Consider the following 107039-nt stretch of genomic DNA (forward strand, 5'->3'; position numbering starts at 1 on the left):
TAGTTATCTTTTCTTCCTTGAAAAAATTATAAATGATTTTTTTTTAGTACCTATTTTAGGCATTTTTAGTGATTAAACTTCCGGGCTCTAGTTATTTATAATGTGACGAAGAAAGCTGGGAAGAGAGTACAGAAGTTACTCAATGCTAGTAAAAATGCTGTCGACGAAACAGCTCGGCAGTTTATTTATTTTACGTGTGTCTCCCATACTACGAGTGAATATAAAATGTTGTCGGCCTAATTGGGTGTGGGTGATCTCTGCAGCGAGACTTTTTTTTTAATATTTTATGTAGTTTGCGAAAAATTATTCTCACGAAGATGTGGGGGAGGGTTGGCACAGAGAAAAACTTACTTCGAATTTTTGCGATAGAGGGTGCTGCACGAGAGCAGATCACAGAATTATTGACCTGTGTGAACCTTTTTTCAATCTATTCTGTCTGAAACGTCAGTTAAGCTTCAGCCTGTGATTCATGGCTGAGGGAAAAAACTCCACCAATATTACTTATCTACAAATGCCAACATCACAATGAAAACCGTAACAACCGCATGTGTAAGCGGCAGTAACAGAAAATTTCAGAAATTGAGCTGTTAATCGTACACCCTTCATTTTATAGGACTTTGTTATGAATGTTTCCAGTGATTTGCTTTTATGCAGTGCCTTCTATCGAAAAAAAATATATGTATTAATTTTTCTTTTTCTGTACCAAAAGAAAAAACCCCTCTTTGTGAGTAATATTTTAGCAAACCATATTCAAGTATACCAATTCCTATTTTTTGCGAATTTTCGGGACTTTTCTATTGGTGAATTTATAGGACACCCTGTACATTAGCAAAAATTGTATGTAGGACGTGAATGTATATTCGAGTATAACCTTACATTTCTCAAAGAAAATAATAATATAGAATTTGTCATCGAACTGGAACGTCGTTTTGCGGTTGGATTTAATTCTTTATATCTATTTACTGGACAAGGATGAGCAAAGAAACTTTCTTTTCCCTCACTAAATGGAACTATATCTTTACTTCGAGAACAGAAAGAAAAAAATAAGATGGAAGATCTTATAAAGTTTTAAAACATAGAAGAAAGAAGGGGGGGGGGGTTGTATCAAACTGAATAGATCGACGTGGCTCCCAAAGTGAAGAAGATTTCCCAAGACACACTCTATAAAAGCAGCCCTTCAGGCTAAAAGTTCTCGTATCACAAAAAAAATTCTTATTTGAGATCAGAAGACCAAAGAGTGAAAACTATCGCTCTCTGAAGCTTAAGTTTTCTTATCTTGAAAAGTCCAGAAAAGGACTCGAGAAAGGTTCCTCTTTCTATCCTATCTCAGTTACACGATGGACACTTTTGTCTCCCTTTAACACAGACGGCTTTCCTCTTACTTTTTCTTTTTATTGCCGAAGACCATCGAAGAAAACAATTTTGTGACCGGGAAATTTCATCAGAAAAAAGGATTACTGGTCCAGCTCATCGAAAAAAAAGTAACCTCAACTATTATTAATCGCTACAAACATGTGATTTGTCTGTGTCAAACGCTGATTCATTTTTCCTTGATACTGCCACGCAGATACGCTTGCGCACATACAAAATACATTGAGATAACGATGAGAAATTACCAAAATTTTCCTTCAAATTATATCCATTACTTTACATAAAAAATCTTCTTGATTGGTCATGGAAGCGATTTTTTAAAAAAATTTATATTTTGTGAGATTTGCAGACTGAAAATGAAGAAACCTCATAGCACTAGAAATATTAACAAATCTTCAAAAATGACGGCTGTTGGAATTTTCGTAAGTTACGCAAGTACCAATAGCTACACACAGATTGCGAGTAGCTTATATATCTTAAAACAATATTTTCCAACCTTTTTATACAACTACGATCCGGTGAAAGTAGTTGAACAATTATGTCGTATCGGCAGAATAGGAAAAATAATTTCTAGACCTGCAAAAAAAATAAATAAATGGGAAAATATTTTATTATATTTAAAGGCCGAAGGGCTTTGTAAGAACCCTTTGGCTTTTCACCGGTTCGTATACTGAATAAATGAATGGGAGAGAAATATATTTTAATAAATGAATGGGGAAAATATTTTAATCGATAAATGGAGAACTTATTTGAGAGCAAGGCAAAAAATAAATTATTGAGAGAAATATTTTAATAAATGAATGGGAGAAATGTGTGTGTGTGTTTTTGGTAAATAAATAAATGGGAAAGATATTTTAATAAGTATACGGAAGAAGTATTCTAAAATTAATGAATGGGAGAAATGATTTGAGGACAGTCAAAAAATAAATAAATAGAGCAAATAACTTGCGTACCGGTAAAAACTAAGTACTGTAAACAGGAGAAATAATTTGTAGACCCGCAAAACTAAATACCATGAATAGGAAAAATAATTTGTGGACCAGAAAAAAAAATAAATGAGAGAAATTATACTCGGGCACCCCTGACGGCTAAGACAGAAATAAAAACTAATATACAGACGCTTAGCATTTAATTGAATCTAAAATTACATTACGGCCAGGCCAATAGCCAGAGATTTAGTTTGGAGGGAGGGACCACTTTCGTTTCGGGAGGGGGAGCAGGGCCATCATTTCAACTTTTTCCGGGGGGGGGGGGGCAAAGAACATGTATTCAATGTATGCCATTTTTAGTGTATTTTCAAAAGCCAGGGAAGGCAACGGCCCCCCTCCCCTGACCCCGCCCCCCAAATGACGGGCTTGAGGGGGAGGGACAAAAGTGATAGAACAATAGGTTTCGCCAATTTTTTTCTTTCTTTTTTTATCATTTTCTCACATTTTAAGGAGGGGGGTTTCTCAGACTCCCAAGTTCACTCCCGCCTCCCGCTACAGCCTTGATAGCGGCTATATGAATTGGTCGAAATATTTACATGGAGGGCTAGCAAAGGAAGTTCTCAAGGAACAGCAGTTGAAGAACACAGTCGTAGGATTAATTATAATGCTCTTAATATTCTTGAACTTCGAACGTTATAATTATTCATTAAAAATATAATTTGCACGAATCATTCTGCTAAATATTCATAGACTATCGCTAATGTTGAATGCTCAAAAATACCCCGTAGCTTTCTCGTCAGGTATCAAATGTTTGAGAGAAAACTTTATGGGAGTCGTATGTGCTACACAAGAGAGGCTGAACAATGCTAGATGCCATTTTATATTGCCAGTACATGCAAGCTAATCCCGCTCTTTAAGCTGAAGTGCCTCCAGCGCGATTCTTGGAAGAAAACTGATAGGGTGTCAGGAAGAAGCCAAATCCCTCCCGGATATTAATGGCACCAAACCGGAAGTAATCCCGACTCCCTATTCTGATGTAATCCCCGAGAAAGTGTTGTGTGGGGAATGAGATCGAAAACTCGGGAACTCATCCTGATGCGAATTCGAAAAAAAAATTTTTTTGGGCGGTAGGATTTCAATTCAGGGCGCCGAAGTTAATGCCTGGATTTTCGAAGTTGATGCTCTAAGTCTTATTTATTTGTTTACATTATTGAAGTAAGGGGGGAAGGGAAATATGAATAAAATACGAAAATTTAGTCACATAAATAGGAAAAACAAAACAACCGAAATAAAAATATTAATATCGGATTTTCTCGTCTTCATTAATGTCTACACCAAGAGTCTTCAATTTTTCTCGAGTCGCGAGCACTGCCTATGCCCCTCATCAAAAGAGGAGCAACCCTTACGGCAACTTTGGCGTAACTTAAGCCTGAAATCTGCATTTAATTGCAATACTTGGATACAATTTTTACGGTGTTTAATTGAAGTATTGATCAACTGCTCGTGAGCACGAAATCAGATACGAACTTTGAGTACTCTTCATGCTTCAAGGAGCACCATGGTGCTCGCGAGCAAAAGGTTGAAGATGACTGGTCTATACGGATATTTATTATTCCATCGGCGTAGCTTAGAAAGTTATTTTGCGCGTGTGACCTGTGAAAAATAAAAATAGTATTCACGTTTATGGATTTATTAACAGAATTATATAGTTTAATGTATTTTATACTTATGCAAATACGGTATTCATTAAAAGAAACTTTATACTCTTTAACAGACGTAAGAAAATAAAAATTTAGGGTTATTGTCTGCGAAATACATGAATTGCTTTTCAAAAGCAAATAGATCGAGATACGCGCAGGCATAAAACTTTAGCCTGGTTACAAAACCAGATAGATCAGAATTTTTTTTTCCTCTCAAAGTAATATAAGCTAAATTTAGTTAAGACCTGTGCCCATCTAATAACAATTTGTAAAAAAAATAGATTAATAAAGTTCTTTCATATAAACGACGCAATTCATTAGTTTTTTTTCCTCCCAAAAAATTTATCAAAAGTGATCTGCACTATGTTTCCAAAAAAAAGTTGTGCCCATTTTGGAGTTTATGCATTTTCCCGAATGTCTAGAAAAACACTGGGTGAATCGTTCTGAAATTTTGATCGTAGGCCTTATATTGCTACTCACCATTTTAGGGGACCGACAAAAACTTAGATAAGAAAATGTTTTCAATCAACCTGTATCAGAAAAAGGTGCAAACCACCTGCAACTTTTAAAAAAATATATTGTACTCACAATATATGCAATACTTCTGTGCATTCTCGTGAGAATAGCCCGTATGTTCACGAAAATATAAATGTTTTCTATTAAAATTCTAATTTTCATCACATGATTTTTGCTTATAACATGCCGAGTTTCAAACCAATTTTTACAAAATTTACAGAAAAAATGACGCTATAAATGAAACATACGGTATAGAAATTCAAAATGTGACAAATCATTATTCAATAAGATTATGAGCATTTTTAGCAAATTTTATTTTTCATAATTTGATTGCCAGATATACAGGGTGCGTTGGTGGCAGGGCGCATATTTCCAATACTAGAAGCATATTTCCAATTATAAAAAGTATCCAAATAACGTCTAGTACTAAGATATGTCATCTATGTTTCAAGGGGTTGTATAGTTATTAAAATAAAAATGTTAACTTTTTATGCAGACTGTCCTAGAACCCAGTCGGAATGTTGTTGTCCTGCCTCTCTTGATGCCAAAACAAAAACAACAAAAAATCACGTTGCTAAGTGGTATCTAATTCACTGACGCATTCGAATATTTACTAGCGCAGGGTGCACAGCACAATCTCCGTCCCACGAAAGGTGTTCTGGTATCAATATATTCCAATGTGTCAATAAATGCCACGATAAATTCACATGGCTGACCATATATATTCTTCCATAAAAAATACGGGAAATCGAGATCCATATCAGGCATCGCCAGTTATCGCCAAAAACATTATCAAAGGCGAGTAAAATTGGAGATTATAACTTAAAAATTTGCAAAGGCGAATAAAATTTTCAGGAAAAAAAATCAAAGACAAGTAAAGTTCTCAGTTATAGCCAATAACATTGTCAAAGGTAACTAATTGATTATCAATTACAGCCAAACAAATTATCAAAAGATTTTAAAGTTACCAACTATCGCTAAATATTGCTGAAGAATCACCATTTGCAGGAAATAGTGCCCACTGCGATTCCCAATGGATTAAAACGTAATTCACCAAAAAGAAACATGTTTGACAAATATGCGACCTGAATATAATCGATAATAATTGATCATATAATTTATGTTATGAAAATAATCTTCATTTGATTTCATACATAAGAATAAAAACTCCAGCAAAGCCTCGATAAAAAACGGGACACTGTATGAAAAAAAGTCGAGACGACCGAAATTGCGGGAATTACCGTAAAATACGGATCATACGGTCACCGCCCACGAACGGTAGAAATACCTCGTATCTGGCCAGTACTTTCTTTAGATAATTCTATCTCTAGGAGGTGCTAATCTGGCTTGCTGACTGAAAAGATTGTGCTGCAACCCTGTACTAGAGCATACTTTTTGACCATGTTAAAAGATATGAGAGATCCCTCTCCCCGCAATCGATAACATTCTTACATTTCGGACCTGATTTGAAGCGTTTCTTTAAAGATTTTCTCCAGTGTTATCAGTATCAATAGAATTTTTGTTAGACAAAAAAGTCACAAATTCTATGCGCGTTTTCCATTGAATACAAGGCCTAATTTCTCTTACAATATCAACTCATGCGTCATTCAGGTTGCTCAGAACTGTTTCTGTTGAATCAATGTCCGTAAATATCTTCTAAACTACGATTAAATCTAACAATTCGGCTCGTACAGCGAAATTAATGCATATTCAGCTCGAGGGAAACGTTTCCGTTCGACGGATAAATGATCTCACGCTATTCGTGGACATAAAGCGCTGTTTGTTACAAATTGCGGAAAGCTTCAAGTTGAAACTGTCAGAGGGATAGGATTCATGAACTTGGTGTGTTTCCGCAATTTGAGAATTAATCATGTTACTCCATAACATGAATGAATATTTCAAGAGTAACATGTTTAAGAGTCCCATAAAAATTGTCAAACTCTAAATCAAATTAGATGAAAAAATTGTAGATTTGTATAGACAACATACACACACATAGACACACAGAAAATCAATTTTATATACATAGATTAATCAAACACTAATTATAAATAATTATTAATGAATTATCATAATTGAACTCTTCTAGTTTTCGGAAAAAGAATATTTATATGTTCACTCATATTATATATATAGACAATGAAATCAGCGCAGAAGAAAACCGTAAATATCTACAGCGTGGACTACAACTGCTTAATAGACTACATGTGGACTCAAGTTTAATTTTTAATTTTTTAATTATTAAGAAAACCTTTATCATCTTTCTTTTCTTTCAGCAAATTATGAATGTCAATGCTCTAACCAGATTCGAGAATCTTACTTGGTAATAAAACGTTTAAAGTTTATCAAACAAAAATATTGTTTGATATTTTAAGTTTTGTTATTCTGAATCTCGGTGTACAATGCTTTCTAGTTTGCTTTTTTTCGTACTTCGCTGAATATTTTCACCAATAGACAGCAACACATTAGTTTTGAATTTTTATGAAAAAACTGAAAAGGAAAGTTTTTGATGGAAATTTTGCTCGTCGAGATTTCCATCGTTGACCTATGATGATTGCGCAAGGGAAAAATCTGCTACTGCTACTTCCATAGCTCCCACAGTAGGTTGTTGAAATCAGTCATGTGACCTGTGTGTTCAAAGAGAGGTTTTGTGTATGTTGAAAAGATAAATAGTTGTTCTCAAATCAGAATTTTTTTTTTTTTTTTGCTACATTAACCGCAAAAATTTTGCCAATCCAAACTCTCTAATAATAAAAATATAATAGTTTTTCATCTTGTCGCAGGCCGCACAAAATCACCTCGAGAGTCGTATGCGGCCTGCGGGGCAGCTGTTGGCCACCCCTGGAATATGTTGACACTATGGAAAAAGTGCATCCCAATCAGTGATCAATACCGTCATACAAATATGTATAAAATACAAAGGCCACAAGAGGCAAAATTCCCAATCACGTGGTTGAAAAAAGATTCCCCATTAAAATATCAATGTAATGTATATAGGCCATTACCGTTATCACTGGATTTTCAGCACAAAAGAATGCATTAGGTATTGCATATTATCTATTCCCTTTTACACGCAAGCTTTTGGTAACAAATTTGGATGATATGTATTTGAAGTATCAGTGATGAGTCTCAAAAACTGGTTTCTTGTTCTGATAGTAGAAATAGAAGGGGTATAAAAAGAATGAGAGTGCAGTAGATTTCTCTTCTGCAATTTTTGAGAAAAAATCCATGACGCGGGAAGAATAAATATTTGTTAAACTCCACAAAGAAAGACGGGGGGAGAGAGAAAGTGCTGAGGTGACCGGAGTAAACAACTTCCGTTCATGGGGTTACAATTTGCGATGATGAGAACATAGGCAAAGAAAGCAGGGAGAGCTATAATGAATTACTTCCATTTGCGTTAGGCCGAGATATCTCGTCCCCGATCGTCAAGGGGGTTAAAACGGAACATACTTTGTGGGTGAAATCAGATATCCCTTCTCTAACAACACAAGTAAGCAACGGACATTGAAATTCCTCTTCAATTATCTCTTCCACTGTTTACAAGCTACAAGTATTTTCTGATCCTATGCACCCTGTACAGTATGTAGTTTATACTCTTTTAATACAAAGTGTTTCAGAAAGAACTCCCTAACTCTTAAAAATGACATACACGTTGCTTAAAACAGTGAAAGGAAGAAAGATGAAGCAAGTAGTTCATTTAATAGGCGGTACCGGAATTTCAAATAGGACGATTAATAAAATTAGTCACCACCTCTGCTAATAGAAAGCACCACAGACTCGGCGCAGTGTTCTTTAAACAGTGGGTGATATTGTCCTTCGCCAACATGGGTTAAACCACATTACAGTGATTTCGAAATGGCCGTCTTGCCTAGCAATGACACAGATGAAGAGTGAAATTTGAGACCACTTTCCTGCGATGTCCAGTCCCTACTGACATTGATACGCATGATGATACAGCGTTTTTATGATTCTTGTTGTAAACAATGAATTTCATAAAAAAGGAGAACCTTCCCCAAAGGAAGAAGTCACGTGCGGAATAAATCTACTGCTAACCACTGTTAGTTACAGTTGTAATTAAAACTGGCTTAAAATTCCAGGCCTTATCCATCCAACTTAGCACTTGTTTCATATTTCTGTTTGTCCATGTTTCCATGTTCCAACTTCTGTACTCCAAGTCATTTCAAAGTCAGGAAGTCTTTTCTGAATCAACCGTATATTCTCTTCAACATTTTTCCCCCAGACTCTTATACATTCTTTTTTCCAATTCGATGCATTTTCTTTTATAATTCGTTAAACCATATATATATATATATATATACAATATTGTATAATACACAGACGCTGGTGTAGCGAGCTTTTCAATATTTTTAACTTGCCGAGTTCCACGTTTGATGTAATTTTTTGAAATTTTTACGGTGAATTTGTTTCTTCCTCTGCTTTTTCAAAGGAAATATTTTCCACGAATGTGATTCGAAATACGACTCAAAAAATAAATACTTTTGGGATTGAAATAGTTTTTTTTTTCTTTTCTTCTTTTTTATTTCGGTTATCTAGCCATCACTAAAATTCGTGCGATTATAGTTTGTGGGGGTGGGGGGTAAAAAATGCCGCGAAAAACCCATTTGAAAAGAAAAAATAAAGTAATGCTATATTTTTGCTTTACCTATTCGACTGAACCTGGAAAAATCGTGAACATATCGAGGACAATAATCGTAATACGTTAGTTTGAAAAACTCCCTGTATACCATTTATGTATTTCTTTAACTCTATACGATCGTGCTCGGCATACAATTCCAGCTTTCAACGTTATTTTTTTCCCTTGCAATAGAAAGTTTGAAGTGATAAGGGAGAAAATACTCTATTTTTTTTATTGAATAATACAAATGTATTAAGTTTTTATGCGTTTATTATTATTTTTTTCTCTCTCTCTCTCTCTCTCTCTGGAAATCTCCGAGAATCTTCGTCTGTTGTTCTATTTATACCTAACTTTGAAAAAAAAGATTTATTACATGTTTGACGCTCCAACTTGTTCACTGACATGTGACTACCGTACAAATAAATTCATTTCCGTATTTTGACCTCTCCGACTATTTTTTTCATCAAAATATCCCATTTTTTTCTTTTTTCAACGAAGCTTGATTTAATGCCAATCAGGATGAAAGTAGAATCAGGAATGAAGATTGATAAATTGTGTTAAAATGAATATGACTATAAATATTTATCTCACATTTGCAAAGTTCATTTTTTCCCGTGAAATATATTTCAGCAGACTTGCATTAGTACTGTATTTTTCGCCAGGGTTATTTATAAGCCAATATATGGAAATTTCGTTTCCGTTTGGCAACATGTGTGGCAAGAGAAACAGCGATATTCCATATCAATTATCCCAATTCCAATTCCTTTTTCAATCTTTTTTTTTCAATTAAATATACTTAAACACGCACACCTAATTATACAAAGAAATAAAAACTTCTTGCACAGTGTTTGAATGCCTCTGATCATATTTTCCGTCAAAAAAGGTCTTGTTGGTCACTCTCGAAAATGTCCATCTTGGTCGTAACGACACTTTGGTTATAACGACAAAATTGCGTGGAAACTTCGATGTCATTCCGAGTTTGATTGTATTGTGTAGTTTTTTAACCAATAATCGAATCGAAACTGAAATTTAGTCGCATACTATTTAAATGATACGTTACACAATTTTGTAACAAAAAAAATCGGTTAAAAACCACACATTATATGACGTTACATACCATTATTGAGAAAAGTTCACATCTATATATATATATACCCCTCTTTTTTTCAAGCATTACTGCATTACTGATCATTAAACTTCAGAGAATATTCGGTCGGCTAGTCTGATCGTCGACTAGATCATTGGTTTTCAATGATAAAAAAAAGGTAATAAAAAAGTCCTCTGTTCTCTTCATATTCTTTAAACATAAATCCACGATATATTTATTCGATAGAGTGTGGTATATCTATTCTGCAACTATTGTGAGTAAGTATTGCAACATTAGCAGATTTCAAAGACAGTATTGCGCTCCAAGTCAAAAACACAGTGGGTGATCATTTACGAACAGCTGGTGATTACGTACGAACAGCGGTTGATCACCAGTCAATTTTAATCGCGCGTACATCTGAAGATGATGTTACTCTCTACTGTTCAAACAACTGCAACTGGCTGATGCGAAGATAAATTCAGGAAATAAAATTAGCCTGCTTTCGCCAGGAATCGAATCACAGTCCCCTCGAAATTCGGGTGAGTGCAGTAGACCACTACGCTACGGAAGAAACGAACATCTTTCCTCAGAGCAGTACTTCCCAACGTTTTCAATATCGCGGACCCCCTGTTGTGGAAGTCAGTGCTTCACAGATCCCCTGCAGCGTCAGAAGGTCAATTTCGATACCACCCTCCCGTAAAATCCAAAATGTATTATTTTTTTATAACTGGAATATCATAAACACCAATTTCACAGCCAAAAATTTGTCCTTCGTGCAAGGGTAGTGAATGTAAATGTCCCCGCGGACCCCTTAAAAATTACTCACGGACTTTTTTTTTCATCATCCAGTTGTTAAAAACTTAGTATTGAGCATACAGCTCAGCATATTCAACTGACACAAATTGTAAAGAACATATTGAGCAAAATCACAAGACGCTTAAACGTATGATACTGCAATGGCGCTAGGCATTTTACTATTATTTTTATCACATAACGTTCAATGCAACCATTTATCCCTTTAGATACATGGCTTGATTAGTCTGTCAGTTAGGATATTGATCAAACTGAGTTACTAACTACATAAAATACACGATGAGACACGTGTATGAATGTAAGGTTCGAAAAATGTATGAAAATAATTAAGTTCAATCAGCAAGTTTAAAGTTTTCTATGCATTAAAGATGTAATATGCATAAATTATAGATGTAAGAAAATAGAACTGAAATGATAGCATCCACAAAAACTTGAAATCAACAAAATAAAATTTTGAAATTTTTCAGCTTCATATTCAAAAATTTTAATAATTATAAAATGAAATATCACGCTGTTATTGTAATTTATAAGAATAAATAATTGGTGAGTAGCAGGGTGTTCCTAATTTTTTTGCTACTGGGTGTAGTAGAAAGATACATTATATGGGGGGGGGGGGGCATACAGGAGTATAGAAAGAATGGAAAAGGAAAAAACACATTCCGTTCAAAGGGTTACGATTAAACTTTGTGATAATGAGTAAAGAGGTAAAAAACAAGGAAAGCTAGAATGAATTTCTTCTATTTGCGTTCGGAAGAGATATCTCGTCCTTGATCATCAAGGGTTGAACCAATACTAAACTACTATTTAAATTACGGTGAAAAAAATTTCAATAATCCATTTAATTTGCCTAGTTCTTAAAGTTTAAGGCTCCTCAATATCTTATCGTTAGAGTTCACAGATGAAAAATATTATAGGAAATTCCAGCCGAAAAAATTCAAGATTCGCTTATGCGAAGGAAGTTTTAAAACTCCTTTCTTTGCGAAGTTTAGTATAAATGCTTTTATATATGCTGGGTATTTCTTTTCTTTTTTTCAATGTTTTCCGTAAGGAACAGAGAAAAAGCGTATTTTTCCTGGAAAGGAAAAGAATTTTCTTGGGAGAATGAAAAAGGAAACATTTGAGCCGGAAAGTGCTCTTTGATGCGTAAGGAGAGGGTAAAGAAGTATAAGCAGTAAGGGGAAAAAAATCAAAATTTCACTCAAAGAATGGACGAAAATACAGAGCACATGTGCTGTAATAGGCTCGGATGGACCCGCAGGGTCGAAAAAAAAAACTGAGTGTGAGGATCACACAAGATACATGTTTGATGCTAAGCTCAAGTGAAATTTTGGGGTAACATTTTCTTACGCAAAGTACATACTTTCATCCCTTAAATATTCCTTCAAGAGTGAAAGAGTTTTCTTTCTTGGCCACACAACTTCGAACATTCTTATTCATTGTGGGAGAAGAATTATCTCAATTTCCCTAGAAGATTTGTTTCATTTACTAGCAATGAGAAATTCCTTGGAGAGAGAAATTCAGAATTCAAGGGCAAATAAAATATTAACCTGTTCTCTTTTAAAGTTTAAGCAAGCCAGGGGTTATTAACCTGTTATAGCGTTCATAAACTCTGAATTATCATTAATTCTGGAACTATTTCTCTCATTGATTTTCTATCATTTCTTTCATTAATTTTAAATTCTCATAAATTCTAAATTTTTGTTACTTTTTGCTCGTTTTTTGTAAAATTTTAATTAATGTTTGTTGAATTTGTTTCGTGTATTTTTGTTCAAGTTTTTTCTTGCTTAGTTTTGTGTTGATATTTTTGCATAGATATTTTTCATGTCGATATGGAAGTCGACTTTCCCCCAAAAAATACAAGAAATCATGGCTAAGAGGGCTCCAGCCTAAGACACAGACATCATTAAGATTCTCCTTAAACCAGTGGCACAACAAAAGCACTAGTTGTATAAGTGGATTTTTTTTTACCCATCTTAGAAATCCTTGCGACCCAAGCTTGGTTAAGGGCCCCTGGTTTAAGCAATCGAATCTTAGCAACAGAACAAACTTTTAACGCTTCTTCAGAAAAAATATATTTAATATTTAATTGTGCAGGAGTGATTAATATAGACATACAGTAAACCTTGCTACAACGATACTCGATATAACGAAAAATCCCTCTACAACGATATTTTTTATTCCCCAGAGTGTCGTTATATTGAGGTTTCACTGTATCTTGATTACTTTTCGGAATGATTGATATGGAATATCACATTAGTCTTGTCTGAATGGATTGGTGCTGAATTACAATAACTGGTACACAAATACATGGGCAAAAAAAAGTAATTCAATATTATAACTAATCCCTTGACTAACTTACTCTAAGCTAGTAAGAATTAGCTCTATTCTTTCAAACGTATAAATAATATTATATTTTATTTACCGTCTCTGAATGTATAGTTGACTCTCGCTAATTTGGCTGTGCGCTAGTCCAGTAAACCGGTTGTTTTAAGCCCGTTTTCTTCGAGCCATAGAACAGGAAAACGTGTCACTGTATATCTGTGCAAAGACTTTTATATTAATTGAACGAGCTTTTTCAATCACCTTCCAGTAATCCGGCACAACCTGGTCTAATATGTGTCAAAGTAGCGAAAGCCTACTGCAATTGAAAAATTCGAACGGGGGATATAAACAATACAAATGCAAAGACCACTACAGACAAAATGCTCATCATCGAGGTGGCTGAAAAAAGATGCCCATAAAAAATATGGATTTCGAATATATATCTAAACCATATCAAAATATATGCCCCATTCATTTTCCCAATAAGAGCAATAAAAAAAACCAATAATTATAATAAAATATAAATATACTGCCCATAAAAAGTTATGGTTTGTCTCATCTAAGTATGGATAGCTTCTCGATTTAACCCCCTCTGTTTATCGTATTTTTCTTTTAACTTGTCAATCGTGTTAGAATTCACGACCCCAGGTAAGCCCTGTTAGATAAAAAAACCCTGCGACACCACCACCACAACCTATAATTATTCCTTACCGATCCATAATGGTATCCCCTTGCTGAAGCAGCAATATATAAATAGTTCATGGTTCATTTTATGCATCCCGTTGAACATTTTAAGCACTTCAATCATATCCCCCGACACCTACGCTCTTCCAATGTAAACATTAGGTATGGTCTCCAAAAACTGACGGAACATCATCCAGGACAAACTAAGCCCAGGAAAGTGGAAGGATCACTTTAGGAGAACGCGAAGAGACCTTTTTGAGAATAAAACCAAGCATTCTATTTGATTTTTTGACCAACTGTCAAACGTTCAGAAAACCTAATCCGCTCATCAATAAGAATACTCAGATCGGTGATTCTAGTTGCATCCGGAATAACAACATCATTCAACTCGTGAAAGAAACGTGGGTTGTTCGAACCAAAATGAGTGACCATGCACTTGTCAACGCTAAAAGACATGCTCCATTCATTTGCCCACGCCTCAATCCTGTTTAGGTTGATCTTTTATTCATCAACTTTCTATCTCTTTGATTCTCGACTACCTCCGTTGACTTTACGTCATCTGTGAATTTGTTAACAATCCCATCGGTACCCTGATCGAGTTTATCTATAAAATGTGAAAAAAATACGGGGTTCCACATTTCTTTCGGGTTCTTCACTTTTGACACTTGTCCACTCAAAAATTTCCCCGTTCATCATTACCCGTTGTGACGTATTTCTTAACCACTATTCTATCCAATTCAACAAGTTGCTTCCAGTCCCAATCTCATTTAAACACTTCAAGAGCCTTACCATGTTGGACCTGATCGATTGCCTTCAGGAAATCAAGATAAACTACGTCGACGTTTCTCTCATTTCCCAAAGCCTTAGTCACGTGATCATAGATGCAAAGGACGTTGGTTACAAAATACTTCCCCCCTTTCTAAACCCATGCTAATTATCTGACAATACATTATTCTCGTCTATCCACTTCACCAATTCCTTTTTTGATAATAATTTCCAAAATTTTCAAGAGGGAGCTCGTCAAATTCACCGGACGAAAATTCGAGAGAGAGGAGAGAGAGAGACACGGTTTATCTAGTCTTATCCTCTTTAAACAACGGAACGACATTAGCAAGCTTCCAATCCCCTGGGACGATACCCTCAGCAACTCTACTTCTGCGAATCTGCGAAACTAGCCCCATCTGTGCACTAGCACATTTGCTAAGAGCCTTGAGGAAGCCCTCGTTAAAGATATCTTTCCCCTAAGAACTACTTGAGATCAATCCGTTGATGCAAATCACAGTTAATCAATAACAAAAGCGTACATTACAGTAAAACCTTAATAACGTTTATGAAGATCCAAAAAATAATGATACATACATATATATACATATATATATATATATGTATATACTATTTTTCTTCTATCTTCCACAGAGAAAAAAAATGGTTTTAGAATTAAAAAAATGAATAAATCTTAATCAATCATTTTTTCAAACACTTTACTGAATTTTTTTATTTGTAGGCCAAAGCTCGAACTAATGACCTGCTACGAACAATTCTTCCAACAATCCGTTAATACGCTGTTCTTTCTTAAAGAGTTTATTTGATGATGGATAAAAATTCGAGGTAACGGGAGCGCAAATATTCGATCATTCTAAATGAATGCAGAATTATCTTTCAAAAACCTTTCTCTCTATTTGTACTCTCTTTTTTTTTTTTTTTAATATATGCGATTTCCATTTATTCGAATATTGAAGATATTTTGCATTCATCTTATTCCATATTCATTCCCACAAAGAATTTTCATAAATCACGTTTCGTATTCCATTGGATTCACGTATATCAAATACTATAATAAGTGATGAATTCCAGGAAAATAATGTCTTTAGTATTTCTACTTTTTCTCAACATCTAATTGAGAAAAATTGGCATTTCAAACGGCGTAGATCGTGAAAACGTTTTTAGAGAATTAAAAATAATTTGACTTTACGGACAGATATCTGACAATAATCCAAAAAAATGGCTTTCCAAATAAAACTAAACAAAATATCTTTCTTATCATGTACGTACATATGTGCTTGATATATGTGATATTAAAATCGCGCGGTTCTCACTAAAATACTCATCATGGCCTAGAGTTTTTTTTTTTTTTTTGATAAAGTAAAAAAAAAAGAGACAGAAAAAAATTTCACTCACAGGTGGTGATGTGAAACTTAAACTTGATATAGCACATAAAATGCAACACAAACAGTGCATAATTAATTTTTATGACTATTCGCGTAAGATAAAGCTATCATATTTCAACATGGCACACTTTCACCAGTTTAGATATAGCCCGAGCTGAAAAGCGCACTCATATTGAAGTGTGATAGTATTTATATAATATAAATTGTCACAAAAATTACTTATGCATTTTATGTGTTATGTCGAGTTTTTTTTTGTTCGTTTTTCAGTGGGTTACCTGTAAATGAAATTGAATTTTTTTAAATTTATTAAAAACAATGTGCTACGATTTTAATATTTTAGTGAAAACCACACCTTTTTATGCCAATTGATTGATTTTTTTAGTTATTTTTTAAAGGTGAAAAGAAATTCTCATCCAACCTGTATGACGATGTATAATCAAAATTAATAATCTATATAATGCAACAATAGATCTGCTTGATTGCAGAATATTGTCAAAACCAATCCATGTCTTACTCTTTCTCAACAATACTTGAAAAAAAAGTCTAACATCTTTTTTTCCTAACTAAGACAAGTATCCACTTTCTTAAATCCCTATGACTCTTAGACATCCAAACCAGAAAAGAAAAAGGCGATACGTCACAAAGGTGTGCAACTTCGACATATTTCCTTTTTTTGTCAAATGACATTTCTCATCTTTCGTCTAAACTATTTTTCATCCTTTCCGCCTATATATACACACACACACGCCATAAGCAAACGGAAGATCAAAGAAGAAAAATTCCAGAAAGAAAAAAAGTGACTTTTCTTTCTTTAATGTTTTTAACGAAACATTTTCGTTTCTCCCATGTTACAGAAAAAGTTCCCTCGAGGAGCGAAAGAAAATTTCTACATAAATAAAGACCATTAATCTTGATTTATATTTCTCGAAGAAAAGAAGAAAATTCCTAGAATATACACGTATAAGAAAATTTGGATTCTATTTATTTCTTTCAGTTCGTGTGCTGTGGGAGAGGATTTCGCCATAGGAAAGGGAAGATTCCCAATAAAAAAGAATAAAATGCAGTATATTGCATTTTTATCAATAATTCATGATTTTACGAAAATATGATAAATATATACACATATATTTTTTTGTACTTTTTCCTCCATGCGCGTGGACATCAGAGCTTCGAAGCGTTTCCCATATGCGCCTACACATAGCTATTCCTATGTCGTTTTCACCGTCCAGACAGATTTTCCATCTTTCGATTCCAGAACATTTCGTGTCTTGGAAATACGTGAAGAAAAGTTCAAGCTTAAAGCTATACTATTCGCCACTCCAACTTCTCGAAGCTGAACGGAGTGCTTCATGAAAAGTGTCCGAAAGAAATACGTATACAAAAAAAATAATTCGTACAAAAATCTATAGTTGTTTCTAAAAGTAAAGTAAAATGTAAAAAGAATATCAGCAAAAGTTTTTAGCGTTCATACAATTCATTACTCTATTAGTTTTTCTTTTTTTTCAATATTCATTTAATCTTATCATGTGCAATACAACTTACTTTAATATTTTATTCTTATTTATCATTACAAAAAAAACATAGATACGAGTAATGCATATCCAAAGAGCCAACAGTTTTTCTTACTGCTGGAAGCTAGTGAAAAATAACATTTGAATATTTGACATTAGAATGAACAAGTATGTGAAAGAAAAAGAATAATAAACTATTTAAAAATTATTATTAAATTATTTTGTGGCAAACTTTACACACATATTTATCTATATATACACACATTCAAACTCGGTTGTACCGACACCTTGGCTACAACGTCAATAATCGGTGGTTCCATCCGTTGACATTATTCCCATAGAGAATAATGTCAATGAACCTTGTTTATAACGTTGATGAAAGCGCAAAAGTCCTGCACATAACGACGCATTTTTAATACTTTTTTCCCCAAGAAATTTCTAAAACTGGAGCTCATCACATGAAGGGAATATTTGTTTGTTGTACTTGTATTAAAGTATATAACTTAACTATAAAATATACGTAACTATTAAAGCAAATATAAATATCACACATTCGTATATATATTCATTTATTTGCTTTTATATTACATATTATACAGGGCTTATGGCATTTTTCTGGTGAACCGTTGATCCTAGAGGCATACTTCCAATTAGAAAAAATATCTAAATAACGTGTGTTACTCAGGTGTGACATTCATGTTGTAAGGGTTATATAGTTATTGAAATAAAAAAAATTGACTTTTTGTACGGGCATCTCTTATGCTCAAAAATCCAATTAGAAAGTTGTTGCCCTGTGTTTCCTGATCATAAGAAAAAAAATTCCACGTTTCTAAGTGTATTAGATATAGATATTAGATATTCACTGAGATATTATAAAATTCGAAAAACAGAGAAAAGTTGCAAAAAAAAGCTCTAATTGCGGGACAACCGTTTTACCGCAGTTAATGCTGTTTTCCCCCAAATTCCTTCCGTTTTTCGAATTCGAATATCTCAGAGAATATTGTACTAAGAAACGTGGAATTTTTTGTTGACATCAGGAAACACAGGGCAACAACTTTCTAATTAGATTTTTGAGCGTAACATGTCCGTGCAAAAAGTTATATATTTTTTAAATTTTAATAACTATCAACACCTCATAGAAAGAAAAATGACGTATCTGAGTATTACACATTATCTGGAAACCTTTTCTAGTTGGAAGTATATCTCTAGGATTAATGATTCGACAGTAAAATGCCATACACCCTGTTACCTATTCATCCTGTATATTGGCGCTCCGACTTGATTATCGTTTACGGGACATTTCCGTATTTTCCTGTAATTTTTTCCTAAAAATTTCCGTTTTACAGTGAGAAGCTAATTTTTATTCACAATAATCTTCACTAAAATCAGGCAGGCAAATATTGATATAGTTTTTTTTTTAATTTCCTTATTTATAAGATAATATGACCATAAATATTCATCAAGCATATTTGTCAGCAGTAATTCGTTATTTCGCCGAAAATTGGCAACACTTTTGGCGAGAATTGTCCTAGTCCCGTAACTGTGATTACGAATTCTTTTATTTTTCCTGCTGAAATATGGTCAGCCTCAATAACGATGAAATGACAGCGTTATGTTCAGTACCTTATTGCATCTTAAGAAAACCCTTTAAAAGTTTCTTGAAAACATGAACCTTGATTCTAACGATAATATTTCGGGAAACATTCTTCGAAATCGTAGCAACTGGGTTTGACTGCAATTTGCTCAGTGAACTTTGCTTCGTATATTTTAATATATACCGTATATATTTTTATGTAAAATACTAAAACACATGATGAAGCTCCAATGTGAACTAGATACTTTATTTTATTGACTATAATATTGGTACGAGTGAATTTTCTTCTGTATGCGGAACCAAAAATATTTATCACCATTCATCTTCGGAAAAATTATTCGAATAATTTTGAATTCATCCTTGTAGATCACGGATCTTCATCGCATGCTCCGTGGGCCACATTTGGCCCTCGGAGGTTTTTGTCGTCGGCCAGCGATCATTTTCAGAAAACTGTTGAAATTTTTATTAAAAAATGATTACTAATTCTAGAAATCATGAAAGAAATAATTTCGGAATTAATGAAAGAAATAATTCCGGAGCAAATTGATGGAAATTCAGAATTACTGAAAGAAATAATTTTACAATTTTTCAAAAAAAATAATTGTTTAATCAATGAAAAGAAACAATCTCGTAATTTATGATAGAGATTATTTCACAATCAATAAAAGAATAATCATATAATTATTGAAAAAGAAATGATTTAAAGATATATTCACAAAGAATTCAATTTCTCACAATTACCGAAATAAATAACTGCAGAATCATTAAAAAAGATTTCGCATTAAAATTATCTCGAAATTAATTAATTTAATCAGTAATTATTCAAAAAAAATTTTCAGAACTAATCGAAATTGGTAATTAATCAATAAAATAATTTCAGAATAAATACGGCTTCAATTGTAATTCAATAAAAATAATTATTTTTGTCCCAGTTCAAATTCGAGGGCCCTATTGGCCCCCTTCAGTTGAGATGTCAGTAAATTACATGAGGTAGTGGCCCGCGGGCTTCGGGGGAAGTTTCAATTCGGCCCACCGTGTCTGATAGGTTGAAGAACTGTTGTAAATGAACAACGGAATCAAAAGCTGCGCCATTCGAACCAATATACAATAATAAGAAAAATAGTATAATTTTCTCAAAACAATTTTCAAATTTTCCCAATAAAGTGGGATCTAAAGTAATAATAAAGACTTTTATATGGTTGAAGTATCATAAAATACAGTATATTGCCGCAAAATCATGTTCTAGTTGACTGATACGTGTCGATAACAAAATACAAAGAAAAAGTCAAGATCACAGAATTTTCCACGGAAATCTCAAATCTTTGATCTCCAAAAGATAAAGCATTCATTCTGATCGTTTGAAGAGGTTTCTAAATTTTTCAAGTGCTAGTAAATTTATTCTTCTTCTCTTGTATAAAAGTTCTGGCCAATTCTTCCATGTAACTAATTTGAAGGATATAAGTGTCTGAGGCCAAGTACTTACATTACGATGTATTATCGAACTCAATCGTTCAATTACTTGGTTTTGTTTGTTATCACTTTGTAGTATCGCTAAAAGGAAAATAAAAGACTTTTATGCATTCCTGTACCTCTTATTTACGATCGGTACAAAGCTTTGATTGGAAAAAAAGCTTTCTTAAAGAGTGCCTTTCGAATCACTAATGGAATTTGCTCTCTTGTCAATATTTGCTCTGCTGTTATTAATATTCATGAAATTTCTGTCGGAGAAAAAATATTCTTTCAAATAAAACTTTTACCAATATCTGCTGAGGCAAATTCAAATTAGAGAATTACGGTATTTATATTAGGTAAATTTCGAAGTTTATCTTTTCTAATTAAGGGAGCTTATCGTGCTTTTACTCAAATAATTTTAGTTAAACATAAAATATGTTTAAGTGTTTACATATGCATATTTTTCTTTTCTAGAAATGCTTGAATTCGCTGTGGTTTTATTTATATACAGCCACTTTGCTATAAGTTGAATTCCTATCAACTCGAATATCTGTTTAAGTCGAAGTTTTCACTTTTAGAACTTTTTCCGTATTTTACTGTTAAACTTTTCCCTTAACTGGAGTTTTCGGGAATGAGAGAAATTTAAAAAATAGCTTTTATCAATAGAATTTTTTTAGCATTTAGGCATGAAATTTAGCAATTAGGAATAAAATTTAGCATTTAGGCATAATATTCAGCAATTGGGAATAAAATTTAGCATTGAGGCATAATATTTAGCAATTAAGAATAAAATTTAGCATTTAGCATTACAGTTTAGCATTTAGCAATAGAATTTATCAATACAGTAGAGAATTTACCAATAGAATTTAGCAGATTCCTTCAGCGGATTCTCATTTGTCTGCTTGCAAAAGGTGAATGACTTTCTCACGAAAAATGGACAAAAAAAGGGAGACACAATCAAAAACCACTGTATTTTTCAACAGAAAATAATCTTGTATTAACTTTATTTATAATTCGTTCCATTTATACGAGTATCACGTATGCGTCCATTTCCATAATACACTGCGTGCGTTTAGTTAATTTCTGAACATTCTCATTCAATTATTTAATTAGATTATATGATTAAATTAGACTAATCTTTTTATAATTTCTCCATCTCCAGTAGTTTGACATGTTTTACTAATACGATATTCGTAGTAGTAATAGCAGCGCTTAAACCACCCTGTTGTTATTTTAATAAATCTTTCATTTTCTATCTCCCTGAAATCGGAATTTCCGATAAGTCGAACTAACGAGTTTGTTTTCAGCCACTGCGAATTCGACTTATGGAAATTCGAGACTGTATATTCATAAAACTTGTGGAAAAATAACAGTAAAAATATTAACTTATTGTTTCCACAATTTACAACACACTATACATTCACGGCCATCCTAAATTGTTCGGGGGCAAAGCATATTTTGAGGAACCCCTTATAAGCTCCTTATAAGGGGGACTCCCCTTACCCCTTATAAGCTCACTTTATGTATTAAAATCTTGCGCATGCTCAATAAATTAAGTCTGAAATACTTTTTCATCCTTGTTTGACTCGGGGTTTTGTTGCCCTCCCCCTTTTAGTATTAAAACGCTTACCTATGAGATTTAAACTGAAGCGCCAGAAAAACTGGTACACACACACCCAACTAATATCGTGTAGGTCCCCCTCGAGCACTCATAACTGCTGCAACACGATGTGGTATGGGCTCCATTAATGTGTGAAGGTACCCTGAAGGCAATTCACACCGTGATTCTCTCAGGGCAGTCCAATATTCCATAACGGTGCGAGGTGATATTATACATCACGTTGCGTGGGTTTTATGGGGGGGGGGGGGGGGGGCTCATGCCCGTAAGGCCCGATACAACACAAAACGTGACTCGTGACAACTGAAAAACGTCAGACCAGGCAAACGTGTTTCCAGTCGCCAACATTCCTATGGCGGTGCTGGTGAGCAAACGAGTGGGCCTTCGGCTCCGAAATTCCATATCAAAGAGGGACCGTTGTACAGTTCACATGATGACACTTGTTGCCCTAACATTGAAATCTGTAGTAATTTGAGGCAGAGTATATTATTATTAGTATTGCTCGTCTATCTCGTGAAACGTTTTCGTCAGTGGTCCCGTTCATTCAGGGTCTTTTTTACACTCTCACCTTTGTCGGTTATCTGATGTTTTTCTGAATTCCTTACATTCACGCTAAGCTCAGCTCTTGCAATGGTTATGTTCAACAGATTTCATCTCTCCCTCGGAAATGATGTGACCTGCGCGTGACGACCTGCCATTTTAGCAGCAGAAAGCGATCTAACAGCTTCCCTAGCTACCTGTTGCTTTATATAGGCACTGCCGACCGCGTCGAGTTACGTTGATTGGTTGCATTTCATCTTTATTTGTGAACACTCGTCTGCACCAGTTTTTCTACTTCACCAAACACCAACTCTGGCCATATCGCTATATTGCAATTTACTGCCATTGATGAAATGGGTTAGAAATGAAGGCGCTGTCTATCGGTGGTCGCCTCAAGTTCGTTAGGGGAAAAAATCTTATCTATATCCTCCATCGTTTGAACCTGGAACCGCGACAGCAACCTTCACGATGGTCGACAAACATCTTACCACCACGGCAATCGAGCGAAAAATTCCATCTCTGCCCCTCTGGTGGTCGAACTACCACCAGTTTTTCTGGCACTTCAGTGTATTTATTACACGTGTGTATATGAGGGATATTCAAGATCGACATCGATTACACTTGTCCTGCTATGCCGGAAATTTGTCTTGCTTTCATCCTCAAGGGAAATATATGTTCAATTACCGAAATTACTCACTGAATAGAAGATTTTGGCAGATAACGAACGGTTTTGATTCTCCATAGTTTATGCTCGTCTCCTGATCCTGTTAACTAAAACGGGATTTCAAATGTAGAACTGAATTCCACGTTTCAAATCATACGGATCCCTTTTAAGAAAATATTCACATTATACTTCCGATCAACCAATCTTTACTCATCTCATAATCTTATTTGCCAGATAATGAGTTGGAGATTGATCGCGGTAAGTCAATATTATGTAGATTAGAGTTTATATGCGAGTCTCGAGGTATGAAATTTCTTATTTCAGTTCTTTTACTTTTTTTTTTTCACGTCTTCGAGTTTGTATCCTTCTGCACTTTCTCATAGAAAGCTATTTTTTCCATCCTCGTCTATTCTCTTTTATATATCTGCTCTCAGCAGGGCATTGATTACTTGCTCCTAATTCTGCTTTTTTCCCCTTCTTTGACCTTACACGAAATAACAACAAGAACATCGTGAACAGATGCTGTAATCGGCTTACGACGTTGCTTTACGAACAAACACATACACAAAAAAAGTAAAAACACTAACTAACAGGAAGGAATGGCAGCACTATATTGAGAAAGAGGAAAAAAATGGGGTCCTTCATCTAATCAGCAGGGGACCAACTAATACTGCTGCAAAAAAAACTTTACCTTCAATTTTTTTTTAGCAGTTTATCTTATGCATGTTACAGCAACCAATAGCTGGGATAAACGCAAAATTGTATTGAAATTTCACCAGCGACAGAGAATATGTGTGAATGGGTAATTCCATTAGGTATAACAATACTGGTGATGAAAAATCTCTCCGCAAAGAGCAGGCACACGATACTTGCGCAACATTAAAATTCGGGTATTTGTCATTTTCACTTCCAAATAAGGAAGGACAGATGGCAGCACCAGTATAACACAGAACATGCACTCATAGCTCCGAAGGATAAATATATTAGAGTCACACATACAATCGCAATACACGTTCCAGCATGTACCAATTCATTGGAAATTTCCCAGAGGAATGATTGCAACAGGGGTGCAAAACCACGAAAGTTGTTCCGGTAGAAAAGTATCGATATACACGCCACACGATAAATACAAAGGCTGACCATATTTATTTCATAAAAAATACGGGTATCGTCAAAAACTTGTCAAAGCAGGTAAAGTTTCCGTTTACAGCCAAAAAAAAAATTCAAAGGCAATTAAAGTTGGTATTTACTGTCGTAATTGCCAACTGCAGCCAAAAAAGTTCCCAAATACAAGTAAAAAATTTCTGGTTACAGCCAAAAGTATTTTGTCAAAGAGAATTAAAGTTGCCATTTACAGCCGAAAATTTTGTCAAAAGCTATTAAATTTGCAATTTATGCCAAGAAATTTGTCAAAAGTAAGTTAAGTTGTCATCTATCGATAAAATTGCCAAAACTGCCTCATCATGAACAAATGATGGACACAGCGAGTCAAAATTTAACTTACAAAAAAAAACATTAAAACGTATTACATTTTTACCAAAAAATGTTTGACAAATACGCGAGATGAATATATTTATCGACTCACGAGGATCCAGGTTCAAATCCCCGTTGGTGGCATAGTGGTGCTCGGCTATAGTTAGTTTTCCAATTTCTAGGCGCAAATGAAAGCTAACCGATCTTCCATTTGAAAAAGTCTCTCCGTAGAGAACAGGCGGGCCAACAACACGATAGTTACATTGCACGAAAATTCAGGCATTCGCCATTTTCACTTTAAAATATGGAACAAAGGTGCCAGCAGTAGTATAACACAGAATCATCCCTAGTGGGACAGAATGAGGGCCCCGCCTGGTTCTTCAGTATAACACGAAACACGCGCATAGCTCTGAAACATAAATATGTTAGGGTCACACATACGCTCACAATACACGTTCCGGCATGTACTAATTCATTAGAAATTTCCCAGCGGAATGTTTGCAAAGGGAGGGGTGTAAAACCTGTGGCTTCAAAATATGCAAGCCAGATGGCAGTACTAGTATAAGAAAAAACTTCACTCTTAAATACGCTAGTGTCCCACGTAGGCGCGCACACAAGCCCCGACATGCAACAATTGTTCGGCTTGGACCGTGAAAAAAGATGACTGCAATAAAAAGCACCACATATTCACTTGGTGGTCGAAAATTGAACTTTTATTATTGAATCTTTCTTTTCCCCATGGTCTATACATCCTATATACCAAATTTCATTGAAATACCTCTATCAGAATGAACGCTACATACGTCTGAGTAGTGTCAGTTTATTTATAACTGCTCTGTATGTAAATAATGTTATTCATTTATACGCCTCTCTCACGTATGCGTCTTTTTTCTTTGTTCTCTAGGCGTCGTCGCATAATTGAGAGATCACCGTACTCATAGTTTCAATTTTTCTATGCATTAAACAGATCAATGTAAAAACTGGACGAAAATTTGAATTAAATGTAGAATCAAATACATTTTAGAATTTTTCCAATAGGTTTTGTTTACGATGCCATCAGATCAGAAATGGTTTCCCGGTCGATCATGAGATTCTGTATGCTTGAACGAAAGAAAAAATAAACAAGAAATTCCGTTCAAGATGCCACCAAGAGCCTTCTACGTTTGATTAATAACCACCTCCGATCTTTCCTCACTCTGATTAATGTTCGACTTCTTGTGAGGCCGTTTGGGACTTGCAAGGAGGCAGGCAGACGTGGACAGAGAAGGGGTGTGTGTAACAATAGTCTTTCCATACATTAGCTACCGGACACGCCCTTGTGTGTTGTTATAAGTCTTCGCTGACTGCGATATAAGAAAAGCGTTATTACGCGTGTTGGATCCAGGGCAGGTCATTTATCCAGACAACATTCTTGGTCTTGTCATAAGGAAATTGTATACTTTCCGCTTAAGAAATTTGAAACGTATAATAAAACGGGCAGTGGAAAGTAAATGGGATACATAAAAATTCTTATTTGATCTTTGCTTCTCTAGCCTCTCACTCATGATACTAAATTTATAGAATTTTTTTTTTATTTTATATTAATCTCCGCGCAGCACAGAAAAGGGTGACCCATAAAATTGGTAAATAGTTAAAATATTCATAAAAGTTGAAGTAATTGAAGGTATATTTCATTGCGCTTCGCAAAAAAAGTTATTCTCACTAATGGAGATTCTTGTGGTACAGAAAAAAATTATTTCAAATCTTTGTCGATAAAGGGCACTGCACAAAAGCAAATCACTGGAAATATGCAAATCTGTGTCATAAAATGTAGGGAGTACGATTAACAGCTCATTTTTAAATTTTCCTCTTACAGGCTCTTAATAAGGTTTCATTCTGATGTCGACATTGGTGGAAAAGTACTATTAGTCTTGTTTTAGCTCAGTCACCAATCACGGTTGAAGCTTTACGAACGTTTCAGATACAGCAGAGATTGAAGAAACGTTCAGGTCCAATCATTCCTAGTTTGCTTCCGTGTAGCGCCCCATCTATAGATCATCTATCAGCCTTTTACTATAGACGACAAAATTAGAACTTTTTTCTGTACCACAGAAATCCCCTTTTCGTGAAAATAACTTTTCGCAAACCGCATTTCAAATACACCAATTCCTTCAATTTTATGAATTTTGAAACTATTTACGAACTTATGCGACACCTTGTACATTCGTTGCAATATTTCATCCAGTTCATACTGTTAGGAAACAAAAGAAATGTGTGTGTGCGTGTGTGTGTGTGTGTGTTTAATTAGTTAATTCATTAATAACGTATTGTCTAAAAAGTTGTTTTTTCCCATTGGCATACCTCTTACCTGGTCATGAGAAATATCTAATTAACAAAAGATGTAAACACATTCATAGCAATAAATTTCATTGAAAAAAAATGTGAATAAAATTTAAGTTTTATCTAATTGTGGAGTTTCAGATTTTCCCACAAAAAAGGTTAAGGTAGCCTGTGTCGAGACATGGTCCCAATTAATGTCAATGCGTTAATTACTAAAGCATTAGTGACTGAATTTTTTTGGAATTCCCACAAGTTGCTTTATCCTCTAAAATCATTTTCGTTGTTTCGTAAACAATTTGTCATATCTCACATTGTTTTGAGATCTGTCTGTGGTCGCCCCAGGTTCTCGATAGGTAAAGAACTTTTTCTGATGTTCTTTTGACTGGATTCGAACCCATGAGCCTTCACAGTGGAAGACAAACATCTTACCACTACACCACTCGGGCGTAAAGAAAACTCTTATTACTAGAAACATAAATCCTCATCTTATTTTTATTCTAATTCGCATTTTTATTCATCTCTCTCTCTCTCTGTGAATTTCAAATTTCTTTTTTTTTTTTCGATTTTTGCACGCATTGAGTGTCTTTTTTATCTGTGCCTACCAGATAAGACATTTTTGAAACTTTTTCGTATTCTTCTCACACGCGTTGAAATAAAAGACCCATAGTGGCAAGAACATGGAGCTTTACTTTATATCTCTTCCTTTAACGGTCTTTAATCTTTGAAAAAAATGACTCGAGAAGAATAAAATTCTCTTTTCTACAGAATAATTCTTTCTCTCTATATATGAGTTTATTTCTTTTTTTTCGAACCAAGCTCGATAAACACTTATTTCCGATATATTTTTCCCGTTGCTGTTCGTTGAGCTGTTAAGAAACATTGGAATAATTCTCATTCTTTCACTACAAAGTCTTAAAATTTTGAGCTTTTAAGAATTTTTATGTAGAAAAAACTGAACTGGTGAGTTATAATCACGCAATACTTATTTATTCCGTTTGATTTGCTAATAATTCTCATCGATTTTTCTGATAATTTTAAACAATATAAACAGAGATTCAAGTTTGTTTTTTTCACTCGCGTACTCAATCACAGGGTGATTCATAAAGAAATATGCAGTTGCAAGATGCTGTAAAATACAGTGAAACCTCGCTACAACGATACACAATAAATCTATCTACAACGATTTTTTCAAATCTTGATTGGAATTGAATATAGTCAAGAGTTAATTTCCCGTTGACACTACAACGATATTTTTTACTGCGATATATCTCTTTATAACGATATTTTTACATATTATTATATAAAAATAGTTTTTAATATTAATAATATATAAAATATTTTCTATTTATATATTTATAATTGTTGTATATATTTCGAAACGGCTAAAACAATATTTTTTTATATTTCACTCAAAATCACTTTCAATATATTTTTAAATTCCTCACCAGCTTTTTTGTTCTTTCCAGGAAGTATGGAAACATCGATATTCTGCACCACCTGATCACCGAAAGTAGTCATGAAGTTGTTTGTATTACTACTTTCTGTGTAGTACACAAAAGAGTTATGCGGTAAACTTTACTTTACAGGGTACAACTAACAATTTTTTTTTTCATCAGCTAAGAAATTATACTTTTCTTGGTCCGCAGAGTGTCGTTATATCGAGGTTTCACTTTAATAGTAATTGAAGACGTGGACTACAACTACTATCCGTAAGGCAGATAGATGTACCCATGAAATTTGTGCCCCGCTGTAGAGGGAAGTGTGCCACGTGACCAATGGCTGCATCTGCAGTGATGCAAGCGTTTTGCATTCTCGATATGAACAAAACGGAATCCGTAACTGTTGTGCAACAACATTTCTTAATCCAAGTGGAGAATAAAGTTGTCACTATTATCCATAGGAGTACAAAGAATTTCCTCAAGGGGGGGGGCGTTTTTCCTGCAAAATAACACTATAATCTCGGCTTGAGCCCCCCTCCCCTTTGTGTACGCCAATGCTATCATCTTACAACAGTGGCATCAACTATAGACTTAATATATCCAGAAAACAGCCTCCGGTGGGTCTTCTCGTGAAAAATAAGGGCTGGGCACTTTCTGTATGCACACAACACTAGAACAGACTGTTCATGTCACTTGCCGAAGTAGCGTGAAACAAATTTTATAAATAAATCTGGCCAACGGATCACACAGTTGTAGTCTATATCTTCAACAGCTAACTATTTTACAATATTTCTAGAAGCTGTATACTTCTTTATTAATCACCCTGTGTATTTCAATAGTTTATAGATTTTTATCAAAATTGATTTCTGATTTCAGTTTTCCTGTTCAGTAACAAAAACAGTGTCCTCAGCAAAAAAGTCTCGATCAATGTATTTAGATGAACTTGAAAAAATTTCGGGAAAGTTCTGGAATATTTCTTTTAGTTCCATTAGAGCAACTGAAGAAACTGTGATGCGTAATTCAAAATTAGTTGATTATAGTGAGAGGTAATCATAACCGTCTGAATCAAAGGTGCACAACCTTTTCAGATATGTGGTATTTCTGCCACTCGTTGGCCAGAAACTATAATATATATATATATATATATATATATATATATATATATATATATATATATAAGGTCACCATATGAGCCGCATTTTACGGGATTTTAAAGAAGCATTTTAAAGAAGCTTCCATTCGGAACTACGAGCAGCAACTTTACTTCCCTTTTTACAATTTCTTTGACTAAAATTAGCAACTTTACTTAGCTTTGACTATCCTCTTGGGGGTAAATGGCGATGGATCCCGAATTTTTATTTATTTATTTATGCAATGTTGTTGGCCTAAAGGCTTATACAAGAGGATGCGGTTGATTTACACATAGATATTTAGTAACATTTAACAATAAATCAAAGATCGTGGGGGAGTCAACAATAGTGAAGGGAGTTTGTTCCATTCAACTATGGTATTAGGAAGAGTAGAGGCAAAAATAGGTTTTAATTTTTTGGGGTGGTCAAGTCTATTGGAGACATAAGAAGGCTTAGTCAGAATACCGGACGTACCGAAATTTAAATGACCATGAGTAATCTTACAAAGCATGGCTAATCGAGAGATAAGTTGGTGAATAGCGATTGGTGGAGGTAAAGATCAAGTTTAAGATCGAAACGGAACTAAAAGAGGACTATTTCTCTATGATGATATATATCAATTTATGAAAGAAATATGATCAGTATTTTACTATAGATACGGTTTTGCTGGAACATTTTTCGCTGCTCGGATGGTCTAAATCAATTGAGAAATAATTATGCATTATTTCTCGCTTTTATTTCGCCAGATTTTTTTTTCGGTAACTTTGGAATAGATACATATTAACTGGCTGTAAATACCTAACTAAATTCTCTCCATGGAATCCTAAAAACCCTTTTTACTCAAAATATATTTCCGGTATGTGTCATATGCTTTAGTTCAAAACATGAAAAAGAACAGACATACATCTCAGATGTACGTGAAGAATGGGATTGAAGTGAAAATTCTTTATATTTTACTTCTTAAAATCTTTGTGATTGAAATCTTTTTCATATTTTTTCTCTCTCTCAATTCAAGTAAATTTTTCCCCTCTCACCATACTCTCGGTTTCCTGTCGTGTTCTACAACACATTATTCTGATACGTAACTCTACACGGCCATATCAGGTTGAATTTATTGAGAATACGCGGCTGCTTCAACAAACTCAATTCCTTTCGAAGTAACAGAAAAGAAAAATTCGGAATAAAGAGAGGGTGAAAATAACTTTTTTCAAGTCACTAACGGAAACCGAAAACTTTTTTCTCCTCCTTATTTGAAAATATTTTTTCTATTCCTTGTATTATAAAAAAAACAACGTTATTCATTTTCTTTTTCTTTTTGAATTATTTAAAACGCAATATTTCTCTGGAGAAATATTTTACATTTCTACTAGATTACAAAAAATATTATGCAGCAGGCGTTAATAATTGAAATCACGGGTAACATTATCATTCGAGTATTGTTATCATTTTCGCAAAGTACAGAACAAACAGAAGTTTTTCTTTTTTGTATGTTTTGAAGCTAGGGTAGAACTAGACTCATTTTATCCCTACATAAGTTATCGTTTTCAACCTACAAGACTATGTAGGAGGTCAGAAGGCTTCGTTTTTGACAAACATTTCCATAATCAGTTCACAATGTCCTACACCGAGCCGTAATAGCCACTATGATCCATGTACACATAGCGCTGCTTTTGCAATAGCTTTTTCACAGTGGAGACAAACGTGATATAAAAGTAAAAGGCCCAATTTTAAGTTCTTGGTCAGTTTCTTTCATCTGACCACATTCACAGTTCCTCGGCCAGAAGACATAGGATCTCTGAAACGTTCCGTACATTATGAAAAGTATCATAATTCGTGATACACATTGGACAGTTTCTTTCTTACTGCTTACAATTTATGAATAAAAAAAATAATTTTAGCTTAAAAAATCGTTTATAAAACAATATGAAAAAAAAGCATGATTTAACATTTTGAAACCAGTTATATGGAAAAGAAAAAATGAGTCGTCTGATTTTCATACATCCCATTTCACCAAAAGGGGCACGTGGTCATCGTACTTACAAGTGAGGTATTTTTTGTATGTAGTTATATATATATATCCATCGTTTATTGTTATCAGAAATCTCGAGTCCCGATGTGAATGTTAAGTGGCGTGCACTGTATTACTAATACGATTTAACATTAAATTTTTTTCTGTGTTTCTATGCACGGTGTATTGAATGGTTATAGCTTTATAGATTTTAGAAAGTAGATTAAGGAAGAGATTTACAAACAAACAAATCATATTTTAACTAATACTTTTGCATCGCTCACGGTAATAGATACATACTGTGATAATAATTTGAATAGTTAAATAATTGGTCACTTAAATGATCGTTCAAGACGTTCTAATCAATGAAGATAATTTCACTTTAGTTTATGGTTTATCTAGTAGAATAAGTTTTATTATGCAAATATATGTGTGTATACGTAGATACCATACAAATTGTTTTTCATTATTATTTTCTACATCCTATTTGATAGTATTTAAAAATTAACGATTTTTTTTACTATTTTCAGATCCGATTTCAATTAAATTTTTAAAAATAAAATTGCTGCATTTTTTGTTACAGTTCTCACCACATATTTCTTTCTAAAGGTTGAAATCAATTTATTTGAAATCGTATCTTCATAAATGCACTTTTCAACATCTCATTTTTAATTTGAAGAACAATTATCGGAACTCAACCCCAAATTTGTTTTCCATTTCAAATTATCACGTTCAGGTATAATACGTATAACTATTTTTTTTTTTGTTGAACTTGGGAAAAAAAGTGATGTAAAAATTAAATTCAATACTGTGTTCGTATTCGGTTGTATAGCCGCTAGAAAGCATGAGTAAAATGATTTGAAAAGAAGCCGCATAAACTTAAATGTTCAGTTGTAAGGAAAATAAAAAAAGTATGAAAAACTCTTATTTTATGGTTAGAAAAATTTTCAAATTATAAAAAGAATACCTAAAAACCATCATAATCTTTTTACGCTGGCGAAACCCAAATGCGAGATGAAAAGCAAATTTTGTTCAATCTAGCGACGAATGTTCAGTAATTTAATCTAGCAGATATATACTTTTCTAACATGTAGGGTCAAGTCGTCCAACGCCAACGAAGCAATTACAGTTATTGCTTTCAGTAATGTTTTAGAAACGAAACTCCGCCGCAAGCTAAAAAATCTCTTTTCACAGACGAAACTAAAATGGAAATTCCCAGAAAAGAACATTTTTTTAGCCATGAACTAAGAAACAGCGATCATTCTTAAAAAAGTAATGATAACTTAAAAATAAATTTACCCCTGTCCTGAAATTGACACTACCTTGCTCACAATAACGCCAATTTCTGCGCCAAATTCGAGATCAGTGGGAATAGCACGTTATCCAGAATTTCAGGAATGCTGGATCAGCTCAGACATTGAACAAATGTAGTGGCGCGAAGGCCAACGTGGAAGACAAAACGCCGCTAAAAGTTTATTTGACTCGGGAAACTTGTTATCGTTGGAGTATAAATATATCCTATTAATAAACTACAGAGTGAAAAATGATAACTCCGCTGTCTCTACAAAGAGAAAATGAAATATTTTATTTTTCTTGCAATTACATTCAGTTTTCTGGTTTTTTAACTCTTAATTACGGTACTTCCATGAAGCAATAAGCTGCATAAATTATCTCATTATATTTCCTAAGTACTGCGTAACTGAGGTAAGTTCTGTATTTCTATTAATGTATTCGAAAACGTGATGTATATATATTTCCATCTTAATTGCGTATCGTATTTTTCTATAATTGGGTGTGAATTCGCATTGAATTTATTCTTTTTTTCCGTGTCCATTCTTAACCAATGATAAGAACATTTGGATTCCCTTAGGAAAGATTAAATTAAATTTTTGTAAGAACACATAAAATGTGATTTTTTTTTTAAACTTTTCACCCAAAAGTTGTAACAGCTACAAAAAAAATTATGAATGCAGTTCGAAATTTTCGATTCTTCAGAACTTTGTATGTAAATGTTTTTATTTATTTATTCATCAAGTCATAATACTTTTGATTTTTCTAAATTAATTTGTGATGACACGTAAAAAAATTTATAAAATAACATTTCAAACATGATTGGAATCGTTCTAAAATTATTTGATATCGGATGAATTATTTCATTTTTACACCCAGCTTTGAACATAATTTAATTTTAAAAATAAAGACGTTCCGCTATACACACACACTATTACGCGTGATATTAGTAGTACAATATGGTAGTACGTATTATCATTTAGTTAAGTTGATGCTTGCAGTTAAACAAACATCGTGGATAATTACTTCTTGATGAGAATTTAAAAAAATTATCACTTTAGAAATACAAACTTAAATCATCAACAACTTATTCAAGTACATACTCTCATTTCATGCTTTAAACTTTCCACGCGTACCTAAAAACAAAAATAGATTAGTCGAGACTTAAATGAGCGATGAAAACTTGTAGTAAACAGAAGAAGTCCCGATCCAATGTGATAAAAGTGTGCGAAAATGTTGACGTTGTTATTTTTAATGATTGTTTTATGATATGGTATTCATAGATAACGCAAGTTTTTATTCAAAAAAAGTTCTGGAAAGAATAAGTAGGTCGATTCATGACGGAGAGGGATCGATATAGAAAAATCACCAAGCACCACCTAGCATTGAATTCAGGTAACCTTATGTCAGAAAATTAAACGAGATTGAAGAAAACTATAAAGTTATCACAAACCATAATCATTTGCTTATAATTAGGTTTTTTCAGAATTTTCATTACAAAACAATACACAGGGTACCCCCCCCCTTGAATTCATAAATAGTTTCAAAGTTCATAAAAATTGAAGAAATCGGTATATTTGAATACAGTTTGCAAAAAAGTTATTCTCCCAGAGGGGTTTTTTTTGTACAAAAAAATTAATTGAAATATTTGCGAAATATGCAAATAAGAGTCTTTTATAAAATGCAGTGTACGATTAAAAGCCAATTTCTGAATTTTTCCGTTGCTGGAGCTTACATAAGGTTTTCATTGTGATGTGTGTGACATTTGTGGACAAAGCACAATTGGTGCTTGTTTTATCTCAGCCACGAATCGCCGGCCAAAGCTTAATGAACGTTTTGGACAAAGAATAGATTAAAGAAAGGTTCATGTTCAATCATTCCTGCTGGATTGGTTTCCCTGACCTCTCTATGGATAACATTTTGAACTGAATTTTTTCTTTGTACCAAAAAAATATCATTTTTCGCGAGCATAACCTTTTCGCAAGCCGCATTCAAATATAGCAATTCTTTCAATCTATGAATTTTTCACCAATTTACAAATTTATGGGACGCCCTGTACAAATTTCAGTCCAATTCAACATCCTTTTTGCTAATATAAAAAATACATCTAGCATATGATGTTATTCTGTAATGGTGCAACTTTTTTCAAATCAAACGGCTTTAAATCCCTTAACAGTTGAACTTGATCGTGAATAATTTTGAATATCGTTGCAGTCACGTATTTCTACGCAACTATTATTAACAAAAACTTGAAGCGTTATAACAGTGGCTACCGTAAATCATAATTATGAGAAATTAAGATGAAAAGAGAAGCAGATTATTACAATATATTTCATAGCTAATATTCTGAACCAAAATCTAAGCAATTATTTTAGGTAATTCCCTAATTCACATTTATTTTATTATTAGCTCAAAGATCAATTGAATATTTCTTTCATTCATGATTCTTCGAATATTAAGAGAAATTTTTTTCGCCATTTTACAACACCATATTCATAAATCAACTACAATATGTATTTAAAAAAATCATTGACATAGATAAAAAATTAACCGTTTCTTTTAAATTACGTTCTTTAGAAGATAAATTCCAGTGGTTTCAAGTATATGCAAAGGCTGTCAGAATCAGTACAGTAAAGAACCTCTTAGACACCGTATAAGAATCACGAAAGCATCTCTGGAAGAATGAAAAAATACCTGAAGTATGTAGAGACGCACGTGTTTGTGTTGCTTTTCATCTCTTCGAGGTTTTCATTACCGTAAGAAATTTTAACATGAGTAATTAAGAAAGGTAATAAATTTCTAAAGAAAGAAAAAAAATTCTTGCTCTTGAAGTATGATCTCGTGCCAAAATTGTTTGTAACTCGCATAAACTTGAAAGCATCAACAACAAAAAAAAGAAGCTCTCTTTTGACTGGATTCATCACGGTCAACTTTCATCATTTATAACTAAGAGAGAGCGTCACGATAAATATCCTTTTCAGGTACATGGGCGTGTAATTATGCCCTCAGCAGTGAGTTAATGACAATAATTAAGCTGCTAGTAATCTGATTAAAGAAGACACAGCTCGTTAAGCTATCCTTTCCTCTCTAACTCTTGAAATTAAGCATTTTACGAGAGCAGATCAGCCTTTTTGTTTTCCCCGTCATGATGATTATGAAGTTCTGCTACTTCAGAAAATTTTTAATGGCCAAAAATTTGCAGTTTCCCGTCGGTTAAGTTTTTCCGATGCCTTTCAAGTTACGATTTATGCTTCGAGCTGCATTGTTATACTTCGTCTCAGTTATAAAAAGCAGAGCCTCAACTAGACGCTTTTTCAGCCGAGACAAACATACATTTCAGCGCCCCATTGTAACGTTGAAGCAGAGGTTAAAGCAAGGATGATCCTTTAGAAAAGTGCGAGAAACTTCACTGATTTGAAAACAATTCGCGGGAAACTGAAGTTTTCCAGAAGTAAGCCCCTTAAGTACTCTGGAAATGCACCACGGGCCGTTTAATGATCTAGAAACGTGTCGCGGGTAGCTGAAGTGCTCTGGAACTATGAAACGGGTCACTTGAGTAATCTGCAAACGCGCTACGTGACACTTTAGTGGTCTGAAAATGTGCCGCGGGTGGGTAACTTGAGAATAGTGGAACTGAACTGTGAGCAGCTTAAGTGCTCTGAAACTGAAACCCATGCAACTTAAGTGCTCTGAAACTGAAACCCATGCAACTTAAGTGCTCTGAAACTGCACCGCGGGACACTCACGTGATCTGTATATATGCCGCGGGTTGTATGAGGGATTGGCAAATATGTTGCAGTCCGCTTAGATGCTCTGGAACTGTGCCACGGGTCACTCAAGTGATATTTAAATATGTCACAGGTAGCTTGAGTAATCGAAAAATATGCCACGAGTCACTTGAGTGATCTACAACTCTGCCACGGGTCACTTAAATGATCTACAAATGCGCCACTTGATTCATATTTACAAAATCAGGTTCCAGGTGGCAAATCATAGGTTGAGCATGTTTGGATTGAAGGGTGAAATTTGCCCCCCCCCCCCCTGGTTGCGTCCCGATGAAAAGAATTAAAAAACGCAAATCGCATTAAAGAGACGCTTTAGCACATAGCTCAACACAGCTGCAATTTTTTTGGACATCCAGCAATTCAATATGCATTATTCTCTGTCATTCTGAATTTGAAATTCTTAACGATTTTGACAGGATTTTTGATGTACACGAAAGATAATTTGGGTATTATCTTTTACAATTATGAAATTATTGAAATAGAATGTATTTTGCGTTTTCATAGAAAAGGGAAAAAAATTTCAAATACGATACATAAATTTTGTACTGCGGTTATTCGCTGCAACGCATGTGTGGAATAACTAAAGTTGTTTGTTTTAAATTCTAACTACATATAGTGAAACCTCGATGTAACAATACTCTATACTCTGGGGACGAAGAAAAAATATCGGTGAAGAAAGATTATCGTCGTATCGAGAGGCAGCAGTTTAACATTAGAGTACAGGCATTTCCAAACAAGACTTGAAAAAATATCACTGTAGAGGAATTTATCGTTGTATCGAGCATCATTGTAGTGAGGTTTCACTGTAATTAAAATTATTGCGTTATTGTAATGGCTGCAATGTAAAATTTGGGTTCGATCAATTGCCCTCAAAATCTAAGGGTTGTAACTTTCCACGTATTCCCCCAACGATTGCCATCAAGATGAACAAAAAGCGTTTACTTATTCTTTATAATTGAGGTGAGGGCATGTCCTTTTGAAAGCATTAGTACAATCGACCTACATCCGTAAAAATTGAGCTTTTGTATGATAAGCTGAAAATTAATTTGTTCATTCCTTTAGCAAATGAAATTCTCCTCAAATTCACCAATTCACACTCGGAACTTCTTGTGAATAATGCTGCCTAATTCAATTATGAATAATTTAACTACGATGGGGATAATAATCTGATGAATAGAATTCTCGTAACCACGTCCTTGATGGGCACTCCTCTTATCATTGCGCATTTCACAGTGTTTCGGTGGTGCAGGGTTTTGGGAAATTGAATTCCACAGTCGGATGTCACTGTTGATATAATTCTTCCATCTTTTACCTTTCGCACTTCGCAACGTTCTCGTGCACAAGATAAGAATTGCCATGGAAGAAATTCCTAGAAATATTGACCTCCTCTCAGGGAGCCAGTGTTAATTAAGTGGGAATTCCAAGAACTTCTTTATTGACTGACGGATAATTCCGAAATCTGAGCTCAGATACCGAAAGGTTATTGCGCTCATCTGAAATTAATGAACAACTTCGTCCGCGAAATGCCATTTTCACCCCACAACTAATTACTTTCTTATCTAATGCTTAAAATCTGATGATGAGTGAAGGTTACATTTCACATACATATTGCTTTCCTTACGTCAAAAATTCTCAGTGTTTTGCTCTTTGTAATTAAATTTAGTACTTTACACCCCAGGAGTGCACAACCTTTTCATTCCGCGGGACAGATGTTTGGTATTTCTGCCGCTTGCGGGCCAGAAACTTGTACATATAGGGTGACCATATGACCCGTATTTTACGGACTTGGACAAATGTTTTGGCTATAATTGGCAACTTCACTCATTTGCAATTTTTTGGTGAAAATTGGCAATGTCCCATATGGATCCGAATTTCCCGTATTTTTATGAAGCAAATATGGTCAGCTTTCCAGCACCGATTCTATAGAAACATCTTCCACGGGCCGAGGTTGTGCACCTCTGCTTTACACACGATACAGTATATTTTTATCTATCACATTTTAATAACATTAAGGTTGCTGCTCTTTATTTCACATTGGAGAGAACTATTTACTAGCGAATGAACTGTAGCAGTAGAGCGTCTTGTGTTCAACATGTTCAACTATCTACCTGTAACCGTGAGCTCCACTGGGATTAGTGAAAACCAATTGGCTGAAAAAAAGAAAAATACAGGGTGATTCAAAATAATCATCGGATGTTAAAGTAATATATTTCAAAAAGTATTGCAGATAGCGAGATAGTTTATATCTCTTATATAAGCAGCAGAGACATTTCAAGTTTATTTTCCACTACTTTGTGTGTCCTCCTTTCGTTATGCGGCGCACATATACACGGTAGTCCAATTCATCTCCGATAGTCAGTATTCATGTTCGTAAAAGCTGTGGTAATTTGGTTTTTGAGCTCATTCAAAGTGGCTGGCTGTGGAGGTACGGACACAACGCCTTTTATGAAACCGCAAAGAAAAAAGTCACAAACAATAAAATATCAGAAGATCTTAAAGGCTCGTCTGATGGGACCGCGACTCCATAGCACCGTGCTCCATATGTTCTTCGGTACGCTCGTTGCACTGAAACAAGGGATGAAGTTGTCGCACATTCCAAAACACAAAACACTTTTGGAATACTGAGTGTCTGAGATTAAAATTTTAACCCTTTTCTTCTTCATACCGAGTTTACTATTAAACAGTACAATTTATATGTTTCAATTAAAACCCGATGATTATTTATTTTGATCCGCCCTGTAGTTTGGAAACAAATTGTAGAAACCGAAAATTTTTCTCTCTAGGAAAAATTAATGGACAAGTTTTTATACTAAAAATTCAATTCACGCGTACTTTTAATTTCTGGTTAGTGTTGCACTTCATTTTTTTCAGAAGGATATTGTTATAAATCATAGAAATTACACGCTAATATAAACTTCATGAATGCTACAGACCGTCTAATATAATGAGGAAATAGGTACCCATGGCAAAACTAGCTAGAGAGATGAGAAAAATATCATTTCTTTCATAAGTGGGTGGACAATGGATGGATAGATATAATGTAAAATAATTGAAATACTCGAAGGTTAAAATGTAAAAGACGTTTCCATATCACTAATAGTAGAAAATATATAGTATACATCGAGAAAAAACCCCCCATCATATTGATATAATACATCATTCATATATGATATGAAAATTTATATTTCTATACATTCAGTGATAATGCCAATTAATCTTATGCGTATTACTTACGTTAACCAGAAGAACGTTTTTCAAGAAACGCCTCACGCATAAAAAATACATACGTCAACATCAATTTATTAGCTTAAATATGTATAAATTTAAGCGAACATATTTATTTAACGAGTCCATTTAAACTGATATAGTTCCCATCATCTGAATAAATAAATATATATATATTTTATTTTTCTTTCCTTTTTGTCTTTTTTGCATTAACAAATGAAATTCATGAAATCATTTTTCTTCTCCCAATGTTTTCAAAATTCTTCGAGATAATGAAACCCAGATGAGGAAAAAAAGAAGTTTATTTACCTAATTTTGAGAAAGAAAGTGTAAAATATTGAAAACAGCAAAGAAATCATCTGTTATATACATGTTTGTGGTGATGGCTCATCGTTTGAAATTTTTATATATTTTTATCCATATTTTTTCGGGTTTTCTGTGGGATTTTTTTTTTTTTGCTTTTCATATCTGTCATCGATCAAAAGCGACGTGAAATTTCTCTAGAGACCCCGAAATTCGATTAAGTCAACTTATGAACTGCATTTGTCACAAATAAGAAAAAAATGTTTTTTAAAAGAGTGAAAGTTGGTTACGAAAGTTTCCTCGAGTGAATAAAGCGCTTCTTTATTTGCAATCGAAAAAAAAGAATAATTGTTATATTTTATTTTTTCCTTCTCTCACGTTCATTTTTGCACACATATTTTAGTAAAATTCATAAATCATCGTCGGTATTGATAACCGACAGGTATTGTTATAGTTTTTGTTACTCTTATTCGCCTTTCCGTTTTAATTTCATTTACGATTTAAATATATAACTTTATTTTTCCTTGATGAAGGATCTCATCAATCTTATTTTTGATAAGAGTATTTCATAAATTTACACAATTTTCAATAAATCAGTCTGCATGTTTGTTATTTTAAACAAATCAATTTGTTTATGAGTTTTTTAAAGTGAAGTTTAATTATTAGTTTTTTAAGTGAAGATAACGGATAAAATTAAAATTCGTTTTTCTGTGACAAACTTTTCATAAGATTCATAATACATTTGATTCATAATGATTCATAATCATTTCATAAAACTTTATAAATTGACCTTTTTACGATACATTTCCTTGTTTCTAATAGGTATTATGAAGATGAACTAAACTAATTTCCACTAATTTTATAATGGGGATAAACTAAATCCCAATATCGAAATCAGAAAATACGATTGCATTTCCATAAAAATTTACAGTTTATATTTTTATGTCTATTTAAATTGTTTGAAATCCAGTTAGAATATTTACTATTTTTTTATATTTACTTAGTTGATGGTAACTAGTTTAATTCATCCAGTGAATGTGTATGCGATGAGTACTAGTAAATAATGATATTGTCAATCCACTTAAAATATAAATAAAAAATTCTTAAGGGGAATGAAACAGATGAACATAATGGATAAAGCTATAATCGCTCTTGAAATTCTATTTAGAATAACGATGACTAACACTACTAGTGAACCGTAAATGCACCTCCTAACATTCATCTGCGGAATTTTTAACGAATTGGTAGATGCTGGAACGTATTGAGCATGTATGTATATGCGTGATACCCCTAATGTACAGTATTTAGGTCGTCGGAGTTTTCCTTGTTTTGTGTTTTGCTGGTGTTGTAATCTGGCTTCCAAATTTTGAGGTAAAGATGGCAAATGCTCGAATTTCCATGTTATGTAAGTGTCATGTTGAAGATGTGCCTGCTCTCGATGACTATAGTACTAAAAAGGTAAAGAATATAAACGATTTATATCCATAACATTTATGTTTTATTTTTCAATTCCTCAATAACAAAAAATTTAATTCTTGGTATTTTGCATGATCATCGTATTTTTTAGTGTTATTAATGTTTCTATTTTAATACTCGGGAATTCTTATTATGAAGAAACTAGATATGCATAACTACTGTTTTAATTTTCATCGATTTCGGCTTAGAACTTCCCAAATTCCAAATTTAAAAAATGCGTGCATGGATGAAATGGTTCATGTCCCAGTAATAGAAAATTATTTACAACTTTTCCTTTCAAAACCCTACTGTGTAAAAGAATTTCTAATTCCCCAAAAGTCAAACAGCAATTTTAATTAAAATTATTGTTACGATAATGCTTTCTTCATCAGAAATGTGGGAATTAAAACCCATTACAAATAATCAAATGCCAAAAGCATAAAACAGTTAAAATCTTGAACAGTTATGTCTTCAACGCGCATTCTCGTTTATCCCAAAAGAATTATCATCCTTTAAATGTAATTCCGAAATGACAACATTTTCTTCTCTCTGAACAATAATCCTCTCAGTGGTAGGACATTGATAAATACGGTTTTGTTACACTCTACCCAGTACATTATGTTTATTTTTATTCCACCTAGATCTGAAGCCATTTCACATGATAATCCTCTATATATTTTTCTTCTCGCACAGATTTTGGAAGAATTTTTTTAATTAAAATTTCTCCTATATATAAATCTTTTAATACAATCTATTTCAATACCGAACACCGATTTTTTATTAACATTATTTCAATTATTACTATCACCAATACAAAATTTTACAAATAATTTCCATTCGATAAATACATCTAATATTTTAAATAAGAATAAAACACTTACGAATCAATAAAAGAATCAACTCATCAGAGTATTTTATTATATCCTATTGATTTACCGAATTTTTTAATCATCTGCAAAGTATTTAGAGAGCAACAAATCACCCCCGTATGCATCCAAGGTTAAACTGTATGGGAATAATAGATCGAAATTATACAAGGCAAACACTTAATTCCCATAGTTCCAAACTACTAGTGAAAGGTTCAGCCTGGAGGTATTAGAAAAAAGTATCCGAATAACGTTTAGATTTCAGATGCGTCATTCATATTGCAATATTATAATTCATATTGTATAGTTATTAAAATAATAAAAAATTAACCTCTTTATATTTGGTCCCAAAATTATTTGGTCATACTGTCCTAAAAAACCAATTAGAAAGTTGTTGCCCTATCTCTCCAGAACCCAAAAAATCCAGGTTTCTAAGTGCAATATTTACTTAAATATTTCAATTCGAATATCACTTAAAATGAGGAGGCACCGCACAAACTAACGGATAAGCTCATTATATGCTGTCCTTCCCCTTTTTTTCAGCGACTTTTTAAATTCAAATATCTCAGCGAAAAATGCAATTAAAGACGTGGATTTTTTTTTTTTTTGGCATCAGGAGAGGCAGGGCAACAACTTTCTAATTGGGTTTTTAGAACAGGGTGACCAAACGAAAAGGTATACTCAGCTAATAATGGTGCAGGATATGACCCAAAATTTAAAGGATTGAATGGTATGCTCATGTCTCACTCAAATCTGTTAATGCTCGTGTGAATTTTTAGAAAGGTCTATAAAGCACTGTGATTAGACAGATATATACGGTAGACCTTAGATTTTGGTTCATAATTTCAAAAATATATAGCAAATTGTTACACTAAAATTTCGTAATGATACAATGAATAGTTTTTTGGAAATCATATTTCAAACTCAAGTAAAATGCCAAAAATAGCATTGTTCGCACAACCAGTTTAAAGTTTTTATTCCCGGGTTACTTGTATGTAAAAACGCAACACTCTATAGTAGACGTAACGTCAATTCTAAGCGTCATGTAAACAAAACAAAGCCTGTTCTGGAATCGCAACAAACAGGGCTTTCATTAAAAAAAATAATCTATATTTTCTTCAAAAATGATGTTTTCAGCGTAGTCGGATACCGTATGTAATGTAATTCTTTTTTAATATTCTGTTTTTCAAACAATTGGTTTGTGCATAACAAATTATCAAACCTGATTTTTTAAAGTATCGTCAGTAGGTAAAGGTTTAAAGTTAATGCTAATACATACATCATATGCACGTGAATTATATTCATATGTATTATAATTTAGATTATTCCTTTGCATATTTCATAATACTAATCATGATAGGTATACATAATTTGTCTATTTTTCATAAAATCTATCATAAAAAATTTCGACTAAAACTTCAAAAACAATCTATTTTCCTTTCTAAAATCCTTTTTTTTAACGCAATCTGTGTGTAAAATATATTTTCATATGTACATTTCCTTCTAATTTTTTTTTTCGTACTCAGGGATTTTGTATGTGTTACTGAAACTTTCTTTGAAAAACTATCCAGAAGTTTTTTCACAATGTATTTCAACGTTCTTGGGGTTTTATTCATGCAGTATTCAATACCTACTGAAATTTATTCTAAGGTGGTTGGAAATCTGTAAGTTAAATCACCGTATATTTCCAACCAGTTGAATAGCTCGTCGAACATTAGGTGAAAAAAAGTTCCGCGTTCATTTGAAATTACAAGATCAAAATCGAACTTAATACTGCCTGGGAAAAAAGTAAAGAGAATTTAATGTTTTCTCAAATGGCTTCAAAATCTCGCTTTTCCTGGCAGTTGATGGTCTCGTTTATGTAGACCTTGTTACGCAGGTGGTCAGTATATTTCTAAGAATGGATCAGGTTTTTTCGTGTGTTATATTTGGTCTTTTATCCATATGTACCGTACTGTTTACAGGTTGCGATATGTGATGCAAACTTGATGTTCCTATATTCTGATGCTTTTATAATTCATTTGATAAAAATATTTTCTCAGTTTTGTGCATGGATGCTGATTAAATTAGAGCCTACAAATACAAACTGCTTTCAGAATAATTGTTGCATGGGAAATAGAATTTCTCAAATCGTATTAGTTTTAGTAAATACAGTTTATGAAAAGAAAAAACTTTTTGTTTATAGGGAAATATTAGAGAGAGGAAACTATTTTTCAAACCCAAATCAGTACAGGATAGTACATTTTCCACTTCCTGTTTTTTCTTTAAGCAATATTTTTTTCGCTCAAATAATGCTTCAAGACGCATTTCACTTTCTACTGAGTTCGTTGGTCACAACAAGAATTGAAATCACATGCATAAGACTATTGCAGTGTTTCCCCGATCTTTTTTTGGTGTCGCGGACCCACTTTAGTGAAGATCAATGTATTGCAAACCTCCCCTCCCTCTATCGAAGGTCAATCTCGACACTCCCACCCACCTCCATAATGTTTAAAATGTTCGTGTTGTTTTTGCTATATAATTTGCATATCATTTTAAAAAAATTTAAGAAATAAATTGCGATTTCACAGCACTAAATGTGTCATTCGGGAAATAGAAGTAAATGAAAATGATTCTGTGGACACCTCTGTTAATGTACTCATGATCCCCCCCCCCAAGAGCCCATGGACCACACAGGTTGAAAGACCTGCTTTATTGCAAGAGAGATTTCAGCTTCTTCAACATTGTATAGGGCCAAGTATTCAAATCCTTATAGAATCATCATTATAGTTACATACGTGAGCATCTAAATGGAAGAAATGTTTTTAATTTGTTTGAAGTTTGGCTTATCACAAGTCCATCCGTAGTGTCAGTGACTAAGACAACATCCTTTCTGGCTCCCTATGGTTATGGGTAACGCAAGCACACACAAGTTTAAATGATTATTAGTTGCATAGACAGGGAGGGGGTTATTATTCTGAACCTTCGAAATCCCAAACGTTGTCGATATTATAACCTTGTAGGTAATATACGGCTTTGTCTAATGAAGTCCTTTATCACCAACTGCGCATGTCAAAGTTACATTTAGCACGCGAAACGTGATTCGGGTAGATAGGTTATTCCAGAATTATTCTAAAACCTTCGCTTACCATCATTGCAGATCTCCTGTTTCTTCAATTATTCGACTTTCTCGAAACTGAGAACATGCCGCTTGTATAATACTTGAAAAACAAAATCAACAATAAAGAAAATGAACTGAAGTAGTCTAATGTAAATAGAGATCAAAAATATAAGTTTTTGAGTTTCTATCCGAATATATATATATATTTAATAAAGGTATATAAAAAAAGTGCCTGAATTTTGAACACATAGAATTTTTTTAAAAAAATAGTAATACCTTTCCATAATACTACGTTATAAAGAAGTGCAAAGCATGAATTCATATCTCAATATCTTAATATTCAAAGAATTCATATCGCAATATTATAGTTTATTTTTGTTATCTCTATGTCATTTCAATGTTATAGTTTAATTGTTACCTCTATGCCTTATAGTTTCATTATGATAATTGGTTATCTCCTTGAGATGGGAAGAGGGGTGTCTCTTCAATGTTCAATGTGAATATGATAATTGTTGAATTAATTTTTTGAACTGATGATTTTGAATAAATAATAAATAATTACGTTCAAAAAATTATTTTTTAAAAGCAAAACTCCTTTATGGCTTTCCCAATTTATATATACGGTGACTCCCCTGAATTCCATTGGTATCATCTTACTGGTGAACCGTTGATCCAAACGTATACTTCCAGTTAGAAAAAGTATCGATATAGCTTGTTGTCCTGTCTCTCTTCTGAGCCCACGTTTTTGAGTGGGTATTTCACTGAGATATTTGAATTCACAAAATCGCTAGAAAGATAAGGAAGAACAGCAAAAATAAACAAATAACGCTACTTTACCTCATTTATGATGGTTCCCCCCCCCCTTTCTCTAATTTTTAAATTCAAATATCTCAGCGAATATATTTCACATAGAAAATTTTTTTTTCTTTTCAGGAGAAATAGGGCAACAACTTTCTAATTGGGTTTTTGAGCACAGCGTGTCCGTATAAAAAGTTAGTTCTTGTATTTTAACACTTATACAACCCATTGCAATATGAACGACGTCTGGGGTCTACACGCTATATAGATACTTTTTCTACTTGGTAGTATTTCTTAAAGATCAACGGTTCGCCATTAAAATGCGGCCAAGGGAATTAAGGAGTCACCCTGTATAACTTTGTCAATATTACTTAGTCACACTAGATCTTGAAAAAAATCATCCGTTTCAATTACTTTAATAATGTTCATTTTTCTCTATATTCTGTAAAACCTGTTTATAACGATAGTGTAGGAACCTAGCAAAAATATTGTTCAAAGAATATACACAGGTTAAGAGCCGTTCAAGTATTACGTATGCAGATTTTTAGCCATTTTTGACCCCCCCCCCCCAGTCAGCAAAATGCAGCAAAACACTGACCCCCCCCCCCCCCCCGTTAGCTAAATTTCGTCAGCTCTGCCCCCCTACTTCCTAACGCATATTGGTATCAGAAGCATACGTTGGGGGGGGGAGGGGAATAGGATCTCGTGCCCCCTCCCCAGACGATCAAAAAATATTTTTTGATGCAAAAAATAAAAAATTGAAAAATAGAAATATATATATATATATGTATATATATAAATTAAAATTTCGGAAGCAAATACCTTTATAAGCTATTATTATCACTTTCTGTTAATTTCAATGCTATTTGAAGGCAAAGAACTCAAAATTTATTTTTAAGAAATTCATTGTGACCCTCCCTCTCATTGTGACCACGGACCAAATGTGGCCCTCGGGGTTATCTGTTGTAGCCCACCACCTCAAACCTAATTTTATAAAAATGAGCTAAGTGACACAGTTCCAGAACACTTAAGCGTCCGTGGCACATTTAGAAATACCGTGTGAGTGTCATGTGGCACGGTTTTAGAGAACTTAAGCGGCCCCTAGTGCAGTTTTACTCAAATTACTCGCGGCACATTCCCAGATTACTTAAGTGATCCGCGGCATAATTACCGATCACTTGAGTGACGCACGGCACAGTTCCAGAGCAAGCACTTAAGTGGCCCGCGACACATCTATAGAGCACTTGAACGGCCGGGGCACATTTCCAGATCACTTGAAGGATCCGCGGAACATTTAGAGATCACTAAAGTGGCTCTACAGAGGACTTATAATGGAGGGAATGTTAGTTCAGGTGCCCACAAACTAGCGTATATCGATATTTTCTTTGGTCCCGATGGAATTCCTATTCAGATGCCATGAAGAATATTTTATATTTTCATAAAGAGTGGTTGTTGACGTAATCATCTTTCAACCCTCCCCCCCCCCTGTCATCAAAAGTCAGCAAATCCGAAACCCCCTCTCCCCCATCGATGCTGACGTAATACTTGAATGACCCCCTATCGTTGTAAACAGTTTGAGTATTTGCGTTATTTTCTATTGAATAGGAATTCCGCCGGGACCAAACAAAATATCGATATAGGCAGGTTTAGCGTTATATACAGTATCGTTATACACAGGTTTCGCTGTGCCTCGTATATCTCTCGAAATTTGTTACAGTATAGTTTGAAATATTATCGTTGAGTGTTATTTTGTCGATCTCAACATATTTTCCTGTAAAAATTTCGGCAGAAATTGTAAATTTTTTTTTCTTTGGATTCCATTTGCTCTAGACGGGAGCCAAGTTCGGAAGTTTGGTTATTAACTTTCCCGAAGTCAGTGAGTGGTATTCACAGAAATTACGAGGAGGTTGGAGCTTCACCTTCCTTGACGGAAGCCCTCATATTACGATTCCTCGATCAATCTTCATTAAATTGTGATTGATCAATAGCCGGGTTCATTCGAATTGTTTGAGCGTCACACTAGGGACTTTATAGGGTGTTCCTTCATTTCACCTCCTACTCTTCGTTGAACGCTAATTCGCATAATCCCAGACAACGCCGATATATTGAATGGACAATTTAGAGATCTTATCCTCCTACTCGTTTCTACCCTCACCCCCATTCAGTAAACACGTATCACGGATTTTCCTATGCACGAGATTCGGGTTCTGCATGCGATCTGATCACACAAACCCACACGTGTGTGCGTCAATTTCAGTCTCTAAGGGCGGAAGCACGAATTTGCGCACAGTCAGTTACCCATAATTACATAGGTAGCCAATATCATTAGAAACTAACTGATATATATTCGAAATCGAAGCTAGAACTCGCAGTACAATGCAAAATTGTAAACTATAATATACTAATCACTCTAATGCATAGTAATTCTTAAAACAAATAAATTCCCATTTTCCAACTATGATAATATATTCCAACAACGTATAAAGAAACTGTAATTGCACTCGTTGAATAAGGGGTGCATAACCTCCGGCCCGGGATGCGACCCGCCAAGAGGTTCCATCCGGCCCTCGAAGGCTATTCCAGTAGAAAAGTGTCAATACACACTGCACGATAAATGCCTCTAGGCTGACATATTTCCTTCGTTAGACATCGATCCATATCACTTATTATTGCTAAAAAATGCCAAATGCAATTAAAGCTCTCAATCACTGCCTAAAAAAAATTAACAAACGCAGATAAAGTTGCCAATTACAGCCAAGAAATTTTCAAAGGCAAGTAAAGCTGTCAACCACAGCCAAAAAGAATTGTCAAACGCAAGCAAAGTTGTCAATTACAACCAAGAAATAGTCGAAGGCAAGTAAAGTTGATAATTACATCCAAGAAAATAACAAAGGCCACCCTCAAAGTTGCCAAAAAGAAAAACTGTTAATTACTTCACGTACAAACTTTTGGCAGCAAATTTGGATTATCTTCATTTGACGAAATGGTGATAAAACTGGGAACCTCGTCCTAATCTAACCGCACGTTAGAAAAAGGGAGGGGAAAGGGAAAAAGTATAATAGATATAAGGGTCTTTTTTGTCTTCTTTTCACCCTCACCGTACGTGTTCTCTTTCGCTCTTACCTGCATAAAGAAGAAAAATGCATTATATATATAGGAAAAAAAATCATTAACAGGGATATAGAAAGAAAAAGCAACTTCGGTTGATAGGTTACTATAAAGATTCACGATGGTGAAGAGAGAGAGAGAGAGAGAGAACTTGTTTGAATTTATTCCACTGGCATTTGTACTCAATATTACGTCCGGATTGTAAAGTTTGGTTAAAGGCAATAATTTACAAGTCATGAAAGTAATCTTAATTCTTTATCTAAGAAATTTAAGTAATCCTTGTTGAAAATAAGAGGAAAAAAGCAGGACATTTTTTTGTGAAAACGTTGGAACGACCAAAATTACGGGAATGTCTGACTGCGGTAAAACGCATAAAGAAACTGTAATTAGACTCGTTAAATATAAGGGCGGAAATAAAAATCTCTCGCTCCCAGGTAGCACTCGAAGGATATAAAATGAGATTAGAACATGGTTACCTAGAAGTATGTTATTTCCTTTTGTTTCCTTTAGAGTGAGTTTGCTTTCTTTTTCTTTTTGGCTCTTTCGCGGGAAAGACATAAAAGTGAAGTGATGGCTCTTTGCGATGGACTTCACAATCCTGTGAATCTTTGTAATTCTAATGATTAAATTGCCTTGCTTTTCCGTATCATGTAAAGATTGCTCAACCAATCTCTTTTACGAAATTGCTCTCTCTCAAACCCCCAGTTCTTTCTTCTCATACGAATGAAAATCAGTCTTTGCGAATGAAATGAAGGGAATTTCATTGCATTTCTCGTTCAATGAATTTCATTTAATTTACTATGAAGTATTTTCTAATAAAGACTCGGACGAAGTATCGTGCTAAGTACCGATAAAATTTATGCATTGCTGATTGGTCACATGTCCACTTATATTTGCAGGCACCATAGACATGGTGATTATTAGACTGCTGTAGACTGAGCAGTTTAGATTAACTAGACTGGTTATCCTTTTGTGTGGTCCCCTATTTTTTTCAAGCACGCATTCACCAAGGAACGAGTGGAATATAAGAGCATGGGTATCCATAACTTGGCGGTATTTTCGTACTTGGCGACACTTTCCTAGTAGTGCACGAATGGTGGAAAAAATTTAGATTCGCGTTATTCCTGGCTTTATTAAAAGCAGAAATAAAGCGCATTTTATTATGAGATTCCTAATCTTAATTAGTGCATTTGATACATTCTTTTATAAACATGCTTGATTCTAGCATTCATTTTTTAGTAAAAAATCTATATTTCAGCTGGATTAAAAAAAAAAAGAAATACGTGGAAATTTTCCATCATGGGAATTAGAGTTCCTCAAAGCCAGAAATATGCACCCCCCCCTCCCCCCAACATCCTACAGCAGGGCCCATGTCTAGGATTTTTGGTGGGCTTCAACACAATGGATACGCGAGATCGACCTTTGGAAGGAGCACAAAACTTTCTTTCCAATAAATATTTAGTTACCATCCTTCAAAAAGCATTTCAATTAACAGAAATTGGCAAAAAACAAATGGTTTTATTTTATATTTTAATTTTTCTTTACCGAAATATTGTTTTCTTTTAATTTTTGGTCGGTTTGAGGGGCACGAGACTCCTATGCTTACACCTCCTCCCCTGCGTATGGCTCTGGGCCCTAGGCCAGATTTTTAATGAGCCCCTGTATAGTGCATTATTTATATCGAGGAAAAAAAATTTAGAATTGTTCCAGGCCCTGAACTGGAATCCTGTCAGCCACACCCTTGTGCGCACTATAGCCAGAACACTAAGGGGAAAAAATTGGATGAGTCGCGGCCATGAATTAGTCATAAAAGCTAAAAATTTTCATAAGACATTACATAGACCGAAATGTACAAATTGTAAAATCTCGCCAACTTTGCATCAAACATATTGTTCATTCGAAGACCCAAAATAGTCAATTTCAAAAAATGTAATCGCAATATATTTATTCTAAATGAATATGCAATGAAAAGAAACATTCTTTTTTATCTAAATAATGTAGTATTCTAAGGGGCCATTCAAATATTACGTCAGCAAAATTTTAGCCATTTTTGACCCCCCCCCCCTTGACAGAAAAATTTCATCAGCAGCTTAGAATATTTCATAACTTGAAAAAAATTGTTGATAACGTAAGCATCCTTCAAACCCCCCCCCCCTTGTCATCAAAAGTCAGCAAATGAGAAATCCCCCCCCCCCTCCCCTCGATGCTGACGTAATACTTGAATGACCCATTAATGCATATAAAAGCAAAAGGAAAAGTTTATTGTAAACGAAATTGTACGCCAAGCCTCTATCAGTGAGGCACTTCGCAGAACAAATATGCAAATAATAAATAGTAATATGAAAATAAGAGTAAGAGGAAATTTAATTCACTCGTGGAAGGTAATTTCGACATATCGGGCGATTTTTCAAACACTCACGGTGTCCGCACGTGTAGTAGTCATTGGAATAACAAGGAATTGCTTCATCCCACTCGTAAAAGTACGCCACTCTTCACGCGGTTAGGTGCAGAAAACAAAAAACAAACCTGCATACGCGATCTAGTGTTACAATATATCTATGGCAGGCACTAACTCGATTTACTCTGGTCTAGGCTATGAAATTTGAAGCAGCCCAGCAAGCTTCGAGGAGAGAGCGACGAATAGTCAGCGGTGCTGTTGCGGAGGATATATTATACTGTATTCCTCCGCATTAGCGAGCACGCCGTAAAAATCGGAGGACGCCAGTTTTTTGAATGTCCAATGATCGAAGAATATAAAAGTACTTCGCAGTCTACTAATTTTTCCATTCAGCTCATCTAATCTACGAGAACGAATAGGCTTACAATCCGGCATTTGCAATTAACCAAGATTTATGGCAGTGAAAGCAAACGTGAAATTCGAGCTATCTCTAACGTAGTTCGTAAAAGACAGAGGATCCTAAAATGCAAAGAACAGACGACGTCAGCCAATCAATTATTCGAAATGTTTAAGAATTTTCCGGAATCTGTGACTCAAATTTCTCGGCATGCCGATCTCCATCTTTGTTTCCTGGCGTGACAGCTAATGCGCGAAAATACGGTATGTATAAAGGTACGTCTACATATGTGCTTAACTCGCTTTGACAGGGGTGCGTTATTCCATCCTATACATAAAATGTTTGTCTAAAATGTTTTGTATAACAGAATATGTTGCGGTAAATATGGTAGTTTTTTTTTTTTTTTTGCATAATCACTAGTCGTCCTTGTAAGTTTGATCAGTTTATCTTTTTTACCAGCGACTATGCATAATATCCAAGCATCGGTAGTAAATATAAGTAATGACATCCATTTCATTTCAGTCTCGAAATGCATAATTAATTTTAACTTCTCTTATTACTTTTCACGATTATTCATATGCATACTAAAAGCATGTCCTCTACATGTTCCAGACTTACTTACTTAGCCGTACATGCACCTCGTACAAATTCCTCTACGGAATTTCTAACGAATCGTCACATGCCGGAATGTGTGCTCTGAGTGCATGTATGGTCCTAACATATTTATGTTGTCGAATTGCGCTTGTTTCGTGTTCATGGTGCCATCTGTTTTCCATTTTCTGAAGTAAAGATGGAAATGCTTGAATTTTTACGTTAGGTCAACATCATGTTTTAGGCATATTCCAGACTGCAGCAGGGCCCCTAATCTGAGATCTTTGGTAGGCCCCAGGCCAGACTTTTTACGGCCTCTTCTATGGTGTATATATAGTGTGAGAAATAAAATAAGAATTTTAGAATCATCTCGAGCTCCTGGACTTAGACCTAGAAAGCTTTTTCTTGAGTGGAAGGCCATAGCTAAAACACCAACACATAGATGCGTATAACGTTGCTGTAAAATTTTGTTTAAAAAAATCATAATTTCAAAATTCTAAATTAAATTTATAAATTAAAATTAAACTAAAATTAAATTTTAAATTTTTAAAATTCTAAAGATGCCTTGTGAATAATACTTGAAAATATTTCGGGCGGGGGGGGGGGAGAGGAAGTGGAGATCTTGATTGAAGAGCCTGAAATACGAATCGTTTGGCATTAACATTTTGTCTCGAGTTTTTTCGTTCACTATTTTTTCTGAAATTACCTTGAAAAAACACTTTTCTGCAGAAGAAAATCCCTTGTAAATGGAAAAAATCTTTCATCGAATGAGACTAGAATTCATTTCTTGTTTCAGATTTTATTTTGAAACATTTTTATTTTTTCAGTTCCGATTTCAAACACAGTCGTATATATGTGTGTGACTCTCTCTCTCATCGATTTTCTCAGAAAACTTCCTTTGGATGTCATAACCTTGATTGCAAGAAAGTTTTCGGAAGAAATGTTTCAGCGGACGCGCTTGAAAAAAATCAATGAATGTTTCGCACAACTCGTTCGTGCGCACTTTGTCTTTCTTTTCCTTCATTTTCATTCATTTTTTCATTAATAAAAAACTATAAAAATAGAGTTTCCGCAATACAAAGCTGTGTGCAATTAAAACAATGAAAGTAATTTATTTTATCAATTTTTTCTTAGAAACAAAAATTCATTACAAATTTTTAATTACTTTTGGGGTTTTTTTAAAGAACAATCCGTGCTATTGCATGTTATTTCGACTTACTTAGAAGTTGTTTTAGTTAGAAAACATGGATACCGAAAGTAGCTTGGAACTTGGGTGTACTCAGCTTCATATTCATGGAGAAATTCTGATTTGTTGTCAAACTGAACGAATGTTCAACGTCATTCCGTAAAATATCATGTGCTCCGGCACCCACAGCACCTCTGCCTCTGATGCGGAGGTAGTTAGTACTTTGTGAAATTTGTGTACTTTGTGTAAATTGTGAAATTTCTGAAACTTAATTTAACATAATCGCGTATGAAACACTGTAATTAGACAACTACATGTGATAGACTTTAGATTTTGATTCATAACTTTAACGTGACAAAATATCTTATTAAAATTTTGTAATGATACAATAAATAGGTTTTTAAATATCATTTTTTAATATGTAATATGTCAAAAAACAGCATTTTCCCCAATTAAAATGTCAGAAATGGCATTTCATATTAAAATTTTGAAATCATAGAATGAACAAATCTTTAGAAAAATCGTGTTTCAAACTCATTTCAAATGTCAAAAATAGCATTCTTCTATTTTTTGGACCAATTTTTTATCTTAACCCATAGGGATAGTACTTTTAATAGAACTGAATTATCAAGTGTGACTACGAAATACCTGTGTTATCGTTGTGGAAGATAGGTTGGAAACCACTGATGTAGAGACACATAACTCTTAAATATAAATTTTATAAATTCATCTATTAGCATACTAAATCAGTATTGATTAATTGTGTTTTAAGCATATGAATTCTATGAAATTATGTTCCAGGAAATGTCTGCGTTGATGAGTTTCGGAGTCTATGTGTTGCGCACCAGAAATCCTAGAGGGAAAAAATTCGCGAGGTTATCAATCAATGGATATGCGGGTGTGGTCCATTATCTCTCCGGCTGGCGATACGTTCGATTTTCCTGTATGTTCATTCATTTCCCGCTTTTTATTCCCCTCTTAGACATTTTTTTTTCGTATTCTCTCATCATCTTTTGTTTGCAGTACGTCTGCAAACCCCTGATTGAGAGTGAAAAAAAGAGAAGCGCAAAATAAGACGTCGTCTTCTCTCGTGCTAAGCTTAACAAACCGTACAAACAGAAAATGGGTGGAGTGATGCGTGTATATAAAGAAAATAAGTAGGATGGAGTAATAGTCTCTACTCCAATATCACTTCGCAATGGCAAAGAAGAGAAGGAATACAGAGTAAACAGAAATAATAATAATAAAAAAAACAGCTCCGGGGGCATTCCTTTTATACTCTGCCCATTTACTGAGCTGTTTCCGCCTGTTCTCTTCCGGCAAAGCCACAATGCGCTTATTTTGCCAGTGGAGGCAATTTTTTCGGTCACCCATCATCATTCCATGCCCATCAATTTAATGCACTTCTAGATGGCAGAAGTGAACCCTCGGTAAAAGAAGTAGTTCTCGAAAGAACCGCGTAATATCACTTGAAACCGTAACCACTCCTCAATATCTGTTTTTTCCCACTGAATTTTTTCTCTTATGCTTCCAACGGATTAAATTTAATGATTCTCAGCAATTAATTGTAATCACATTACTCCTTATTTACTGTTTTTTAAGCTGCAACATTCATAATTTTTAATCAATAAATATTGAGAAAAAAATTAGATTTTTCTTGAACATTCAGTGCATATTGCGGAGAGTGTAGGAGGTTCGAAAGAAAAAAAATCGATAAGTTTGGTTCTAAAGTTGAAGCAGTATATCAAAAAAATATCAGCACAAAAAAATTCAACTGTGGTAAAGGCACTTCTGTAAATAAAAAAATAGTAAAATACAAAAATTAAAATTTTAATCCGATTGTTAAACAAAAATACATATTTTTCGTTGGAAAATTTTTGTTCCTCCTCTTATTGTACTGAAAATTTACTCCGTGACGTTTGAATACATTATCATTAGGTAAAGTACAGCATAAATGAAAGAAAGGAGCGTTGCCCGTTGGTTTTTGCTGTTCTTTCATAACTTTCCATAATTATTTTTTTAACGCCTTTTGAGCATTTTTTTAAATTGGAATCATACCTCTACGACAAACGGTAGCTGAGATAAAGGCGGCATTAGCACTTACAGGACAACCTGTATATAAATAATATCTTGCTTAGCAAAATCAAACAGTTTTTACCTTGAATTTTATTTCCAATCCCCTCACTCTTTAGTACGATTTTATAAATCTCTGAAAAAGTGAAATTGCAGCTGCTCTCGAAAAATAATACCGACGAGGAATCAACGCTTTCCTGATTTTAAAATATTGTACTTAAATGGTCGCATATTTTACTGAAATAACGCTAAAAGATGTATAAGTACTTTCCAAAATACCGAAAGAATTGAGAAAATAAAATAGGCATAATGGGGTTTTTTCGCATGTACATTCAAATATACACGAGACCGTAGAAGGTTAAGGGTTGGATTTATTTAGGTATAAAAGTTTTACTTTTTTTATACCTTACTTTTATTTGACCTTTTTTTTGGATTGGGAGCTGTTTAAAATTTCAATTTTTTCACATGACCAATTACCATTTTACGGTGTGTGTATTAGTGAAACTATCACAGCTGAAAAACTGTATTTTGTTTATGTTATGTCGAAACTAATATTTGGAAAGAAAAGTGATTTGCCTCCTCCGGGAATCGAACTCGGATCCCCTTGCATACCGGGCAAGTGTGCTAATCAATACACTAAGGACACACTTGGCAATTCCTTATAACTTTTCACTCCACTTTTCTTTCCAAATGTTAGTTTCGGCATAACACATCCCGAAAGTTCAATTTTTCAGTATATTTCGTGCCGTAAAAATACCATCTCTTATCTCAGCTGTGTGAGTTTTTCTTTTTTTTTCTTACTAATACTTTTTTACATTTTACTTTAACTATAGAATAAAGACTAGAAATATTATTGTTTTCGAATACTCCTTACAAAACATCTCATCAAATAAATATACTGCTATCCATGTATATGATAGACAACATACTGATTTAAATGCTTTATCTTGTGATACTTTCAAATTACCTTCATAAAAGTTTCAAAATCAGGCTTTCATAATCCCGTAAAAATTTCGGTCAAACTTTTCCGCATTCACCGCCTTTTTTTTCGTGTATTTTTTGGTTCTTATATGGCACTTTGAAAAGTTTCAGAGGGAAAACGAGAAAAAACTTGATGGAAGAAATGACACTCATTGAGAAGGTGATCTTAAACCGGCAGGAAGTTACCCGCAATCTATCTTGTGGTAATCCGCTACTTTCCAGCCTCATGTATTTTTCATGGACACGTTCTTTTTTATCCATCTACGGTAACGTCTTTCTTGGAATAAAGGACGAGAAAGCATACTCATTTATTTTTCTTTTCTACATAAAATAATATTAAACAAGAGGGAAAATCCAATTACAGAAACGGTATTGCATTAATCACCTCAATTTCTCATTTTACATCTTCCATTTTGAGGATGGACCATTAATTCCATCTGGTTTCGATTTTGTTTTGAGATTGTTTCGATTTGTTTTTAGAAATAAGACCCGAGCATTACTATCCGTACGATGAATATGCTATACCATTATAAAGGTATGAAGAATATTATTATTATGAATATTATTGTTATTATGAATATTATTATTATTATGAATATTATTATTATTATGAATATTATTATTATTATTATTATTATTATTATTAATATGCTTACACCATTTGTAAAGGTATTTTTTAGATGCAACTAAATTAATTGATAAGCTTGCCTGTCCAAAGAAAAAGTTCTTATTCTCTAATACTTTATTAGAACACCATTGTGGCATTGCTTAAGAAGAAATGCAATAGCTCGACACTTATTTTTAGCTCGATCTGCATCATTTTTTCTCCAATATTCCTAGTAGATCAGGGAAGAAACGAATGACTCCTCAGATTCTTTTCTAATAAGGTCTATAGGGACTTCCAATTGGACTTGGATTGAGGGATAGGTGTACCCAACCAACACTTCCGAATGAAGCCGAGTGCTTTTCTAGCAATTTTTTTAGCCGCTGTATGGTCGTTTGGGCATCGTCCTGGGCACTCATCATGAAGATCCAGGTTCGAACCCACCTTTGCGGCATAGTGGTGCCGTCGGCTAAATTTGATTTTCTGTTGTTTTCTAAATTCGAGGCGTGAATGCGAGCTGGTATCCCATTTGAAAAATTCTCTAAACAGAGAACAGGTAGGCCTTCAACATGACACTTACACAACGTGAGAATTCGAGAAATTAGCATTTTCATTTCAAAACATGGAAGACAGATGGCAGTATCAGTAACAAGCTTAAATCTGGCAACATAAGTATGTTAGGGGCCATACATACATTTCGATTGCACCGATTCGTTAGAAATTCCACATGAGTACGAACTGCAAGTACGGTTAAGAGTTAAACGCTAGTTATCTTTTTTTCAATCAATTTTCACAGTTTGAGCTCACTGTATCGCGTCATTGTCACCCTGGAATATACATATGCCTTCGCCTTCATAAAAGAAAATGTCTATATTAATGGAAGAAGAGATGATTCTCCTCTATAGTTTACCCCCATAAAAACGCATTTAAAAATATTTCATTTTACAAAATCAGGTGTAAATTGGTTAGCATGTTAGCATATTTTCAAACGTTACATTATATAACACATATTCTTAAACATTAATACAGCAGTTTAATTGATTAGAGAGAACTTTTTCAAAAAGATAAAAAATGGTTAATTAATGGTAACATATGCAGTTTGCATTGATGTTAATGTTGTCTATAAATAGATAATATCCTTAGCAAATGTGAATAATTTTTACCTTGAATTTTACTCTCCCTTCCCTAAAATTTTGTGCGCTTTTATAAATCTCTGAACACATAAAATTTCAGCATGGGCTGAAAAATGACACCGACACGGAATCAGTTCTTTTTAAATAAAAAAGTATTGTACGTACATATAGCTGCATTTTGTACTGAAATGATTCTAAAAGATATACTTTCTAAAATACCAAAAAACTTAGAAAAGAAATAGGTATAACGGGTTTATTGTAACCATGTATTTGCTGTGCATATTCAAATATATACCATGAAGGGTTAAGGATGCCGAGAGAATCGGCTGAAACTTTATTTCGTTGACTTACAATATAGTCGACCCTGATATTTTGCACCAACAGAAATTACTCAGATCATAGCACTTCATCTGAGGATTGTAGAGTAATAAACAGAGCAAATTTTGTTTTGGAAACTCGAAAATATCTTTGGAGAAAATAAACAAATGGTCTTATCTACTATTACCGACCTTACAGTATTGTAATGTTGGCTTCCGTAGCATTAGCATAACTGTGCAAAGAAACTAACATAATGATGTATTTCAATGAAATAGAATTTCAACACAACTTTTTTATCTAGCATACTATGAATAAGAAAAACTAAAAAATATAACTGTGAATATAAATATAATTATAATAATAATAATAAATAATTATCACGTAAATTATTTGATAGTTCAATTCAGTTCTAAATGAAAAATAATATAAAATACTGCTTTTCTCCTAAACACTTAGTGCATAACAAATTATCTAACCTGGTACTGCAAAGATATAAGCTAAATATATTATAGATGTGTGGAGAAATAAATCTTTTGAGTGAAGTGCGGAAACGTGTGAATACTGTCAGAATCCAGCAGAACTGCCCATGGAACCAGAATAATTTTGATGCGTGTGCCAATCCAGGCGTTGTCCAGGGGATGCCGTGCCCATGGGGGCTTTCTTTCTTTCTTTCAAATCGGGCACAGCTTCGATCTATTGCCATGGGCAATTTACCACCGAGTGATTTATGCCGGAAGAGTGAGTGTGTGTACCTAACAGTCTGAGTGCGTATCATTGTTGTTGTGCCTTATTTTTAGTGCTGTCATCTATATTTAAGAAGTGGCATGTAACGATTGAATATTTGTACCGTCGTGGGAGTGTTGCTCGCTATGGATTGACTTTTTAACGGGGGAGATCAGCTCGCGTTCATGCCTCTAAGTTGGGAATCGCAACCGACTTCGGCCGACCACCACTGTGGCACCTGTGAGGTTTAAACCAGGGTCCTCACGATGTGAGTCCGTCACTATGACCAATCGACAACCACAGTAGCAGGGGAGGGAACACGATGTGATAATTTTGTTCTGAGATCTCCTACGGCTTTCGAAAGTACACTGCTGGCCACCGTAAATGCAACACCCTGAAGGAAGCATGCAAATAATATGAAATTTACAACATGCATTAGCGGAGGTGAGATATGCAAATGATTAGAATTTCAGCGCAGACGCACATCACGCGCGCCTGTGGCGCCACTTCAAAGCGCTATTTAAGGCTTGGAGATTTCGACGATTTGAAGTACGGCAATTGTGTTTTTCTTGTGGTTTTTTCAAAAAAACGATCAATTATGCCTCGTAGAAAACAGCGATCATCTTTTGATCAAGTATCCGAGTTCGACAGAGGAAGGATAGTGGCCTACCGAGATTGTGGATTATCTTTCAGGGAAATCGGTAGTCGTGTTGGACGAAATCAAACAACTGGAATGCGGATATGTGATCGTTGGATGCAGGAGGGAACGACGGACCGACGTGTACGATCGCATCCACCTCAGTGCACCACTTCACGTGATGACAGGCGTATTGTGCGTATGGCAGTGACGGATCTCTCAGCCACATCACGAACCATAGCACAGCACATTCAGTCTGTACCGCATCATCCAGTGTCTGCGCGTACCATTCGACGCCGTTTACAGCAGAGTGGTCTGTCCGCAAGACGTCCATTGCTTCGTCTACCCTTGACGCAGAACCACAGACGTCTCCGCCCCCAATGGTGCTATGAAAGAAGGATGTGGACGGCGCAATGGAATGAAATTGTCTTTACTGACGAGTCACGCTTCTGTCTGCAACACCACGATGGTCGGATTCGAGTCTGGAGACACCGTGGAGAGAGGATGCTGAACAGCTGCGTTATGCACCGCCACACTGGTCCTGCACCGGGTATTATGGTATGGGGCGGTATTGGATATCACTCTCGCACTCCTCTAGTACGCATTGCCGGTACTTTAAATGCCAGCGCTACATCTCCGAGGTGTTGGAGCCAGTTGTCCTTCCTTACCTTCAGGGCTTGCCCACAGCCATATTTCAACAGGATAATGCGCGACCACACGTGGCACGCATTGTCCAAAGGTTCTTCGTCAATCGCCAGATTGAATTGCTTCCCTGGCCAGCTCGCTCTCCGGATCTTTCGCCGATAGAAAACATGTGGTCCATGGTTGCTCAACGATTGACCCAGATTACATCCCCAGCTGCCACACCAGATCAACTTTGGCAACGCGTGGAAGCTGCTTGGTCTGCTGTACCCCAAGAACACATCCAAAGTCTCTTTGAATCAATGCCGAGGCGTGTGGCAGCGGTGATCTCCAACAATGGCGGCTACTCTGGCTACTGATTTTGGCAGGAACCACACTTCACAGAAGTCTATAAATTTAATCATTTGATGCTTGGTCAACATGTTATCTACAAAATAAATATTGTTGCGATATCTCTTGTCTTTCTTGGTGTTGCAATTTGGGTGGCCAGCAGTGTAGATACATAAATACTGTGTGTAAGCTGTTCAGGACCGTAGCGTATCTTCTCGGGGCCCCGGAGCAGAAATGTTATTGAGGGGGGTCTACTTAAAAAAGAAAAAATTATGCAAAATAAGTGTACATTTATTGTGAACTCCCCCCCCCCCCTCGGCTCGGGGCCCGCGGCAGTGCCCCGGTTGCCCCAGCCTAGTTACGGCCTTGAAGCTGTTACCTCCAGCTAACGCGAGACCCCAGAAATCAACTTTACCCCTTGACTCACTTTACACCAAGAGGTTCATGGACACGTGATTTAAAATTATTTTACTAGACAAATTTTGTATTTGTCTCTTCATTGCGCAGAGTTTGGTGATAATTTCACGCATTTTTTTTCTGTTCTTCGTTTGCAGGTCATGCCACGAAGTAACCTTTTGATACATTATCCCATCATCACAGCTCTTCATACAGCAGTACTAAGTATGTAATATGATTTAAGCACAATTTGTCTATTTCAATTTTTATTGACACATAATTTCTTTTCTCAATTTACTCCCTTTAAAAAATTTCAATTGCAATTTATATGCAGGGTGTACTGTAAATCTTAATGTGGACTTTATGTCATCAACCGTTCGTCGTACAGGTATGGTTTCAATTTAAAAAGTGTGCGAAATGCATTCAAAAACCGCCTCGTACCAGTTATGAGAGTGAAAATTATTTTCGTCAATAAATAAAAAATCTAAATTTTTATTTGGTCACCCCGTCATAAAAACCCCCCCAATTAGAACGTTGTTTCTCTGTTTCTCTTGAGACCAAAAAAAAATGTCACGTTTCCATGTGCAGTATTCGCTGAGATATTTGAATTAAAAGACCGGAGAGAAAAAAGTTAGAAAAGGACGAACCAACTGACAATTTTATTATGCTGTTCTTCCCCAACTTTTCTCTGGATAAAGGCTGCATTAGGACTTACAGGACGGCCTGTATAACAAAGAATTTATTTATGAATAGTTCGTGTAGGCATTTAATACGTACGATCAGGCACAACCGAGGTGAAATTATTTCTATTCAAATACAGCTAGGTGTTTATACCATGGGCGGAGATGAGGTGGGTTCATGGGAGATTCATCTCACCTCTAGCGTCCAAGGTGGAGCCTACTGATCCAATGTATATGCGTATATATGAATTGACATCATCATCATCATGCCGCGCGGGGAAGGGGGTCATCCTCCAGAAATCATCACCGTGCTCCTTCAGCCAGACTTTCAAGTCTATATCCGCCTATGGTTTATACAGCATTGAAGTAAACGTTATTATTTCGATGTTATTGCAATGTGTGCAACTAGTCATTCTCTAGAATAAACACAGCAGTTTCATTACATGTGTTACTGCCAAAGCCCGAAATTGTCCAGTTCGCGAACTAGCCAGTCAGTTGGCCCGTCCAATGTTCGAAAATTCGACTTTTGCTAACTGGTTCGTGAACTGGCAGGAGATCCCTCGCCAAAAAAGAGAATGATTCGGGTCATCAAAGTTGGCGTATTTTTTTTTATAATCATGGACATTTATAAATATGGTTGACTGTGACAACCCTAACGATCAAAGGAATCGAAATATCGATATCTTAGGAGATTGATATCGGTATTACAAGGATCACCGGCCACTTTCGACAAATGTCCAAAACTCCACAGAAATTCGGACATTGGCCGGATCAAAAACTGACCAACTTTGGGCTTTCGCAGTAAGATATACAAAGATATAGAAGACTATCATTATACATAATATCGCTACATGGGAGTTTTTTTTTTATTACATTAATGTATACACTAATAACATTCTATACTTATCATCTATGAACTGCAACCGAGACTTCAAAATTTAGGTGTAGGTAATTTTTAATGTGATTTGCACAACAAAGAAAAACGAATAACGCAGCGTGCTTGTTCGGTTTGAAGGAACACCTGGATTCGAGTCCCGATGGAGACCACATGACTTTTCTTTCAAAATTCTCCACGGCATAATATCTAGAAAATACCTGTTTCCTTGAAAAACGAATGAATTTACTATTTTTATATCAAACTGAATAAAAAATCCTGTATGCACTAGGAATTTCCAATATCATCTTTTGTACGATGCATCAAACAAAATTTCTAGAATTTTCGAAAACATTTTTTTTTTATACCTATATCTACGTTATTTATTTATTTTTGCAGCGTTTAAAAAAAACCACCATAAACTAGAACCAGAAATATCGAGCTCGTGTTGGAGTAGAGAAATAGAAATTCAAATATAAATATTTTTCATTTCATACAGACATTTTTTTTTCTCTTCAATGTGCGTGTGTGTGTGTAACAAATGTATAAGAAGTGTGTAAAGTATTTTTCTTGTTCTCTTTGCTACGACAGCGAAGTGCATTTTCCAGTTTCACAGCGATCATGGCGAAGTTGGAAATTTCACGTCTCCTCAGTATCCGAGCAACTACTCGGAGGATCTGGAATGCATTTACAACTTCTTGGGAAAAAACTACGAAACGTTGAGATTGGTTTTTCACGTCTTCGATTTAGAGCCACCTTTCAAGAAAGGGTAAATACGAGAATAAAAAAAACAAATTTTTATCCCTGTTTTCACAATCGCTACCTGATACCACCAAGAAAAGAGGATTCCTTTTCCCAACAATCCCTTGACTTTTTCCTTTCTTCTTTTTCTTTTTTTTTTTGTTAGTATCATTCGATACATTCGCAATTCTGTTTACATTTCCCCAGTGTTCCCCTAAACCGCTGTCTGCCTCTTTAGAAATTTCAATCTTTACATTGAGCTGTTGGAAAAGATTTACGAGGAATTGAACGTTGTAAGGTATTACCTCAGAATATCCGGCACGTAAGACGTCTTCCCTCTTGTGCATTTTATTTAGTTTTACTTATTTTATTTATTTTTTTGTCAGTGTGAAATCACATAACTCAAACACGGAGAAAACAAACATTATTGGTGTCACATTCAATACCATGAGGAGAAAGATTGTGAAGAAAAAAAAACCATCCCTTTTATATATAGATATTTATTTTATTATTTTATTTGTTCATTTTTATTCATTTTCTGTTATACAGGGTGGAAACTTAAGTCCATTTCGACTCAACTCGTAAACCGTTGGTTAGAAACATACTTTCAATTGAAAAGTATTCAAATAACGTGTTCATTTTTAGATGTGTCATTTATTTTATAAAGAGTCATACATGTACCGAGATGCAAAATTTAATTTTTTACACGTATTCCTCCCAATGTCTTCAAATTTCTAATTAAAAAGCTGTTGCTCTGTCTCTCCCGAGCCCAAAAAAAAATTCCATGGTTTTTAGCGCAATATCAGCTGAGATATTCGAATTCAAAATTCTGAAAATGTGTGAGCGAAAGAATTGCATAAACTAACGAACGAGCTTATTTTATGTGCTGTTCTTTACCTCATTTTCGGTGATTTTGAATTCAAATATCTCAGCTAAGTTGAAGTTTTTGTTGGGCTCAGGAGAGACAGGTCAACAGCTTTGTAATTTACGTTAGAAGAAAAAGAGGCAGTATATAAAAATTTTAATTTTTTATCTCACTGCATATCTACCACTTTGACTCTAAAATAAATGACACATCTGAGAGGGCCACGTTATTCAAGGGGCAACTATTAGGGACAATTATAAAGGCAACTTCCTCTAATTGAAAGTGTGTGTTTCTATAGCATACACACACACAACGTTTACTTACATTAAAAAGTCTCGCAGATAGCAACAGGCCTACAACGGTATAATTATTCATTACACTTCACTCACTATGAGAGAGAGAGAGAGTTGATAAAAAATTCATAGTTTAAAAACATTATTGCAGATGGCAGAATGGCTACACATAACAAGCATTACACAGAAACAAATTTCACGCAATATTCACTATACATACACACAAATTTCAACATGTACCAATTCGTTAGAAGTTCCGCAGAGGAATATGGACGAGTCGCATGTCTGTTTTAACAGAAGTAGTTGTAGTCAACGTTTACAAGTTATTTAAAGTGAAACGGACTTAAGTTTTCGTTATATACCCGTTTGAGAGATTCTTTGAGACGGATAAAAATATTTATCGGGTGGTATGACTGAATTAAAGGAATCAATAAGTGCGCTTGTGTTAGTTGAAAAAGCAACTCGCAGTCATGTAGACACGCGTTCAGCTTTCGGAGGAGAAAATAATTACTGCCCATGAAAAAGAAGTAGGTTCGCTAGAATGGCACACAGAGTGGTTGCTGATTGAGCGATGCAAAATTCTTTCGTATAGTGGGATTTATGATGATGATATTCATTCTATTTCTTGTTTTCTTTTTGTTTTTTTTTTTGGTTTCTTAACGGCTTTAAAGCAGGGGTTTATAACAGGAATGACCCCGAAATAAAATTCTTACCCATGCGAGACATAGTTTTGGTGTCCTCCGGGGTCTTAGACAAAAATAGAAGGATCCCGAAAACTCCTAGCTGTCTTCTTGAGCTTGATGTGAAATGCATCAAGAAGTTTTCTCTGTGTATCATTCTGTCAAATACATTAAGTGCCCGAGTGGCGGGCACTGTCTACCACAGTGAAGGTTGCTGTTACTGTCCCTGGTTCAAACCCGAGAGAGGTTTTAGATAAGATATTTTACCCAACGAGCTTGAGGCGCCACCGATAGACAGCACCGTCAACTCCAACCCATCCCATTAATGGCAGTAAATTGCAATATGGCCAGAGTTTGTGTTTGGTGAAGTAGTAGTGTCTAATGCATTCACGGACTCGCATCGAGAGGTCGTACCCCACAGGGCTGTTTGGCTGAAGTTGGTTTTTCTGTGGTTCCCGAGGTGCCAATGCGAGCCGATCTCTCAGTTCTCGCCACAGAGAGCAACAAGCCTACAACGGTACAAATATTCAATCATTGCACTTCACTCATAGATGGCAGCACTGAAAATTCAAAAACACGGCATTAGATACGCACTCAGACTGTTATGTACCTATACACACACATACTTTCGTCACAACCCGATCGGTAGTAAATTGCCCACGGCGATAGAGTGAAATTTGAATGAACGAATTTCTAATGCATTCATAGTTTGAATTTTACAGGGAAAAAAAACTTCATATGCATTTATTTTTTCTTCTTACCCTTGATTTTTGAAGTGCTTCCTATGGCGGCGCTCCGTTTCGTCGCACTGGTCAGGCGGCCCGGCCCTAGAGCAGCCCCTGGTTCTCAACCTTTCATGTTTTCCGGATCTTTTGTGCCAGCAAGATTATGCCCTGTGTCGATTAAATAAAGGCTAAGGACCCTTTTAAAAAATAATATTCAGTTTATGGCGATTGTTTTCAGTGAATTCATTGTTTTCCTCATTGAAGCTCACGGACTGCATTTTAGTTTTTAGAGTTATTTTAGTTTTTACTTTTTTATGTCAATTCATTGATTTGTTTTTTTTTTATAATGTGTCCAGGACTTTCTCGTCCACCCTGTACTTTTCTTTGGTAGCAAATATTTTTTTTCCTACTGCCTTGTCTCATTGTAATTTATAATTAAATATATCTTTACTTTTCTGGTATAAAAAAGCTATCTAAGCAACAAGATGTACTGCATCAATTTTCTTCATGGTCATTAAAGTATTGCTTTAGGTACTATGTACTGCGTTTTTCTGTTGTGATGGGATTAGAAATGTGTCTCTCGTATGTTGTTTTCGTTACTCTCTCTCTCTCTCTCAGATGTCTCACGGATTACATCGACATTTCTACGATAACGATTACGGGTAACAAGTTCCTCGTAGGTCGATATTGTGGTAATCAAATAACGTCATCGATGCTGTTCATGAACCCGCATGCGGAGATCATTTTCAAAACCAATCATGTGATACACCATAAAGGCTTCAAAGGGCATTATGAGTTCAAGAACGAAAGTAGGTTCACTTTGATGGATTTTCCATATGAAAACAGAGTCGACGTTCGTTATAACGATCACCCCCCCCCCCCGCTGTCTAAGGGAAAACATACGTTATTTTGGGATGTCATTATATCGAACGTTTGAAAAAGGAAATTAGCTTCTCAAGAGGATTCATATTGGAAAGGAATAAAAGAAAATTAAATTAATTTTTTCATTAAATTTCTTTACATTAAATTTTTCATTTTGCTAGCTATAGCGTAAGCAGTTACAGTGAAAACGCATTTTGAAAAAGGTTAGGAAATAATAATGAAATTGTAGTAATTTAAATTACGTGCACACACACGCACCTATGTACCGAATTCTCCAATATCAAAGGTGAGCGTCAAACACAATTTCAGAAAACGAAAACACTGATTTTCTGCACTTTTTTGCAAAAAAGAGGTGAGGCAGAAGCGAGTTCGGACGTTGCATTGGATTGAATGGTCTTAATAGGTCATTATACTGAATAACATGGTTGTATGAGAAAAAAATACGAGACTTATCTTACTGGTCGTTATATTGTGAGTGTCACAATAACGTATGGTTGTTATAACGAGCGTCGACTATACTGCCGTTTCGTAGTTTTATAAAATAATGAAGACATGTATCCAGCGCTGTTTACTACTAAACCGTACATGTTCTTCTTAAGCATTCAAAGCCTCTTAGATAGACTGACAGGGTGATTATAAATAAAGTAAAGTCCGCTTCTCACAATGACTGGGTCCAGTTATCCTCCTCAGATAATTAAGGTAAAAGATAATAAAAAGTCTTTGTTGGACACATAAACCGCAAGATGCTATCGGCAACCGCAGCCGGCATCACGAAAACAGTACTTTTTCGGAAATTTTCGACAGGGGGGGAAAAACCTCCCGTTCCGCCATTATTCTATGGCCTATATGTATTGAAAGCCATAAACTATTGCTTCCTTGAGGAGGATGACTGGACCCAATCATATTGCGTAGCGCCCTTAACACTACTCAGATACACGTAGGGATTATAATAGTAATTAAGTTTTAATAAGAAGGAAGATTCAATAAAAAATAGTTCAATTTTTTATCGAAAGGTGGAAAAAGTGTTGCTTTTTGTCACTGTTATCTTTTTATAGAGGATTTCAATGAAATACGTCCACCACAATGGGTGCAACGCAGGTCGGAGTAGTACAACGATGGTTATTCAATCATTACACCTCACTCATACTTAGAAAAGCTGATGGCAGATGGCGGCACTACACATAACAAGCACTACACGGAAACAAACTTCACTTCAGGTTCACTGCACGCACATTCCAACATGAACCAATTCATTAGAAGTTTCGTAGATGAATATGAATGAGGTGCATGTATGATTTAGTAGTAGTAGGTCGGAGTAGTGTCAGTAGTATTAAGCTAAGTACTAGCGTCAGTTGAATTATACTGACACCACTCTGACCTATACAGCGCCCGTTGTGGTGGACATATTTCATTAAAACTTGGTTTATACGTTATTTGGACCATGAGATAAATGTAACTGTGATAAAAAGCGCCACTTTCTCACTTGTCTCTCAAACATTCAAAAAATTTAACGTTTTTGTTAAATCTTTCTTTTTCCCGTGGTCCATATATTCTCTATATACCAAGTTTCATCAAAATACCTCCACTAGAATAAGCGCTACATACTTCTGAGCAGTATCAGTTTATTTATAACCATCCTGTAATACCTAGGAAGATGGATTCCTAAGGATTTGGTACACTATGGAATGTGTGCTCTGAGTGTATGTGTGGTCCTTAACGTATTTATGCTGCCACAGTTGTGCTTGTTTTGCATTACGCTGGTGCTATCACCTGCCTTCCATATTTTGAAGTGAAGATATGAATGCCGGAATTTTGATGTTGTATAATTATCATGTTGAAAATCTGCCTGCTCTCTGTGAAGACCCAAAGTTACTGCAGTTGCTGTTTTATTGTATACAATTTTCAGTCAATATTTACCTGGCAGTAAACTTTAAAAAAAATCGGAGGGAAGAAGATTAAAGCCTATACCGATATTAATTATTTTGAGTGATTGTCATAAAAAAAACAAGGAGACAACCTCGTAATTTATTTAATTTATTATTCATTTTCCCTAATATTTCGTTATCTACAGAATATATCCCACCACCGGATTCAACACACAACGTCAGTGACTGTGGAGGCATTCTGACTGGCGTAGGTGGCGTGCTCACCTCACCTGGGTTTCCGAAATACTTTCCGAAAGACGTGCAATGTGTCTGGCTGATAAGAGTTGAATACCACATGAAGATATACATACGAATCATGAAGATGCAGTTGTATGGAAGCATAGGTATTAAAAATGATTTGTGGAAAATTCACCACCGCGCAATTCACCAACAGTTCGTGAGTGACCGATAAATTTAGCAAGTGTTAGTGACTGAATAAGCAAGCATATAAGCTAGTGAGTGAGGGAGGGATTTAGTTGCTGACGGGTAAGTGTGATTGAGTGAGTGAGTGATCAAGTGAATGAGTAGATCAAGTTACACTAGATCTGTAGCTTCATTTTAATTTCGCCTGCACCAATTTGGAATAACTCCTTCACTAGCTCACTCTCTCGCTCATTTGATCACCTGCTCACTCATTTGCTCATCTGTTCACTTATTTGCTCAAGTCACTAACTCCTTCATTCACTATTTTATTCACTCCTTCGTTCATTCAATTGCTCACTCACTCACTCCCTGACTCACCTTATCGATCATTCACCTGCTCATCCAATCACTCACTGCATCACTTTGTCGATGAATTTTCCATAAACTATTAAAAATGTGGTACTCAAAAAAAAAAGTATAATACATTACAGAAAAATCTGAGAACTCTATACGTACGAATTATTCTACCCCCGCATTAGCCGGCATGCTGGGAAGTAGTTTGAGTCAAAGATTTTGAAAAATTTTTAAGTATTTTTATTCTAAAAATCCATTGAATTGACTGAATGCATACTGTGGTCCTTCTTAACCCTCCCCTTTTCCGGCATGCCGGGAACGGACCAAACCCAACATTCAAGAGCCTGGTGTCCCTCGAGTTTTGCAGCATGCTGACTAATACAGGAGCCGGGCAGGGGGGAAATACAGTATTTTTCGGCATAGGTACCGCAACGGCGTATGTACCACAGTGAGAAATTTAAACGTATTTGCGAGCTTAATGTGGGGGAGCACATTTTTCCTTTATAAAATTAAATTTATTTTCCAATGCCGTTTATACTTTCATTCTACAAGAAAAATATTTTGATGAAATGTACTTGTTAAATACTCAGAACCCCCACACAATTTAAAATAACTTAAAAAAATTAATTTAAATTTGAATGTTATACAATGATTTTCATAGTAAATTTCTCGGGGGAGGAGTAGCATTTTTTGAAGCACCAAAACAAAGTCTATCCCCGCTATCCCCCAGTTTTTTATTAATTAATTATTTTTATTTTTTGAGATTAATACCGCGTCGAATAGGTCAAGAAATACGGTAAATACAGTCAAACTCAACCATAACGACCTCGATTGTAACGTCACCGCGACTATAACGTCTAAAACCGAGGATCAGAAGTGATTTCCATAGAAAATAATATTAATGAATCTTGCTTTATAACTTCGATGAAAACACTCCAAACTTGGATATAACGACATATTTTTCATTGAGTTTACTCCCGTTTCTATGTCGTTTTCCCCAGAAACTCCTAAAATTAGAGCTGATCACGTTGATGCAATATTTGTCGATTGTTAGTAAATAACATTTAAAAACAAGATTTATTTCATGTTTTATGCTCCAACTTGCTCATTGACATGACCCATAAAAATGTTCCTTGAAACAAAGATTGGGGTTTATTTCATAATCTTTACTAGAATAAGGAATGAATGTAATTTGCATAATTAACAATTATGGTACAATGGATATGACTATAAATATTCATCTCTCTCATATTTTGGCAACATTTTTGGTGAGAATCCGTGATGCTCCGTATTTAAGATCCCAATTTCCAGTATTTTTATGCTCAAATATGGTCACTCGTATCGTAATAAAATAACGACGTCACGTGCACACTATTTGCACAGCATCTAGTTATATTTTCAATCAAAAACGTCGTCGGAAACGTCAACCCCTGTTACAACGACAAAATTGCACGTAATCTTCGATGTCGTTATAATCGAGTTTGACTGCACGTATTTTCATTCTTTCGCGTATTTTGCACTCAGCTGTTCAAATGAGAGGGGGGGGGGAGGCGTAAAATGCCTCTAAGTTAGATGTTTTAATACCCTATAAAAAATAATATACTGTATACACGCTTGCAGCTATTTTTTTGAAAATGTTTATAAAATGCTTTTCATGCGTAATATGTATGCTTTTTATTTTTTTGCTGTTTATTATTATGTATTATTATTTATTTGTATCGCAGCGAATTGTGCGGATGCAGAATTAACCTTTTACGACGGTTACTCGAGTATCTCATTCAACCCACATGTGCTTCAAAAATACTGCGGCGACCTCAGATATTACAAAAACCTCGACGAGCAGACACAGCTATCTGCGAGGAATCGACTTCTCATCAGGTAAACATCCATTTTCCAACAGTGTGCCCGTAAAATCATCGCCAACAATTCACCGTAAGGAAAGATTAACCGCAATGAGAAAATTCACCGACAAAGTGACCTTCAGTTAGTAGATGAGCAGGTGAGTTAGTCAGTGAGCAAGTGAGCGATTGAGAAAGTGAGTGATCTAGTGAGTCAGGGAAGAGCGAGTGAGTAGGTCACTCTTAAGGTCAATCACTCGGTCACCGTCTCACTAAATCGTTCATTCACCCAGTCAGGGTTCATTCATACGGTCACTCAATGTCTCACTTACCCACTCACTTGGTTATGAATACGATCACTCACTGAATCACTGACTTGGTAACTAACCCATTCACTCGGTCATTCAATCATTCATACGATAATTCACTCAATCGCTCAATAAGTTATTCATACGATTACTCATTCACTCACTCATCCGATCATTCATACGGTCACTCCCACACTCAATCGCTTATTCAAAGAGTCTCTTCTCACTCGCTTACTCATACGGCCACTCATTCATTCCCTATCATATTCATTAGTTCATTCCCCAACTCATTCTGTCACCACTCACACCCTTATTCACTCACTCACTGGTGATAAACTGTTGTCAGTGAATTTTCCCAGCGATGATTTTTACGTCGGGGAATTTTATGAGCAATGAATTTTTCTAGCAGTTAATTTTCCTTAAAAATTCTCTTCCTTAAATTTTCCCTCTTTTCCAACGCGCATCCTACTCCTTATTTTAAGTGTATTTCTAATTCATTAAGAAATCAATTCAACGCCGTAATCATCTCGGAATAATGATAATCTTTAACAATTATTAGTTTGTATTTTACCAAAAACAAACTCATATTGTGATCGAATGATTTTTTTTTTCTAATCCCAGATTCAAAACAACTGTCAGCCAAGAAGCTAGAAAAGAAGGCAGCTCCGTAGGATTCAAAATCTCTTGGACAGCCGTAGATTTCAAAGAAGACGGTAAAGGAATATATGTGGTGTTTTCTTTATTTAATGTTTCTCTTTCAAAAAAAATCCATCGTTATACGTTTCGTCATTTCATCGTGGATCTCATTTATTCATACTGAAATTGAATTCAACAAGCAGTAATATTACGGAGGAGAATTCCGATTATCTTTGAGGCATTTCATTTTTCAGACTGGAATAGAATTTTGGCATTGTGAAAATGTATCATAGAATTTTTTTTTCTATTTCTATGAATTTTTAAAGTAGCAAGAGGTTTTGTATGCATAGCGTCTTTCAGAAAAATCGAGTTAATAATAATGTCGATGAACACGCAGTGAACTAATTCCAAAATAACAAGCCAAAATGCAAAATATATATTAAAATGTATTGTAAGAGATCCGATACGTTTTTGAAATATCGATCAGGGTTTTCGTTATAGAGAAACATTATTCATGCCCTGCTGCGAACAGAGTCTTGGTATGTCTCCTTTTGTGAGTTATTCAAATACTTTTATAAATTACCTATTATTATAAAGATTCGTTGAAAAAGTTTGTTTTTAGATTTTTATGTGGGATCGATTTATTTGATATCGTAAGCTATCTTTTATAGAAGTTTAGATTCCTATATAAAAGGTACGAGTTTTGCTCGAAAAGTATCCGACCAAAATTTTTCGTGCGTGAACCAATGAAGCTAGGGTGCCGTGATTTGGTGCACGTAAGCAACCAACCCTAGTGCGCATGCTTGAACTTTTTCCTGCCGGCAGACCGCTAGTGAATGACGGTAAGTGAGCGCCGTCGCAATTTCGTTTTTCACAAAATTCGTTTAGGAAAAACTTGAACAATAGTACTAATACATTGAATTTTGTGTCAAGTTTGGTGAATGCCGTGTGGAAACAATCCACAAGATTCAGCAGACCTTCGGAGATGAAAAAATGGGCGTCACACCGATAAAGGGAGTGGTACAATCGCTTCAAAAATAACCCCACATCAATGGAGTGTGAAACACGTTCTGATGGGCCCTTAACATCCAGAAATGAGATCATTATTGACTAAGTGAGGACTCTAGTGATGCAGGATCAGCGAACTTGCAGACGAAGCGAGCATGAGAGCAATGCATCCGTTCATTCTATTTTCACAGACAATTTAGACTTTAGGAGATGCATAGCCGTGCTGACAGTCTTCTTTAACTCCAGTGGCGTGGTTCATCAAGAGTGCCAACCGCACGGCACAACCATCACCAAGAAGTACCACCAAGAGGTTTTGCGTTGCAATTGGCAGTAACACTACGATTAATGCAGCAGTAGCGTTGTTCAAGTTTTTTCTGCCATTTTGTCAAAAACTAAAACGCTACGACGATGCTCATTTACACCACTTCATTCATCAGCGCTCTGCCGAGAGTGGCAGCTTCTGCAAGCAAGAAAAAATTGAAACATGCACACTTGGATTGTTTACATACGTGCACCAAATCACACCTCTTCAGCTTGATTGGTTCAACCACGAAAAATTCGGTCGAATACTTTTCGAACAAACCTCGTATCTATCACATAAAAAAATATCCTACTTTGTTATTATATAGGAGAAATAGTGCAGTCATACTTCGAGTTTACCTCGGTTTTAACGACACCTCGGCTAAACGTCAGTAATTGGCTGTGTATAATGTGCTCATAAGTTACACTCGAATCTGTTGATGTACGTGTGAATTTTTTGAAATTTCATTCTATCATATCGTCTATAAAACACTGTAAGTAGACAAATGCGATAGACCTTAGTTTAACCTCAACAACATAGCAGAATATTATATCAAAATTTCGTAATGGTACAATGAATAGATTTTTAGAAATCATGTTTCAAACTTAGGTAAAATGTCAAAATCAGCATTCTTCGTAAAAAAAACGTTTAGAATTTATTTTTTTTTTATGGGTTACTTGTATGTAAAAACGCAGCACTAAAGTGTACGTAACTTCAATTCTAAGCGTCATACAAAGAAAACAAAGCCTGTCTTGTAATCACAGCAAACATGGCCTTCACAAAAAATAAAAATCGATATTTCCTTCCAAAATGACGTTTTCAACGTAGTCGGATACTTTAACAATGTTGTCTCTAAATTCCTTTATGTGGGGGAATATTAAATTTTCTCCACACGTATCTGCTACCGAAAGATGAAAAATGAGTTTTTCAAATGCAGGTATGATTTTCTTTTTAAATTAAAGAATTCAATATTTCACATCATTTAAATTGTCCTCAATAATGTCATCGTGTTAAAAAAAATTCTCCATCTCGCACCCCTTAAAAATACTTTCCCGCACCCCTGGTTGAGAACCCACTGATCTATAGCCTTCAACATTCCTCAAAACTGGAAAATATTTGATTCAGAAAAAAGAACCATTTTCGGGGAATTTTTTTTTTTACATACACACGCAAATACATTACTGTAAGTTATAGAGTTAATCTTAATTTCTTTTTTTCCAGAAAAAAAAAGACAGAATTATTGCCACATTTATAGCCTCGTATTTTTTTTTTCTTAACTTTTAATGACTCCGAGTAGTAATTTGAATTCCATTCTGGGTCAGAGATTGGACTCTTATTTACTTTAATGGTCATTTTCCCGAAATGAGGTATCATAAAATATAATGTGGTTAAATAAGCATTCGCATCAAATTTTGTTTTATTCTATTGCAGTGATTTAAGATCCTAGTTTTGCGAGCAAATGTTCGAATTGGAGGCATTTAAAAATGTAAAAAGTGAGACCAGCAACATATACTCACATAAAATGTTCATTCCATTGAATTTGCGGGAGATGCCCTGGTCCCTCTCCCAGGGGAGCGGGCCGAAGTGCTTACATTGCTTCTTGCGACAAAGCCTGGGTGTCTCGCGGTTTCTCTATTCAGTTAGGTTTATTAATTAGTATCTAGTGGAAAAATAATCAATCGAAAGATAGATGGGAAATAACGCTTATACGAAAAAATTCGCCTGTTTATATTAACCTTTTCCTTCATTGGTATAATAGAAATCACTAAAGCCGCTTATAAAATGCCATATCTTTTTTTTAATGAAGTAGATTTTCTTCCGATTTTCAGCAGGTGCAAGGTAAAAGGCATAGGGAAAAGTGTTTTGATAACGAAAATCACTTTTAAAAGATACCTAGGCATGTCAATGCTTAAAAAGGAGGCATTTAAGGGAGGCGAGATATCTCGTCAATGCCACTGAATGGATTAACTGTAATTTTTTTTAATGCAAAGCAGAACTCTCGTTTTACTGTATGTATGTCTAATGCAGTATTTCGTTAAAATTAATACTTTGGTGAACTAATGTCGAATTGCGAAATCTGTTGGGGGGGGGGGCGATACGTAGAGAGTGCAAGTAAAGGGTAGAAAAACGATTTCATTAAAGAATACATAACGGCTTCGAATTGCAGATGCGTACATGCTATTTGAACGAAAGCTAGGAAAGATATCGGCAACGGGATAAGTTGCCGTCCTTGGCGCTCCTTCAAGTTCAAGATGGCCCAGTCAGTTTAACTGCACATCCCATCCCGGTCGAGTTCAGTTGGAAATACGCCGAGCACTTTTAATATTGTGGGTTCACAGATTTTACAGTATTGTAAGTAGCCAATATTCTGTCATGTAGTAATCTTGCTGGACTCTCATCGTGAGGTTCCAGGTTCGCGAGCGCGAACCCTATTGGCGGCATGGCAGTGGTCGGCGAGGAACGAATGCAAATCGATCTTCCATTTGAAAAGTCTTTCACAGAGAGCAAGCATATCTTCAACATGATACTTATATAGCATTAAAATTCACAAGCATTTTTACTATCTTCACTTCAAAAAATGGAATACTCCTGCCAGAACCAGCAAGAACACCAAGCAAGCTCAACTCTGACAACATATACGTTAGGGCCACGCATATACATACACAACACTTTCCAGCATGTACCGATTCGTTAGAAATTCCGTACGGCGAGGTTGCTCAACCTTTTGGAAAGTACGAGCCACTTCATTTGTTTTAAAACGGGTAGCGGGCCACTTGAGTGATCTGAAACAGTGCCTCGAGTCACTCAAGTGATCTGTAAATATGCCGGAGTCACTTAAATGACCTGGGAATGTGCCGCGGGCAACTTAAGTGATATGGAACCGCACCTCGGACCGATTAAGTGATGTGGGAATATGCCGCGGTTCATTCAAGTGATCTAAAAATGTGCAACTTGGATCATTTTTTACAAGATTTAATTTGATGTTGCGTGGGACATTAGATGACACTGAGGACCGCATTTGGCCCGGAGGTCATGAGTTTGGCATGATTGCCGTAGATGTTAGGATGTTAGGTATGTGTATGGTTGAGTAGTAGTAGTAGTAGTAGAACTCTTGGTATTTTTGGAATTGACGCTCAGCGATACATTGACGCAAATGCACATCCGTTCTTCCCACTTCTAATTTTACAAACATTATACGTATGTGCTTTCTATTCTTATGGAGATATATAAGAGTTCCGTTTGAAATAAAAACTCAATAGAAGATCACGATCAGCACATACACAGTTTGATGGCCTTTCCATAAACTTTTTGTACATTTTTTCCGAGGAGAGGAAAAAATGAATGATGAATCGAAGCAAAGCAACGTTTCGACACATGCACAAAATGTTTATATCGAACGAGTCGTTAATATTCTACAGCGTGTTGCGGAAGATGGGTGAAAGAGGGAGAGTGTGTGTGTGTGAAACAAACTTCTATCGGTCGATCGGCTCTCACTTGTGTTCGCAGCAGCTGATGATGGAAGTGATATCGATAAAAGATAGAAACGGGCCGAGGCGCGAGAACGAACCGTCATTTCAATGGGAAATCCATTTTGACGTTTCGGCAAAGTGATGAAAAGCCCGGAAATTTCCATCTGTCTAAGAGAGACTCATTTAGGGAGAGGAGAGGTTGCGATGGCCGCTTCAGAATACGTATCATTCATTTCCACCCGAGAATATTATGGACAAGAGAAGCTGCGTTCACTTTCACTTGATTAGAAACTTTACAACTAAATATTTCGTACTGACAAAATAAACTTCTTTCATTATGTATGAGTTCAATCGTAAGCATTAAATGTGTTTGAAAATGTAATGTAACTTCACCGTTCGTTAGTAATGAGCTTGCAAACCATCAGCCATTTGGGAATTCTTTCGAAACATAAACCTCTCTTTACATTAAACTCAAGCAATCCACCCGATGAAAATGGTGTGGTCATAGTGACGGATTCGCATTGCGAGGACAAGGGTTGCAACTACACCGTCTGCGCAGTGGTGTTCGGCTGAAGTTGGTTTACTGTGGATCCCGTCTTCAAGGCGCGAATGCGAGCCAAAAATTGTCCCTCTTAAAAAAGTCTCGTCACAAGCTTACAACGGAACAAATAATAAATGTGATTACACTTCACTCACATATTTAAATATAGATGGCAGCCACGCACTCAGACAGTTAGGTACACAATTCACTTCGGTAGTAAATTGCCCATGGCGATAGGACCGGAGTTGTGCTCGGTTTGAAAGAAAGTCGATCTGGCATGTTGGGGAGGGATGAAAAACACGTTTTTGAGAGTGAAGCCAGCCTACAGAGATAGCTGGGTTCAACATTGCCGAAATGAAAGAGTTTTAAGAAGGTGAGATATCTCGTCAATGCCGCTGCAAGAGTTAAAAATTCTTGACCGGAGAACAACAGACCTGCAACGGGACAAATATTCAATTGTTACACTTTACTCACAATTTGAATATAAATATGGTAGCATTAAAAACTCATGCAGAACACTAGATACGCACAAAACTAGATTTTTTGATACACACACACACACTTCCGGCGCAACTCATAGTAAATTGCCCATGGCGATAGACTGGAGTTGCGCTCGGTTTGAAGGAAATAAAGTGGTTAGTGGTGCCATGTGGTCACTCCGAGTATCATTCAGGTGTTTTCTCAAAGTGAAATTGTCGTGAGGCAGGGTGTTTACAAGATACAATAGCCTGGATACAAAGCGATGAATTTCGGAAAGAAAATTCACATTCCTCTGTGGGGGATCGAACCACTAATTTCTCACTGTCTGGGCGAGTGCTCTACTATTAAGCTACAGAGAACAAACATTTTCTTCCCTTACATTTACGATGAACGGTCATCTTTTCGTTATACGTCGGACTTAATGTCGTTACGAGCTGGTGCTCAGATATGAGGCTGTCTACGGGGCGCCGTTCCGTTCAGCGTAAATATAACGGGAAGAAAATGTCTGTCCTCTTCTGTCCCTTCAGGGTGAATCGTACACCCTGCATTTTGGAGGGCTCTGATTTGCATATTTCCAGTGATTTGGTTTCGTGCAGGGCCGTCTATCGACAAAAATTTGAACTAATTTTTTTTTTCTGTACCAAAAAAAAATTCCATTTCGGGAAAATGCCTATTTCGAAAACCGCATTAATAAATATACCAATTCTTTCGGTTTTTACGAATTTTTAAGCTATTATGGGACACGATAAATGAGATAAATCCGCGAAATTTATCTTACCAAAATGGTCGGTGGTTATGCATAATAACCAGCGATTATGTATATAATCACCAGATTTATCACATTCACTGCAACGTATACACCATTTGCATCTTTTTGCAAATGGACGAATGAATGCATCGTCCAATTTGCAATGAATCTTTTGCAATGAATCTTTTTGCTTTAACGTGCAAAAGCATGCACGTTAAAAATTTCGTTCAATTTGAAAAATAAATACAAACGATGTATCTCGAAACGAGGAAAAAAAAGCGCTCCCTTAAGCAACATTTTGCTGTGGTCATATCAAACAAAACAAAACTAGGAACTAGTTTTTTATTATTATTATTATTATTAATATTATCAAAAAACACACACAACAGAAAAGTGTTGTTTCCGAAATCCAAACTATTTCCCCCTAAAGTATTAGAAACAAGGAGGGGGAACGCCAAAAAAACACACACAATTTCTCTTATCTCTTATGAGTCTCACGTCGGCGAAATAATGACAGACGTTATCTGAAACATTCCCCCTTCTTTTTTTTCCAACTTTTTTTTTTTTGAACAAAACTATATACTACACTATCATATAACACAAAAAAATTATACCTATTGGGAAGTAAATAATATAAAAAAATATAAGTACCAGGTACGACTCTCTCCGGAAAAACTGTCCTTTTTTCCCCATGTTTTTGCCGGAAAAAAAATTCTTCCTACCTTCTTCGAATGTTGGTATCTCATGATAACAAACGTACGCTTCCATCGGGGACAAAAGAAAAGTCTATTGCCACAGATACATTTGCTCGTACATTTAAGTTAAGATAGCAAAAAATAAATAAATAAACAAAAGCTTTTTCACGAATAAAAACAAATGGACAACCCGAGAAAGCTTTTTTTACAATGCTTTAAACCCTGATGAGAATAGATCTGATATATATATACTGTACACGCACACACACAACGCTCTCAGTCCCGTGTGTGCTTAAAAGCCGATTTAAAAATGGAGGGTTTAACGCAAAATATATAAAAATTCAGTTATTTATTTCTCCACGTTTCTGTTTGGTATGTTTTTCTATTTTTTTTATACTATGTTAAGCAAATTTTTTTTCTTGTAAATCTGTCATATATGGTCTCTTTGTAACATATTCGTAACCCCCCCCCCCCCCACGGTGGAAATGATCCTTGTCTAGTTATTTTTAATGTGTACTTACCCTGACACCCCTTCTGAGATCGGTCGGGATGATCGCGAAAAATATTCTAGTCGGACAGATGTAGATCGGGTCATCAATCTAATTTAGTAACTGTGATAGACTTGTGATACTTTTAGCACCAAACTCTAAAAAATTACCACATTATGTTATTGCAAAAATCTAAATTGTTCCATTTGTGACTTAAAAATTAACATTAATAAATATTGCGTGTGGGAAATAATGTTATGCTATGTTTGCTATTAAAATTACGATGGGGGGAAAAATTGTATATAAAAGTATTAGGAGCATGAAAATATCAAACATTATGACTCATCGTATAGAGTTCTAACTCTAACACACAATTGAATAAAAAAAAGATACAAGATGTATATGCATGCGGTTATTGAAAAAGTTAATCTCACGAAAGGTTTTTTTGTACAGAAAAAATAGTTAAAAAATTTTGTCAGTAGAGGGTGCTGCAAGGCAGTCCGACATTATGATTGGTTCTGAACCTTTCTTCAACCTCTCCTATGTCCGAAACGTTCGTAAAGCTTCAATCGACGGGTCGTGGCTGAAGAAAAACATTTGCTTTCACGCGTGCCCTTTATCGGCAAACATTTTAACTACATTTTTTTTTTTCCATACCGAAAATCTCCCTTCATGAAGATAACTTTTTCGCACACCGCATTGACCTTCAATTTTTAAGGTTTCCTAAACTATTTACCAGTTTATGGGACACCCTGTATTTGTCCCATCATATTTCCTTGGTTTTCGTCGTAGCTTGCAACATTCAGGATACTGTGACTTTTTCCTAAATTGTAGTCATTTAGTTCCCCCTGAACTAGTGTGTTTTGCGGAGTTACACTGCGTTTGGTCATTCTTTATATTGCATGGATCACAACAACAACAAATCGACTACGACGCCCAATCTGTCCCCACAAAATGGTTATTCAAAAGAATAGGGGTCGTGATGATGTATGAAGCGCAAATGCAAATTTAAAAAAAAGGGAGTTAATTATACAATATCCAATTATACCTATCCATACCGAAATCGTAACGCTGTTGCAATTTATTGGAACGGGCTCAATTTTTCCAATAAAAGAACTGTCACATGAACCCTCATTATGACGTTTCCAATTCCAAGAAATTCTATTTAAAAAAAAATTATAATAAAAAAGCTTTTCTCTATAACAAAAATTCTGAAACGTCTGGTATGAATTTTTCTAAATTTTTGATTTCTCACCGATATTACATCACTTTGAAGAGATTTCTCGTCGTTGAAACGTCTACAATCTGATTGAAAAAAAGAAACTTCGTTGAAATAAATCATTGTCTTAAAATATCGAAAACGAGCAAATGATTCTCCCTTAAAATTGGACATTATATTTTTATTCTCTGTTGAATCAGTATTGCAACAAAGTGATTGCGAAGGCATAACGATTCTCTAAGAATTAAAAAAAAAAATCTTCCGTACTGCTAAAACAAAAAAAAAAAACTTTGTTTCATCATTTTTAAAAAAAAAAGCTCCCCATTTCACGTATAAATTAAAGACAAAAATAGATTATTCACTTTTTAATGTGAAAGCTACAGTATATCCTAAGTTGCACGCGTTGTTAGTTCGATACATAATGCATGCTACACATACATTATGTAGATGGTGTACTATCCGCACCAAAGTTTTGACAACTGGCTGATGCGAAGATGAATTTAGGGAAGAAATTTCAACTGCCTCAGCGGGGAATCGAACTCACGTCTTCTCACTTACCGGATGAGCGCGCTAGACAACTACGCTACAAAGACAACGAACTTCTTTCCTTAGAGCTTGTATGCGCTGAAAAAAGCAAGTATATGAACAGTCAGACTTAACTCAGCCAACCATGGCCCTTACAAGGGCGAGGCAGACAGGGCTCCAGCCCGGGGGGAGCCGGGACGATTATTATCATTTTCTTGCTTTTTTACACTTTAAGCTTGCTGTACAGAGCCCCCCTCCCAAAGATCTAAGGGCCCTAGTCGCTGGATGTGGGGGAGGGAGGCTATGCAGCCAGGAACTCACAATTACGGACGCAGCGCAATTGCACGTTCAGCGCATACCAGCTCTAAGGATAGCGATTCGTTGCTTTCGTTGACTCCCCCCTGCAGGGGAGAGGATGTGGGTTCAATTCTCCGCAGAGGCAGTTGAATAGTTGAATTTTCTTTCCTGAATTAAGATCTTTGCATTAGCCAGTTGTTAAATCCTTCATATTATCCTATATCGTGAGAGCGACGTATCGCATTTTTATCGTAGTTAGCAACTGATGACTGTGTGAGCGACAAAAAAAGAACTTTCACCTGAACATAATCAGCTGTTTTTATCCCAGTTGAAATTTTCATTTCATTCTATTTCATAATATTCTACGTCGAATATCATTAATTTGAATCTACGCATCGTAAATATGTTCATCTTTTTCAGGAACCTGTAAAGAATTTGTATGCTCAAAGAGCCGTTACTGTATGAATTCCTTAGACACGTCCTGCAGCAATACACGCAACTACTGTATCGACCAATCTCTAGTTTGCAACGGGCTTCCCAATTGTGGAACCGAAGACAACAGCGACGAGGACAAATGTATAAAAACCATTATCCGTCAAATAAAGCATTCAGATGCTCAATATGGAACATTAACCCTTTAAGCGGCATTGACGAGACATCTCGCTTCCTTGAAAGTCTTTTATTTTAGCATTGGCAAGAACGCATATTTTGTAACGTTCATTTTTTAATGCATTATTTTTTCCTATACCCCCATAGTGTGCAGCTGCTTAAAATATGAAGAAAGCCTACTTAAATCATTAAAAAAAGATATAACATGTTTGAGAGGGGGAGGGGTTTGGGTTTAGGGATTTCTGCTGTGCCGCTTAAAGGGTTAAAATGTGGTTTACCATTGTTTCTTCCCTGCATTGCCTCAAATCATACATGCACCAACCCCTGGCCCTCGGAGTCATCTAATGTAGCACGCGACCTCATACGTAATTTTGTGAAGAAAGCAGCAGATTGCCGCGGCACATTTACAGATCACTTAAGTGACTTGAGTGCTGTGCCAGGTCACTTAAGTGGCGCATTCCCACTTCAATCAGGTGGTCTTCAGCACATTTACAGATAACTTAAGCGGCCCACAGCAAAGTTACAGATTACTTAACAGCCGCCGGCACATTGACAGATCAATTGAGCAGTTCGCGGTATATTCACAGATCACTGAAATGACCTACGGCACATTTTAAGATCAGTGACCAGGAGTGCTGTTCCAGATCACTTAATTGGCGGCCGCAGGACGTTCTTACTTCAATTTAGTGATTCGCAGCACAATTCCGGGTAACTTAAGCAGCCCAAGATGAATTTACATTTTTATTAAAGTAACCCACGGCACATTTACAGATCAGATCACTTAGGCAGCCCGAGGCACATTTACAGATCAGTCAAGGGACTCGCGGCAGATTCATAAACCACTGAAGTGGTCCGCGACACGTTTCAAAACCAATGAAGTGGCCCACCCTCTCCAAAAAGTAGAGCAATCTCGACTTTCCTTTTTAAATAGCACGATCCTTTAAATAACTTAAATCCTAAAAATTAAATTCGATTCTCAATCGCATTATATGCCGATTTCGAGTCTGTTTCTTTTTTATGTCGCAGGTAACATCTTGTTGTTCGCGGGAGTTGCCTCAGCTGGTGGAGTGCTTTTCTTGTTCCTGATCGTTTGCGTGTGCGTGTACCGGCGCCACGGCGGAATCGGTCGTAAATCTATGTCCAGGTCTCAGTCCCTCAACATGCAGCTTCGTCAGCTTGAGCATAGCCCGACGTACGCCGGTCGATCGCCCGAAGGCACCTTCTACTACCAACACCCTTCGAGTTGCAGCTTACATTCTGGTACGCACTACGATGTCATCAACACAAGTTCACTGCCCAGGTAGTATAAATAGAAAACCAGTTTTTTATGAAAACAAATTTTCAAGATTAATGCTTTTTATGTCATGTTAAAATCACAGTCATTGATCCAAAAATCGGTACTCTTCTCAACTATACGTTTCTTCTTCCCAACTTAATATGAAATACATACTTGGCGTGGACATGTAGACATACATTCGAATCGTTGACTTTAAAATATTCTCGGGTCTAATAGTCTATCTTTTTTTTCAATTTCAATTTTATTGTCATTATTATTGTTGCAAAACATATAAAAAGGAAGAATCCATCATCTATCTAATACTGTACTTATCCCAGAAGCGCAATAACAGATGGTAATTTTTGTTTTCCAATATACATTATATACAAAATTTTTACATTATTTTCTTGGATAATCATCACTAAATGTATCTATTTGTCTAACAATAAACTGATGAGGTTTGAATTTTATAAATTGCGAAAGAAATCGAATAAAAACGTGAGAAGTTGTGACAGGAAGTTGTTTTTTTTTTCTCCTCCGAGATTTTATTTACAATACTTATCAGCGATTTCATGAACATTTCTGATTTTGGAGTGACCGGAGTTGCATTTTCACATGTAGATTTGATGCACTTGAAAACTATCTTAATATGAAAGTCCTGCTTATTTGTCTTTTACAACCATAGGAAAATTTAAGATTAAATATGTACATCAAGATATGCAGGAAACTAGTTGTTATGCATACATGATAACTAGGAAGAAAAATTCATATCTGCCTCCAATGGGACTCGAACCACAGGCCTTTCGAAGTCCAGTCACGCTACCACTACGACGTAGAAGCAATTACAAATTATTTTCTTGGAGCTGCTGAATAGTACCGTGTGATGGACGGTATCAAAACCACCGAACAATCGACATCAAAGCCACCAGAGGGCGGCATGTAGAGAAAAATGCCCTCGCCAAGAAATTTCTCATTGTTCCTATAGTGTAGTGGTAGTGCACTCGCCCGAACTGTGAGAGGGCTGCTCGAGTCCCAGTGGAGGCATATATGAGAATTTTTCTTTCCTGGTCATCTCTGTATACAAGCAGTTTCTGCATATCGTATATTAACAAGTGTGGAGAGAGGACATCTTTCTCTATATATACTCTTCAAATTTAAAGGTGCATTTTTTTATATAAAACCTTGAAAACTCCTCAAATAAATTTACATACATCTTACAAAATCCATTTATTCAAGTGATAAATATTAATTACAATTGCTTTTTTTATTCTGATAACCTGTATTCCTCTCATATTCCAATTATAGATATTTACGAAATGCGAGATACAACTATACTGATTTTGGAGGTGCTGAAAATATTTGTATTCTCTGTTGTTTAAATAATCATTAACATAATTTAAAACTGTAGTTTTGACAGAATTATAAATTTTACACTCGGTTTAGAATTTGTTATTTATCTGCGAAAACAGATTAAAAGAACTATCACTCTTCTACTGAATAAAGAATAGTATTTGTTTCTTTATATGTATATGACAAACTCTCTTAAATCCCGTTATATTGTCTGGAGAAAATAAAAGCGCATATGTCTGAACTAAAAGTTTTACTCAGGTAAAGAAATGTAACATAGAGCTTTTTGTAGATACTTAATTCAAAAATAAACGTTAAGAAAAATGACACAAAGAATACCGAAAAACTTTATATTAGCTATGCGTGAAATCCTGTACTATCGTGAAAAAGAGTAAAAGAAGAAAGCGCATACTTATATACCGAGAGAATATACATTTCGAAAGCTTTTCCGCTTTAAAAGACATTTTATCCTTGCGAAGGAAAACCACAAAAAGTGCCTACTATTGGGAAATGTGTTATCATGGTTGTCTTTTGTGAGAAACGAGTTTCGTGCAATTGAAGAAGCATCTCTTTTTCGTAAAAATTTTTTTTTTATCCTTCCACGTCCAAACACTGTCTACCATTTTATGCTGCCTCGCGTATAAAAAGCGCTAACTCTCTCAAGGCACACAAAGCGAAAAAGCATTTTTTGTACGAATTGTGTTTCCTTCTACATGCTGTCCCAAACTGTTTGCACAGCAGATATCTCCGCAACCGTTGAACTTTAAAAACATATACTTTCTCAATTACAAAAAGTTTTCAAGTGACACGCAGTCATTTGAAATCTCAAAATTTGTTTGAGGGATCATATACATAAAAAAATAAAGAAATTAACTTCTTATACAGCCCCAGCGTGCTAAAAATTCCAATTATCAAAATATATATCCCGCTCAGAAAATTAATTTGCAAAAAAAATTATTTATTGAGATATTAAATACAGGGTGGGCAAAAAGTAACCGAAATAAAAAAACGGTTTGCAGGGTTACCATCGCCAGGTCACGGGAATTTTTTTAAGACAGGAAAAAAATAACTAAAAAACAGCCGATAGGTGGCGCTGGTACAAGCGACTTCGGTGGAAATATGCGAATGAGACGGTTATAAGAACTTGCGTTCCTAATGCACAACCAGTTTGCCGTTATAAACCGTGTATGTGAACAAGGATGCTGAGTGCGAAAGAGCTTTATTGGTGTTTTTTTTCGTAAACCACAGGAATTAGCGACCATTGCCTTGTGTAAATTCCGAGTTCAGAAGAATGTGAAGACTGGAAAAGGGTCTTTAACACCGACAGGCCTCATAAAGCTTGTTCAGAGGTTTGAGGAAACTGGAGGATCGTGTAAGAGAGAGCCGGATGACCATGTTTAAGGAAGGCACGTTCGCCGCGTGTTGATGAAATGGAAGCGTTAGCGTCCGAATCAGCTGCAGGGACCAGCAGTGCTCGCGAAGCTGCCAGACGCTTGGGCTTACCCCCATCCTCGATATGCAATATTCTTCATGGAATCCTTGATCCTTCCTTCTTCATGGAACCCATACAGATTGCAGTCGTGTCATGAACTTTTTACCAGCGGATACTGTACAGATTGAAGCATTTGTGAGATGGGCTTTCTCCAAAAATCGAAAAAAATCCCACCTGGGTCTTTAACATCTTGTGGACAGATGAAGCTCATTTTTCGCCTCATGGCGTCGTTAATTCCCATAACTTGCGCATGTGGGCGACGTCTAATCCACGTGAGTACACGCAGAAACCATTGCATTCCCCCAAAAGTGACAGTGCGGTGTGGGTTCACAGGTTCGTTCATCATAGGACCCTTCTTCTTTGAAACGCAGTGCCCAGTAAATGGGGTTGAAAACAGCTACGGTGAATGCGCAACGTTATTTAACGCTTCTGCGTGAGAAGGTCGTGCCATGTTTGCATGAAAGAGATGCGCTTTCTACCGTCACGTTTATGCAAGATGGAGCAACTAGTCACATTGCTACTCTGGTCAAGGTATTTCTGATACAGACGTTCGGGGAAGACAAAGTCATTAGCAGGCGTTGCAGGTTCCCATGGCGTCCTCGGTCTCCAGATTTGACACCGGCAGATTCTTGGTTATGGGGATATTTGAAATCCCGGGTGTTTCGATCTGGTCCATCCAAACTGAAAGATGCAATCCGCCGAGAGGTGTCACGTATACTTCCGGACCTGCTGCACTCTGCCGTTGCTGGATTTGTGACTCGCCTGCAATGTGTTATCCACTGTGTTGGTGGTCATGTGGAACACATACCGCTGTAATAAACGATTTGGAGGCATTCTGTTCGTTATCTGCGTATCTTTTCGTTGACTTGTGTACGTCAGTGCCAACTATAAGCTGTTTTTTAGTTATCCCCCCCCCCCGTCTTAAAAAAATTCCCATGACCTAGCGATGCTAACCCTGTAAACCGTTTTTTATTTCGGTTATTTCTCCGGTTTTTATGAATTTTTAAAGTTTCCACGGACTTTTTGCCCACCCTGTATATAAAATCACTTATTAACTTATCACTGTTTCGGCAAATTTTTCTTAGCTCAAAAGTTGCCATTTTTAGGCACTACACAAATAGAATGAACTGCAGCATTTTTTTAATTCACAATATATAGTGATTACATTTGTTTTTTGACAATTTATTTTGACAGTTACAGAATTTTTACAACTTAGAATTTAATTTCCGTTTTGCAATTTGTGAATCACACGCTTAATCATTATCGACAAACGTTGACAACTTCAAAGTCAAATACTTCCGTTAATATTGCATTTAAAAATATGTAGTTTTTTGTCAATGATAAGCTCTCTCAGACCTGCATTTAAATTTCACTAATTCAAAGTTATAGCACACGGGGGTCAACATAAAAAGTTAGTTTTCATATTTTCTTGTGGGAAATTTAAAACATTTTAACCTTCGGGAAATTTAAAACATATTTTGAGCAACCACACGTCATTTGAAAACTTTTTTGCAAGTGAAGTCAAATTTCTGAACTGAAGGTTGCACAGATATTCTCTGTGAAAACAATTTGGAACAGCCTATATAATGGAAGATGGTATTATTTTGTCGTGTCTCTCTCTCCTGCTGTTATTTTTCAGAAAGTGATGGCTACTCGTATTGAACGATTTGCAACTCATTTCTGTGTATATATTTGGTGATTTGCACAGGGTGTCCCAAAATGGACAGGCCAGGCGAAAAATGAATAAAAAAAAAGAACAGGAAGCGATAGAAAAATCCACCGTTTGCTGCATTGTGTCTGAGAAAACAGTGAATTTTTGACAGAATTTAAGAAATTAGTTATAAATTTTCGCAACAGATAGCAAGGAAATCGGAAAAATACTATATTTCCCAGTTATCTACCATTTTCAGCAACAACATGATATAGTCTCGAAACAAAATTCACAGAAACCCGTGCAAGCGCCTAAGCCAGAATGGCGTGAATTGAATTAAGACAGAATTTTGAAATTAGTAGCAAATTTCGTTAACACATAGCGATTAATGGAAATTATGCGAGAAACTTGATTGTTATGTAAAGATTATGACTTAAAACGAAAATTCTCGTCTGTCTCTACGGGGTCTCAAACTCACGCACTTTTGCATTGCGTAAGAGTGCGCTACCACTACGCTATAGAAGCAAATATAGATTATTCCTTCCTTGGAACGCATATATGCTAAACGGGCGATGACACTAATCAACTAAAGGCTCATATACGGCATCAAAACCACCATCGCAACATATATGCAGACAAATATGTCCTCTCCACGTGTTAATACAAAATATGTAGGAAAATGGTTGTTGTGACATCTTTTTCTACATATATGTCGTCATCTGATGGCGTTGATGTCGTTTATGGGCCATTAGCTGATTGATGTCGACGTGCATCGCATGGTACCGTTCGGTATATGTACACTACACCGAAAGGATATTCTACCTGCTTCAAAAGCATTAGTGGTAATGCAGTCGTCAGGAATGCAAGTGGGGTTCGAGTCCCTAGCAGAAGTGCATCTCTACATAACAAGCATTTTCCTGTATATCTTGTATCGACAAGTTTTCAAAATACCGACAAACGTTTGCGAATTTTCTTCTGGACTGCACCAAGTTATTTCTGCAAACGGTGGATATTTTGGAAAAAAACCTAATGTTTTTCCTCCTTTCTCTCCCTTCCCCCCCCCCCCCACACCAGACTACAGTGCATCTGTTCATAACTAATTTCGAAATTCTGACTAGAAATTTACTGTTCTCCCAATCATAATGCAGCAAACGGTGCATTTCTATCGCCCGCCCCCCTCCTCGCATTCTTTGTTTCTTCATTTCTTCAAATAGGCTCGTCAATTTAGACGTACGTGTACATAATGTATATTAGACGTATGTTAAGTATCTAATATTTTATTTCGACTATTTTTGGTTATAGGACGGGTAAAAGATCCCCTAGATAGAATCAAGTTCAAGTTACGCGTGAATTAGATTTTTGAGAGAATATCAACAGAAAGAAAGAATATCAACAGAAGGGACCTTTTCTACATACAGCCAGGAATGAAAGCTTCTCTGACAATCGGCATTTTATCACCAGTGACTAAATATTCCGAAGCGAAGGGGTTTTTTTTACCTTTCTCTAAGTTCGGTGCTATTACAGAGTCATTGATTGCGGAAGCTAAAGACAAAAGAAGAAAGATTTCAACGAAAAGCAATGAAACAGTGTGTTGTAATTGATTTTACGCACAAATAAAACAAAACAGATACAAAATTATATTTAAAAAAAGCTATCAGCGGAATTGTGACGAGAAAAGAAATCGTGGAATCACCAATGAATGTCCTTCTATCGAATTCAATAATAAAAAGTCAATTTTTCTTTATGAGTGCATTTGTTTATTTGTTTGATTTTTCATCTTATTGGATATTCATTTTCACGGATATACCAGTTGCGTCAAAAATTACCTTGTTTTTTTCTTTTTTTCTTTTTCTTTTTTTTGAAAAAGAACGAATGATAAGAAAAAACTTGCGATCAACGGATCATTGTTTCCCCCCCCCCCTTGTTTTCTTTTGGGGAAAAGAATCAAGTACAACGCAGCCGATAAATAGGGCTGACACGCAATTTTGTTCGTTATTATTTGTCCCTTTTTAATTAATTTTTCAAAAGTTTTCACGAAATTTTGACGCCCTCAGCATACAAATAATTAAAATTTTTCTGAAATTTTCGTTTTTTTTTGTTTTTTTTTTTTTTTGCTTTCGAATTTCGAAAAATATACATTCAAATAGCTATTCCTTTGCTTTGCTATAATTTAAATTATTTAATGACAAAGCAGAGAGAGAGAGAGTATATAAATGAATGAGAGATTATACTTTTTATTCCACAGAGAGAGAGAGAGAGAGAATATAAAATAAAAAAAATTTTTATTCATGAATATTAATTTCCCACGCGAAAAAGTGCCCTATATGTTTCCAAGCGCCAATAAAATTATGCTTATTCATCATTTTTAATCATGACAAATAAGTATCGATAAAATTGAGAAAGAAATGTTAAAAATATGAATTTAAATTTTTAAAAAGAACCCTACGTAAAATTGCATCAAATAACAGTTTATTTAATAGGTTATGGAATTATTGTTGTAGTTACATTAGAACTTGTTTAATTCGAACTTTGTTGATACGAATTTTGAATAATTCGAAATGCCCTTTCAGTCTTCTATCTAATTTAATGTTAAAATTTCTTGTTTATTTCGAACCTTTTCGAATTTTTTGGATATAATTCGAAGTTGAAAGAAAAAAATTATTTTTTCATGAACAAATTTAGCGAGGAAAAATTCTACAAGAACTTTGCTTTTCTCGATCAAGTTCTTGAGCAACAAATTTTTAAAGAATAATAAAAGTTTGAAAACTCTGTTTTTCTCTACTCTTTTTTTTTGGATAATTTAATGCCCTTTTTAACATTGTTCAGTTGGAGTGCACACATTGAGACAATGTACCACTTGATACCGACTATGATTTTCAACCATAGATGTGCCATTCAAAATCTAAATCTTTTTGAAGTCATTAAGAGTATGGAAAATATCGGAAAGAACAAATTGTAATGCGTTAATGAAAGTATATTTCCTCTTGATAGCATAAGAATGATAAGCAAAATTTGGTAACGGATGATTATGAACTGTTTCTGTTAATCAGGCTTTGAACATGGTCAAGAAATTCTGCAGGGATGCGATTCCAAAATAGTGGAATAATGTAGCAGCTGAGACCAAGTATTATAATTCTAAATTAATAAAATTTGGGAAAGTTTCCTAACTGATAATAAAACTTTAATAATTGAACATTATTATCTTATATTTATCTTAGTCATTTTACAGATCCAATATAGATTAATTAGATAGTTTGAATTTCGGATAATTCGAAGTTTTATCTAGTAATTTTGGACTCCGAATTCGACAACATTTAAAAAAATTCACAAAAGGTGAAGGAATTGGAAAATTTGAATGTGATATTTGCGAAAAAGTTGTTCTCACGAAGGGTAATTCTTTTTTGGGCAAAGAAAAAATTATTTGGCTTTATTACAGAAAAGAAATCAGTTCCGATTTTTGGTCAACAGAGGGTGCTGCACGGAAGTCCGACAAAAGTGATCGAACATAAGCCTTTCTTCAATCTCTTCTGTGTAATAAAACAACTTCATTTATCCATCAATGTCAACATCACAATGAAAACCATACGCAATCGTCAATAACAGAAAAATTCAGAAATGAGCAGATTAATTCTATGCATTTAACACTCTGCATTTTATATGACTCTTATTTTCACATTTCCAGCGAGTTGCTTTTGTGTGTGTAGTGCCCTCTAAAAAAAGTTAAACTAATCCACCCCCCCCCCCCATACTAAAACAAAAATACCTCTTCGTAAGAATAACATTTTCTTCGCAAACACAACACACCGCATTAAAACTTTCCAATTCCTTCAATGAATTTCTACACTGCTTACGAATTTATGCGACACCTGTACATCGAGGTCAATATACAATCTGGCATGTCGAATTGTATTAACAAGTATAGTGGTTTGAATTATAATTACAAGATCTCATAAAGAAAAAAAATGGGCAAATTTTTTTCCAATTCGATATTTCTGATGGTTTTCATTAAGAATATTACGCATATATTTTGGAGATCCAACAGCGAAGAAAAATGATCGCGATTCATTACCATATCCTCATTAAAGTTCTGGGATGTTTCTAAAATTACCGAAAACTGATAACAAGTGAGCGATCCCGAATAATTTCGAATTATCATGCGTGAATATGAAATCATTTCCGAGTTGCCCAGATGGCAATCCTTCATCCGACCGAATACAAGAAATTTATTCCAATCAGCTTTCCACGAAACAACATTCCCGATTGTCGCGTATTCTAATGAAAAAATGGTCATAATCTCGTTTAAGAATGAGAAAATCTCAACATCATAACGATGATAATAACCTGCAATCCATCACCGCTTTTGAAAGTCAAATTCGTGATTTATTTAGGGGGAATAAAAAAGAAAAAATAAAGCTGCTCAAAGAACTAATTATTATTATTAGGAGTCTTTCCTATTCATCGTAACAAGATTCTTTTTCCCAACTGGTAGCATAATTGAATACGACCTAATTAGCTAAAAAGCGAAAAGTTTCTTTTCCTTCTTGTTAATACGAGTACTTCCATTAACTATTCATGTATCTGAAAGCACAAAGAATGTATTTCAAAACTTGAGTTTTTGAGACTTTTTACTTTAAAAAACTTTTTCTAATAATGGAAGAAGTTTCTTTTTTTTTTTTTTGTTCCATTCCGTCATTGTCATCTCGTCTTTGTTCATTAAACATAATGTAATCTGAATCGTTTTGATTTGCCTCGATAATGAGAAAGATTTTTATAGAAACTTTAAAAGAAATGGTAGATGGAAAAGAGTATTTTCGAGTTCGTACGCGTATTTCATTAGACGAGACTTAAGAGAAAAATTCCGCTCATTAATTTTTTTTATTCAGAAGTTATGGAAATTCTAGCTAGCTGCACATTTTTATACACAACTTAATGAAGCTAATAGTATGAAAGAACTGAATGCGGAGAAACAAAAGGCTTCTTAAAATAGTTCAGTTCATTGAGACAAAAATAAAAACGAGACTCGGTAACTGATAACAATAATGGATTGATAAGGGGTCATTCAAGTATTACATCAGCATCGAGGGGGGGGAGGTTTAGGATTTGCGGACTTTTGATGGCGGGGGGGGGGGGGTTGAAGGTTGCTTACGTCATCAACCAGCCCTTTTTGAAGATATGAAATATTCTAAGCTGCTGACGAAATTTTGCTGACAGGGAGGGGGGGAAAGGGGTTAGTGTTTTGCTGACTTTTTCTGACGGGGGGGGGGGGTCGAAAATGGCTGAAAATCTGCTTACGTAATACTTGAATGGCCCCTAACTATATCCAAAAGAAATCAAAAAGCGAATATGATGACCATTCATCAAGTATTTCGGCTGAATCTGGTCAGTTGAACTGCTACTACTTCTACTACTAAACCAGACATGCACCTCGTCCATATTCCTCTGCGGAACTCCTAACGAATTGGTACATGTTGGAATGTGTGTGCGTGCGCGTAGTGAACCTTCCGAGAAGTTTGTTTCTGTGTAATGTTTGATTTGAGTAGTGCTGCCATCTGCCATCAATTTTTCCAACTATGCATGAAGTGTAATGATTGAACAGTATACCGTTGTAGGCCTGTTGCTCTCTGTGACGAGACTTTTTAACGGGGAGATCGGCTCACATTTCTGCTTCGAAATTGGGAACCACAGAAAACCTACTTCAGCCGAACACCACTGTGGCGACGGTGGAGTTAGAATCCGCTCGCGATGCAAGTCGGTCACTATGATCACTCGACCACCACAGTGGCAAAAAGATGTATGTGCCAGAGTTTTGCATTGGGTCAGCTGAACTAGAAACTGATTAAAAACTGGAAAAGGGGGGGGGGCTCTTTTTTTACCATTAAGTACATTTGTCTCCACTATAGGTAAGACATAGCTACTACTGCCGGAATGGGGCATTGTGAACCGAGTACTAGGTATACACCTTCTTTATGAATACTACATTATTTTCTCATTGTTTTGCTCTTTTCTACATTGTTTTCTCACCCTCTTCTACACCCCTACTACATGTTTCAGGTTGATAATGATAACTTACACGGGGGAAAAAATTAGTCTCGTTCCACCTTAGCTAAAAAATGCACACAACAAAAAAATTGACGAAAAATAAGATAACACAAACCGAAATCCTGATAACTATAAAAGAATTTTTCCCATGTTGTAATATTGATCCGTTCCGTACTTTGTGAAAGTAAAACAATACCCGAATGATAACATTATCGGTGTTTCTATAATACGTAATAATGTAATATAGTATATGCCGCTTGTTATATATATAGATATTACATTATTCAATGGCACTGGTCGAGACCTTGACGTTTGTTTCTACTGTCAGAATGTAGAAAAAAAAATTAGGTAGGTGTCCCTGTTATGGCCATGTTGCTGATATGGCCACCCCACGATTGTGAGTTAGCTAACCAAAAAATCCGCTTGATGACATCAACATCCAAAGAGAGTATCACTTGTTCATTTCTCATCCACCCATGCCGAGCAATATGGAGTCAGTTGCCTGTTTTGTGTTTTTCATGTAACCTCTTTTTGCTTTTCTCCGGCAATTCTCCTTTGTTTTATGCATGCTTTTCAAAGACTTTTTTCATGAAAGCCATCCTACTCTATGCTGTTGTTAATGCTCATTCGACTGGTGTGGTTTATGGTGTATCTTTTATACGAGTTGTTCATAAATCAAACGTTATTCCTAACACTGACCTGCTCCGGGGAGGAACATTGCCTCGCGAAAGTGAGCTAAAAGGGAGAAGCACATCATAGTTTCCCAAACTTTTTGTTCCATCGCTCAATCCTTCTTCAGAGATTTTTTTCTGTCATCGCCCCCAACTCAAGCGAGCCCATAGGATCCCGTTATATTCGTAGCTTCTATCGCCCTCCCCCCCAGGACCTTTCCATCGCCCTCCAGAGGGCGATATTGCCCACTTTAGGAAACACTGATCTACATCAAGAGCTTTTAAAAAATTAAAAATTGTGAGTTTTAACACTTTCATATTGGACCTACCTTTTGACATTTGCATTATCATCTATCAGTTTAAATAATTTTTGTAAGAATTTGACTTGCCCTTTATATTGATGTTTTGGTTACTTTAAAAGTGTACAATGTGTTCATACTGCATAGTGTATATAATTTTGATGTTTCCCGCAATCAAAATAGGCATAGAAGAATTTATCTTAAAACCTAGCATGAGTCCAACATTTTTATTCTTGTTATTATCTTGGACCATTAATTCTGTAATAAATTTTTGAAATGTAGAGTTCAGTACATAAGAAACATTCAGTACTCAACTGCACGTAGAGTTCAGAATATATGAATAGGAGCGGATTTCGGTTCAAATGTTTTTGATAGTATGGGTGGAGGTAGGAAATGAGCACAGCCTATCCGGCTTTTCTGTTATCCGGCCCACCCTTTCACCACATTAGACCAAATTGTTCAGAGTCTACTGTATATTTGAAATTTTATAATAGCAAGTACCTCATTCGAATTTTTTTCACCCATGAGTTTCATAAATTTCATTGCATCTAGTAGTGAAATATTGTTTTATTCTGTTAATACCAACATGAAAATAAGAATACTAGGCAACAACAAGCAAAATGCTCAAAGAGGTGGCTGAAGAAAAAGGTGCCCATAATGAATATGGATGACATATATTTCTAAAATAGAGCATCCCAATTAAACGTACAATTATAAAAATTCATGCGGCTGAAAATCATGAACATGCAAGAGTATTCTTCTCTAACAGGTACGTATTAACATTTATAATTTCATTCAACAAACCTGATATAATATATCAAAGTAAAATTATAATGAATTCACGTAATGAAAGTTCAAAGAATGAAAATATTCCGACATGAAATCATTCACTTCTTCCAATTTCTCCCCCCTCCCTCCGACGAAACAAGAAATATTCTTTGTTTTGGATCGATGGCATCTCTTAGAACAAAAATAAACAAATAACTATAGCATATAAATAAGGGAATAAGAAAAAAAAGGTGGAATTTATTGACGCGTTGTTTGCCCTCACGCACCATCTATCTGCCATTCAATTTGTTCGGCCATCCTTCTTCTCTCCTTTACTTCGGAGTTTTTTCCCCGTTTATTTATTTTTTTTTCTATTTAGTTGTTTCTAGATCGCATATTCATTTTTTTTCTTCTTTTGCCCTTAGATCGTCACGTTAACCCGGAAAAAATGAGAAATCCAACGTCGTCAGCTATTTCGCCGAAATCAAGTAAAATGACCGACGTTTTGTGGATGAGCTTTCCAAGCAAATTTCCGTTCTGAAAGTTTTCTAGATTGGTTTTTTCGTTGCTTTTATTGTTAATCTTTCCTTCTTTTTTCCCCCGCTATATCGGGGTGGGCCAACTTCTTTCTGTTCTGGGGTGGACATAATGGTCAGCTGCAGCGTCGCGGGCCGCGTTACGGTTGTCACTCCGGTGTATAAGCAGCACCAATAAGGCGACCCAGAAAACTTGCAGATTTATGTACGCCATAAGGTAATATGGTGAAACACGGGCAATTTTTAATCGCTAAACCTTTACCGTGAGCTTATTCCTATACTTTTCCGTAAACTGGCACTTATTCATAGTTCATCCGCTTGCGTCCCCCATCTAGATGTAATGCACCATCGGCACCTTTCACGAACCGATATATTTTGAGAGAAGTTTTATTAGCATTGAAAAGCGTGCCAAAAACCAGTTTCGTGGATCATATTGGCCAACTGCTCCGAAGGTACCCACTCCGGGCACCTTCGGGAAAAATTTCGTCACAGTGAACGAACCAAATTTGCATTAAGCTACACACACAGAAGCCTCAGCAGACAACTTGACCAAAAAATAAGAAAGAGGAATGTCCATAACAAATCTTACGAGCAATTTGTGTGTTCGAAAAGCATTATGGTGAGAGCATGGTAAATTATTTTCGTCACCAGAAATAAACGAATGTAATTAGTTAGTTGTTAGTCAGGAAGTATGCTGTTGGAATCAATAATTCAAATAATGATCACTAGGCTCGGATTTTTATGACCTATAAATCTTAAACATATTCAAGCATTTACTTAAAATTATGAAAATATGGCCTCTTATATAAAATTAAAAAATATGACCTTATATTTTGACCATTATTTCATCCTTTTTTTCAGTTGTTGCTTCATATGTGAAAAAAAAATCATCAATTTACCTTTTTAATTAAAATTTTCTCCAAGTGATACCTAATACATGTATCTAACCGATACCTAAAGGCACGTATTCATCAGCACGCCGATCTTGCAACGTACGACCCACTGCTGCGGTTCTAATCCATTCGTGGGTACGTTCCTTTTCTTTGCTTGCTGTTCGTTTAAAAAACCTATTCCCAGTCGTACAGTTCAAACAACTCAAGAATCGTTCAAAACACCGAAAAAATTACTTAACAACCAATTGCTAATGCTTACATTACATGATCCGCGCGTTAATGTATATGCGCCTTAATATACCTAACTAAATTACTAGACGTCCTCTTTTTTGATGTCATTTCAAGCGTGCTCCACGTTTCGAAAAATTCACCCTTTTGTCCTCCTTTACAAGTATCCGGAATTTTATTTTCCCCACTTTGAAATATATTGTCACGTAGTTTGCTAAATTAATCAAGACTTAACGGAAGATTAAGATTAATAAAGATCAAGACCTACAACGGAATACTTATGAATTTGAATTGGATTTATTCTTCAAACACTCGTGAAGATAATCGTTACAGGAGATAACAATTGAGTGCACTAATATAGTGCACTTTATAGTAATCGTTCAGTGTCAGGTTATTATAAAAAACTATCCCGACATATGGGCCCCTAACTATCATACCATTCACAGAAACTGAATGAAATTTTGGCATAAGGTATTTTGAGGTATGCGCTCAAGAATGATATGGAAAACAACAGTGTCACTCTAACAGTTACGGTTACAGTGAGAAAATTTCAAAAATATCAAATGGCAACACCAAGTTTTTTGTATTGGAATGCGATCTCCATACTGAAAAACACTAAATAGCGTTGGAATGGCACCTGTAGCACGAAAATCCCCGGAGCTGGGCAAGGAAAAAGTAAAAAGGACTTTGCCGTGCACCAGAGCATTAATGTTCGTTTCATTCGTCACACCGTTTCCTCGGCTGAGATCCCAGCCTGATTAGTCCTCCACAAGGTCATGTGGAAAATTTGTGAAACACAATAAAATGCTTTATTTTATGCTGCTTCTTTGTCCTTATTGGTTGTCCTCACTTTTAGCCTATCTACCGCCGGTGATTTTCATGCTACAAATACAACGCCACAACAGGCAAATTGCCCAACGAGGTGGTTGACTTAAGAACATCATGGATCCCCAACCCATTTTTTGGAGTCCCTACCTACTACTGCTACACCCCACATGCAACCCCCCCCCCGCGGAACCCCCCAACGAATCGGTACATGCGGGAATGTGCGTGTACGTGTAGTGCAACCTGACGTAAAGTTTGTTTCGGTGTAATGCTTGTTATGTGTAGTGCTGTCATCTGCCCCCAAATTTTCTAACTATGAGTGAAGTGTTATGGTTGAATGATTTACCGTTGTAGGGCTGTTGCTCTCTGTGGCGAGACTTTTTAACGGGGAGATCGGCTCGCATTTGCGCCTTGAAGTTGGGAACCACAGAAAACCAACTTCAGCCGACCACCACTGTGGGGTTCGAACCCGGATCCTCGCATCACGAGTCCGGCACTATAACCACTCGACCACCACAGCGGCAGTTGCCGTTCGAACGCTATTTAGGGTTTTTCACAATGGAGATCGCATTCCAATACAAAAAACTTGGTGTTGCCATTTGATATTTTCGAAATTTTCTCACTGTAACCGTAACTGTTAGAGTGACACTGTTGTGTTCCATATCATTCTTGAGCGCATACATCAAAATACCTTATGCCAAAATTTCATTCAGTTTCTGTGAATGGCATGATAGTTAGGGGCCCATATGTCGGGATAGTTTTTTTATAATCACCCTGTATAACAACACCAATAGAACAAGGCCTCCACATGAAGCTTGTGACGTCAATGAAGAAGGCCATTTCTCCTACTGGCATTGGATATACTGCAAAATAGGTAAAGATATCGCATGCGAAGGCCTACTATATCCAATGGTAATAGGTGACATGGCCGTCAGTGACGTGACGAGTTTCGTGCGGAGGCCTTGTTCTATAGGTGGTGTTGGTCATACACGGCTCTTGGAACATTCCAGAAACTAGTATGTAAATCAATATCAAACGTATTTCCGGTTTGAGAGAACATTCTAGAAATCACACAGATGCACCTTGAAAAATGCATTTTTTGTCCGTACCAGGATTCGAACCCGGGATGAAAGATACATACACTACCGCTACACTATACTAACGGGGTGTTGTCTTTCGTTGCAACATATCTCTTCATTGACATGAGTGTTTTGTGGTTTTTCCATTCGATAGCCGTCGAAATCCTCAGATTTTTTTTTTTTTTTTTTTTTTTTGTTCTTCCTTTCGTTTAGTGCAGGGGTGGCCAACCTTTTTCCAAGCAGTGCCACAATCAAGATTATTTATGATACGCATTCGAATTTGAGTGAAGTTTAGTGTTTGCATATTTTCATAATTGTACGTTGGATCATAATTAGGGGGAGACGTCTAATGCCCAGGACGCTGGACCAGCAAAGGCGCCAAATTTGTTTTTTTGCTCATTCAAAATTTCGGGGGTTCCAAAATGGGTCCTTGTCCTGGGTGACAGTGTCAATTCATATTTCTGGTTGCAAGAGATCTGTTGTGAGACTTTTTATCGATGAGATTGGCTCATGTTTGCCTCAAAAAGCTAGAAAACCAACTTCAGCTAACCAATACCGCACCTCCGTTGAGATTCAATCCCTGGTCATCGTGACGCGAATCCCTCACGATAACCACCCTCTCCAAAGTCATGAAAAAATTCCGTAACATTTTTGGGCATTCAAATTTAGGCAGGGTCAAATTTTCGGTGATAAATGACCAAAGAAAACTAACTATTGCTTGAAAATATCATCAATCGCTTGAAAATGCTTAAAATATGATCAATAACTTGATAATTACCAAAGTATGACTTGTCATGAAAAATATGACGTCATAAAAATCCAAACCCTAATGATCACAAATTTAATTTATATACGCAGTATTTTTACCTTGTCGAGGGCTGCACAAAAACATCGAAAGACGCCTTGTCGCGGCCAGCTGTTGGCCACCCCACAGGTTACACGAAACAATATTTATGAACAATATTTGAGAATTTCGCTGACAATCGGCAACATTTTTGACGAGAATTAGCGATATCCCATATTAATGATCACAATTTCCCGTATTTCTATCCATCAAATATGGGAAGTAACAACTACATGTCCAGTATTTGATTGCATCCGATTGTATTTTTCGTCACAAAAGTTCTTCAGAGCGACAACCTCGGTTGTGACAGCACATCGGTTATACCGATAAAATTTTGCGGAATCTTCGGTGCTGTTAGAACCGAGTTTGGCCGTAGTTAGTTAAATCTCCAGGAAACTAAAATAGTAAGAAACCTCCCTTCACCCGATCGATCATATGATTGCACAGATTTTTAGAGCACCCATGCTGCTGTTTCAAATGCGTCTCGATTATTCCCATAAGACTAACTGATGGTATTGGATAATCTTTTAGGAAATTGTTAATCAGAAGGCGCTTATACAATTAAGGTAATATGTGCACCGAGGCTTTGGTGTAAATTGCAGGATTCTCGGTAACACCATAAATTCCAGTTCGTGGGATATAATTGCATGCTGGAAGTTCATTTCCGATGTAGAATTAAATTCTAGTTTTAATCGATTTCGCTCTTCCCCGAGATTCAAAATCGTAACTTTAAACTTTCTAGATCCGTTAATTTCACGGCTTTCTTGACAAATCACACTGTCAGAGCCATCAACCCGAAATTATTATTTCGTTGAACCACGTTTGCCGAAATTCAATTTCCGGCTTAATGATTTTATCGCCATATTAATTTCCTGGTCGTTTCCTGTTTTGGAACCGGCTTATGAGAGCATGTGTTGAGCTGTTTATGAGAATTCACAAGTACAGTGGAAAATGTGGGTATTTATGCGTTCGTCACAAACAATGTCAAAGCCATGGTTTTGGAATGACGTGGTGAAGTATTATCAATATGCAGGTTGATTCCATAATCCCTCTTGCCGCAATTTTCTGGCGAACCGTTGATCTTAGAGGCACCCTTATTAGAAAAAGTATTCAAATGACGTGTAATAATAAGTGACGTGTGATAAGTCATGTTGCAAGTGGTTATATAGATGTTATAATTAAAAAAAATTACTTTTTATACGGACACCCTGTCCTCAAAAACCAAATTAGAAAGTCGTTGCCCTGTCTTTCCGGAAGCCAACAAAAAAAAAGAATTCACGTTCCTAAGCGCAATATATAGCACTTGCATAATCTGTTGTGCGTGAACCCAGTGTCGTCTTACACCGTAAGCCCACCCCGTCACCGCCCGGAATGTTCAAGTTCATTGAAGAGGCCTCGTTATTTTTTGAATTGGCACTGCGATTTCCAAGAGTAATTGTGTAAATTGGTAGGCAAGTACTAGAGCCATTAATAAGGGCTGTCTTTCATGACGCGTCGGAGTCGATTCCAGCTGACGTCATCATTCTGAAGGAGCCTGTTAATTGTCATTGGCTACCCTGGTATTCCCAAGTCGAACTTTGTTTAAAAAGTATTAGAGCAAAGACGTCGCGCACCTGATTCTTCGATACCACGCCCACTGAGCCAAGGCGGCAAGAGCAACTTCAAAGTGATGAGACAGCCCTGGGCAGGTACACCCTTTTGGTAGTGGCCATAGAAACATCAATTTGTTTGGGTGCTCATGGTGCTTATTCAGATAGCTCTGATGCATACTGAAGCTTTTAAGAGAATGAAGGACGAGTATATGGAATGTACTTAGTAAAGTACTGTAATGTACTCAAAATATTTCTGTACTTCCTGTAACTTTCAAACATATTCATTTGATTTTTTAAGCGAGCTTTTTTATTTCAGCATGAAATGTGTATTCATAAAAAAAAGTTTCACCATTTACGGCTTTATTTGATACCCAACATCTGTAAGGTCCGTATCAACTGACGTTTCGGTTATCCGAGTTAGGTCCGGTCCATATAAGCTTGGATAATAGGGGTCCAACTGTAATTACGACACAGATTAGCCAATGTACAGTAGAACCTCTTTATAATGGACCCATTGGACCGGATATCTTATCCTCTGAAGCGGGAATGTCTATTTATCCTCAGCATGCTCCCGTCATCCAAGGATGATCAGCATAGTAGCGTGCTCAATCATCCAGGAATGATTAAAATTTCTTTTGTAATTATTTAGATGACGTATAGATAGCGTACGCCTGTAACTATTTCTAGTTTTTTTAATTATTTCTCTATTATCTGACAGGTTTGCTTGTACTCGCTTGGACCGATGTGCATTGTTGAACAGTGGCAGTGTGCATTCCTACCCAATCGCTATTTTGTCGGTGATTGTGGGTTCGAATCCAGATCCTCTGTTTCAACTACACCTTCTTTCGATTATATTGTGGAATGAAAGAGATGTTTTGCTGAGACCAGTCCTCTCAAGACGTTTACATAAGCTTATACCGAAAAGGATTCGGAGAACGCCTGGCAGAAGGCTAATGAATTCATTATATTCGAATTATATTAGGAGAATTGTTACATTCATTATATTCGAAAATTATATTAGGAATTATTACATTCATTATATTCGAAAATTATATTAGGAATTATTACATTCATTATATTCGAAAATTATATTAGGAATTATTACATTCATTATATTCGAAAATTATATTAGGAATTATTACATTCATTAAATTCAATTATATTCAATATTTTTAATCTCCAAAAAGTTTTCCCCAATCTCTCCAAGTCTGAGTGTGATTGCCATCTATCTTCAACAAAAATCAACCAGTGCAGCTGAGTAACAATTCTCTGGCTATTCCCGCAGCCTAAAGGTTAATAAGTAGTAAAATATGCGAAAGAGAGCTATTCCATGGAGTTCAAAATAAGTGTCCGTTAACCGCAAGTGTCCGCCAATGTGGAATGTCCATCGTAGGCGGTTCCATTGTATAAACCCAATACTGACTTTATGACTAGAAATCGTGGCATTTTTGTTTCCAGCATGGCCCAGCCGCAAGGTAGCCTGCTTATATCCCACAAGGGACAGAGCGGGGGCCATGTTTGGTGTTTGCAGTGACATTTTTGTACACATAGTTTCACAATTAAAAGAGCGAAAATTCCTCCTTCCCGTTCTAATACAGCAAATAACTTATTCCAGATTTCTCTTTGCTTTCTGAAATTACGAATTGGAAAATTCAAGAGTGATTTCAAGAATACATAATTACAACTTCACATCATTAATGCATATTTCATCGTGAATCCCTGCACTTGAGATTCAAATAAACTTTTGGCAATGTACTTAGAGGAATCAAAATTAGTAAGTGTTTCGCGCTATATGGATTTTCGATTAACATTGCTCTTGAATATATATCTAATTGGGATTTCTCTTCACTATGAAACCATGTAAATTAAAATAAAACTTCAATTTCTAATGAAAATACAAGCTAACAAAGTTAAATGAATGTTTCGAAATTAGATTTGAAAATTCAAATGACCAGTGAAATCACGCGATTAGCTTTAATCGTAATTTCCAAGTGAACATTAATGATAGAAACTACATGTTTCACGCACACAATAAAAATTAGTCATGTTGTTTTTCATCACGTGGAAACACACCATCACGCTATTCCATACAAAAAATTAAATTATATTTTAATTACAGAAAAATTGTAATTTTCTGTAGAATAATGCTTGGAAGCTAATGAAAAATATTTCTCATAATTAAACAAAATCATGAATGTTATAATTTTTATATTTTGTCGTTGTGTATTTTCACTGCTCCTAAGAGGGGAAAAAAATTCATTCGGAAAAACAAGGCTTATTAGTTTTTAACTATATTTGCTTTAAATTTTTTAAGATTTTTTGTTTCCATTTTTTTTCACTAAAATTTAAGAGTACGTAAATGTCATTAAAAATGATGATGGCGAAATTCTTTCAAAAGGCTGAGTGAGAAATAAACTTTATTAAATTTACTTGCGGTGCTGTTAACGTAATTTATTACACTAAGAAAAACCATTTACGTTAAGAAGAAAGCACTGTGCTGTTACGATTAACTGTATTCTTTACTGCAGTGATTGAATTCCCGGCAGTTTTTCTTTGATTCTAAATTGTAATTAAATTTCCCGAGTATTTCATCTTAAATTCTGAATTTTGCCGGCTTGAATTTTAAAAATTCACTTTTTATATAAGCATGACCAAAGCCTAAAATCAAGGTAAAACATTTCTCAAAAAGGTACCTACATTATAAATATTGTTCATCATTTTGTATTTAAGGTAACACACACACACACATATGTATCCATACAATCAAGATAAAAAATAATAACATTTGAATGAATATGTTACGGTAAATGAGATATAAATCCAGTAATTACACATTATAACAGTTTATTATGCATACTCACCAAGCATTTTGGTAAGTTTGATGAATTTCCCTAAATTTATCACTTTAACTAGTGAGTATGCATAACACCCACGCGTCGCGTCGTTGTTAAACATGATAAATCGTACTACATGATACAGTATGCATGACAATCCATACATATAATGTACATTATCATACAGTATCATACACGACTATATTCATCACATACTAAACTCATTTGGAATTTTTTTCATATGTATATCAAATTCACCAATTACACTAAGATATTGTGCATAATCACAGATAAAGGCGATAAATTTCAAGTATTTATCAAATTTACCAGCGAAATTCGATTATTATGCATAATCACCTGTAAAAATTGTAATTTTTTTTTCTCTGGATGGATCATTTTGATCCCTTGGCAATACGTAAGGATCACGTTATTTATCAAATTTGTCATAATGACTCTTGGGCATTATGCATAATCTCCGATAAAAATGAAAAAAATTTTAGTACTTATCAAATTTACCAATGACGCTTGGATATTATGCATATTTGCCGGTATAAATGATAAATTTATCAAACTTACCAAGACGATCGGATCGGTAAGTATGCCTGATAACCGATTTATCACATTTACCGCAACAAATATAAAGGTACATATACAGGGTATTTCAAATTTTTTGTCCATAGGATTATTTCTGCAACAGTTGATTTTAGAAGTATACTATACTTTTAATTGGAAAAAGTTCTCAAATGACATACGGTTTTTCAAAAATGTTGTAATTTATTTGAGGGGGTCGTACACATAAAAAAA

At 35.5% G+C, this 107039-nt stretch overlaps 1 protein-coding gene across 3 annotated transcripts; it reads left to right on the top strand.

Moving 5' to 3' along the window:
* The first annotated feature begins 33387 nt into the window (after nt 1–33387).
* LOC149076553 (neuropilin and tolloid-like protein 2) lies at nt 33388–91349 on the top strand. 3 transcript variants are annotated; one of them, XM_089244130.1, is made up of 11 exons: nt 33388–33681; nt 35845–35966; nt 62475–62541; nt 64462–64639; nt 67793–67983; nt 70128–70325; nt 72423–72576; nt 73466–73557; nt 83673–83828; nt 84888–85161; nt 90930–91349. In XM_089244130.1, exons 3-11 carry the CDS (start codon nt 62478–62480, stop codon nt 90952–90954), a joined length of 1332 nt encoding a protein of 443 aa, XP_089100256.1. In that variant the 5' UTR covers nt 33388–33681; nt 35845–35966; nt 62475–62477; the 3' UTR covers nt 90955–91349. The 3 variants fall into 3 exon arrangements, with proteins under 3 accessions (XP_089100256.1, XP_089100255.1, XP_089100257.1); XM_089244129.1 differs by lacking the exon at nt 35845–35966; XM_089244131.1 differs by lacking the exons at nt 35845–35966; nt 70128–70325.
* The last annotated feature ends 15690 nt before the right edge of the window (nt 91350–107039 follow it).

Source organism: Pholcus phalangioides, unplaced genomic scaffold (genome assembly GCF_987345545.1).
Source record: "Pholcus phalangioides strain wild (caught in Gottingen) unplaced genomic scaffold, Ppha-v1.0 ptg000015l_1, whole genome shotgun sequence".
Classification (NCBI taxonomy): domain Eukaryota; kingdom Metazoa; phylum Arthropoda; class Arachnida; order Araneae; family Pholcidae; genus Pholcus; species Pholcus phalangioides.

Excerpts from the sequence above, each read along its gene's own strand:
- LOC149076553 (XM_089244130.1), top strand. The coding sequence starts at position 62,478 with ATGCCACGAAGTAACCTTTTGATACATTATCCCATCATCACAGCTCTT. Across the intron at positions 70,326-72,422 it reads GCAGTTGTATGGAAGCATAG|CGAATTGTGCGGATGCAGAA; the intron begins GTATTAAAAATG and ends TTTGTATCGCAG. Across the intron at positions 83,829-84,887 it reads CAACAGCGACGAGGACAAAT|GTAACATCTTGTTGTTCGCG; the intron begins GTATAAAAACCA and ends TTTATGTCGCAG.